The 121,896-nt window shown below is 44.9% G+C and overlaps 3 protein-coding genes across 3 annotated transcripts in view; 1 reads left to right on the forward strand and 2 right to left on the reverse strand.

The window, feature by feature from the left end:
• AGAP1 (ArfGAP with GTPase domain, ankyrin repeat and PH domain 1) overlaps nt 1-20,793 on the forward strand; it is a 672,695-nt gene extending 651,902 nt beyond the window's left edge. The window contains exons 15-16 of the mRNA XM_050915972.1: nt 10,657-10,912; nt 11,484-20,793. Coding sequence (XP_050771929.1) covers nt 10,657-10,912; nt 11,484-11,687 — 460 coding nt within the window. The 3' untranslated portion in view covers nt 11,688-20,793. The remainder of the gene's footprint in view (nt 1-10,656; nt 10,913-11,483) is intronic.
• A 22,457-nt stretch (nt 20,794-43,250) lies between these two features.
• Nucleotides 43,251-45,866, reverse strand: GBX2 (gastrulation brain homeobox 2). The gene is made up of 2 exons (XM_050916570.1): nt 45,326-45,866; nt 43,251-44,215 (listed from the first exon to the last, which is right to left on the reverse strand). The coding sequence occupies exons 1-2, from the start codon at nt 45,834-45,836 to the stop codon at nt 43,695-43,697; spliced, it is 1,032 nt and encodes a 343-aa protein (XP_050772527.1). The 5' UTR covers nt 45,837-45,866; the 3' UTR covers nt 43,251-43,694.
• A 21,353-nt stretch (nt 45,867-67,219) lies between these two features.
• ASB18 (ankyrin repeat and SOCS box containing 18) lies at nt 67,220-118,577 on the reverse strand. Its single transcript, XM_050916549.1, has 5 exons — nt 118,308-118,577; nt 98,561-98,828; nt 77,006-77,510; nt 73,199-73,312; nt 67,220-68,683 (listed from the first exon to the last, which is right to left on the reverse strand). Exons 1-5 carry the CDS (start codon nt 118,510-118,512, stop codon nt 68,498-68,500), a joined length of 1,278 nt encoding a protein of 425 aa, XP_050772506.1. The 5' UTR covers nt 118,513-118,577; the 3' UTR covers nt 67,220-68,497.
• Between the last annotated feature and the right edge of the window lie 3,319 nt (nt 118,578-121,896).

A 121,896-nucleotide genomic window follows, 5' to 3' on the forward strand; every position in this document is an offset into this window, starting at 1 on the left:
TGAAGGCATTCTACACCAACTCAAAATGCTGCATGTAAGCCATTCAGCATCAAGACAGGTGTAAGGCAGGGTTGCATCCTGTCTCCTTCTTTGTTTATGCTAGTCATTGACTATGGATCAAAACAATGCAGCAGTGATAACATATGGCCTAAAATGGAACAATTCAAGGACATTTGATCTAGAATTTGCTGACAACATCGCTCTTATCACTGAAGATGCCAACCGACTACAAAAATGCACAGACCAAGGAAAAGAAGTAATGGAGAAGATAGGTTTGAGATATGACTTTACATTTCTTTGCATCATGTTAATGGGGACTACAGGGACAGAAATCAAAATTGAAGAGGAGAAACTGGAGAAGGGGGACAGTTTTACAAACCTTGGAAGTACCATCAGCCAAGATGATACTAGTTCCAAGGAAATAAGAAGAATCAGGAAGGCAAACGCTGCATTTGGAAGACTCAAAAACATCTGGCAACTCAAAAAATCTCCCTCAAGACAAAACTGAATGTGTTCAAAGCAATTGTTATTGCCGTCACAACATGTAGTGAGATATGGCAACCAGGGGCATCCCTAGCCATTTGGGTGCCCTACACAGCTCCCCCAGGGGGCTGTGTGGGCCCTAGGCTCACTCCCCCCCCGGGTCTGGAAGGCAAGAGCTGTGGGGGCCACTTCTGGGGGGTCCACAGGCCCAGAGTGGCCCAGGGGATTAGCAGGGGGGCATGAGCAGCCTGCTCTGCTTTCCACGCCCCAGCCCCAGCTGTATCTCTCTGGGGAGGGGATTTGAGGGAAGGGATCCCGCCACACGCGCTCACCGGCAGTGGCGGAAAGCGGAGCAACCTGGCCCCAGCATGCTCTACTCCGCCAGCTCCCAGCCACGGCGCTCCACTTCCTGGCACCGGTGGGAGCCGGGGTGGTCCTTTCCCCGAACCCAAGTGACATGGCTGGGGCCAGAGCAAGGGAAGCGGAGTGGGCTTGGGGCTGCGTCGCTCCGTTTCCTGCCGCCGATGAGTGCAGGGGGCAATCCTTTCACTAGGGGAAGAGGTGGAATGGGGGCGGGCCGGGGATGCAGCCGGGGGAAGGGTAAGAGACAGAGTGGAGGGAGTTGTCTGGGGCCCCACACTGCCCTAGGGATAGCCCTGCCCCTTGCAGGGGGGGCTAGTATGCAGCACAGCAGCAGCCTAGGGCACTATGAAATTTGGGGCAGTTTGGTGCTGCATATGCCTAGGAATGGCCCTGATGGCAACTTAACACGAAAAATATGCAGAAGATGGATGCATTTCATCACACGTCTGAGAAGAATATTGGGAATAACATACAGAGATAGGAAGACAAATGAAGAAGTCAGAAGAATTACTCACAAACCCTAAGAAGAAATCAGTGGCTGGAATATGTGTTGAGAATGGAAAAAGAACGCTTACCAAATACCACCCTTGAAAGGAAGCCAGAAAGCACAAGAAGAAAGAGGGGAAGACCATGAATAACATGGAAACAAACAGTTCTGAAGAACATCAAGAACCTCAACGTGAAATGGGACGATATGGCAAGAAGGGCAGTTGACAGACAAGAATGGCAAATGTGGGTAACCCAGTGTGCAGCAGAACACGAGATGGACTAAAGTCTAAGGAATCACCAAGAATGTACTCAAGGGTTTATAATTTGTTGGTGTATCCGCTGTAAAATAACTTTGGTGACTTTCTTCTTCTTAAGTAATTTTTAGTACGTTTAAAAGTTGCCAAATTGGCCAGGCTCTATCTACAGGGGCTACTACATAGTTTCAGTGTAAATTTCCCCATGCTGCTCTGACAGCGTGCCTCAGCCCCGTTCTTAGCTGGGGGTCATCTCTATGAGAGACGAAATAATGTACTCTGTGTTCCTGGTATACATCCATTGCCTCCTAGTGATGACACTGCCTGCAAGAAAAACAAATAGGGAGGGAGGGGGCACTCAGGAATGTGCGGTGGGTGGGGACATCTGTCTGTTAGGAAATGCTCTGATGTCACCAACTCTTCTCAATTTCTGTTCACCTTCAAACCGCTATTGGAGGATAACTTTTATTCACTTCTGTTGTGGTCTGGGTTTGAATGATTCCCTGGCCCACAAGCCACCCTTCCCTCCCCCACCATGTTTAATTCAATTTGATTACAGATTTTTCCAAGCTGTGCATTGAAAAGTGTTAACGATTCGCTGTATTATATTTCCTTTCTTTACAGCTGTTGATAGTACAAGTACTGTCTAAAAATTACTAATTGTTTTGGCTTCGATGAGAAGATACAAGCTCTGGAAAGCCTCATGGTTTATGAAGTGCATGTCTGACAGAAAATATGGTTAGATTTGAAACAGGAAAAGACTTAACGTATTTATAGGGTTTATAGTTGTCACACTTACAACCTTGTCATTTGTCTTTGATAACTTAAGAAAGCTTTCCTTAGTATCTGCTGTGTTCCCTATACTATGTTGTGTGACTTTTATTTAATCACATTCAGAGTAATCCTCAGCTGTGATATATTTTATCAAATGTGCCTTAAAAATTATTAGGTTTAGTGGTGTGTGCTGCAATGAAAACACTACATTTACTGCTGATTTATATAGTGTAGCAGAGTCCACAATTACAGTATATTTATCCAGTTCACTTCATGTCAGTAAGCCTTGATGTCCTGGCCAGGCTGGTAATTAATGTTACACAGTAGTAACTCCAGCGGTTGTCTAACACCTGAGGGAAGCTCAGGTTATTTCATGGCATCATTGAAAAACAGAGCTTGAAAACACATGAAAGACCTGGGTAGTGGCGGAGTGTCAGAAACGAAGTAGATATGTGGGGCTGGTATCTTCAGAAAATCCAAAGGATGATTATTAAATGATAGGTAGTTTTCAATAGGTGATTAAACCAACAGAATGATTCAAGTCAGAATGCTTGTATAAGAAATAGCTGCTATTAAGAGCTCCTGAAATTTGTAACACAAGTTTGTAAGGGTGTGACTGAAGTACTTAGTATAGTTGTGGAGTTACTGATAGAAAAACTTCTTGATTTGTGGGCTACTGAATCTCTCATAAATGATTTTTGTTTTGTTAAATATCAGGTGAAACTTCCAAAACATCAGAAAATGTGTCTTTTGCATCCTTTTGGTGTGAAGCCCCCTTTGTTTAAAAATAAATAAATAAATAAAGTTGGGGGGAGCAGGGAGCATTTCCATGTGAAAAATTGGCCTGTTATTAATGAGAAATTGGGCCTGTGTTCATATTCGTTATGAAATGAGAATAAACTTGAATTTGGAGTAGCTCTGTAACACTGCATTATGAATGTTACAACTCTCCTGTCTAGTAAACTGGAAATAGATTGAACACCATCCTCATCCAGACAGCTTCTCTGCCCATAACAGAGAATAAAAGCATTTCTCAACAAGATTCCCTGCGTTGACTGGCCCTGAGCTCACTGGCCAAGTATTGTAGGCCCTGCTTGTCTGCTTTCTGCCGCAGTACATTTGGATGTTGTCCTGTCCACAGCTTTTCTACATGGCCCTATTTCATCTGCCTGGTGTATCTAACTGTAACTTGTAAGGAGTAATAAGCTTAATAGATTGACTTAATTTATTTAATTATCCTTCTCTGTCCTTAAAGTTCATAAAACACCCTGCAGCTTGGCAAAACACTCATAATATTGATCAAGAGCCACAGGAATATTTATTTCCTCTGTGCCCTAGTGCACATAATTCCTTGTCCTTAGCTTCCCTTTCTCGGCATGTGGGATTTACAGTGGCCAATTTCTTAAAGGCTTTTGGTAATTAAGGAATAAATATCCATCGGTCTTTGTTTGCTGTCTGCGGCCCCCTTGTTAGCCAGGGGCCTGCATCCCTAGCAGGCCTGTGCTCCTTCCCCCTTAGCAACGCAGCCTAGGAGAGAAGGCATGCATGTGAGGAAGCAGTCAACTGCTAAGCACTTACTTTGCAATAGAGTGGGGTCTTCTCCTGCAGAGAGAGGAAGCCCCCTCTGTTTTCTCAGCATATTGTTCCTAGCTCCTCTTCCATGCCTCTCCTCCCAGTTCCTGCTTTGCTAGAGGCAGGAAGACACTTTGGAAATTCCTTGCTGCTAGCCCATTCTTCTTTCCATCTCTTCCCCCCACCCCCGTCAAAATTTTTAAAAAATTGTAACTGCCTCCTACCTCCTCACCCTTTCAACCAAAGGTCTATGCTCCGTTGCTCTTCCCTACCAAAACACTGCATTGCAAATTCCAATCAAACCTGGTGATAATTTATCGAATACTGAAACGTAATGTCTTGAACAGCTTTCTGTAAAGAAAATCGCAGCATGATCTAATGCCAAGATAGTTTATGATGAGGTTGCAGCTTTGCTTGTATGATGCATGTCCCTACATACTGAATCACTAAGTTAATGACACATCCTGGGATACTCCAGGAGATGCATGTAAAGCCAGTTTTAGGGGTGTTGAAAGAGTGGGGGGGTTACTTCACTTTCTTGGAACCGACACATTATCCTTGTCAACCTCTGCCAGGCTGGCAAGGCTGGACGACTCATGCTGAGATAGCCAGGTTACAAGAAGTTAAACATTAGTAAACTTGTTGCCTTAAATATGCAGCCATAAATGGGACAGACACACGATGCTAAGGTTTGAGTTATCAAATATATAAAAGATAGTGAGAGCCGAGAGACTCTCTCAGATAGAGCATTATCTATGACAATGGAGGTGCATTGTTTACATATTTTTGTAAGGTTGGGGGATGTAGGTTGGGAGATAAAAATACATTTTAAAATGCTGACTCTGCAGACTCACTCTATATTTTGGCTGGTACCTGAAATAGGCGTGATAGTGATTTCCTGATGCAATAAACCACCTCCCACTTTTTGTAGCATTTCTAATATAACCTTGCAACATTCCATTCACCTATTTACTTGGGGTGAATAATTTTAGATAATGAGTGACTAGAATATAATTTTTTTTCTTATCAGTTTAACGAGACGGGGCTCATAGATTTTATGCCTGGGCTGGTGAATTCTCATGGCAAGTTCTCCAGGCTTTTGTCTCATATACCGTATCGACTAAACAACGGATTGTAAATTCCCATACTAACGCTGTTTCTGCTTCCAAAGTGCATCTTATTTTGTTATCTTGCTTTCGGGTTTCTCTGCTTAGTACATTTGAGGACGGGAAATGAGGTTGGACGTAGAAGTGAATGTATGGAGGGCGAGTAGGAATAATGGTAGCAATATTAAGCTTTTACCTGGATCTGTGTCAGGTATATAAATTTGCATTCCTGATAGAAAAAAGAGAGCCAAATGATGCAGTCGAAGTGAGTCTGGACTCTTAAATGAGTATTTTATGCTCCAGCATGCAAGTACACAACACAATCGAGTTCATGAAGCAAAATAATTGTGTCTTACGCAATTTTGCTGTTTCTGCCCTCTCATCCTACCTACTCTGTCCCCTTCCCTTACAATCCCTGGTATTTATGTTTCCATAACAGTGATCTGATGTGGCTGGCAGAGTATTTAAATAATTGGACATTATCTTGAGGAGCAAGCACCTAATTAGATCAGAATAAACCGAGGGTTGAGTTTTGTTCCATTTCTCATAAACTTTGGCTCATCTACAGTATCAGAAACATGGCACCATTTTCATTATTCACACTAAAGTGGATTAGAGTTCAGTGATGATGGAGACACACTAAAGTAAGGAAATTGATGGTGCTTTTTGGTCAAGACTTAGTGGCTCATCACTTCCCTGACACCGAGGAACAACATGATGATTATTCAGTTGTGTCAGACCTTTATATAGACAACAAAGCTTTAAGTTTATATCAGTAAACTAGCTTAAAATGGATCGGTATTCACCTGAATAAAGGTAAAAGGTGCAAGCACCATCTTATTTAATTTACTGTACTTCTGCTTGTTTGTTTGTCCATTAATTTGTAGATGATTATTAATCCACCCTGTGCACATGTTTTTTAAAAAAAGTACAGTGCAAGTAAGCTATATTTTGAAGGTCATTGAAGAAAGGCTGTGTCCTTCTCAATCACTGCCTACTGGGAGAGGCAGCACATGCATTCTCCTGGGTCAGGCAAGCTAGAGAAGATCCAGACACATCATGTTGTAACATCTCCCAGGAGCTGGCCTTGGCCTGCTCTCTGATCCAGAGATAAGTATGTTAATGAATTTTGGAAGTCACAGTAAACAAGCAAGCTAATTTTGTTTAAGATTAGGATTTGGCATGCTAGGGCTACATCTGGGGTCCCTAGCACAGGCGAGGTTACCCAGAAAAGGGATTAACAGGGTTACACGTGAAAAGAAGAAAAATATTTACTAGCAGATGTTCAGTTGCACATTTATTTTTAGGGATTGGTTCAGTGTCTTTCTCCTGATTAGTTGCTCTTTCTCTCATTTCCTCTCACTCTTATGCAGTTGATTTATTTAAGGGTATGTCAGCACAGGCTGAAATGAACTACTATGCCTCCTCTTTCTGCTTATTGCTGACCGTTCCAATCATTCATTTTTTAGCTCATTAGCTAACGGGGGATGTGAACAGTGGTCCTCCAGGGGATTGGAATGAGGTTAAGTGATCTACTGCTGACAACTCTGCTCTTGGACTGGCCTTCCTTTGGGAAAATGAACGCTCAACCAGGACAAGCTGTGGATCCCAGAAATGAAATTGTGACATCAGAGAAACAGTTACAGTATTTATGTCTTAGTGGCATAATTCCTAGAGTGAGCAGGTACAGTGAAGCCAAAATAGTCATCCAAGAAAATCCTGAGAACTTTCCATTTTAAATTAAATCACTCACATCAAAGGGGAGAGAGCCTGTATTAGGGGAAATACAGCAGGAGAGGATGTCTCTGAGGCTTTCTGGATTTTTACTCAAAAGAGTAATAATTCTGAAGTTTGAACGTACCGACCCAGGGGAGTTTGGGGAACACAGCCAGCTCCAGACTATGATCAGCCAATAAAGATAGTTTGCTATAGGAATACCCAAATGGAATGTCTCACTTGTGCCCCATTTTGCCCATTGGTTGTGTTTGGAACCTCACTTGCCATCAGAGGTCAGAAATGAGCTGCCCCAGGGTGTGCTAAACATTTAAAGCTTTTTATTTGTGTTTGCGTTGATTGCTCTTCGCATGGCTTTCCGCTAGAACCCTCAAGTGGAATTTTGGGACTCCTTAACCAGGCCGGTCATTAACATCATGTGGTATTCAGATGAAAGTTTGTGTTATTCATCAGGAATGTGCTTAAATAGCTATTGTCTGTCTAGATATATAACAGGCTGACATTTGCTATCCAGTATATTCCCCAATAACTACTGTGTCTAGAATTGTTTTTAAATAGTCTTGCAAACTAGAAACAATTATTGACATTGAAGTATCGTCCATCTGAGAATCTCAAGGTGCTTTACAGACAGTAAGGACAAGATTCTGCAACGCTGACACACCCTGAATTGTATTTTACTCCACAAATAGTCCCACTAATTTCAGTGGGACTACTTATAGAGCAAGGCTTTACTCAATGTGAGCAAGGGTGGCAGAATCTGGCCCTATTTAATTCAGAGACTCAGTACCCATAGGAGGTAGGTGAGTATTATGCCAATATTATGTTACACATGAGGAGATTGAAGTAAAGTAAAATTAAGGAACCTTTCAAGGTCACACAGCAAGCCAATGACATGACACAGTGGCAGAGTCTAAGATAGAATGCAGAACCCTGTTCTTGCCTCTCTCCCATTTCCTGAATATCTTGGATTACCAGTAACTCTAGCCATTGCCCAGCTCTGCAACAAATTTACTACGGTTGTACAGAATTCTGATCACAGCATACAGTAAGAGTCAGAGGGTGAGACAGTGGTTTGTGTCACCAGGTTATGTAGCAGTAGAAATCTTTGAGGGGGACCGGCTTTGTCCTGCACTATGCCTCCCCCCCTAAGCCAACAGGAGAGCGAGGGTGGATGGTCTGTTCCCATCCTCATAGACAGACCCTATTAATGGATTACCCATAATAACCTAACAAGTTTGTGGTCTGTCCTCCTTACTCTTTTTGAAATAGGATGATAATGTGGTCCCAGTTTGGAGCTTAATGGCTTATTCCTGATTCCCCCAGGCGGTCCGAAAATGACACCATCTCTTTGTCCGATAAGCCTTTGCATCACTCTCAAGCAGCTTTTTTTCCCCTTTGCATAAGATACACATTTTTAGAAGAGTTAATGTTTCTCTGTAAAAACTGCTTTTGGAGCGTATGTAAATGCTGTGGAGGAAAAATAGACAAATGTTAAAAAAAACAGTGTAAACATAAAATCCATTCTCACGAATTTTGTAAAACTTTGGTGGCTTCAGGCTCTGAAAACTTGCAGCTGGTCCTGGCATGTTGAGTTGCTGGTTCTGTACACACTGAGGTATCAGCTCTCATGGCTCTTACTGAAGTTATGCTCATCTTTAACCAAAACAAAACAAAACTCCTTTTTCTCATAGCTGGATTTTGAGTAGAATAAAAGGCTTCTTCCAAACAGCTTCTTTCTCTGAACAGCGAGCAGCTTCTCTTCAAGTCATGGTTCCCACAACTGATGCCACAGCTGGGATTAGAACCGTTACCACCTATTGCAGAAACAACTGCAGGTTGCTGTTGCTGACGGTCCCCAGTGCCCTTTCAGTCCTTAAATTTAACATTTAAAAATTTTGTTATGGAGCATACGAGTAGAAGCAGCTTTTGAAAAAAATTGGATGTATGATTTTAAGAGAGAGAAATTGACTGTCCCCTGACCTAGGTTGTGGTCCCAAAATAATGCTGTGAAATGCACTTATCTGGGAGTCCTGCCCATTTTGTAAGGGTGAATTATATATTTATAAAATACTTGGTATATTATACACACTTGTATTTTTAACAAATATTAAAACATTTTAAATGAGGCTTTCCAAGAACTGTACCTACTTACTCCGTTGACTTGGATATGTAAAAGACCTGGATAAATAATAGTTTTACAGCCATCTGTGGTTATTATTTTTTAAGAGTGCATAGAATACCGAAATGGCATCATGTGACACAACTCCACAACATTAATGACATTTTAGGCAGCTGGAGCTATGCTATTCCATCCTTCTCACAGCATTGGTACTTGTTGGGTTTGATTTTATTTGTACACAACAGCACAAGATAAATGAAGTATTAACCTTCCCTGTCAATATGTTTGTGTCACAATTTTAACATTATTCAAAAAAATTTTCTTATTGAATATTTTAAAATGGAATGTACTTTTAAGCATCAGCATCACAGGATATTTTTCAGCCCCCAAGATGCTTTCAATATTATTCAGAGTGTGGTGGCCATTTGAAGGATTGTCCAAGCCATAATTTTTGGAATAAATTGAAAAACGTTTTCTTTATGGGGAAAAATGACTGTATATTGCATAGTTATAGGCTGAATTGTCATTTGTGTAGAAAAGTGCATGCTTTGGAAAGCTTTGCATGAAAGCATCCAGAGGGGTCAATGTAAGGTCACTCCACATGTACCAGGAAGTGATGCAAAACTAATCCAGATTTGCTGTTGGAACTATCTGTTTACATAAGTATTTAAAAACAGATTAGGGCTAACCTGACACTAGATTACTGGGAGTAGTGTAAACACGGCTGAAAGGTGTAAACAGAGCTTTTCTTTCTGTACTTGAGAGGAAAAAAAATGTCACCACTAAGTAGTTTTCCTGCTATGCGCTGTATGTGATTTTCACAGGGCAGACAGATTACTATGTAGATACCTAAAGTATTAAGCAAAGGGCACCTATAAATGGGAATTTGCCTGTGACCAGATCCCCCAAAGCACATCAGTGTGTTTTGAAAAGATTTTAATAGAAATTGGAGTTACTTGTAAAATGTGGCATTATCCTACAATACAACTGTATCTAGGAAGCTTTTGGTGCTTACTTGGTACAGTGAGAGGAAATGATGCTTCAAAGTCCTGAGATTTTCCTTAAAAAAACAAAAACCTCTTGATCCTCTGTCCCGTTCTGAAACAAATTGGGATGTTGTTGTTCAGTGGCCAAATCCTACAGCCTGAAAAAGCAAGGCAGTATCTTTCATTGATTTTCCCTTTTCTTTCTTTAGATGCAAGCAGGAGTCAGTTTTTTTTTATGGGAGTGAACTTGGGGGAATTTAGTGCTGCCAACGGCTACATCTAGGCCCAATGCAGGCAAATTCTGTGCACACTTCCACTGTGTAGCTTTACCAGCATGTGTCAGTCCTGACCTGGATCTCCGCTTGGCTGCTCCAGTCTTAGGCCTCTCTTGAGTAGAAGTGGCCAGTTTTGCTGACCTGTGCCAAACTGCATGCACCAAACTTGTTCCACTTGTGATCCAAGGCATGCTTGAGTCTCAGTTCCTGGAGGTGAAAGGCTGGTGCATGAACTCAATATGTAATGTAGCTCTCTGGCCAGGTACAACCAGGTGAGAAATGTTTAGGTGTCATAAACTTTATCACAAGTATAAGGTGTAAAAGAAATGTTTCTGAGAGAAGCTTTTTTGCTGACATTTACAAGAAGAAAATGTTTTCTTGCTAATTAGCCTCTCGGTATGACAGTGTATTTTTGGATTGTTTGTCTCCAAAGGTGAATATATATCACACGCAGGCAGTGGAACCAGTTTTTGAATGGCATGTCTCTTTTTGCTTCTCTAGGGAAGAAAAAGAGCGCTGGATACGTGCTAAATATGAACAGAAGCTCTTCCTTGCCCCGCTGCAGTGCTTGGAACTTTCTTTAGGCCAGCATCTGCTACAGGCGACAGCTGATGAGGACTTGCGGACTGTCATCCTGCTCCTGGCCCATGGAACCCGGGAAGAAGTGAATGAGACCTGCGGAGATGGGGATGGGCGCACAGCCCTTCACTTGGCATGTAGGAAAGGAAATGTAGTGCTAGTTCAGCTCTTAATTTGGGTGAGTATCTGCCTTGTGGTGTTGGGTATACAGTGCGGAGTTACATTTCGCTCCTCTCTATTGTCTAGCAAACATTATTTCAATATGGCTTTCCAAAATATTGCCATGAGCATACTCCAGTGGGGTGCTCAAAGTATCTCCCTCTTTTCCTTAGTCTAAATGTTTCTATTCCTTTCAAATGATGGCACTTAAACCTTCTTGAAGACCACTTGCAAAATGTGTCTTTCGCCACATCTGTTTAAATGTGGTAAAAACTGGAGTGAGGCATGGGAGATGAGGAGAGGGATAGGTGCGCACACACTGGGAAATCCACATAAAATGCAATGGTGAGAGATTATTTGCGTGACCGGCAGCAGGTGAGGATCTTCCAGTAGAAAGCTGTATGTGCATGAAGCATGTTTGTCATGTTCAGATTTACAAACTCTTAAAATAAGGAGTGTCTATCTTTGAGTATTTCTCTGTCTGTCGCACCTCTCCCCTTAAACTCAGCTGTAGTTGTGCTGTTTTCTTTCATTCCATTTTAACATTTTGTTAGAAGCAGGTTCTCAAATGGCATCTGTTTTTTCCACAGTATGGCGTGGATGTTATGGCCCGTGATGCCCATGGGAACACGGCTTTAGCCTATGCCAGGCAAGCCACAGGTCAGGAATGCATTGATGTTCTCCTGCAGTATGGCTGCCCTGATGAGCGCTTTGTCCTGATGGCTACTCCCAATTTGTCCAGGAAGAACAATAACAGGAACAACAGCAGTGGAAGAATGCCCACCATCATCTGAGGAACTTACTCATTTCTTTACTGACCTGAGTAACATCCACAGCCTCATATTGCTCCATTTTCTTCCCAACTCTGACCTGTGAGTCTTATACCTCCCCATCTCCCTTTTTCCCTCAGTCTCTGTCCTCTCCAGAAAAATCACATCTGGACAGTGTGACGGGACCAGAGGAGAAAAGGGGGCTGCAGAAACCCTTTATTTTAATAAAAGGTCTTGAATAAGGAAAACTGAAAAAGGGAGGGGTTGTGAGAGAGAGTGGTTGTGAGGTCTCTAATTATAGCACATGACATGGGACCATTTTACTAGTAGTCTTCAGGCAAAGGCTCTACAAGTGTTGAAAAAAGGGGTGGAGGGAGAAGAAAGGAGGAGGAAGAGGAGATGAAAGAAGAAATGGGAACTTTCCTTAACTGACAGTTAAGCACATCAGTACATTTCACCTCTACAAAACGGAACACTTGGATTTCATTCTCTTCTCCGAAGAGCTTGACGGCATAAATCAGAAGCAAGCACAGAGTTTGTCAGGTTTGAAGCTCCTATGATGGTATGTGTCAAATCAGTTGTAGCTAATCTGTCCAGGGAGAATACCGGCTTCATTACACTTGTATAGTTGAGTTCTTCCAGCATTACTGCTGTTTAATAGAACATGATTAGTCATCACGGAGAAAAAAGCATATTAGCTGAGGAGGTAGTTACATGGCACGCTTCGGTGATTGCTTGGATGTGATTGCAATATTCTTAGAAGCATCATATTATCTCAGACATGTTCTTTCAAGCCCTTGGAGCCCTCCTTTCTAAATTCACTGTCATAATTTAGTATCTGTTTAATTTTTCAGTCCAAAGAGAGGAAATCGGTTGCTGAGTGTTATTTGACTGCAGTCTCCTTGGTGTAAAAACAAAATGGAAAAAATAAATAAGAATAACTATGAAACACAAAAATAAATAATGAATACTGCTAAGGAAAAACATTTCAAGTACATTTAGTAAAACAAATAAATGCATTAAAGGCTACTATTTTTTTCAGTCACAAGAAATACGTTGTGTCATTTTGCCAAGTAAGTGTGTTGATTTTTTTTGATCACTGTTGTGATGCATTGCCTAAATTATACAGATTTTGTATTGTGTCTTTAGATTATGTGTATGTAAATCTATTTGAATAAACAAGTTCATAAATATGCATTGATTTTTGTACAGACAAATGACACCTCTGTTAATTTATAAACTATAATGGATGTGAACTAAATAATGTGCAAGTACTTAGGATCTGAGGTTTACAAATAATTGCACATTGAAAATATTCCCAGCAGTGAACTGTATTTCCATTTGTTTGATGCAGACCTTTGAAGAACATATTGGAATGAGATGATAGCATATTTGGCTTGCAAAAAAAAGGTGTACGGTATCTATGAGGAAGAAAAGGAGGATGTCTCTCAGTAGCGTAAACATATTTTCCATTAGAAGCTGTGATGCTTTCACAGACCGAGACAAAGCCTGGGGGCGGGGGGGAGATCAGATTTGTCTAATAGCTAAACTTAATGTCGTTCTCTGAAGTGGGCATGGCCTGGCTCCTTTGACTCACAACTTGGATGCTTTGTGGAGCAACAATGATATGTGGAAGGAGTTTGGACAGTTCATCCATCTACCAGTTTTAATACTTGACTCAATATTTTGGTAACTCTAGATTGATGCTGGTTTCTGAAATTTTCTAAAAACTGAACTTGTGGCGCAGAGAAATAGATGGCAAAAAGAGAAGTGATTTATAAGTGGCATATGGTAAAATGAAGGTGAGAGAAGGGTGTTTTTCAGGGAAAGCTGAAATCTGATCTGACTCGTGGCAGAGGAACAAGTGTATGAAGTTGGTCAGGTGCACCACAGCACACTCATTTGCTAATCTACCTGATCTTGGTGTATTTCACGAGTGTCTGTACTTCTTGAGGCTCTGTATGTCTGTTCAGATCAGAATAGGAAGAGAAAATAATAAAATTTATGTGGACAAAATTGCGGGGGAGGGGGGAATGTAATATCCCATGGGTGTCCAAAAGAGGCAGGTTTGGCCCAAAAGCCATAGTCCCCAAATGATCAGGTAAGAGAAGTCCCAGGGCTCAAGCAGGCGGACATCGATGGGCTTTCCTGGTCCTTTATGATTTGTTGCAGTAGGGACATTTAAAGGGGAATGGAAAAAGCTTTTAACGTTCATTTTACCACCTTATGTCAGCAGCATCATACGTGCGCATGTGCATTCCAAATGATAAAGCTATTTTTTGGTGGTGTTTTTTTTTTTTAAAAGTAGTTTGCATAACGGCGCCATCTTTACTCACGCTGCCATCTGAGCTTAGATATTGACAGGTATCTTCCTCCAGCCTTGGATGACTTCACTAACATCTACAATTGAATATGAAACTGCACACTCTGCTGCTGGGTGTTGGCGATCTTACTGTCTCTAGCAGGGGACACAGTAACCTGCTCTCCAGTCTCTTGGCACGCTGGTGAAGTAGGAATTGAGAGTCTGATTTCCAGAAGTGCTAACCAGCCCCCCGCCATTTAAAATACTTAGTTTTAAAACAAGTTGCCATTTTTAAGCCTATAACACATGCTTTTTCAAAGCTGGTATTCTGCCAAGTTTAAAATGCTTTTCCATTCACCTTTCAATGATCTCTTTAAACCAGTCTTCCTAGCATTAAACATACCAGCGCACTAAGAAATAAGGGGAACCAGGCTAAATTGTAACAAGTTTGACACTGTAGAGGTCCATCATATCCTTCTGTGGTAAAGGAAGACATTCAGAAAGTGTAGCAAAGCAATCTTTAGAAAAGGAAACTCTACTGTATCATAGGAAGGATGGTTTATCCAGACAAACAGAATATTAACACACTACTTTAGATAAAGCAGTAACACAGTTGTGTTTAAATTAGCACATATTTTTCTTAGACATATTAGTAAGGGATGATAATAGCAGTGTAGACCAGTGCTTTTGTAGACTATGAGATAGCTTACCTCTTTCTAGTGGCATATCCCAAAAGTCAAGGGATGTCTGCAGGGAAAATATACAGCCCATCCACTTGGTGGCATTCTCTTTGAAAGAGTGGGAAGGCCACCCAGACATTGTCCCTGGGGATAATGTAGTGCGCACTAGATGTGGAAGGCTTGTCATTGCTTTGATAGATGTGGCTTAGGCCCTAACAAACCTACATTTTTGTGCTATCTAATATTCATACCTGTAACAAATTCCCCCCTCGCCTCCCACTGAGATGGGAGGAGTAGCAAAGGGGTTAATGAGGCACAAGTTACCATATCTGAGCAGATTCAGGGCCACTTGTCTCCCAGGAAGTTTGAGGCCTCAGGTACTTATTCAAGGAAGATTGGTCAGAAGTGGCTGGAAAGGGGTAAGGCACTGCTTGGGCCTTTGGTCTTTAGGACTCACACCGTGAGAGGCAATGTGACAAGATCAGGCCAGTGTGAATACCATCCCCTGCTTGTTGCTGGCTCTCTGTCTTGTGCAGTATAATATGTACTGTACTTAAAGAAACAACAAAAATCTTCTCGCCTGGTGTTCCAGACTGTCTCCTAAACTTCAGATTAAGAAAAGTTTCATGTTTTCCTTTGTAAGATAGACCCCATTTTATCTCCTTCAGACACTAGGGTACAAGGTGCCCAGAGTTGATGCTTAATAAATATCTCCCGGAGATCCAGCAGAGCTAGTCTGATTCTGATTGGCATTAGAAGCTGATATTTTTGACACTAAGCGCTTATAGGTGATGTGGTAGCATTTTGCAGAGGGTGCTCCTGACCCCACCAAGCCATTGAAACACAAAGGAAACAGTAAGACTTCTAGACTCCACAGTCATTTTTTACGTTGATTCTTCTCTTTTAACCTGTCCGCTTCAGTTCCTCACTTCTGCTTCTAGCCCCTCTTGCGATTCTGGAACCCACTTACTAGAATGTTTACGCCCTTTGAGCGTGTTAGGAGCAACTTAAAAACAATGTCACCCATTCAACCCTTTTCCTGCTCCTGTTATCTTCTTCTCTATCTCCTCTGCAGTTTATCCACGAGTAATAAGACACTAAATCAAAGCCATCTTTGCTATTAGCATTGGCATTTCCATTCTATGTATTTTAATCCAATTGCTGTTGAACCATAGAGATGACCCTGATGCGCAACACCTGGCTCTTGATGTTCCCAGAGTTTGGAAAGCTGCTTTTCATCTTGTAGACATAGGGGCCAGATCCAAACTTCTGGAAAGTTTAGGATTTTCCAGATCAGGGGGTTTGGTCAGAGCTCCTCTCTGTTTAATAGATTTCAATTTTATTACTGAATGGGGGCAGAAGAATGTATCTTGAAAATGTTGGTGCATTCTGGTTCACATGCTATTTAGGAAGCTGTTTATTCGTTGGGAAAGGGAGAAGATTTTTAGGCATTGCTACCTAGGTACTGTGTGTAACTGCTGTGTAAACATTAATACTGTTTATTTTACTGTCTCTTTCCCTCGCCTCCTTCAATTATATTTTGTAGGGAGAAAAGAGCTTCCCCTTCACTTGATATGAGATTTGCTCATAGGAAGGGGATGTTGGGTAAAATAGGAAATAAGTCTGAGAAAGGTTGTGAATATATAATGTTAAATACACTCCCCTAAAAACTGTATCTAGCACTACTCATGGGGCCTGCACTGAGGGTCCAATTTGTTGCTATTTTCATCTTTTATATTTGTACGATGATCAGGAAAGATGAAGCAATATGTGGGTTTAATAATGTAGCAGTAGCTAAGACAAGCACAGATTTCAGAAAAGATTTCTAAAAAGTGGATTCCTTCACTACTGTTTCGGGGAGCTGTGTTTGCACCCCAACAGGGAACATGTGTTCATTCAAGCTATCACTACTCTACTTTGAGAATGCAAATGTAGGGGACCAAATTTTGAGCAGTTTAGCCCTTGCTTGGGAAAATGCTGATAATTCCCTTGTTCGTGTTTTATATTAAAGCACCTTTATTTTCCCACAGTGGGCTATTATCGTCATTAGTGTGTGGGATCTCTGACCTTTGCTTCATTGGTCTCGGACCCCAGATTTATTTTAACTTCTCTTATTCCATTTTTGTAGATTTGTCATTTAGAAAGGCAATCTTTGGCATTTTATCTGTTTGCTCCACTATAAAAGCACTCCTGGTCGCAATTCTTTTTGATGAAAGAATAAAATAAATCTCAAGTCTGAAGTTGTGTTTTTCAGATCATATTGCATATTGAACTACAAGAAGAAGAGTGGTTAAGTAGTTATAGTTTGAAGGGATCTCCCAGCTGGAAAAGATATAGATTACAAGGCAAATTATAAAAAGCCATAGGCATATAGATTTGTTATATGACCATGTTCTGTTTGTTATCATGAACCAGGGTTTTTTTTAAATCTTTGGTGCTCCCATTCTCATGGAAACTAATCTTTATTTGACTGAGTCCAAGTCACGTATTTTAAGCAGAGGAGATAAAAGTTTTCAGCAGCAGTTAGTAATTTGGGGTGCCTAAATTGAGAATTTCAGAGGGCTGGGTGCTCAACACTTACTGAAAATAAGGCCCTCAGACTGGCACCCCAAAATCACTAGTCTCTTTTTTGGAAATCATGGCTTTTGTTGTTTTATTTCAGGTGACAGCAATATATGGGTGAATTCATTCCCTATGCTTGTCCTCTGAGCATTTTAGAGACTTTTGTTTAATGGGCAGATAAAACATTTAAAGATGTTTATATTTAACTTGTTTAGCTTTCTTATTTACATCTAAAATTTCTGGCACGTCCACATGACAAAGGTGAGTTCACTGACTCTCAAAACTTCAATCTTCTGTCTCCTCTCTTGGCCACCAACCTGTGGGTGTTTGTACTGAACGCCTACTGCTCATAGTTCTGACAGCTCCAGAGCTAGTCATTTTCATTGTAGTGTGTATATTAGATTAAAATGTGAGGGAGAAAGTGGTGTCGGGTGTTATAAAGCTTTTATTGGCATGAGTTTGGAATGACGGTATCATTGACCAGCAGTGATTACACCATCAGATACCTTATGTGTGCCACATATAGAAAAACTGATCAGCGGTTTCCGGTTTCTGCAAATATCAATGGTACAATTTTTCTTGTATCTTTGCACCTTTAAAGCTAAGTTATCTAAGTCAAGGTGGAGGATGGGAAAAATGAGTACATTTTAGAAACCTCTTAAAAATTATCCAAAACTTTTTGTCATAATATTGCAGCTTTAGTCTGAAATCTCATGCCTTGTCACAGCTATGAACAGATACGCTATCCGATTAGAAAATTGGGTCTGTCCTTGTTCCTTTCCAGTAGCATTTAATCTTTTCCTAGTCCTGATGGACCACAAGATATGGGACCTTAAACCTGCCACTAGTGGAGGACTTAATTATTGTCCAACCTGTAGATAAGGCCAGTGTAATTCTCAAAGCTAATTTCACAATTAGGGTGGGAGGAAATGTGTGGCAGGTTCATTGGAGGGGGGGGAGTGTGTTTGGCAAGCAGCTCAGTGATTTGTCATCTTAGAATGAGACGCAGTAAAGTTGGATTATTACTGGGCAGAGTGCAAGAAAAACTGGCAAAGTTGCAAGATAAAGGCAATGGATGGATACTACTAAATGTATGATATACAAATATTTTGCAGTCTGTGTATGCATATGTTAATATATACATATATGCTATATATAACACATGCGATATAATTTTATATATAGTGTGTGTACATATATTTACATATATGCAAATTATAGTGAGTGCCAGGTTTTCAGTTAGGTGTACATAACTGCACATTTTCACACTCCTAATTTATATGCATGAATATGTGCATGCATGAAGCAGATGTTTGCAAGCATAAATGAGGCATGCACAGATAGATGCACAGAACTGTGGCTGTCCAATCAATAGCAGACACTGTGTATGTAGAGATAATTATGCAGAAGGAGGCATACAGTGGTACTTCTGGGTGCCCACTGAGTGTATGGGACTCTTAGTTCAGATGATGGTGAGGCAGGCAACTGGTTGCGAGCATCGATTCAGCTTATTTAGAAAACTCCTTCAAACTAAAGGCGCACGCAGTGTCTTTATCAAAAAACCTCAAACTCACCACTCATCACGGGATTAGTTCTACCGTGATTAAAAATGGCATAGTCAGCTCGCAGGGTTAACCACTGTGGTCTATGCAGCCATAGTGGTGTGTTTATATTCTATGAAAGATGAGTAAAATGCTAGGGTGGGAAAGAGATGCAGAAGTTGAGAAGGACAGCGGACTCACCAGTCAGAAGCCTATTTTGATGTATATAATTATGGGGAAAATGCTGAGAACTTCAGCTGACTGGCTGAATTGAACTGTGAGAATGACAGTCTGACCTTCTGCGACTGTTTTGAATAAATGCCATTTGACATCTTACTGCCATATAATGTGTGTATATATATATATAGGATAGTTCAGGAATCCACTCCGAGGAAGATGTTTAAAAGAGCACTGTCCAGGTTGACCCTTAGACCACTCCCTGCTCTTCCCTTCACATGTTCGTTAGCTAAATTGTGGCAGTATATTAGTTTCTGATGAGATTGTAAGCATGGACTCTAGGGTATGTTAAGGCACTGCATAATAGTGGGCAGTCCACAAATATTAGATCATGATTCGCACCCTTGCTCTCAGTGACCACTGCAGCTTGTAATCGTGGTAGGGGAAATATGTTAGAGAGCTCAAAGCTGATAAGGTAAAGATGCCGGTTCTCTGCAGTGAAGGGAGGTATGTTGGAAAACACAGCTGTGGGAGTGAAATTTTTTTTTTTAATTTTTCCCCTCCTTGTACTTGAATATCTTATAGGACAGGCTAATTCTTCTTTTAAATGACTGATGTATTCCAGGCTTGAATTGGATTCAAGATGCACACTGCAGCTCTGCATTGCGTCCACTGGGGTCATTTTGCCAATCCACAGATTGTCCTCTGAAGCACAGCCCTCTCTGTGGAAATACAAGGCTTCCTGAGCCACAGAATGTGGGACACAAATTGGTCCAATCAACTTTATTTTTTTTAGGCTAAAGAAAACTTCAAGATAGTTTTGAATTGTTACACCATTTGTACAGACTGCACAAAGGGAGAGAGAACATGTGGACTGATTGTCTTTTTAAACACTTGTTAGGGAGTTGTGCTGTGTAGAAAAGATTCGATAGCTCTTTGTAGTTTCTCACTTTGTCTCTCCTAGGTTTCATGTTTGCCGTGAGTCCAATCCTGCAGCCTTTACGGTGACGATCCTCCCATTGGCTCCAGTGGGATTTAAGCACGACCTTAGGTACTTGGCTGAATCAGAGCCTGAATAAAGGCTGCAGGATCAGGCTAGAAATCACAAAGGGCTAAATTCTGGACTCATTGAAGTCAAGGGGAATTTTGCCACTGAGATCAGAATTTGGCACTCAAGCTGGACAACATGGCTTATAAGATTCCTTTCTTTTGGAAGTCCCATTGGTCACCCATTTGTGGTGGTTAAACATTTGTGTTTTATGCCTGCCTGAATGCAGCCCTTAAGAGTTCTACACTGTTTTACTGTTCTGTCCCATTCAGCCATCAAACCCTTTAGTTTCCTTGCATTGTCACATTCGCATGTTTCTTAAAGTGGGGTTTGGGGGTGGGGGGAAGGGAACAGGTGAATGGTGATGCCCAAGAAATGTTTCCTGGGTGGACGCAGGAAATGCCTAGCACATGACAGACTTTATAGTGTGTGGTTTCGGTTTCTGTAAATAGTCATGTATAAATGATGACAAAGCAGTGTGGAAATTATTAAAAGAAACAAAAAGTCTCTTCGGTTGTTTTTTTTTTTATATTACCTCATTCAGCAAGTTTGTTTTACAATGACGCAATGATGCTTTATTTATATTGTTTGTACTGTAATTAAAACAATTGACAGACATTTCACTTTGCTTGTTGTTTCATATGATCTTGTTTTGATTAAATATGCCAGTTTGTATTATGTTTCCCTTCAACCCATGCTCCACCTTAAGATTTTGTGTCAGCTGTACAGTATTCTGAGTTTTTAAAAAAAAATGTAAAGTAATGCAGAGAGGGACTGCCATACTGTATAGGTCTCTTTCTAATAAAGACAACAAAACATATCTGTCATGGCTTTGGTTCTTCGCCTTAGTCTTCACCACAGAGGATGTTGGGAGATAACTACTGAGAACACCTGTCAGGCATGGTCCAAATATACTCAATCCTCTTTCGCACCGGGAGCTGGAGTAGACTGCCTTTTGAGGGCCCTGCCAGCCCTACATATCCAAGATTCTTCTTTTTTCCTTTTATGAATTATTTGAGATGCTTTAATTTTATTCGAATTCTTTGGAAGGGTCAGCTAAAGTAGCGCACAAACAGACAACTGGTTGACGTAACTAATGTTGAAAGTCCTTTGACAAGATTCCTCAAGTACGCATGGGGTGAAAGGCAGGGCTCAAAAACCATCTAAGAGTAGTAAGTGGTGAGTTTTCATCACGACAAAAAGTTAAAAAGCACAAGCGCACAAGGTTCCTTACTGGGACCAGCCTGTTTGTTGTTTTCATTAATGTGCTGCATTGCGGGCAGGCAGTGAGGCAGCAAAACTTGCAGACGACACAAAATTATTTGATTAGTCAAGTCAACGGATGACTATGAAGACCTAATCAAACTAGGTGGATGGGTCAACACCATAGCAGATTAAATTCAATATTGATGAATGCAAAATAGTGCAAGTTGGAAGGAAACTGGAATTATCCACTTTACTGGGCAATAAGTTAACTATCAACTCAGGAAAGGGACCTGGGAATCATTGTGAACAGCTCAAAGGAGACTTCTGTTCAATGCGCCACCATGGTGGAAAAATCCAATAAAATGTTAAGATGAATAAAGAAAGAGGTGGAAAATAGCATGGGAAATATAACGCCATTATATAAATCAATGGCTCATCCTTATCTGGAATACTCTGTTCATTACCAATTATCCCATCTTAAAAAGAATATTGCAGAAAGAGAGTGGCCCAGAGATGAGCCAGGAGAATGGTTAAGGACATGGACATGGAGAAGCTCTCGTGTGAAGGGAGATTGAAAAGATTGGGATTGTTTACCTTAGAATGAAGGTGGCATGTAGTATCCATGTCTCCTGTCAGTTGTCATACATTGGTCTGATTTCAGTTGTTGGGCTTTGTGTCCGGGTGCTGATTGGTGGTGGTGCCTTGTGATATGCAAAAGGTCAGATTAGATGATCTAGTCGTAAGCTGTATGATTCTAAGGTGGATTTATTTTCTCCCAGTGTCATAACAAAAGACTAACCGGACATGCAATGAAATTGAAAGCCATCAAATTCAAAACTGCTAGACAGACAGACATTTTCACATAGCACATAGTTAAGTGTGGAACACATTGTCACATGATGTTAATGAAGCCAAAAGCTTAGCAAGATTCAAAAAGAGATTGGACATTTGTATGGATATCAAAACTATCCAGAATTATAGTAATAAATACTAAAAAGAGAAAAAAAAAGCTTTAAAAGGGACATAAAATTATATGCTTCAGGGCTTACACCAATTCCCTAACCATTTCTGGTGTTAGGTCAGTGTGCTGGGGAGGGAGGGGAGATTATTCCTCTTCCCAACATGCAGTCTTTCTTGCACCTTCCTCTGAATCATCTGAAAGTGGCCACTGTTGGAAACTGGATACTGAACATTTATGCAAATCTATAGTGAGTGCCAGGTGAACTTTTCAGTTAACTCAAACGGGACATTTTTCACAGACAGGTTGAAGACCACGTTTTCCTTGTTATGTCCACATGTTTTTCTCCTTGTCCTCCAACGTGTCAGGGCTATCATGGTTTTCCTGCCTACTTGGAATAGAAAATAACTGGATGGTATTGGCCAGCAAATGCTGACTGTGCAAAAGTAACTTCTGTGTCATGCTAAACCCTATAGCAGTCTTCTTCCTTTGATGGAGCTCTGTGTCCTACACATAGCAACACAATAGTACAAGGATTCAAACACCCCATGTGATAATACAGTACAACCCCTATTTTTTAATTAATTGGGGATTGAGAAGATCATAAAACTGAACATCTCCAAGTTACGGTAGGCATGGGGCATAAGTGGCAGTACGATGCACTGAATTGCTTTCTTGTCCTTCACACTACTCCAAAGCAACTTCTAATGCATTGACGGCATTGTTCTTCACTGACATCACTTTCATTATGTGATTTCCCTGACCACCACCCTTTGGGAAAAATGGTTCTTATAACTGGTCATTGGTAAGACTTGTGTTCGTAAAATCAAGGTTCTACTGTATCATGCATTCCTTTCAGGACAGTACTGGATTATTTTTTTCACACTCCCTGAGGAAGGAGCCTTGTAAAGTGATATACTCTGCTCCTAGGGCAAAGATTAGCCTCATGCCACCTTGCTGAGAAACCTACTCGCCTAAATGAGGGGTGCCTAAAAGTTCCCCAGCGCCTACATTTAAAACAGCATCCGTCACTACAAATACCATATGAAAAGGCCAATTACAAATAGACTAATGCAGAGTAGTCATGAAAACCTGGAAGACAAAAGTTCAGACGAAAACGCCATTCTGTGTGTGCCATTAAAAATGATTTAATTAGTATATACATAGATTTCAATATTTTACGTAAATGTTACCATTACGTTGTATTTTGTATAAACATGTCTCTCTGTTTTACAAATATATAAATTAAGGCACCAGAGATAGCTTATAAAGATTGTCACCGGACCAAAGTAGCACAATAAATCAGTGGCAGAACTGGGCCTAGAAGAGAGATCAGCAAATTCCAGTTCTGTTATTCTGTATACTGGAAGTTTGCCAGTATGCTCCTAGATGGCAAATTCAATAGAAATATAAGCCCAGGAAGCCATATGAAGGCTTGAGTAGATCTGAGCAAAAAATGTCCTTGCTTTGGTAAATTTCCTTTAGACCCCTTAATTTCCCACTCCACTCCCACTATATCCAGGTCCTGAGATTCTTCTGAATGTGTTGTAGGTAGCATGATTTCCAGCTGATGCAGTGCTGTATAGCTATAGTGCCGCTGTGTAACCATTCCTACCACTGACAGCTGGAGTGGTACTCCCGAAAGCCCTAGATTGGATGAGTTACTAAAAAAGGGCTGTGGAATTTATTAAGAAAATGCATTTACTTGTAGTGAAACCACTAAATGTAATGCAGTAAAACCACAAACCACATTCCCTCTGTGACATGCTTGGCGAACCCACTAAGCTGTAATTTATCTCTTCTGAAGTCCAGTAAAGCTCTTAATTGGCCAATAAATGTGGTCACAATAACTGCACTTGACACACAGTGACACTGCCTGCAATTAGCACTTATTTATTTGCATGTGATATTGACCGATCTCCGGCGCAACTCGTTTTCAAGATCTGTTTGTTTTGAACCCAGGAAACATCTCATTTGCCACAAAGGAGAGAGAGAAAAACTAAAACAGCCAAAGAGAAAAGGCAACAACATCCCAGCAATCAGGAATGATAAAGGAATCTGGCCTTGCAAAGCTAGCTGCCGGGCATGGTACAGCATTTCTGTAATTAATTTTATGCTGGCACTGAATGCAATGCATCATCTTAAAAAAAAAGATTACTAATTGGTGCTGAGATTCTGAACTTTATTGCAAGGAAGGGAAAGAGGCATGTGGATTAAGACACTAAAAATTAGCCTGATCAAAATGACTATGATTTGCTACAGCAGTTGACAATACCTCAGAAGAACCTTGCTGGGTCAGAGTAGGCCTGACACCCTACTGACCTGCTGTTTGTATGAAATTGCATGATTGAGGCAGGACCTCTTGAGGGTTTTTCTCTCCTACATTTATCCGACAGGCCAGGTGCAGTTCAAACCTTTTCTATCGATGAACTAAGTCCTTATCTTGAGGGGTGCCATCCCTTTTGGGAGGAAGGGAGGCTGGCTAAGGGACAGATAGTGTTCTCAGACCCGGTAGCTAAGCTGCCATTGCCAGCTGTCATGGATTCTACCTCATTACCCATACTCAGTTTTGTGACAAATTCATCAAGAGCTGAACAGCAACCAACACTAAATAGGTTTCATCCAGGCAGAGACACCCGTGGCTGTGATTTTAAATGGCAAGCTCTGTTACGACAACAAATTCAACCAGCTCTCTCCGACTCACTATTTGATTTTTTTCCCTCCCTTTGTTTCTTTGCGATTAAAGCATGTGGGACAGCATAATTCTTGGGAGTCCTCCCCACCCCTCCTCTTCAGAGATGCTGGAAAGTCCCTGTAAGGTGCTAAATGCCCTCAATGTCCGCTGACATCAGTGCAACTTGGTGGGACTCAACATCTTGCAGATTAAGGTTGTTACCTGGGACATCCCACCTGCCGCTGACCTCACAGCTGTGTTAGCAACTTCCCTGCCATATATGTAAAAACTAGACTACATCAGGGAAAATGTAGACAAAGAGAGAACCCATCATCATATGATTTTCGTGACTCTTATGTGTAATCTATATTGTTCTGTATTTGCACACTCATTATAATACTTTGCCGTTCTATATGGTGCTTCCCATCTGATGATCACAAATCTTTGCTCTGCTGTGTTGTACATGTTTGTTACATGTACATGCTTCTGTCAATGGAGACTGCACCGAGGAGACGCTATGACTGCAGCGTGTGATGAATCCAGATAAAATCTCTCTCTTTTACTGATAGCTCTTCGACATTGTGCTGTCACTAGGCCACACATCAAGATTCTGTCATTGCTGGCAGCCGTCACTAAGGACTCCCGTGCCCCAAAGCTTTAGGTTGGATGAAGAAGATGGTGTGAGGGAAGAATTTGGATCCAGGCAGAGAAAATTGAGCAGCGCGTGGGGGTGGAGCGGGGTAAAAAACAGTTAAATGGGCGAAAAAAATAGAAATAAAATACTATGTTTACCCTTCTGAATGTGCAGAATTTTGTGACAGTAGCCCTTGATTTCTCAGACTTTGTGGCCCGCAAAGTGGCTGTGTTGCCAAATTGTGCTGGTCAGAAGCAAAGCAGTGTCATTTTACCTTGCACGCCACAGTGGGACTCAGATCTTGAGGCTTCGTACTTTCTCCTTTATTTAATGATCCCCAAGATGGATGGTCTCCTGTGACTATTGACAGATGAAGAGGACTTGGGGGCACTGTTCCTGCCCACCCCCCTTGTGAACCCCACCCTCCACAACAGAAAGCTATCATAACACCAATCTACTGCTCACAGTGCACAGTTCCAACTGGTAATGGCCAGGCTGATTGACTGCAGATTTCCCTGTAACTGAACTTAATTAGCAAGCCGTTCAGGTCTGAAGATGGTTCCAATTTATTTATTGGCTGATGGCATCCCACAAATTGGCCTGGCCAGTTAATATCCACAAAGCTGAGGTTTTGTGCCAAGTGAATAAATAAAACCAGATTTACGCATTCAGCCATGCAGTGACTTGAACAGATCTGGCAAACTCCTCTTAAGCCACTGGGAAGTCTCTGCCCTTAGATTTTAAAAAGCAACGGGCTGGAGTGCTGGACAGTAGCTGCAAATCACAAAATCATGTTCCAGTGACAAGGGGTAACAACCAAGGGTAGGGAAGACCTTGTAAGAAAAATCCCACCACCTCTCTGTGGTCAATTAGAAAAAGAGGTGCATGAACTGTACAGGCTGTGAAGCAACATTCAGAGTCACAAGACTTAGAATTCAAAAACTCACCTACATACATGTGACATGACCGTGTGTGTGTTATGACTTCTCCTAATGGTGGAGGAAACTGAACAGAGCTAAGGAATTTCTCTTAGTTAGCCTGCTGTAATGGCTGTGATGCTCAGCTGAATGTGAATGGTCAGTGATGTGGTGTACATGGTTAGGTAACTGAAAGGAGAAGGTGGCATCCTGTTTTCTGTGTGCTTCACCTTTCAATGTAGAGCAGTCTCTCTGCCAGCTGCAGAGGCAGCTTGAGGAAGTTGCCATGACGTTTTTCAGTTCAGAAGCATGACTGACTTAGTGATCTCTTTTGTGGAGACTTTGTATTTGTTCTTTCTTTGGAAGTGGTTTTCCTGATTCAAAAGTAAAAGTCAACTAGCCGGAAAAGGGCTCATTTTGCTTGGAAAACGTACTACTTAACAAACCTGAGGAAATTACTGAGTAGCTTTGTTATGTAGAAGACACTTCAGTCCATAATACCCTTCTTATCAACACTGCTAATGGTTACCTACAACCAAACTTTTTCCTTCATTGGTCCTGTACCCTTTTCAGCTTGTTTGCCTTGGATAAAGACGACATAAGAAGTGAGGGGGTTTTTCCCTTTAAAAAGGAAAGAAGGGAAAATAGCAGCAGACGTGGCATTCTTGATCTCTGGTGTTCCTGGAAGCAGCTGTGACTCTCTTGGGGAATGTGCATTGTTAGTGCTCTCACTGCAATTTAAAAGGCTTGATAAAAGGTTTCAATCTTGAAAACACTGGTTTTGTTTAACAAATTTTACATCAATGGCTAATTAACATGTTGGAGAGAGGATGTCGTTGTTAAACAGTCTGCCTAAAAATCCCTTCCCCTCTCAATTGCTTCAATGTTCATTGTTTTCGCTCTTATGAGGTCATGTTTTCATTAGATCTCTAAGCGCCAGAATCTTTCAGCTTGAAACAGGACCTACATTTCTAATGGAAATAAGAAAGGGACTAAGAGACTTTCAGACCACCTTTAGCCATCATAAAGAAGTAAAAAAGGGCACAGCCATTTTTTTTTCATTGCACTCACTTTAAATTTCTTGTTGAACCTGTAAAGTAATCAGCTAAATCAAATCAAGAAGTGGCTCGGTGGAGTTGTATCTCCTGGTGAAGCTATTTGTAATGCATTGCTACCTGATGGCTCATTATTGAGTTTATAACAGAAGCCATTACATTTCACCCAGTTACCTCTGTGTTGAGCCCAGTAACTTGAGTTTAACCAAAGCATACCTTCTGTTTGGCTAAAGTATATCTTCCTGGAAGACCTCCCATCCTGATGTCAAGACAGCATGAGGAGAATCCACCACTTCCCTTGATAGTTTGTTCCAATGGTTTATTTCTCATTTTTGTCTGGCTTCAACTTCCAGCCATTGGTTCTGGTTCTGCCCTTGTCTGCTAGCTTAAAGAGCCCTTTGGCGAGGCGACACATAGGGTGGGCAATGTAAGGGTCACTGTCCGTCCCCCCACCCTAGTAGCTGGTCCAGGCAGGGAACAGAAGGGGCAGGTCCAAAGCCTCTTTTCATGCTGCCCACTCAGGGCCAGTGCAAGGAAGTTTCACGCCCTAGGTGAAACTTTCACTTTGTGCCCTCCAGCCCTGCAGCAGCTCCCTGCTCCCCCTCTGCCCTGAGGCGCCTCCCCCACAGGGCAGCTCCCCCGCCCTGAGGCACCCCCACGGCAGCTCCCCATCCCCTCGTCAGGGAGCCGTGTGGGACCTCTCCACCCCAGCTCACCTCTGCTCCGCGTCCTCCCTGAGCATGCAAGCCTGGGAGGCGGGAAAAGCGAAGCAGCAACTGCGCAGTGGAACCCTGGGCTGCCGGAGGCGCGCAGGCTCAGATTCCTTCTCCCTCCCAGCGCAGCGGCCGCTGAAACTGCTTTAAACGTTTTTTTTGGGGGGGGCGCTGCCCTAGGCAACCACCTAGTTCACCTAATGGTAGCACTGGCCCTGTGCCCACTGCCTGCAAGAGAGAGCCTGGATGTGGCAGCAGGCTGACCCCCCAACGAGGCTCTTCTGGGTACAGAAGTCAAGTGAGCCTCTCTAGTTTTTCAGCACTTATTTTAAGTCGTGGGCACCAGAACGGTATGTAGTATTCCAACCGCCGATAACGCTCTCACTCCCCAGTTCAACACCCAACCAGGAGAGGGTGCCACAAAGTGCCAAGCAAACGAGTGAAGATGATTTGAAGAACTTGATGAAGACAGGAAGAAGAACACACGGGATGATGGGATGGAGGTACAGGGGGAGCTGGGGAGGTGTAGGGGAATCTCAGAGGTGCTGAGGGGTCTTGGGGACATACAGAGGTGGTATGGGGTCAGAGAGGACCACTAAGAGGAAGGGTGAGGTGAAAGTACTGATAACATAGGATGGATATGTTTTTTGGGGGGTGCTCCTAGAGAACAGTAGTGGATGTATTGCTGGAGAGTAGGGGAGGGAGATAACCAGGGTGAGTGAGAGAGAGCAGAGGAGGGACACGATAGACATCCAGGAAGGAGAGATTGTTAAGAATGGGAAGTGAGTGGGAGAGAGGGTGGGGTCAGGGGGGATAGAGATCTCAAGGAGCGAGTGCTAAAGGAGAAGAGACCCCAGGAGGTGAGGCCCGATGTCCTGAAAGGCAGGTTGGCCTTGTGATTCAGGCACTGCGCTGGGACTCAGGAGATCTGAGCTCAAGTCCTAGCTCGGTCACAGGCTGCCTACGTGACCTTGACTTAATCCCTGCTGCTGACACACGCCCTTTTGTGCTTCAGTTTCCCCTCTTTAAAATGGGGATTATGCTTTCCTGTCTCGCCAAGGTCTTCTGAGCCTCAGCCATTAATGCTGGCCAGGGGCTAGCTACTCCAGTGATGCCGGAGAGAGGAGTCATAAAAAGTCTCTAATGAAACGCTGGCCAGACCCCAGGATGTGAGGGGAGGGGGGGTAAGATCTGGGGATGGAGATGATGACAGGTTAGGGAGGGGGGATGAAGCCAGGTGTCATACTGTGGTGATTTGTGCAATATAAATACACATGTGGAAGGATGCCGGGGAAGATTTGTAGGGCAAAAGGATGAGAAAGAAAAGGTCATTGGCAGGAAAAAGAGAGAGGCAGATAGAAACAGAGAAGAAAAACCCTTAAGCATGGAGCGACCAGAACAAAAACCAGAGGGAGTCTGGCTATGTCCATTGTCCTGTTAGGTGCCAGAATGTTATAGACACACTGTGCTATATCTGACATATCAAGAGACTTCACGGGACAGGATTCTCTAGGCCAATGGTGCTTGGAAGCCCATTGTGTCCTGGAAGTTTGTCAAGTGTCCTTTCTCTGTGTATGAAAGAGGAGACCCCGCTTTGGTCTGATGTGTGTATGTTTCATAAGGGTGATTCTGGCTAGTTTTTACATACTCAGGGCATGATTTTGCTGTGCTCTGTGTAACTTCCCAAACGTGCGGTCTTTCCCAGATGTTGCGCCCCTTTTTAAAGATCGATACTATGTTTGCCCTTCTCCAGTCTTCTGACACAACTCCCGTGCTCCAGGAGTTCTCAAAAATAGTAGTAAATAGTTTTGACATCTAAGGCATCACCGTCACATTTCAGAGGGCCAGCCCCTGATATGTGCAGGGGCAGGCCAGGTCCCTCTGAGGGATGGCTTCTAGCAGCTAACTCCTGCAGACTTCACTGCAATAGTTATATTCACACCAGTGAGAGTTAGGTAAGAGTCTGACAGAATGGAATGGGCCGCTGAGGAAGAAAAGCAGAACACTGGGGGACTGACCAGCCAGAACAAAGTGCCTATGCATGGGGTTGGGGCATGGGATGGGATGGAGGGGGGGCACCTGGGAGAGAGGGTGACTCCTGACCACCAAGGGACTCCCTTGGCCTGCTTAGGGAATAGGAGAAGCCCTGGGCCTGCAGGAGAGGAAGGTGGAACCACTGGGTGTGGGGAATGCTGGGCCTGCAGGCAAGAGGGAGGACAGTGGAACCACTGGGTGCGGGGAGCCCTGGGCCTGCAGGCGAGAGGGAGGAGGGTGGAACCGCTGGGTGCGGGGAGCCCTGGGCCTGCAGGCGAGAGGGAGGAAGGTGGAACTGCTGGGTGCGGGGAGCCCTGGGCCTGCAGGTGAAAGGGGGGAGCCATGGCCCTGCGTAGGAGAGAGGTGGAACTTCTGGGTGCAGGGAGCCCTGGGCCAGCAGCAGCCAGCAGTTGTGTACATCAGGCATCAGAGACCCAAACACCTGACCTGTGGAGGAGTCAGAATTTACTACTATTTTCTCCTCCCCACCCCTCTTTTTCTGTTTCTTTCTTTCCTTCTCCTTCTCTGAACTCTTAGGCTTGGTCTACACTTAAAAGTTCAGTTGTCAGAGTTACATTGGTCATGAGAGTGAAAAAACGACACCTGCAACCAGCATCGCTATGTTGACCTAAACCTTAGTGTAGTCACAGCTAGGTTGATGGGCTAATGCTTCCATTGATCTAGTTCCCATCATTCGTGGGGGATGGTGTTCCTGCACAGATGGTAAAACTCCTTCCATCAATGTAGGCTGGATCTCCACTACGGGGTTATGCCGGCAGAATGTAGGCACAACTCTAGTCTTCTTCCCCACCACCACCACCTTGTTTTTCTTCTTTCTCCGCTCTCCTTCTGCTTTCTCTGCAGAAAAGCTCTGTAGGGGCCTTATCTAAAGATAATTTAAGTCTGTAGGAGTCGACTTCAGTGAATCCTGCTGGAAATGGTTCCACTCACCCACAGCTGCTGAGCCCCAAGCAATCAGCTGAGCTGTCAGTATGTGCTGTGGAGAGGTGGCTGCACAGGTACTTTCCCTCTGGAAGGTGGGTATCAGGTTGCTCTTTCAGGTCCTAAATACATTGCCATAAACCAGAATGTCAAACTAGTGCTGTTGGGTCCATTCGGGTGCAAGGTCCTTCCTGAGACTGAGGCTCCACTGTGCTAGCTGATGTACATGCCCATAGTACAAGACTGTTCCTTCCCCATAGAGTTTGTAGTGTAAATGGACAAAAGGCGAGAGAATTAACAAGTGTGAAGAGATGACATGACTTGCCCAAACTTCCTCATCAAGTCAATGGCGGAGTTGGAAATAGAACCCAGTTCTTTTGAGTCCCAGTCTTCTGGCCAGTCAGTCTCTGATTTCTGCCAGGACTTCCTATGAGGATGGCTTTTATGATGTGCCCTGAGAACACCACAGGTCGTGGAACAGTTGTCATATGGCAAGTGGTGACTCAGTAGGAAAAGCTCTGTCTCCCATCTCCAACCTCCTCAACCACCCAGTGCCACCAACAAATGAAAAATCAAACAGCCACAGCTGTATTTTCATGGAAGAGCTTCCCACACTACAAGCAAGTACAATGGAAGCAAGTAGAGGTGAGATATTATGAGAACAGAAGAAATTGTAATAGAGATGCAGTAATTGCTTGGTATGTAGAATACATGAATCCTGAGGCGCACGCTAGAATGTATTTATATTAGAGACTGTTACACGGATAAGCAATAGCGCACAAAAGAGCGAATTCACCAACAAGGGGTACAAAGTTGGTATAAAGGCTTTACAGTAAAAAGGGGGTGAGCATTGTAGAAGGTACGCATGTGGAATGAGAGGCTTGCTAGTACACTGCTACCTCGATATAACGCCGCCCGATATAACATGAATTTGGATATAACGTGGTAAAGCAGTGCTCCGGGGGGGCGGGGCTATGCACTCTGGTAGATCAAAGCAAGTTCAATATAACATGGTTTCACCTATAACGCGGTAAGATGTTTTGGCTCCCAAGGACAGCGTTATATCGAGGTAGAGGTATATTGCCTTATATTTCATATGTTTTTGCATGCACAAACAGCAACCATACACTTCTGGTGTAACGTTAATTTAATTTTAGCTTAAGGAAAGGCAATTATAAGAGAGAACAAAAGTCATAGAGGTTAAGGCCCGGAGGGACCACCAGAAAGTAAACTCCCCTTGGGTGAGAGCGCAGTGAGTGCGTGTCTTCCCTTTGATAGTCTGCATTGATCCAGGGCCGCCCAGAGGGGGGGGGGGCAAGAGGGGCAATTTGCCCTGGGCCCCACAGAGGCCCCCATGAGGGTTTTTCAGGGCCCCTGGAGTGGGGTCCTTTACTCGCTCCAGGGGCCCCAGAAAACTCTTGTGGGGCCCGGGGCCCCAGAGCTGCTTCTGCTCCGGGTCTTCAGCAGCAATTGGTGGTGGGGGGTCCTTCCGCTCCAGGACCCACCGCTGAAGTGCCCCGAAGAACCGTGGTGGTGGGGTCCTTCCGCCCTGAGACCCGCCGCCGAAGTGCCAGCTCTTCGGCGGCAATTCGGTGGCGGGGGCCCAGGCCCCCTGAATCCTCTGGGCGGCCCTGCATTATCTCAAAAACAATTGGCTGCCAGTCTCTGTGGTCAGAAGAGACCTTGGAGATTTAAAGGTGCAGTGCACAGAAAACAAAAACAGTTACATAACTGAATACACCACAGTAGCCACCATTCATTATGTGGATGGTGTTTGGGTACCACTCAAGCAGTTCTCTGTTGATGCTGAGATTGGTTTGGTATTAAAAGACCTGCTTTTTCCCCTCTGGTTTCCTCAGCATAACTGTGAAACCTCCTTCTGAATTAAGAGTTATTAGAGGGAGTAATTGGGATCACCTTACTTTACAAATGTTACTTTGCAAAATGAGTCAGGAAGACAGATCCATCTCAACTATTATTCATTGAGGAAAGTCCTTTATAAATCCCAAATTAACAATTTCTCTTAGAGAGACTTGCTATTATCCTTCTTTCGTGGCAACTTATCACAGCTTTGGAAATGTTGAAATATGAAAATAACAGAAGGGAGAAGGGAGGAATATAACAATTTTAGACCTAGGAGCAGGACATCTGCTTAAACAAATACTGATGTGTGTTTAAAAAAAAGACCATTAGCCTGTTGGTGTTTATTGATAGATAATATTAAACTAGGAATATAATGATCACAAAGCACAAGTATGTTTTTAGTGGTGAAGAGGTTATTTATAAGTGCTTAGGGCATCGGGTCACTGTAGAACTGCTAATGGTTTTACAAAGTTCCTTTATGTCGTATATTCATGCCCAGATCCTCAGTGGTAATTCCATTGATTTCAATGGAAGTTGTGTGTCTAAATCCCTTTGAAGCAAGGTGAGGATGCACTACATGGGTCTAGGAAGCCATGGTTGCTGGATCCACTAAGTTACTTTGCCAGGTGTTAGTAATGTTCCCTATAGGTTTATGTAGCATTATATTTCTGCTGAGCCACCAGGAATGTTTCATAATTTGGCCCTTTACATACACAGTAAAACTATGTTTACCCAGAATCCCTTGGATGCATCAGAGGCATTTGGCTGTATAGCATTTGGAGTGAGTGAGTTATTGGTGAAGAGATGCACAGTCTGGGGTTGTTACTAGGACTTGGATGAGAGAGTTTCAGATTAAAAGGGTTCAGATAAACAGGGCTTTGCTGGACTGTATCAGTTCCATTTCCTACAGCAGGAAGGAGGAACCAGCCCATTTTCCTTTAAAGATTTTTTTTTCTTCATTGTGATTCTTTTTTCAGGCATAGCTCTCAGGCATTCTTGTTTTACTAGGTTGTATTATTGTTTCTGTGTCACAGCTTTCACAGGCAAAACTCCCATTGACATTCATCTTGACTCAATTGGGAATTTTGCCTGTGTAAGGACTGTGGGAATTGGCCCCATGGAAGATCTGTGACCTCAACATTCTAGTGTTTCAAAGTCAAACAATGGGATGAATCCTGTTTGTCACATGTCACTGATGCCAAACCCGTCTGCTTCTCCTTTTGGTGATGAGCCGAATCGGCCAGTGGATAAACAATTATTTAATTTGCATAATTACATCACCATTTTGATATCCCTGGTTTTTTGTAATTGTTCCTGTTCTGAGGATATGATGTAGTGAGGCTGTCCCTGAAAATGCTTGCTGGTAAGTTGCAATGGTACATTTTTTCATTGTTCTCTTGATCAATTCTAAATGCATAAAAAGCAGCAGCAGTCATCCAGAAAAGCATATTGGAAAGTACAATAGCAAGCTATGGCGTTGAGGAGTGAAAGCGTGTAAACCTTTGCCACCTATTATCAGGGCCTTCTCACACAAAGCATCATGAAAAGTCATCTTAAAAAAAATAATTAAAGGAAAAGCCCATATGTGAGGCAACAACCTTCAGCTGATTTTGAAGGAAGTTCATAATAACTCCACTCAGGTGACTGCAGATAAGCCATATTTGTTCATAATGTATGTTCAAAATCTGCATTTCTGGGTTTACGAAACAGCAATATTTTGTGTTCTTATTCGTTTTTCTCTCTCTTGCTGTGGAAAGAGAACAACAGACACTTTGAAATGTGTATTTACACCCTTCAGTCAATCTACTCATTTTTTATGGGAACCCTCAGTTTGTCTTTTGAAGTATCTCAGTTACACTGTTTGAGTGTTGAAACTACGCCCATGGAAGTTAATGGTAAAACTGGCATTACTGCCAATGGGACATGGCTCAGACCTTTTGGGCCCAGATCCTCCAAGGGATTTAGGTATCAAACTCACATTGTTTTCACTAATTCAGTCATCCTGGTGGATTGATATACATTTCCCATATTTTTCCTCACATTTTTAGAATATACTCTAGCTTTGTGATCATTTTCCCCTTGGAATGCAGGGACTAATTCCAAACATCCGTTCCATCACAAATGGCGCTGTGTCCTATCATGAATGGAATGTGATGCTTCCACTAGAAATGGATAATGTAGTTCAGTGAGTTTATCCAAAGCTAAAGAAATGTCATTAAACAGACACTCATTTGATGCAAATACATTTTGTACTTCTGACATTTCCTGTAGACAAAGAGGGCTGATCCCAAGTCAGTGAGAGCTTTTCCATCTATTTCACAGGGCTTTGGCTGCAGGTTCGGTTCTCAGCCCTGCCACAGATTGTATGACCTTGGTCAAGGCACTTAGCTCTTCTCTGCCTCAATTCTCTGTCAGTTAAATGGGGATCATAATGCCTTGTTTCCTCCACACTTTATCTGTCCTAAGACAAGTAAGAGAATTCCAGCCCCACAGAATTTACAGCCCAACACAACACGACCCTGAGCTGGGTTGCTCTTGTGACCCAAACAATAACAATGAGGGCAGATCCTGTTCCCATTTAAATCAGTGGGAGTTTTGTCCCTCAGTTTGATGAGAGCAGCATCAGGATCTTCATCTCTGTCCTCCACTGCTCCCAGTTTCCAGGATAAAAACGGCAACGTTTTCAGGGACTGCAGTTGCACCTCCATGGGTCCTGGGAACTACGGGTTTTGAGGTTTTTTTGGGCCCGTTGATCCTGTGGGCGTCTCCAGAAATGTGCAAAACTCTGTGACTCCTTAACCGGTGCACATGCAGCAGGATCCCTGGGCGAATGCAGTTCTCTGTGTATGGCTATTGCCGGTACTCTTGGCCTGATTCACTACAGCGTTACATGGGGTGCCTCCATGGAAATCAGCGGAGCAGAGCTGGTTAAGTAACATAGCTCTGCTGCTGCTGCTTCCTCTGTGCTATAGAATTGAAGGCAAACGCGGGGAGGAGGAGAGAGACTTAAGAGACACGTGGCTCAGAACTGCCTTGGAATCATCAAAACTTCATGTGAGACCCAACTCGAAAATGAACCTTGTCCTGCTGACGCTTTGGCTAAGATCGGTCCCAGTGCTGTGGGGGGGGCGGGGGGTAATAAATCACCGGAGAAAAGTTAAGTAAGTTTGCAGACCAAGCTGAAGGGAGGTCACTGCAGATCGATTGGCAGAGTTTAATAGGATCAGGTCAGTGTAATCCTGTTTTATCTATTGTAATTCAGGCAGCCAAGGAGACCCCGAACTAGAGGGGAAGGGGCTTTAGAAAGATCAGCGGTCATACCACAAAGCCAGGGGCTGGTGCCATGACAAAAGCAGGAGAGTGGATGAAGTGGCTTGAAATAAATAGATTAGAGTTCGCTCTATGGCCGAGGCTCAGCAGGAAAAAAGAGCAACCGAGGGCCATGCAGACTCGGTTCTCTAATGCCTTTGCGTGGCCCATCCTCTTTTCCCAGGGCCGGGCTGCGCTTGTGGGAAGCCCGGTAATTTTCCGAGAGGGGCAGGATTGGGTCCCTGTGCAGCAGACCCCAGGAGTACATGCACTGTTGATTGGGGAAGCAAGCCAGAGAGAACAGAGAATCGGTGAATTAAGGGAGATCAGAGGGAAACATTCTGAATGGCTGGATCAAAAGGCAAAATAAAAGCATGTCTCTCCCCCCCCCCCTAAATTCGGTGGTGTTTTTTTACTCTGTGTTTGCCCCGAGGCTCTTCTTACAGGTGCTGAGATCTGTGCAGGGAGGGGAGGACGTGCAAACATCTCGCTGCTTGGTGAGAATCTCTCACCCTTGTTTATTACACTTCTCCTGCCCTTGAATGATAGCGCCACGTGAGTTTCTTCAGAGCCCAAACGCAAATAGCCACTGTCTGCTCAAGAAGTGACTATCCACCGGGGGTCGGTGGGGGGGGGGGGAGGACGGGACCTGCATTCACCATGGCAGCCAAGGATCTGAAACCAATGCAAATCCCAGGGGTGTCTGAGGCTCCGAATGGTCTCACAAACTGAGATTCCGGGAGTCCTCGCGAGTGCAGGATTCACGGGTGTTTCTAGGCAGGCACTAATAGACATGTGACCGGAATGACTGCGTGCCGCTTGCGATGCACAAGGTAGGGCGAAACAAGCAACCACCCCAGCGACACTTTTGCTTTTGTAAACGCAGGAGGGCGGGAAGAGCTGCTGCGAACTGTGGAGCGCTGCCTCGCACCGGGTTACATGAAGAGCTGCAATCTGGGCATTTGGAAAACAATCCGCTGGCTCCATTGCTGCGTATGCCGGAGCCAACTGATCTAGAGTGGGGTGGGGGTGTCGTGCTCGTGGGGCTCCTGAATGTGCCGGCCTGTCTGTTATGCAACAGAGTCCGGATTTAGATTCTGTCTGTGACCCCCCCTGGGTGGTTCTGTCTGACACTTTCTCCCAGGGTAGGAAGATGGTGCAAGCACCTATGCTAGGGGTGCACTGGGACTTGCCTTACCACGCAGCTTGACGGTCACAGCCGCAACTTCCGCTAGCGGGGCCCCTGGCTCGGTGACATCTGGCAGATGGCCGCCCCCATCTCCAGTGAGCCCCTGCCCGGGGCAGCGTCTCTGGCGCCTCGCCCCCAGCTGCCGGCCATGCAAGCAGCTCCACGGCCAATGCCGATGCCTCTCGAGCTGGCCAGCAGAGGGCGGTGGCGGACGGTGCAGGCTGCAGTGGCGTTTGGGGAGGGCACCTGGGCCTGTGGCTTGGAAGTTAAGGTCCCTTGGTCCAGTCCAGGTGTCACCAGAAGGAGGTTTGTGCCTAAATTACCTGAGTTTGAGAGATGGGAAGCAGGAGGGTCGAGGACTCAGTGAGAAAGTTGTGTGCTCGCATGTAATCAGAGGCCACCCCAAGATGGCTGGGACTTTGGCAAACCACTAAGGCTGCGACGCCCTGGCCCTGGCCCATGCCAAAAAATTGGCTTTGCAACACGGATGCGATCCCTGACACTGGAAGGCACCGTGACCTTTAGCAAGAGAGAGCGAGGTGAAAGTCAACACCGATTTGTGTGTGTGTGTTTCTGAACGGGTGAAAGAGGCAATCAATTTTTATGATGTAATTTATAATTCATACAGGTTGTCTTCATACATATGGTGTTGCTTTTGTGTGTCAGTGTTTCAGGTACTTTATTACGGTGACAGTGTGATTTGCATTCATGTTCAGTTACCCTGCTCATATTTCTCGTGTTTGCACCAGAAGGGCCGAATTATGAAGATTGATCTCGCTGGCGATGTTTGGCTACATCGCAGCACAGGAATGCGTGAGCGTGGCTTGGTGCAGATCTCGCTATCCGATCACTGTTCGCCGGGCATTTAAAAAATGCGGATATATAGTCACACCAGTTCTTATTCTTAAATGCAATGCCATGTGTCCTCTCTCTTCAGTTCAGAGACTGCTGTTTGACCAAATTACTCAGTCTGCCTGGACAGCCACAAACTTTCTCTCGAAATAGTCCTCACTATAATATTAACTTAGCCCCAGGGGAGGATTTTGGATATTTTCAGATGGTTTTTTTAAAAACCGATTTAAAGTAATGGTCACATTGAAATAAGTCATCTTTTTTATTTAAAGGAAACTGGTTTCAAAGATGTGATTTCTTAGGGGGACAATGATCACTTTGCAGACTGCTCATTCTCGGGAAAAGGCAGAAGACCGGTTCAGTTTTACTTCTGTTTTGGCCCTGACGTGCTGTTGCTCCGCGTGGGTTTCAGGTGCTGCTCCAACCTTTCTGTTTGGCCACCGGCTTAACGACACGATTATTTGCAAACGATCTTTCAAATCTCCAACAGATTGCGTTGTCCGGTGAAGGCCAATCGGGTTACTCCCTCCCCCCTCCCCAGGTCTGAGAAGAGAATCGGCGACCGATAATAGTAAATTAATTGCGAAAGCATAATCTCCCCTCCCACACCGCCTTTGCTGGGGTCTGGGATAATAAATTCATCCCGCGTTCCCAATGGAAAGCGAACAGTTCTACTTTTATCTCGATTCTGCAGCACAAAGGGACTTTTGTAAATTGCAGGATGGCTAAGCAATCTGCATCCTTCTGACAGAGATCACTGGCAGACCCCTGGGGCAGTTAAAAAGGTACAATGCTGAGTATTGCCAATCACAGCTGAAATAATTAAACCAATTAAGTCAATACAAACAGAAACAAGATGGAAGAGAGGGCTGACCCTTCGGAGGGGGGGAGGTGTCTCGGCTTCTGAGAACAGATGTGTTTGCCCCAGAGACGTGTGTGTAGTGGTAAATTGCATGCAAGATAGGGACTAGCATGATGAGTTTACAGTAATACAACGTGTAATGATCATCAAAGCTATAAAAACACAAGTGGGAAACGCAGTCAATGGGGAACCTAGAGATCACCCCCAAGGAGAGATGAGAGGTCATGTTAATAATAATAAAAAATCCAAACCTGCGGGCTCAAGGAGCAAAGCCATAGCTGTGGTGTGTATGCGGGCAGGAGAGTATCAAACCCAACTTGGCTACAAGGATTGGAGTGGTAGCAGACCCACCACACAGCCCTCTTCCTGCTCACTGGGACAATGTTAGTGCCTGTCCTTTTGAAATGATGTCTCACCGGTTAGCCCTTCCTCCTGCTTCCCTGACATCCGTGCAAGGAAAGTTGCTAAGTTTAAACACAGTCTGCTTGTCAGCTAAGCACAGGTCTAGCGTGGCAAAACTACAAAGCCAGTCTCTTCTCAGAGCCTTGGTTTGTGTGTGTGGAGTATTTTCTACCAAAATAATCCCCGCCCCCTATTTTCCTATTGAGAAAATGATTATAAATACCAGGAGTGTATTTCAAATGAATGAATCTGATCTAATAGAATCGCATCGTACCAGGAAAATTAGAGGGATTGTTTGTATGAGCATTAGTGATAAATTTTACTTTTTGGGGAAATTATTTTGTAATAAAGTGTCAAATACGAGGGCCCGATGAGCTGCGAGTGGCTTGGAGAAAGCTCCCAACTTCGGAGTGGTGCAGCTTGGGCCCGGGTTTCTGTTCGGTGACGGAGGCATTGGAATTGTTTGAGCTGCAGATGTAGCTGGAATTTATTGTAACAACAAATATAGTGATGTCAAAGCCCAACCTTGGATTAAAGCAGGCAGCCAAAGGGGGAAGTGTATTAATTTCAAACAGAATCACAGGCCAGCGCCTATTAGGACGAGCGGTTCTTTCAGGCCCCCCCATCAGAATTAATCATTGGGAGTTAATTTGAAGCTCAGACAAGTTGCTGTTAATTTAGTGCAGGGAGGACGGGCTGGAATAAAAAGCTGAGGTGCTGGCCAAGCCTCCTGGGTCTCATTAATCAGCGAGCTGAGACGGCCTGGCTTGATTACAATTTGCAAAAAAATTCATTAGAGCCTGGGCGATTGACAATTTTTCTCTCTGCCTGTGATCTGACTCATTAGGCAGCCAAATGAAAGCCATGATAGTGGTGATGATGACAGCTATCAACCCCCCTCACTTGTTTATCTTCTTTTCTTCTGTCCCTGTTTCCACTTCAGGGCACCTCGAGCCCTGGATCTCCCTTTCTCTCTCACATAGTTTGCAGCTATTTTATTGGGGGGGGGGGAACTTGATTAGTAAGTAACTTTGCTAAGCGTTTGGCAGCTGCTTCCTTTTCTTGTATTTACTGTCGCGTGTGTCTCTCCCCTCCCAGCCCCCGTGGCAGAAAAGGGGTAGAGAACATCTGTTCTTTCCTAAAATGAAACCCTCCCAGCTCTGGAGCGGTGTAACTGACCCCAATCCGAAGCGCTCGCGTCATTCTCGCATTCCTCCCAGCTAAGGGCGGCTGGAAAACTCCTTAAGTGACTTGAGCTGCTATTTTCAGGGTCTTCTAAGAAGGGACAAACGGTAGCCTCATAACTGCCTGCGCTTCCCTTTGCAGAATAAAGATTGCGCTGGAGTGCTTCTGGCATCGCTTAAAAAATACACAGAGAGCATGGTATATACTGAAAATGTAGGGTTTGTCATGGGGCTGCGCATTTTTATATTCCCCATGCTTGCTTTTCACTTCTCCAGGGGGTGTCATCAGCGCCTACATTTCTCTGCTTGATCTGGGGGTGTCTGTAAGTCTGTCTTTGACAACTCTATGGGGACAGCACGTGGGTTTTTATATATGGCCACACATACAGAAGCCCCACACTCCAAATTCCAGGCAGACACACACCAGCCCTTGCCTGATGAGCACAGGTACCTGCTAGCAATTACTTTGCTTCTGCACCTGATTCCCCTAAAACAACCCACATCCATGAGAGCCACCACTCCCAGTCATACTTTATTCCTTCAATGTCTCTGGGGCTATAAATTGTTTTCTACCAGGCGTGATTCGTGTCAAAGGCTCTGTATCGATAGATATTTTTGTAAAGGACCGGTCATTATCTGCGGGTGCCGAAATATTTGGCCTTGTCCTTTCAGTGGCCATGATTCAAATGTAGGCTAGCTCTTCAGGACCCCTCCTGTCTTTCTCTTTTAATCCGTCTAGGCCGTTTCTCAGTCATTATAAATAATATAGACCGTAGTGCAAAAGAGGGGAGGAATCGATGTTGATCAGGCTACTTACTTGGAATATTTTTAGGGCAGTTTCGAAGGGAAACCACTCACAAGATGCTGTGTCCTGACAAAGCTTCATTTCCAGACCGTTCTAATGCAATTTATACCCCAGCATTTAAAAAAAAACCGCAACTGATATAAATTATGTCAATATTGGTATTGACCTTCTGGAACATTTGATTTAATCACTGAAGCTTAAACTAGAAGGCTCAGCGCTATCTGCATAGCAAATTGCTCCTTGCAGCTCTCCGTAATGGTCCACTTCCACAGCCTGCTAGGAGTTGGCTGCTTTTTGGGGGTTGTTTTTCATTTTATTTTGCGAATTAACGCTTTTAATTCCTGTCTTTCTCTTTATAGATCGCCTCTGTCCCTGATACCCACGGTAGAGGCGTTATAGGTGAGTTATAGAAACGATGGTTTTGTTTAAATAGCTGTGGGAGGAAAGGCGGTATTTTGCCTTCACTGATTGTTAATAATCAAAGTCTTTTTGTTAGCAAACAAGCTTTCGGTGGGGGAGGGAGGAAGTGGACGATCAAATATATGTTTAATAACCAGGCAGAAACGAGTTCTAATCGCATGACCATGTGGAAAAGAGAAAAATCCCCATTGCAATGAGTTTATTTTGGCCGAGCTTTCAGCACAATGCTGTCATTTTTGTCATGTCCTTGCAGATTATTGCATGGTGCACATACCAACTAGTGTGGCATCATGACAACTTGGGGGTGGGGGGAGAGGATAGGGGGATTTGCTTTTAATATCACTAAAGACCCTCCACCGTTCTGACAACTTTGCGGAGTTCAAGTTTTTCTTCCTCCTAACCGGACAGATCGTAGGCAGCGAATAGATACGGATTTAGCCCTGTTAATTTCCTAGCGCGTTAATCAGATACAGCGCGGCGGGCCAGATAACAATACACAGTCAGTCCCACTTGCAAGAGTAAAGTGCCTGCATCTCTCTCATTGTCTGACACTCCCCGGTAACCCTGCCCAGGACCGGAGCAGGAGTAAAACCAGAACAGTTCATTTACAGACCTTTCAGTACTGGCTGGTTTTAAAGCTCCAGGTAGTCTGGTGCATGGGTGTGTGTTGGATATTTACGGAGGGGGCAGAAGACCTGTCTGATCCTTTTCAATTCAAGGTACCTAGAATCACAGGCCTGGCTACCGTCTTCCCGTCTGGTCAGCTCCCTCCTGGACTAGGTTCTGCAATGCCAGCCTGTTTCTATAACATCCTTTTCAGCAGGGTTTTGTTTACAATTTATTATAGAAGAAATTCGCTTCCATGAACTCAGCCATCAGCTTTGGAGGATGGGGGGAGAAGTTTTGCCTTCCCCCATAGTTAAACTTCAGGTATTTTGCTAAATGTTTCCTATTGACAATAAACCTGACCCAGACCCAAAATGATACTGTCCTAGGAGGGAAAATGCTCCCACTCTCACACAAGAAATTCTGTACAGAAGGCGGTTGGCTTTTTTTTTTCCTTTTTCGTTTTTGATTTTGTTTATTCACAAGACTGAGCTTCTTTTTAAAATTTCATAACTTATCAGGAAAAAGCTACATTGAAATAAATTAAACACAATAGAGAGGATCGTGCTTTTCAAACATGGCTTAGTAAAATATGCAACCAAATCGACAGAAAGCCAGGCAAAATAATAATAATGAAAATAATTCACCCAAATGTCTGCCACTCAGCCAACCCAAAAAGGGGAAAACAAACCTCTTAGTTTTGTTTCATTTTTACCTTTCAAAATGATTTTTAAAAAAAACCAAGACTCAAAAGATGAGTAATATGCACTGCAGTTTTTTGTTGTTGGTTTTCTTCTGGAATGTAAGAATTCATGTTACTGGTTATTTGGTCCCATAAGAGTCAAAACACTGCAGCTGAGATCCAGCACTTTATATACAAAGTAGGACAGTATAATAAATATTTATTATGTCTCTTCAAGGGTTTGATATTCCCGCTCCAAAACAAAACACAGTTTTAAGCCTCTTAGTAATAGATTCTTGCTTTACTTGATATGCCGAAAGGTTCAGATTAAAGTTTGTGTTTGTTTTTTAACCCGATTTCGAAACATTGATCAAAACTTTTGGATGGGGGGCGGGAAGGGATGGTGGAAATGTATCAGGGTCTGGCTTGCTCCAGCTGCTGGTGCTGACTTCTGATGGCAAATCTGCTGACATGGACAGGGATGGGTACCACGATCTTGGGGTTTCTGGAGGGCTCTCCTGTCTTCGAGTTGGCATTGCCGGCTTTCACCCTTTTCCACTTGGCTCTTCTGTTCTGGAACCAGATTTTGACCTGCACTTCACTGAGTTTGAGGGCATGAGCGATCTGGGATCTCTCTGTCAGAGACAGGTACTTTTTGCAATGAAATTCCTTTTCCAACTCAAGCAGCTGCTCGCTGGTAAAGGCTGTTCTCCTCCGCCTGTTTTTGCCAGTGGACGTGGTGGTGTTGGAGTTATTTGTGCTCTGAGTGTTTTCTTCTAGTGCGTTGCCAGAGTCCTCTTCTTTATGGGCGGCTTGGCTTGTGATGTTGTCATCAGAGCTATAGTCTAGGTCGCTGTCCATCGAGAAACTTTCCTCTTTGCCTTTGGAGTCGTCTTCCGCTTTGGAATCATCTTTGGCCTGAGGCCGCACAGCCCCTAGTGAAGGGAACCAAAGGCATTTGCGTTACATTTGGCACGGTTAGCTCTGCAGCTGTCTAGCTTCCCAGCACATTTCGCCAGCCTCAATTTTAGTTCTGCTGAATTAAATCCTCCTCGATTTATGTCCCTGTATTTATCTACGGGAGGAAGCTCTAGTGGAGTCTGAAGAAAGCAAGCGGGCTCATAGGGAGGAAAGAGAACCCCGATCTTGGCAGACACAAAGTAACATTTCGGGACATGTAGCAGCTTCCTTTAGCCTGAATTTCACACGGCCCGTTTCAACACTTCTTCACGGGCCGGTGTGTTCTCGTTGGAATATCATCCTCCCCTAGCCCCGCACCAAACCGATTTAATGAAATGTTACCTTCTGTCACCACACAAGAGTGAAGAGACAGTTCTCTGCAGGTACCTCCCGGTAGCCATGTATCTTTCACTTGCCAATATTTGTGTAACAATGGGAGGAAAACGGAGGACGGGTCCTTTACCTCTCAAAAATAAAACGGAGAAAGGGAAACTAAATTTGTCTGGGAAGTACTTAAAACTTCTCCTCTTTGGACAGCACTTTGAACAATGGATAGAAAGGGTTTAAACCGAGATCAGTTCCCTTTGGAAAACATCTTTTTCCATGGGAGCATTCAATATTTCAGAGATGAGACTCTTTCCTGCGTGCGATTTTTTTTAAGCCCGCTTAAAATCAATTGTAAGATCAAACTGGCCCCCTGCAGCACAGCCAGCGCTGTTTAAATAGCGATTAGACAGAAAGTAGTAATTAGGTGGGACAGATTTTAAGTTTTCAGTTTGATAAGGTTGCGCTTTGCAGTGTTATCTCATCCACCCTTGTCGAGCGCATTCCTTTGGAAATAATGTGGGGGACTCATCACCTCCCCCAGGATTTGAGTTGGGCGGGGAGAGGGGTTTATTTTCCAGCCAAAACATATCTGGAGATCACCTCTCTCAAGGGAATGGAATTGCTACGTTTGTGAAATGTACAGGGTTATGGTATGGACGGAGACACACCAAAAAAAAAAAAAATCTCTGCCTGACAATAACCCTTCCTCCCACCCTGGCTTCGCTGAGAGGGAGGAAGAAACTTGTGTAGCCACTCACCCAGGGACGCCTGCACGGCTTCTGCGGCGGCGAAGGACAGCAGGGAGCTCTCCTTGCTCAGGAAGGATTTCCCCTCTTCGGTCTCCTGCTGGATCCCTTCGCCTTTGTCGAAGTTGCCCTGGAGAGCTTGGGGGGCAAACTTCCGGGCCGCCTCCTGGTGCTGCGGGGAAGCGGAGAAGCTGCTGGGCAGCGTGGCCATGAGCGTGGAGGTGAGAGCCATCCCTTGGGCCAGGCTGGAGCAGAAGCCGGTGGGCAGGCTGGGGATTTGGTGGTGGGGGTGAGAGGGCGGCAGGGCTGGCTGCAGCGAGGCTTGCGGGAGGGTCGGCGGGGGCGGGGGCGGCGGGGGCAGGACCACCGGCCGGTAGGGCATGAACATGGGGTAGCCGGTGTAGACGAAGTGGCCCGGGCTGGGCTGGGGGGGGCTGCCTATGAGCGAGTCTATGCTGAAGGCCGTGCTGCTTCCCAAGGGGCGCTGCATCATCATGAGGGAGGGCTGGAAAGCTGCACTCATAGAGCTGCTGGGGACCGGAGCCGGCGGAGCAGAAAGGCAGGAGCAGGCGGCCAGTCCCCCGGCGCGCCAGGCAGATCCAGGAGGCGCCTCGCGGTGCCCAGTCCCGGCCCGGGGGGGTGCAGAGCAGAGCAGGAGTCAGGCCAGGGGGAGCGTCGGGGCCGCTCCGGGGCTGCTGGGGGGCAGCGGGGGCATCCCCTCGCCGGCGCCTGGGGCCCCGCTGGGCGCTGAGCAGAGCCGCTGCCGCGCGGGCCGGGTGCCTGGGTCTGAGCGCGCGGGGCTCTCGCCGGGCGCCGCCAGCACCTTTAAATTGCGCTCGCCGCTTCTCATTCACATTTCTCCAGCTTGCGAACCTTGCCCCGCCTCACGTGGCGCCCGCCTGGCCGCCCATTGGCCGGCGGCGGGGGAAGGGGGGCTCGGCCCCGCCTCCCCGCTCTAGCCGAGGGGGCGGGGTGGGGTCAGGGATGCTGCAAACTCCTGCAAAGCCCTTAACGCTGCCCAGGGGCCACCCTGCGCCCTCCCCACTCCGTGGCAGCGCCCCCGGGCGTGCAGCAGCCTCGGGGCCACGGGGCACTCCTCGGCCTGTGCAAACACCAGTCTCCCTTTGCCCCTCCAGGCCGAGCCGTCGGCGGCTGGAGCCGGGGTCCGAGCCTGTGTGTGTTTCACAGGGGACAGCCCACTCCCGGGTGGTTCGCACGGTGGGATTTCTCCCTCCTCCTTCTTCAGCTTGTTCCCTTGTCCGCGGAGAACTAGAGTGACCAGACACCAAGTGTGAAAAATCAGGACAGAGGGTGGGAGGTAATGGGATCCTATATAAGGAAAAAGATCCATAAATCAGGACTGTCCCTATAAAATCAGGACATCTGGTCACCCTGCGGAGAACAGAATTTACAAAATAAATTGGTATTGGTCTTTTGAAACCATAACACACATTTTCAGGGCAAGTACCCACCCGTAGTAACGGCAGTGGTAATGACGTTAATAAAGGGCGAGTTTTTTCGCTTTTGAATGTGGTCGGTCCTCAGGGAGAAGTAGGGGGCTTGAAATAGTCGCCTGATTATATGGCTGGAGCCTGATGGAGGCTTTACGATGTTTGTCCAAATAAAAGCCCACTTTTAAAAATATGCACTAAGTGATTTCTTTTTTTAAAAAAAGGACAGAAGATCCGCTTAGTTAGTAGGAAAACGAAGATTTAATGATGAGCTGTAGCCCCTATAGGCATAAAACTGTCTTTCACTGGGCTGATTTGCTGTTATTAAAACGTTATCAAAAGTTGATTTCTCTCTCTCTCTCTCTCCTCTCAAAACTAGGATTAAAATATAAAAGATTCCACGGAAACCTAAACGGGGGAAAATACAAATCTAACCGGTGCAGATGCCAAACAGATCTACTGAACAGATCCCCGCTGATGTACCAATGTTTTGCTGTTCAGTTTTAACAGCTGCAGTAGGACAGAAGTGTGTGTGTGTGTGTGTGTGTGTGTGTGTGTGTGTGTGTGTGTGTGGTTGGGGGGTTGTGGGATATCATCCTTTTGAAACATTAAGCAAGACAGTGATCAGAGAGAGGGGTGCTGTTACCCTAGTGATGGGAGTCTTTTCACAGGTACATTTAATTGGACGATAAAGGCAAATCGATAGTTATGAATTTATCGACCCAACTCTTTGCAAATCTGTCTTTTTTCTCTCGCAGACTCCTAACTTTATGGCCCGGTAGGGAATGTCTCCTTCCCAGTATAACTCTTACAGCGAGGTTCCGTGATGGGGGGAATCCACTTTGCATCCCACCAGGCTGTCTGTAATGATGGAGACCTGACTGTATTTTATCCCCTGCACATTTTGAAGCCATCTGGTAAGTGTACCGGGAGAGCCATCCGAATGCCTGTATAGTTGGAGGCAATCAGTTCGAACGCAGTGTGTCTATTTACATCAATTCGTTATGGGTGCAGAGACAGAGGGGGCATGGCTCTGGGGGTAGCAGGAAACACGAAACACTACTTCAGAATCGACTGATGTCATCGGAGTCAAAATCCAAAGAGAAACGCCGGAGGACGTTAAATAATCCCCCTCCTTGAAATACCAGAGCCATCCACTCATTTACTGGCGTGTCAGAATGGTGCTGACAGACCCTTAATCTTTCCGAAAGTTGTTGGGTTTAGCTTTCTCTGCGGCTTGTCACAGATGTGCCCATCAGCTGATTTTTAAATGGCCAGGCGAGCAAATATTTCTAATCAATCAAGAAACAAACATCTGAAATCGTACTTTCAGGTATCATGGTGGGAACTTTCGATGTCTCGGGGAAATTGCCATCATTCTGGATTTAGATTTCACTCACCAGACGATTTAAAATCCCCCGAAGTACCTCCACATTTAGAATAATTTGATGGCATATTATTTGCATCTATAAAGTGCTACCGGAGATACCGACTGCAGAGGCTTGTTGTATAGGGATTCCGGCATAGTCCCATCAACGGGAGGTTTTAGTTACTGGTGTGCTTTTCCTACAACGCAAAAGTAATCTTTTCTCATTTCATGTTTAACTGCTTAGAAAACGACTGTACGTGTCATAAAAGTATCCTTGAGTTTTGTAGTGATTAGCAAGATCGATCTCAGACACCTTCAACTATCTGCAATGCGTTTAAAACTAGAGGACTGCAGATAATAAAATCCTTTACAGTTTTTAGTCTGCTCCTTGTACAGATTAAGCAGTATCTATCTATCTAATCTATCTATCTAATCTATCTATCTATCTATCTATCTATTTATCTATCTCATTAGCAGAGGGCCGCAGCCTATTATTCTCATGCACTGTATGCAAGCCAATTTGCATATATTCCTTTGCAACTTCCATCAGCAGAGGAAGAGCAGAAATCATTTCTGGAAAGCCACCGCCGCTTCTCAAGCCAGGCACAAGTTTAGCTCCGATGGTAAAGCAAGCACCCTGTCCGTAAGCAAAGTTTACAGCACACCAGGTGATGAGAACACTCCTGACACCAATGTTAGACCGGGTAGAGGCCAGGATTAGTCAGCATCACAGACGCCAGCTAAGGAGTCTCTGTAGCAATGCTAGATTTTGTTTATTTCAGCGCACACATGTTAGCGTGTAGGTGTGTGGCGCCTGGAGTGAACAGCATTTCGATGGTTGGGTTTATGGCTGAACACAAGCAGGGCGAGGGAACTTTAATGTGGAGTCCTTGTAATTTTCGGTGGAGGAAGCGCCCACCTGGTCGTTTGCTGATGTTGCTGGGAGTGGAGAGGAAAGAACTGAATGAAACACAACACGCAGGCAGCATGTGAATGGCAGCTTGCAACACTGTTCCTTCTGCTCGCGGCGTCACTCTGCACTTCTTGCTTGTCTGACAGAGCAGCCCCATTTGCCCGGGGAAACGTGTTGGCTTCGCAGGGAACTAGTCTTATTTGGGGTTTCATTGCAACGCCCGGATCATCCAATCGTTATTGCAACCTGCCCTGGTAACGCGTTGGGAAATAGCCCGGGATGGTTTTCTTTAGCACCAGGGCGATTGCATTCACATCCAGCTAACCTAGGCGAGTCCCTCAAGTGTCCAAGATGGGCTCACAAAGGGCTGCTTGTGTAAAATTCCCCATCAGACACACCAATTTGCAAGTGGCAAAGCATTAAAGCCTCATCTTTTTAAACGATTTTATTCAGGCTGCTGCTTTTTTTTTTTAATCTGAAAGCCCAAAATAGACTCCATGCGGTTCCAAGTGAAGTCAGCCTCTGGCTTGGCTTTGAAACAGCTCCTGCAATTATGTAAAAGAGCCATTCACTAACACGGTGGAATTAAAAGCGAGCTCGCCTGCTCCCTTTTCACGGGCAAGCCTCTCATGTTTGGCGTTTCAAAGCCCTTCCAACGCGATGTCTTGCTCGAGGACAAAAGGCAGAACAAAAAAAAAGTCCCCCAACTTGTAAATTGAACGGCAAGGGAACTTTAAACAATTTACAGCCCATAAATAATGATAAAGAGACCTGGCAAAAAGGCAAACCCATTCAATTAAGAGCGTTTCCCAAGCAAAGAGCAAGTGCTTTACAAAATGCAAGAAAATAAAGTTCGCCTTCTATTCTTCTGCCGCTGTGGAATTTAGAAATGGAAGCAGCAAATCCTCCCCCCACCCCCCAGTCTGCTACAAACATCACTGGGGGATGGGAAACAAACTATTTACTGGTAAACGTCTAACCAGGAAGTGTAGTTCCTGTGTTCTTGTTTTAGCTGCAAAGCTGGCTTGCGGGAATTTGAAAGTTTGCATCCACCAGGATGACTTTTTCTTTCCTTTTCCTTGAAAGAATTTGCCATACACGCTCTGGGTGTTAACTTGGGTACTTGAAACTTGCTGTTGTGTTCAACGAGACTTTGCTATGCTGGGGCCATGTTTTCATCGCCTCTCATTAGCATTTCTACACTCAACCCAAGCAGCACATAACGCTGGGCGCTGTGAAAGTCACAACGTGTTTACAAGCTGCGATTGTCCCGTGCGGTGCTGCTTGGCTGTTGTGCTGCAGCCTGCCAAATCTGAGCCCCTATTGCCGCCTCGGGATTTCACTGATGGCTGGGGTGGGGTTGGCATCTATTGATTACGGAGTGACCACCGGGGTAATGAATAGCCTTGTCTGTTTCCCCCCACCCCACTTACCTTTTTTCCCCTTATAATTTTCTCCCGAGCTCTTACTGTTCTCTGCCAAGCGGTTGATTTACCACATACACACAGCACGATCAGAGGGAAGAGGACAAATGCAGCTTTCCCGAGCAGTACCAGTCCCCTATTTCAATCGGCTAGGTACAGCTCGTGGCTAGTTGCAAAGTTAGCGGAGGCAGAGGGTTCATTCAAAACACACAGTCCGTGCAATGGCTCGCAGGAAACTCTCTCGCAAACCAGAGGGAATGGAGCCTATGCCAGGGTTGTTCAGACCGAGACCAAGAAAGGGCCGAAAAGAAGTGTGGAGTGACCAGCTGGTCAATGAAAGGGCCGGCTGGTCTAGAGGAGATCGGGAGAACCCCGAGGCCGAAGGAGGATGAGCAGCTATTCAGATGGCTAATGCTACACTTTGGAGGTTACGAAAAGACATTAAAATCCAAGGAGAATTGAATTCACAGACCCTCTCCCACAGGAGAGCGGGGCTGCCCTCACATCTGGGCTGCTGAAGCAGGCAGAACTGGTGTTTGACAACCGTCTCTGGCAGGTAGGAAGGCTTGGACAGCTCACCCTGCGGGTTTCCAGTGGCCAGGTGAGTCCTTATCTCCTAGCCCTAGAGATTTATATTCCTGCCTCTAACCTGTTAAACGAAGCTACTGATCTCCTGGGAACTTCAAACGCAGAGCAGTAGCCTCACTATTTATCTGCTTCCACAGAGTATTGTTTGAGAGATCACAGATATGCTAATCCCTGGTACCTGTAAACAGAGGGCAGGGACAGGAGAAGGGTGAAGGGGTGACCGAAGCACTGCATTGTGTGCTTGTGTTTGTGGATTTGTGACCCCCAGTGGCTGCCTTTAAGGGCTGTTTAGCAACCCTCCCCCAACTCTGATTAATATTCCCTGCCAGCTAATTGATCTCCTAAAACCAAACGCTTATGAAGCTTACTAAACAAATCTCAGCCTTTGCAATCGAAATGGTGCAGTTGGGTCAAAATGCCTTGAAATTACTCCTCAGGACAGAAAAATGAAACAATCCAACCTTGTTGCACTGCTTGTCCAAAGGAAGAAGGGGAAAAAAAATTGGCCCCTGTGCCCAGCCAGTTCTTAATTACATGACAGGCATTTATAAATAACTGGATCAAACATTTTCTGGGGAAATGAAAGAAAAAGCAAGACAGATGTTTGGCATTTGGCTAAAAAGAAGAAGGGGAAGAAGTGAGCAAAATGACAGTAAATCAAGGTTGAATGGTGGGTGCTAAGGAGCCGAGTCAGGAAGGAGGACTAACTGGCATGCATTGCTTATTGAGCTTTTCCCAATGAAATGCAGAGTAAACGAGCTCTGGTATTGCTAACCCCTCGGAGGTAGAGCCCATGCGAAGGCATCGCTGTCTTAGAAGTTTATAAAGCAGGCCAAAGCTCAGCTGGAGGAACCCCTCGGGAAGAGCAGCATGTCAGGGAAGGGATTCAAGTTTTCCAGGGGGAGCTCTGTTTTCATTCCTTCCCCAGCCCCCTATTATTGTTGCATTTGGAATGCAGCTGGACCTAGAGGCTTCAGGAGAGATCAGGGCCCCATTGCCGGAAGCACTGTGCAAACGCATAGACTGAGTGGCCCTCTAAACTGACTGTTCTAGGCCCAAAGACTTCACCATCTAAACAGACAAGACAGAGAGAGGGAGAAGGGAAGCAAAACAGAAGCAAACAGCTAGAGTCACAAAGGTATTTAGGCTCCTAACTTCCATTGATTCCTTTGTGGGTCACTTTGTGGAGCTGGGCCAAGGTGGACAGAGTTTCATTATATAGTAGGATTTCTTTTCAGGGTGAAGGTGTAGTGTCTTGATACATCAATACATCCCTTTACAATCACATATTATGGGGTAGGGGTCTCAGCTCCCCTCTCTCCCCACCTCTGCACCCATCGATTTCAATAGGAGCTTTGAATGCACAAGGGAAGCAGACATGGTGGAGTCCTCTCAAGACCTAAGGATCTGGGCCCTATACTCCCATGGCTTGCAAGCTGTAAAGTGCAGCAGCTTGCTAGACATCTGCCTCCATGTCCTCTGCACAGGCCAGATAAGCGTTTTCTTGGGAAGCTGTCATGTAAATTACAACACACAAGGCAAAATGACACTGCAACGCCTGAAAAAGGGGGCATGGCTTGAAAAGATGGGAGAGGAGTTAGGGACATGTACTGTTGCTGCTATCCTGGAAAAAACAATTCAAAGGCCAAATACTGCTCATTACAAGGGTGGGACTCAGAATAATTCTGTCCAAAGCCAGTTAAATCAATGGCGTTAATCATGAGCTCAACCCCTGTAAATGAGAGAATTTGGTCTTCAGCTACTACTCCGCCAAGCGGACAGTAAGTCAATGCTGTGCTATGTAGGGCTGTGTCTTTCCCGGCCCTGCAGTTGGGGGCAGGCTGTCCCTTGCTTAGTCCACAATGACCTTGCAATTCATGCCCAGAGGACCACAAGCTTATTGCAGTTTCCTCATAAAAAGGTTTTGTTCAGGGCCTCCCTCACAGCTCTGGTGCACAAGGGGGCTGCAGCATGTGCACTCATGGGACTGAACAGCCGCAGCTGGGTGATCCCCATAGTGGGCTGCCCTTTGTACTCATAGCCGGCAAAGTTGTAGATTGGCTCGAAGGTCCATTTGTTGATTTATAGCCCTTATTACTGCAGCGTTGGCTATACCGATGTCCGCCTGGATCATTTCTGTTAGCCTCCAACTTTCAGGGACCCCAGGATCACATCTCAGGTTGGCCGGTGGTGAGTTACTATGATGTAACGGTAGCTCCCAGAGGTCCCATTGTGCTGTGCAAACACTCAGTAAGAAGCAGTCCCTCCTGCAGACAGTTCAAAATCTAATCTAATTTTACAAGATAGACTAATATAATCTAATTTTATAATCTAAGAAGATGGTCAAAAGGTGGAGAGAAAGGAAAGATTCCCAAACAGGGAAGTGAGGTGCAGAGAGATTGAGTTTGGCTACACAATGGAAATTGAAAGGCATAGCTATAATAGAATAATTATCCTGCTACAGCTATGCTGATATAACCCCCTATTTGGACACTTTATTCTAAAGTAACTTTTAGACTCTTCCAGTAGAATTACACCACTTCCAAAGTGGAACAGCATCTAAATGCCTTGAAAAATCTGCACCAAAAAGCCTCAGACGTACTCATCTGAGACTTGCAGAGGCTTGGAAAAGTTTTCTTTTACTACTCAAATCCATATGCCCTGCCCCCATGTTACAGCTGCTGCCATGTGTGTAATATTCAGGGCTCTGCAGCTTCCCCAAGGCAGGGTCTGTAACTTTTTGATCTCTTCAGTGAGTGTTTTCTAGCGTGCCCACTGCTGGTTCCCTCAGATGTTTTCTTTTTCTCTTGTGACTGCAGGATCTCTCCATGTTCATTTTGTGCGATCGTTTGGTGACCTCAGCCCTCTCTGTACGTCTTGACAACAAGAAGGAGTATATGGCCCATTTTAATTAACAGAGGCCTCCTAATTTCACAAACCTTGGGCTGCACTCTTTTCTGGCATCCACCCTGTGTTGCCCTGCTGAAGCCATCGGGGCTGCAGAATGTGGAGTGCTCAGCACTCTGGGAAATCAGGCTGCTAATTGAGGTGCCAAAATATGGAGTTAGGAGGTTACATTAAGGCAGCTGTTGAAAAGCTCATCCATAGCTTTAACTTCAGCACAGCTACATTCAGATGCATCAGAAGTATCAGTGTAGCCTGAATTCAGAAGCATCAGTTTTGCACTCCACTCTGGCCTCTGTATGCTGCGGGGGCAGTTTGCAGAGGTAGAGGGAAACAATTCCCCAGCCTGGCGCACGTGGCCCTGTGCTGCTTTACAAGCCCAGCACAGGGATGTGTTGGGGGTGGAAGGGTGTGTGTCCATAGGCACCATGAAGGAGTCTGGGTTCTGGTGCAGCCTGTAGACAACCCCGAGGAAGATGCTGGAAGATAGAGCAGCCCTTAGGGGCCAGTTTGGCTCCTGCAGAAGCCCAGAATCAGCGCAAAAGTAGTGTAAAAGTCACCTATGTTGTCTCTTCTCTCTAGGCTGCTCTGTCTGCATTTCCCATCTCAGGAGATGCAGCTATCCCAGAGTGTTATTCCTCATAGAATATCAGGGTTGGGTGGGACCTCAGGAGGTCATACAGTCCAACCCTCTGCTCAGAGCCGGACCAATCCCCAACTAAATCAGTTGCCTTATGGTAGGCTACCCAATGCGGAAATCCGAAAGCCCAGAAGACAGCATTACACTGCGAAGAGCAGAAAACTAAATATTTATGAAGATATAATTGGTTAGAAAAACTTCCAGGGAAGGACATTGGATTGTTGGCATGCCAGGTAATTAGCCCTGGTAATCCGTCAGCACATGGCACTGTGCACCAACATACCAGCTCTTGAGTTGTCTGATCCCTTAAGAATCTGCCCACAAACAAGTGCACTTGTCAGACAGGAGTATGAGTTCAGATTAAGGGGGAAGAGATAGCTCAGTGGTTGGAGCATTGGCCTGCTAAACCCAGGGTTGAGAGTTCAGTCCTTGAGGAGGCCATTTCAGGATCTGGGGCAAAAATCTGTCTGGGGATTGGTCCTACTTTGAGCAGGGGCTTGGACTAGATGACCTCTTGATATCCCTTCCAACCTTGATATTCTATGAGACCAGGCTTTTGTGCACCACATAATTAGCTCATTTTTCTCTAGCAAACCACTGTGATTTCTGATTGGGGAGGAAGTGAGCCAGGTGTGATTGCGCCCATGAAATGGAATGCAGGAAGGCCAAATTGTGCCGAGGATACCAGGATGCAAGGGAGCATGGGAAGGCCCCTAAACTTGTGGAATGGGGGGAGTTATCCTTATTCCTGAGCATGTTGCAGGTCTCTGTGGGTTTAGGGTGGTGGGGTTGAGGCAAGATGGGGGGAGGGGAGGAGGGAAGCAGAGGTGGGTAGCAACTGCAGTGCTTTGGGTCCCAGCCTTACTTTCCATCTATGTCTTCTACATCCTCCGCCCCCAGGAAGAGGCTAGTGCCAGGGGCAGATTGTGGGAAGGAGAAGGGTGGCATTCCCCAAAGTGCTGCCCACACAGCATGACTCCCCCACTTATGGTACCCAGACGAGCTATCCTGGGCTGGGCTCTGGGCTAGGCTCCCCCTGGCTGGGTTGGCTTTTTACCCTGCCTGTGTTCTGACTTTGGAATTTGCAGGGGCTGCCTGGACTCCCTTCAGCTCTCATTTGCAGGATCAGCCTCAGCCGTGGTGCTGCGGCCTCTCTCTCAGGGGTGTGGTCTGCAGGCTCCTTCTGCAGAAGGGGCCAAGCCTCGCTGTGGTTTCATGCTGCAGCTCCATGACCTCCCTAATGGCCAGTGGCGCTGAGGCCGGGCAGGGGAATGACGTGGCAGAGAGTTACAAGAAAGTACCAACTCACTGTATGTACATGAAATGACCCTTCCGGCTGCTCATGGGCTGAAGATGAGTATGGCAGGAGAGCTCCTCAGAGAACCGCTGGCCCAGGCCCCGAGGAGCCCTGTATTCCTTTCCCAGGTATCATGTGTTCTGCAGTGTTTAGTCTTGAGTCCCTTGCAGAACTGGTCCACGCGCTCTACAGGCCCTGCTGCTCTCTCCTCTATGAGGCAATACGGAAGGGGAGCAGGAGGCACCAAGTCTCATGCACAGAGCTGTGGGCCCTTTCCATGGGTTTTTTCTGCTGGGATGGTCACATTTAGCCCTGAGTTAACGTTCTGTGTAAATGGAACTGCACAGAAAGGCAGAGAGAACGGCTGCTTTCCCCGGGGATTATCCCCTCCCTCAGCCGCGTGGGCATTTCTGCTGCACCAAGTCAGCCAGCATTAATGTGTATGGCTGTCCCCACCCCACAGCAATTGGTAGCTCTGCTCCTCTGCAAGGTCGGAGTGAGGGATGTGGAGGCTCTGCTCCTTCATGTGGATAGTTCTGGTGTCTGGTGGATCTCCTGGTTCATGGGTATCCCAGCCACTGTGTGGACCAGGAGCTGGGGTAAATGCTACTCCCCTGGGTGAATGAAACTCTGCAAGTCCTTACTTCAGTGTTCTCTCAGGGCTCACTAACAGTATTCCCATGCACTTCTGAAGTCTCCCATTAGCATAACTGGGCTTTGGATCAGGCCATAGCATGGGACTAAGCACCCCAGGGGATGATTTGGCCCTCAGTTATGGAAGGTAGTTGTATCTGAATAAGAGACTTCTCCATTACAACCCGGCTTCTCTTTTTGTCTGCCCTTGCAGCTGCAGTGAAGTGACAAAAGACCTATAACATCAAAGAGTCTTGCCAAGAAAGTGATTGCACTGCCACAAGCACAGCATTGGGATGTCACAGGAGGGTCAAAATAGCCAGGCATCTTTGCAAATCCCTTTGAGTAGTGCGTACAAAAATGGCAAAGGGTAAAATTTTCAAACGCGCATGCATGACTTAGGAGCCAACGTCCCATTGCGTTGCAGTGGGATTCAGGCTCCTAAGTCACTAAGACACCCTTGAAAAGTTTGCTCAAGTCATCCCCCATAAAAGCAAATGTAAGGTAAACAGAAAAATCCTATGTTTCAGTAGGACACAATTTAGCGGGGGAGGTTTAATTTGAGAGGAACCTTAAAAGGCAAGAAAAAAATGACATGAAAGGGAGCATGTCACAGTAAGTAACCAAGACAGCTGGACTAATCAGGAGCTAATATGGGAATGCCCCAGCACTGTACAAGGGGGTGCACATCAGTATCAAATAACAGTACATTCCCGTGAGGAATACCAACTTCCTTTCCGGGAAGCGGATTTTGCCTATTTTGAAAATCCTGGGGGCGACTGTTTCATGTAGGATTTCCATTGCTGCCCTCTTTCCCAGTTCTCGGCTGGGGAGCAGGAGCAGGATTTACTGGGGGCGTGGCACTTTTCCTGTACATTCCTGGGAGTAAGCAAGCCTTCATCTGACCACCCGTCTCAGAGTTAAACAACAAAACGGGGGGATTGTCCTTGCATGTGGGGTGTCTTGCACCAGTCATCAACCCTGCATTACAGTGTATGCACTAAGTGGGGTAGCACAGGATTTTGTCTCTGTGATAGTCATTGGTTCATTAAGATTTTAGCCATTTTTTTTTCCAAGAGCGGGCGAGGGCAAGTTTGAGAAATGGTGATGGAGGAAAATGGCTAGAAAGGCAACTCGCAGTACACAAGAACTAAACGCGAGGGAAAGTGGCACATGGCCCCTTTAAATGTAGACAAAACTCAGTGCTGCAGGGTGGTACACACTGCCACGTCTGGAATTGTACTGTGCTTGGATCCTTAACTTTGTGCCCCACGCTTACATGGATGTAAATGAGGAGTAACCCCATTTTGACCAAGGGAGTCATATCGATGGGATAGGAGATTTGAGCCCTTTATTTTCCTTATCCAACTGCAGAGAAACCTTACAGCCCCTGACTTCAGAACTCCCCTGAAAGAACTGTGCGGGCAGTTACTCCATGTCTGAGGGGACGAAGTGCCGTACATATCCAGCATGCAGAGTCTGTTGGGCTGAATTCCAATGTGTGCCTCCTTTCCAGCCCAAAGCTGCTTCTACTGTACAGGCAGGGTGAGTAGAAAAGGGGTGGGAAGAGCCCCTGCAGGCTCCACTGGGAGGTCTCGTTGCAGGATTAGATGAGCCAGAGGTTAGAACGCCTGAGTCTTGACTACACTACGGCTGCCCCCTTTGCAGTGCTCTGCATTACATGTTCTAATTTTCCTCATGTAGACAAGGCCCTTTCATGCTGGAAGGGGTGTGCAAGTGGGTTGTTAGAGGGACCTATCTCATGCAGGAACATACTTACAATATTAAACAATTTAAGGGCCAACTCCTTCCAGTGTGGAGACTCACCTTGTTGGTATATGAAGAGCCGCGCTAAGACATGGGACGATCTGTACTGAACATGCATGTGGCCTGTAGTTGCCATGTCATTGTTCCTAACTATGAGAGTGAGCCAAAGCCCAATGGAAAGACTTGTGTTAGATTTAATGAGCTTTGGATCAGGTTTAGCGGCCCTGCTGACTTAAACTGCAGGACTGAAGCCTAAGGGACCGTCTGGAAAGCTTTGTTTTATGTTTTTTTGGTTTAAACAGAAAAAAATTATCTTACATCATCATTCAGGGCTGTACATTTTAGGATTACTTAACAACATCTGTTTATTTTTAAATCTGGTAGGTTTAATTCCTGGCATTAGGTAGAATTTTTTTTTTAAAGTCAAATACTGCAAAAATAAACTAACAAATTATAAAGCAAAACTAACTTACAAAGGCCCTAACAAGGCAATCATTTAAAACAAGCCCTGCCTTCATCTGGGAGATGTGCTGAAATTGTAATTACACAGTACATGCATTTTAAAGCTCCTCATACTAATATGTAAACTACATGCAATTAAATCAATTTTAGGGGGAAAAAAACATAATATGCCAGGGCAATGTTTAATGATATGTAGTTGACGTGATCACTGAGGACTTTAAAATAGGAAAGAGGCACAGATAGTATACTTTAGTCCTTAGGATTTCATTAGGAATTTTGCCTGGTTGAAGATTGCAGGATTATACCTGCATTTTCACCACTTCACCCTAATAGCACTGGCTACTCATCCGATGGATATTTACTCCTGGGATAGCTCTGTTGTGATTTGCTATGCTCAGTTGGATATGGAGAAGTGTTTTTGGTGTCTAGCATGTGGGAGAATTCCCGCTTTATCCCCCTTCTTTCTCCTTTGCCACTTCCCTTTTGTGCTCAAAGGGCAAATCCTGCAGGCCTCACTCCCGGCAGTTTTGCCTGCATGAAGGGGGCAGGATTGGATCCTGTGCAGAGGAGGCTGCAGAAGGCTGTTCTGCACTGATTTCTGCAGGGCTGATTGTGACCAAATCACAATTAGTGTGACAGGCCTGCTAATTATCCCCCTGTCAAGTGCAATCAGGCTGCTGCTCTTTGACACTGGGAGATCGCACAGCAGAATGTGACCCCCAAAGCAGGATCCCTGCAAAACTCTAGAGCAGTGTTACAGATCAAACTCGTCACTCATGAGTAGTGTTTCAGAGTGAGCTGGGTATTTCCATCCTCCCCATCAGTGGTGCTGGAACAATTGGAATAGTGGGGGTGCTGAAAGCCATAAGACTCAACTGTAAATCCTGTATATGATGGAAACCACTTCAAGCCAGGGGGTGCAGGTCCAGTACCTATGCACCGTCAAACTGCTTGTCAGCCCCTTTGATTGAAATCTCTCTCTCTTTTTGTTCTTCAGGAAAAGAGAAAACATTCATGCTTAATCCAATTAGCTCTTTGCATGTTTCTCTTTAACTCATTTCAATCTAGTGCTTATGCTTCAACAACTAGCTAATTTCTCCCGGATTGCTTTCCCGATTTGCATAGAAAGCAGATTTATGAATTCTGTGCTCAGTGGTGTCTCTTTTGGGGAGGGCTGTAGATTTCCTTCTTTACATGGCTCCTGGCTACTGTATGCATTTGCTTTGTTATTTAATTCATACTTGCTGCCATAAAAGGAAACCATAGATGCCGATCTTAATAAAAAAGATTTACAAGATTAAAAAAAAAATCAGAGGATGGCAGAAAAATGAGAGAGAGTTTGAATAATCTTGGTTTATGTTCTTAAATTAATTAATTCCGATGATTTGGTGACTCAGATTTGGAAATATATTTCCCTGGATTTTTTTGAAAGTAGTAAAAGTAAAAAATACTGTAAGAAAAGTAAAGCAGAGGTTAATAAAACTCTGCTTTGCAAAATTCTCCCTCTTTCTATCTAGATATACCTGTACAAACACATGCATATTCACTCACTCCTGCATGGAATAGAGTTGAAGAATCTTCTGGTTTAAAATCCCGAATAAAAATCTAAAATATTCCCAGGTCAGAGGGGCACTGTCTCATTAAAACCACCATGGTCCTGAAACTGCAATGCAGACATTAAAGTGCAGTATTTTTCAATTAGAGCTGACGAATTCAATCAAAATTCCATAGATTAGGATGAAATGAGGCATGGGTCATTTACAGGGGAATTTAATTGCAGAGCCATTAGACAAATAGTATATTTGCCATTCTCACATTATCCATCATTTTAGACATCAATAGAAGGAACAGCATCTTCAGCACTTCCCAATCTCAGCCTGTAAACACTCCCTTTCCCCATAGCTCCTGATTATATCTGATTTCATTTAAAGCCATGGGGGATTATAAATGTTCATGCAATCAGGTTCATTAGGACTCTGAAATCTCATTTCTGATTTGTACTGCTTTGTGGATCACCCGCCTCAGTGCAGCTTGTGGAAAGCCTCTGCTTTTAAAATCAGATGCTATTTCATTACAATGGCCAGCTTGGGGGGCTGTTGTTGTTGCGGTTAGCGATTTACCCATTCAGCACCAGATCATTTTGTAAGTATATTTCCCCCCCCCCCCCCAATGAGGACCAACTGCTGAACTCCAGTGGGAGTTGTGCCATTGTCTCTCATGGGGGGCTGATCGAGACCCTGGTTAGTAGTGTGTATGTAATGTGTGTACACACACACACAGAGCAAATATAGGAAAGCACATTGGAACACTCTGGCCAAACGGGGGATCCTGCCTGGGCCAGGGCGAGTTTTGTTGTTGTGTCTGTAAGGTGATTGCTGTGTCTAGAGCCACTCGCTGGGAATGGGCCAGAATCCGCCCCTCCCAGGTTAAAAACCTGAGCCACAATGTAAGTAAGAGTTGGCCAAGATTGCATTGCAACTCGCCCTTGGCCCTAAATATGCGGGGTGATAAGGAGACACACGGAGATCGTCGCTAGATAGAGTCCATTGAATAGATCTTATTTAAGAGGTTTGTTTTTTAAAGTTTCCTGCAAGCATCCAGCTATTGAAATTTACTTGGCGACTATAAAAACCTTTAACACTCCCTTATCGCTGCTCTTTATTCTGCCCAACGACGTATATTTTAAAAAGCCAGTTCACCAAAGCTCCGTGCAGAGTATTTTCATATTTGTATTGTTGCAAGACACATGCTGGATAAACAACTCGTGCAAAGCGTAAGGGAGACTTGTTAAGGTCACTGACATTTCATCCATAATAGCAGCTTAATATTAACTGCATTTCATAAAACACACGCGCATCCAGAGAGAAGAAAAAAAAACCCACCACCAGAAAAATCCTCATTTTACCCAAATGTAATGTGCGCTCATTGCTGTGTTAGCTGCCTCAGTAACTTAATTGGAATGAAACGTGAAAAATGTGTCATTTTTGAAGAATTTATGCATCACTTCCTAGAAATCTCATTGTGTTAACTAGCAGCCTACTGTGTTCTGTTTAGCAGTCATAATCGCATTTTTATGTGTCTCTGTATTATAAGTTAATGTGACCTCCTGTCTTTAGCTGACGAAAAAAATGATCCCTTCCCATAACATCTGCATCAAAACCAGGGGCTGGTAGGAAAGTACTGAAATGTGCATTTCAAAATGTTCCTAGGAAACTTGCTAACTTTGCTCAGAGATGGGGAACCAAATATGTACAGAAAAGCTGCCTACCACATGAATAATGACACAGAGAGTTAGAAACCACTGCATTGAGCATAGGCAACAGCAGATACTGCATTTTCAATCATGTTTATTGCTTACAAATTGCGTTACAAAAGAAAGCTCCTTTTTTTTTTTTTAGTGGAGTGCTTAAGCAAACACTTCTAGAATTGCAGTAGCACTGAAATGCCCAATCTCAAAAAGCGATGCCTGAAAAGCTCACGTACTTATACCCCAGGGTTAAGTGTATAATTCTGCTAAAGAACTCGTGGACCACACGGTGGAGAATGATGTTGTCATTAGAGCATCATGATCCAAGAGAGGCTGCTTAGCCCTGCATTTATGTACAAACTCATAACCTAGCAAACGTTCGTGATTAACACACAGACGGCACTCACACAATCCAATAATCAATATTTGAATTACTGAATGTCTTGGGATAGGCAGTACAGTCCTACATTCTGCTAGGGCTAGAGAAGACGGCTACAAATATATACCCCAGAGGAGAACAATCCACTCCCCACCTCCAACGCCCTTAATTCGGATGAAACGCAGGTAACTACCACAGCCGAGGCTAAGAGTGCGACTGTTGTGCATATGGCGCCACCTGGAGTATGTAAGGAAGATGCCTTTAAACAGCACAGCAATCAGCGATTTCACTTGATTCAGCAAGCTGGGCTATGCTATTCTGGATATTTTGCAGTGGCTGTTGATGCATGTAGCTCTGAAGCTGACACCGGTTTCCTGTGCTATACCTGGACTGGCACTGATGACACAGGAAGAGATATTTAAAGAGACCGAGGTGGGAAACCTATTGTTTTCTGGATGTACTGGTTGATCAGACAGGAGAACTTTGATAATAAGACAGGGGGCAGATCTCCCTTTTCCCTTGCTAAGCTCACATTAAGAAGGCCAGATTTCTTATCTGTGAAGAAGGCCAGTTTACTTTCTCATTATACATTCTGTTGGCTTCTACGCTGGGCTGTCAATTTACTACATTGTCCTGTGCTTTCATTCTGAAATATTTTTTGAACACTGCATTTAAAAATGTACTGTTTTATTGAGTGTGCCCCTTTGAGAAGTTGCCCTGCTAATTATGTGACAGTTAAAAAAGTGCCAGTAGGATATGTGAATGCTACAGTGAAAATGTTTTTTTTCTATATGCAACCGTGCAGATGGACTATGAAAAATAAGACAAGGATGAAAATTAGACCTATCTTTGCTGGTTTGGATACAATGGAGCCCGGCTCTGATACCCCTTATGCCCAACCTGCCCCAGATAAACCCATCCAGAAGCAAAACACAAACAATCCCCGAAAACAAAACATCCCCCTGAAACAATCAACCTTTAAAAAAGGTTAATGAAATCTTATAAATCAAAACCAAACACTCTCCACCAAACAGAGTGTTTGCCTTTAGTAGGGTACCAGAGACTCCATGAAGGCCACCAGAGACGTCAGGATTGCTATAGATTTGACGTGAAAGGTGCTCAGATAGCATGGTGATGGGCAGCAGTATGGGCAACAGCTGTTGAAGTTCTGGATGCATATGAATCGCTGGGACTATGTCAGACAAGCGCGTGTTAGGTACTTTGCAAAATCTGGGCCTAATTCCAGTTGCCATTCCATTCTCCTGTGCATATATGCTAGTGGCAACAGCCCCCGCTACCACCTAAGCCTTTCAAATGTGGGGCAGAAATTTGGTAATGGGGGCTCTTCGGTCTAGCAAACAAAGGCATAATAAGATCCAATGTCTGGGAATTGAAGCTAGAAAGCTTTGGACTTAAAATAACAAGCACGTTGAGGCCAAATCAGAAAGGCTGCGTTATGTCTAGCAAGGGACATAGAAGGCAATAAAAAGTTCTTTAAATACAGTAGGAGCAAGAGAGAGCTGAAGAAAAGTGTCGATCTTCTACTCAGTGGGGAAGGAGAGCAAATAACTGATGACACCAAAAAGCTGAGATGTTTAATGCCTACTTTGCTTTAGTCTTCACTAAAAAGGTTAACAGTGACCAGATACTCAACCCAACTAGTACTGTGTTAACAACAAAGGCAAAGGAATGCAAGCCAAAACAGGGAAAGAACAGGTTAAAGAATACTTAGAGAAGTTAGATGCATTCAAATCGGCGGAGCCTGATGAAATTCATCCTAGGGTATTTCAGGAGCTAGCTTTTGCAATCTTGGAACGGTTAGCAATTATCTTGAGAACTCCTGGAGGTCCCAGAGAACCGGAGAAGGGCATACACAGTGCCTATCTTTAAAAAGGGGAACAAAGAGGACCCAGGGAAGTATAGACCAGTCAGCCTAATTTTGCTACCGGGAAAAATACTGGAACAAATTATTAAATAATCAATTTGTAAGCACCTAGAGGATGACAGGATTACAAGGAATAGCCGGCATGGAATTGTCAAGAACAAGTCATGCCAAATCAGCCTAATTTCCTTCTTTCACAGGTTTATTGGCCTAGTGGATGGAGGGGAAGCAGTAAATATGACATATCCTGATTTTTAGTAAGGCATTTGACACAGTCCCATATGACAGTCTCATAAACAGACTAGAGAAATTTGGTCTAGATGAACTTATTATAAGTTGGACGCAGAACTGGTTGAAAGACTGTACTCAAACAGTAATTATCAATGGTTTGCTATCAAACTGGAAGGACATATCTAGTGGGGTCCTGCAGAGGTTAGTCCGGTATTATTAAGTATTTTCATTAATGATTTGGAGAATGGCGTGGAGAGCACACTTATAAAATTGGCAGATGATACCAAGATGGGAGAGGTTGTGAGCATTTTAGAGGACAGGATTAGACTTCAAAATGAGCTTGTCAAATTGGCGAATTGGTCTGATTTCACTAAGATGAGTGTCAATAAAGACAAGTGCAAAGTGCTTCACTTCGGAAGGAAAAAATCAAATGCACAACTACAAAAACGGGGAATAACTGGCAAGGTGGAAGTATTGTTGGCAAGGATCTGGGGGTTATAGTTGATCACAAACTGAATATGAGTCAACAATGTGATGCAGTTGCAAAAAAGGGGAATATTCTAGGGTGTATTAACAGGAGTATTGTATGTAAGATATCAGAGGTAATTGTTCTGCTCTACTTAGTGCTGCTGAGGCCTCAGCTGGAGTGCTGTGTCCAATTCTGGGTGATACACTTTAGGAAAGATGTGGACTAATTGGAGAGAGTCCAGAGGAAAGCACCAAAAATGTTAAAAGGTTTAGAAAAACTCGACCTATCAGGACCACTGGATATGTTTAGTCTTGAGAAATGAAGACTGAGGGGGACCTGGTAACAGTCTTCAAATATGTTAAGGACTGTTATAAAGAGAAGGGTGATCAGTTGTTCTCCATGACCACTGAAGGTAGGACAAGAAATAATGGGCTTAATTTGCAGCAAGGGAGATTTAGGTATGACATTAAGAAAAGCTTTTTCTCTCTAAGGGTGGTTAAGCTCTGGAACAGGCTTCTAAGGGAGGTTGTGGTATCTCCCCCTCAAGGCAGTTTTTAAGAACAGGTTGGACAAACACCTGCCATCGATGATCTAGGTTTACTTGGTCCTGCCTAAGCACAGGGGACTGGACTTGATGACTTCTCGAGGTCCCTTCCATCCCATTTCTATGATTCTATAAAGTAGTGTTTCCCAAACTTGGGACACCGCTTGTGTAGGGAAAGTCCCTGGCGGGCCGGGATGGTTTGTATACTTGCCACGTCTGCAGGTCTGGCTGATCGCGGCTCCCACTGGCCACGGTTCACTGCTCCAGACCAATGGGGGCTGCAGGAAGTGGTGAGGGCCAAGGGATGTGCCGGCCTTTGCTTCCAGCAGCTCCCATTGGCCTGGAGCGGCGAACTACAGCCAATGGGAGCCGCGATCGGCCAGACCTGTGGACGCAGCAGGTAAACAAACCTGCCCGGCCCGCCAGGGGCTTTCCTTACACAAGCGGCGTCCTAAGTTTGGGAAACACTGCTCTAAGGCATTAGTTTTTATCAGCTAGGGTAATTAACCACTGGAGTAACTTACCATGGGTTGTGGTGAATTCTCTGTCAGTGGAAATCTTTAACTCAAGATTGGATATTTTTCTGGAAGACATGTTGTAGTGCAAACTGGAATTAATTCTGGCAAGTTCTCTGGCCTGTGTTATACTGGAGTGTAGCAGGGTGGTCCCCTGCTCCTGCCCTGAAGGGTTTAAAACAGCCCAGGAGAGGGCTGTGGCTGGGGCAAGAAGCCTGGGCTGATTGGGGAAAGTAGACCCAGCTGTGGAGCCCAGTCAGTCTTTCTCTGCCTGTAGAGGGAGAAGGGCCTGGCTGCAGGGAGCTGAGACAGGGTACCTGAGTGGAGCAGGGCTGGGGACAGGCTGGGGAGCTCCAGCCTGGAAAGCCCCAGGCTGCGGCCTAGCATTGGGCTAACAGGTACTGGAGGTTGCAGAGGGCAGCCCAGGGGTAAGCAAAGGCAGCCGGTCCAAACCCTCCTTGCCAGTGATGAGTAGGCTGATAATTCAGTCTGCCCCAGGGTGTGCGGCTAGACGATGACTGGCAGTAGCCTTATACTGAGACGAGGTGGGAATAGTGGATGGGGGTTCCCTGGGGAGGGGAGACCCTAAGACTGAGGGGTTACTGCCAGGGGGCAGCACCCCAGGTAGACCACGTAGGGGCCAGAGGACAGGCAGATCACCGGCCTGAAAAGGGTGCTCCAGAGCTGGAAGAGCTAATTCCCAGAAGTCACCAGCAGGAGGCGCCGCAGGGGTGAGTCCGCTCGCCTACATGCAGTTGGACTAGATGATCACAATGATCCCTTCTGGCCTTGGAATCTCTGAGTTTATCCCCACTTACTGGGTGAAATTCTAGCCCTACTGAAATCAAAGGGAGTTTGGCCACTGATGGCAATGGGGCCAGGATTTCACCCACAGTGTAATGTTTCTTTGCCTTATTTGCTGGAGGCTGGGATGCTTTCGAAAGGAGCCTAAGGGAGGTTAGTGCCCAGTTCCCATTGGAAGACATAAAATGATGAAACTCATTGGGAGCTGGACTCCTGACTGCCTAAAACACCTTTGAAAATACCTGCTCCAGTGCCTGGATGTAAGAGGGTTAAAGAGATCGCAACTGCCATTAGTCTAATGCTCCATGTTTTGGTCAGAACACTATTATTTTAAATTTATATTATATAGATTTAGAAAGGATCCTAATGTCTTCCCTTAGTTTTCAAATGAACACTCCTCAGCTGTCCTGCGTTAGTCCATACCAGTGTGATCAGAGGGGCCCTACCATGTGACTAGGGTCAGTGCATCATGACACATGCTCAGAGCAGAGCTGCACTCATATGTGGTGCCAAGACCATCTTTGGAGATACTGCAAGCTGCCTGTGGTAGGATGGAGCTATTTTAATTTTAATATAGGGATCAAAGAAAAAGTTTATGTGTGTATGTAGAGTAGCCAGCTTTCAGTCAGCAGCCTGTTCTTTAAAGGACAATTGAAATGCTAATAGAGTCTAGAATCTATTTAGGCTTGGAAGAATTAGATTTTTATTGGCAAATGTCAGTAAATGCTGATTCCACCATACACACACAAAGTGATGAAAAAATATTTCCATTGATAATAATCAAAATTTACAGCTAGGCAAAGTAAGACAAATGTTGCTTGAGAACTTCTTAGAGTCAAAGTCCAGCGATTTAGAGCTTTGAATTAGGTTTGTTACAAATGAACTAGCAAATGAATAGTAAAACCAGGGATGCATTCCAGATTTAAGGCTTTGTATATTTTGATGTGTGTTGTTGACAATTTGTGCTTGAGTGGCTTATAAAGCTTTGACTTTTTGAATCTTATCAGCCACTGTCATTAATTAATTGTCTGCCCCTGCATAATTTCCTGCAACTTTGAACATTTTAATTGATAAAAACATGCTTATAATCCATAATTTGGTTAACCATGAAAATTTACATCGATAAAAATGCTGAAAAATAAATATTGATATTATCTATCAAAATGATAAAAAAAAATAGAATTCTGCCAAGCCTTTCTATATTATAGGTTATCCTCATCAGTGCCAGCATTCTGCCAAAGATTACAGCAGAGACTCTAATAAGGGCCAGATTTGGCTTTCTTTACTCATGGGAGTAACACCACTGAAATAATTAGGACTGCACACGGGTTAGATCCTGCTGATGCTTACACACATTTAACATTATGCATATGCGTCGTCTCATTGACTTCAATTAAGTTTTTATAACACGTACTACTCATGTCTATAATATGCTTATAACAGTTATTACTCATTTGTTAACCCTTTATAGACAATTGATAAGTGTAATCTTAACATATAATATGGTTAAATAACATTCTATACAAAGTTTCAGCTGAAAGCAAATTTTTAAGTTACAGTGTATATCCCTGAAAAACAGTTATTTATAATGGAAATGACAGAGCCTGAATTCTAAAGGCACACATAAAAGATACCGTAATACGTGGCTGAGGTTCACCTTGCACCTCAAAGCAGTATTCCTTCAGGCTCCAGCAGCAGGTAGTTTTGTAGGGGTTTGGGCACAGGTAATGAGGGGATAAGGTAGTGGCATTTGCTGCCAAACTGGTTCCGAATGGCGAAACGGCACAAATGTTGCAGACACCGAGGTGTGCATGTCAGCATGAAAAAGGATTCATAAAAGGGCAGGTGCATCTGTAAAGCAAGAGAGAGTAAACCTTGAATTCAGTTTTTGGATAAGCTAGACAAAACAGAGCATTTTCAAACTGAAAATCATTGGCACGATGAGATTAAGTAAGGTAACAGCATTACCGAAACAGCTTTATTGCACGTTAAGAAGTCTAGATATTGGTAGGATTCTGTGAGATGAAACACAACTATAAAAGTAATTCCCATCCGAAAGGACACACACAACATTTCTGCAGGTACAACACCTCATTGTGGAAAACAGTTTTATTTGTTTGTGATTTTAAATGTACTTGACAGCAGAATTCTTCATAAAGCATTAGCGTGCTGACGCGAAGTACAGGAGACATGGAGTGTGTAAGATGGCTGCTTAATCCTTGGTAGAAACAACTGCAGAAAGCACAGAGAACAGCCATTAGATGCCACTTTTCTTTTTCTTAACAAGTGTGGCTGGGGTAGATCTACAAGGATCAAAGGCTGCAGCAGCAATCAACGACTGCCATTGTAGTGCTCATTACTGCATACCTATATGCTGCCATCCACCGGCTGTAAACATACAAGGGTGAGATTTTAGCTGGGCTGAGGCCTGGTCTCCCTGGCTAACAATTTGATGTGCACCCAGGAAAGGAAGGAGGTGGGGGAGATTTTAAATGTTGTAGCCCTAGGTCTTCAAAGGAGTTTGGGCCCCATTGACTCTGTGGGGCAAGGCTGGGGGTTTTCAAAGGATTGACAAAGGCCAGGTTTGTGCTTTGTAAACCTCAGCCTTATCCCACAGCAGCTATCTTGGCTTTTATGACCCGAGGACACAAAAAACACGGGTCTGAGCTTGGTGAGCTAAGCAGCAACTCTGTTAGTGGAAGGAAGCAATAGAAATAGTGGGGGGACATACTGCAGCCATTCAAAGCCGTTCACAAATACACTAAGCGACAGATGCTAGATCTCTGCTGTGGTTACAGGAGCAGTGCAAAGAGACCGAATGCTGCCATAAAGGGGCAGCTGATGATTACCCTGGTATGGGGCACTGTGCCAGCCCCTCCTGGCCTCCTTAAAAACAACGAGGCATCCGGTGGCACCTTAAAGACTAACAGATTTATTTGGGCATAAGCTTTCGTGGGTAAAAAACCCCCACTTCTTCAGATGCATGAAATACCCATGAAAGCTTATGCCCAAATAAATCTGTTAGTCTTTAAGGTGCCACTGGACTCTTCATTGTTTTTGTGGATACAGACTAACAGGGCTACCCCTCTGATACTGGCCTCCTTAGGCAGGGGGCATATTGGGGCTGGCTAGGAGTAGGGAGTGGGGTTCCAGGTAATAGTGGAAATGATGAGGACTAGAGAGGGAGGGGCCAGAGTGCAGTTTGCTGGCTGAAGGAACAGTCCCTAGGGAACAATTCTGGCTGGCGCTAGCTAGAGATGTGCAGTGGCTTCCTGGGACTGGGAAGGGGGTAACAGTGGCTTAGAACCACTCTTGCCTTCCTTCCCTGACCTATGCCAAGTGTGAACTCAGAATATTTGGGGACTGTCCCACAGTGGCAGGACTGAGAGGGGATGAGAGCACATCTGAAGGTAAATTGGAGGTTTGATTGTAGCATTGGTAGGCATACCTGGGTGAGCTTTAATCAAACTAGCATGGCAAAAGTAGTACCTGTGAAGATGTGGTGGGACAAGTGTACATATTCAGAGTCCCTGGGCAGGCATGTACAGCTCACACTGTTGCATCTACACTCATATGCATCGACTTCGTGGGTGCTCCAGCCCTGGAGCACCCATGGGGAAAAATGGCGGGTGCTGAGTACCCACCGGCAGCCCCCCATCAGCTCTCCTCCACCCCCAAGTGCCTCCTGACCACTATGGGCCCCATGGATCAGTGCCTCCCCCTCCCTCCCACTGCAATCAGCTGTTTTGTGGTGTGTAGGAGGCTGGGAGAGAGGAGCGAGGACGGGGTACGCTCAGGGGAGGGGGCGGAATGGGGCGGGAAGAGTGAGGCAGGGTTGGAGTGGGGCAGGGGTGTGACACTGAGGGAAGGGTGGAGTGGGGGGCAAGGTCTGGGACATAACCGGGGGTCAAGCACCCGCTGGTACAATGAAAAGTCTGTGCCTGTGTCTACACTGCTGTTTTTATTGCTGCTAGCTAGATCAAATCTGGTGCGGGTATCACTAGTTGAACTGCAGTATTGTCTTAGATTGTAGTGAGGCATGCCCTGAGGAGAGAGAGCAGGAGGGCTGGTGGCTTTGTGATTAAGACTGCAGCCTGGAGACTGGGATTGTGTTCCCAGCTCTGCCATGGACAACTTGTGAGATCCTGGGTAACTCCCTTACAGTTGCTACGTCTCCGTTCCCCCTCTGTTGTGAGGCTCGCTGCATTAAAGATTGTGTGCTGCTCAGATGCTATAATAGCCGCTCAGATGGATCATCTCAAAACCATATGCCAGAGATTTTTAGTGCAAATTTCTATCTAGAACTATAACAGGGTTAAAAAAAGAACTAGATAAAGTCATGGAGGATAGGTCCATCAATGGCTGTTAGCCAGGATGGGCAGGGATGGTGTCCCTAGCCTCTGTTTGCCAGACGCTGGGAATGGGCAACTGGGCTTTCACTTGATTACCTGTTCTGTTCATTCCCTCTGGAGTACCTGGCATTGGCCACTGTTGGAAGACAGGAGACTGGGCTAGATGGACCTTTGGTCTGACCCAGTATGGCTGTTCTTATGTTCTTATCTAGGGATCATGGTGCCATGAGTTTCTGTATGCCAATGCCGCAAAGGTGCAATAAGTATCTCATGTTCTAACACTGTCTCTGCTGTCTTCACTCTTCAGTACTTCATCTTTTCAGCATTCTCTCACAAATCTCACCAGGAAGGGACACGACCTTATTTCCAGAAACAGCAGCAAAACAGCTCTCACTGAATTTTTCCTGAACATCTACGTTTTGTTGGGTGACTTCAGCACGTGTGACAGGGACAGGCTTGGCCATTCTCCTCTGTATGTCCATGGCAGGGAGACAGCAATAGACGTGCAAATGCTTCCCCTCCTCTTCACACCAATGCAACCTCAGCTGGGACCTGGAGGAATCTCTCCTAGGAACGAGATTGTCGTTCAGATTTCAGTCCTTGGCTCCCCTGCTACATAAGGCCAAATGGCTTCATGATGTGGAAACCTGCATACTAGTAGCTGACCTAAGATCACCTATTTATTTCCCAAACATCCATCAGAGGGTAACAACTTTTGATTGCTATTAATCTTATTCTGGGTATGCCTGGCAAGGGTCCTGTGGAAAAAATAGTATGTAATCGAGACTGTATCGTAATGCATATGTACAAGAGGGGTTGAGTTAAAGTTCCCAGGCATTGCCTAACTATTGAATGCTTAACTTTGCAACCTTAATGGTCTTCTAGTGTAGGGTTTTTGTGTGTGCAATTATTATTTCTAGTACAGTAATGCTCAGAGGCAGATTGAAATTGGGACCTCATTGTGCTTGGTGCTGTACAAACAAGACAGTCCTCGCTCCACAGCACTTTGTCTAACTAGACAAGCGAAGGGAAGGGACATAGAGTGGCTCGTGCAAGGTTCCACAGAAAGTCAGTGGCACAGCCAGTCTCCTGAGTCCTAGGCAAGTGCCATGCCCATTGTACCATGCTGCCTCCAGCAGAAATAGAACTGACTGGAGGACTCAGGCTGTATTTCCCTTTACTCTCAGCTATGCACTGCCCCACCATGATTTTTGTTACTTTCCAACATTTAATAAACTGAAAACTAAAGCTATTCTGAGCCTTTCTCTTATAACGGACATTGAGCTAAGTAAGGCAGGCTTTGTACAGACTGTCAATATGGAGAAAACTGGAAAGCACATTCAAAACAAGTGTTCGGTTGTTGGCCCTTTTGACTGTAACTTTGTATGCTTGGATTTGTGTTGACCATCGCAACTCATTTCTCTGTGTCATCGGTGCAGGACCTGCAGGGAAGTGATGTCACAAATGCATGTATCAGTTACCACGTTGGGCCATCTTGTGCTCTCAGGCCGGTATAAATCAGGAGTAACGCTTTTTGAACTGATGGTGTTAATTGAATGTGAAACTGCAAAGATGAAACTTAGGTCTGGGTTATATAAAATGTTCCCAGAGTAAACATTCTTTTTTTTTTTTTAAGGTCAGTTTGAACATATTTTAATCTTAAATTTGGAGTTGCTGTATTCCATTTGCTCTATCCGCTGGAAACTGTACTTGGCCTGGATGCCATTTGGTTATTTTTTCATTTTTAGAGCAGGCTCCTACGCGATTGGGTGCAAAAGCACGGGCTTGATTTTTCCGTGCCTTGCACTGGTCTGGTTATTGACAAGTGTGCAGGGCAGGTGGAAGAGGCAGCCATTCTGATGGTGGGAGTGGTGTGGGAAGGCACTTGTGCAGTGCTCAAAGTCTCATGGTGGCGTGGCCTCAGGCACTGTGGGACATCAGCCCATGTCTTGGGAGGCAAAACTACGCCACTGGCTATAGGCATATCTAATAAACCAGCCCAGAGCTTTCCTACCTGAAATATCTCCTCTGGAATAGCCTCCCGCCATTGCTCGGAGATGGGGACTTGAGAGTAGGCGTTGAAGAGGATTTCGATGATCTCTGGCACAGATGCACAAGACCTCAGCACCTAGAGGAACAAATGCAGAGGTGGTGTTGTGAGGTTTCACTGGGGGTGCCATACACACCTCAGGGCTGAGGCTCTTGAAATACCCAAATGTGGATGACTGAAGGTTTCACTTTTCATCGTGTCACTAAATGAAAGGATCAGAGGTTCCACCAATGACAGCTCAATTGTCTGTGTGAGCCACTTAACCAAGGCAGTCCTTGGGAATGGTGCACACAACATTAAAAGAAATTCTGCTCTGTAGCAAGTCCTAAGTCTCCTTCATATGCAAAAATCATTGGAAGGCTTGCTTTCTTTATAAGGTTATTTTTGCTGGATGCACCATTTGCTTTTTGTTTACGCTCTTTGCTTGTTGCATGACAAGCCAGGATAATATTTTCTTTATGGTTTGAGGTAAAATCCATGAAATGCAAAGCAATAGTAAGACTACTTTGATGACAAAAATACAAAGTTGATATGCCAAGGCTCTGTGATAGATAGATAGATAGATAGGGCACTCTCTGTTTCTTAGCCTCCACAACAAAGCTAGTTTCAGCCTATATTAACCCTTTCCCCTTTACCCTCCTATAGACATCATACACCCATCACCATGAAACATTTCACTCACATTTTAATGTTCATTACTCCAGGCAGCAAGATCCCAGTGAAAGGTTACCACCTCTCAAGTCAGATTAAATTTGAGCACTTTCTCAGGACATCAAAAAGTCACCCCTTTACAAAGCAAAGTACTCTGGGTAAAATTTTAAAAAGTGTCCAAATGACGTAGGTGTCTAAGGCCAATGGAATATTCTCAGCAGGATATAAACCTCTCTGATCACTGAACTAAGTTTCCAACATATATTTAATTAACACAAACATGGAGGCCAATAAGCCCCTGCACTTTTGAAACTTTACCCTCTGTCTGCATGTGACCAGCATTTCTTATTAAAAGGTGATTTAAAACCAAATGATATAGGACGCTAAGGGCCTGATGCTGCGATGCACTCAGCACCTCTCAAGGCCAGGTGGCAAAAAATATATGCGGTGTGATTCACCACTGTGTGACTTAGGCTATGTCTACGCTGTGGGCTGCTACAGCCGTGCCACTAAAAGGCGCGCAGCATAGCTGCTGTTTGTCGGCAGGAGAGAGTTCTCCTGCTGACAAAGCGCTGTTCCCACCGATGCTTTCCGTCAGCAAAACTTTCGTTGTTCGAGGGTGTGGTTTTTTCTGTCTTTCAGGTTCTAGCATAGACGAAGCCTTAGTAGAGGCACACCAGCCACAGACTGGACTAATGAAGTGTTGAATTGGGTACATAAAAAAATAACCCTGTACACAGTTGTTCACATGAATTCTTAGTGTAACTGCACTGACTTCAGTGAAGTTATCCCAGGGAGGAACATCACAGATTTTTAGACAGGTGGATAAATCGAACAACCCTATATTGCCTCCTTCCCAAACCCAGAACTATTTGTTTATGTCAGGGGATGCGATGGTCCTTTAAGTTCCCAATGGAACTAATTAGCTGCATCCCAGGGTTCAGGTCATAGCTGCAGGTCACCTGGTCCTTAGATCAAAGGCCAACAAGCAGCTAAATGGGGACTGAGCTCTAGCTACTTGCTGGGAGCAGGTAGGTACCTGCCCAAGGCCCCCAGCTCAGGCAAGAAGGCTCTAGAAAGGGGCCAAGTAGTGGGACATGGTTTAGCTGTTTAATTTATCTTGGACTTTTTTTGTTTTGTGAAAGACACTGACATTCTGCTGCAGTTTGAAAGCTTTTATTTGATGCCCTGCCTGGCTTAGAGTTTACTAGCTAGATGCTCCCAGCTCTGATGGTTCTGCCAACACACGTGTGAGCACAGAGTGGCCTGTGTACATGGGACAGAGTTCATAAGACAGAAGCCTTCAAAGGCCAGGTTAATATCTAGGGTAATTCCATTTTCTTCACTGGCGTTACCCAGAGGAAATGTTTAGTCCTCAACATGTAAGTGAATTGAATGCATGTTGGCAGCGTATTTCAAGTTTGTACCCTGCTTTGGGTGCTGTATTCAATTGACAAGTTTCTAAATAAAATGATGTCAACCTACCGCAAGAAATGTTTCCCTCTCGAAATGGAAGTTGACAGTCACTATTATCGCACTGGGGAACATTTCCCAAAGTGCCTCTGTTGATTTAGGCTCTTCAGGCCCATTTTCAAAAGTGACTTAGGAACCTTCATCTAATTGCAGATCAGTGGAGCTCAGGTTTCTAAGTCTATTTTGCAACACTCCAGTGACTTGCAATGAGGTGTAAGTTAAGAACATAATAATGGTCGTACTGAGTCAGACCAAAGGTCCATCCAGCCCAGTATCCTGTCTACCGACAGTGGCCAATGCCAGGTGCCCCAGAGGGAGTAAACCTAACAGATAATGATCAAGTGATCTCTCTCCTGACATCCATCTCCACCTTCTGACAAACAGAGGCTAGGGACACCATTCCTTACCCATCCTGGCCAATAGCCATTAATGGACTTAACCTCCATGAATTTATCCAGTTCTCTTTTAAATGCTGTCATAGTCCTAGCCTTCACAACCTCCTAAGGCAAGGAGTTCCACAGATTGACTGTGCACTGTGTGAAGAAGAACTTCCTTTTGTTTGTTTTAAAACTGCTGCCCATTCATTTCATTTGGTGGGCCCTAGTTCTTATATTATGGGAACAAGTAAATAACTTTTCCTTACTCACTTTCTCTCATGATTTTATATACCTCTATCATATCCCCCCCAGTCTCCTCTTTTCCAAGCTGAAAAGTCCTAGCCTCTTTAATCTCTCCTCATATGGGTGCCGTTCCAAACCCCTAATCATTTTAGTTGCTCTTCTCTGAACCTTTTCTAATGCCAGTATAGTACTAAGTTCCTAAGTCACTTCTGAAAAGGGGACTTCAGAGCCTAAGCCACTTAGGTGCTGTTGAAAATGTTCCCCACTGTCACTCCACGCTTTGTGAGTGGGGCGCTATTAGCTTGTTGTTCCCGTTCCTACATCGAATACAGCTGCTCACCACTCACTCAGCAGCCAGCTGAGTGCTGACATCGGCCCTTTGAAAGAGGCTTTGTCCTCCCTTCTTTAAAAGAAACGTGTGAGTGAATTTAGTGCTCAGGCAAGGTGCTGGGTGTCTGGCCTCAGAGGGCTAATTCCTCTGCTTAGTTACAGATCAAGGACAATCCAGGAAACTGAACTACAAGTTTCAGCCCTCACTGCCCTACCGTAGCCGAAAGGATCACTTCAGAGGAGGCTAAGAGAGCAGGTCAGTCTCTGCTGAGATGGCTAACGGTAGGGATAGCTCAGTGATTTGAGCATTGGCCTGCTAAACCCAGGATTGTGAGTTCAATCTTTCAAGGGGCCACTTAGGGAACTCAGGTAAAAATCTGTCTGGGGATTGGCCCTGCTTTGAGCAGGGGGTTGGACTAGATCACCTTCTGAGGTCCCTTCCAACCCTAATCTTCTATGATGCCAGTGATGTGAACTCTTCTCTGCTGGAAAGTTCCCTGAAACCACCAAATCCTTTTCATATAGGCCACTGCACAGCCCTGGGATGCTAATTGCCCTCCGCCATTACTGGCCTGGATTAGAACTAGCAACCAATTGACCAATCTTACTGTAGCCCTTTACTGATCGCCTCAGAAAAGCCTTGCCAATATTTAAACTGGCTACTGCCTTTGCCTCTAGCCAACACATGAGACTGTACCTTCCCAAAGGCCATAGGCCAGATTTTTTGGGAGCCATGGTTCAGCAGTGTCTGCACTGTGAGATGTGGCTTCCATTGCTGCTTGAAGGCTGCGGACTGTAGGATACAGGAAAGGGGCGAGGCTCCGTTGTAATCAATGGCATTCACATCCGCTTTATTCTGCAGCAAAAACTGGACCAAGCCGTGACTAGCATTCTTGCAGGCTTTGTGGAGAGGACTCTTCTCCTCTTCATCCGTGGTGTTGACATCTGCTCCGTACATAACCAGCAATCTGCACATCTGCAAGTAGCTTCCTTGCTCCTCTTGTTCATTTGCCTGTCCGCAAGTCACGCTGAGTGCCGTTTCTTTCCGACTGTTCTTCCTATCCACACTAGCGCCATACCTCAAGTACAGGAGAGCGTGATCACAGAGGCCATGTTTAGCTGCTATGTGAAGTGGTGTCTCCTGTGTCTCTTCATTTGGTAGATCAACCATCGCTCCATACTTCACCAGCAGTTTGGCACATCTGTAATGAAGTGACAGGGCAGTTTACTGAAGGAGAAATGGAAGCTGAGTTGCATGACTTGGTTATTATTGGGCCATCTTTTCCACCTCCCATTAGCGAGACCACTAAGATTAGAAAAAACAGATCTAAGAGCCCATAAGCTCAAGTGGCCTCTACTGACTTTTGATGGGATGTGTTGTCCTAATTCACTTAGGTACTATTGACATGATGGGACACGACGCTGAAGGAATGGAAACAATGTGGTTAAGGCTGGGGTGGCTCACCTTGACGGGGTGCCCACGCTCATCCAAAACATATGAGTGGCCTTTATTTAAAAATGAACTGAAATGTAATGTAAATTGTGTTTTCTTTAAGAACAATGCACAGAAAAATCCACAGCGTCTGCCCGAGATGATTGCAATGTGGCAGATGCAAGGCAGCCAGCACAAGCTGGGCCACCAGAAGGGGAAAAAATGTTTTGTGTGTGCGCTTTTTAGAAAACACTCTTAACCTGCTACTTGTGGCCAGTGCAGAAGAAGTGATTCTTTTGGCAAGTTCTGGAGGTGGGAGTGGGGGACGCTTGGCAAGCTGGTGCTGTGTGGACATCCCGTGTATCGAGGGTGGTGTGCAGGAGCAGGGGGAAGCCTAGAGATGAAACTGGTAAAAGGAAGCAGGTGGACATCCTGGGTGGGCTGGGATGTGACCTGATAGGAATTCTGAGATGGAGTGCTACGTAGGCCCTGGAAAGGGAGAACAAGAAGGTTAATCTTGATGCAGCGAGGAAAGGAGAGACCATGGAGGTGTCAGACAGGTGTAGATGCTGCAGTCAAATCAGTGGGTGAAACATCTGTGTTTTGAAGGGGGTGGTGGTCAGGACCAGGGTTCCGGCACCATCCCACCCAGGATAGGGAGCCCAGCGTGAGGCTGCGTCATCATGTCGCTGCATCTGGAAGGGGCTCCACACACAAGGGAGCCCGCTCGGAATAAGCACTGAGGGTGATGTGCGGGGAGAGCTCTCGGAGTCTGGTAACTGCATAGCATTGGCGACTTGACCTTGAGGCAAACGCCCCTTGATCCAGTGTACAGCCCCCTCTGTTCTTCAAACAGCTGTGAGTCATCAGACCTGGTAAGTCTCCTCCGGAGACATCCAGTTTCCAGCCCCCTCTGCTGGGCTTTTCAGGCAACCTCTCAGGAACTCCAGAGAATGAGCCTGAAATGAGCCCAGAGGCTCTGCATCCTGGCAGGGATGGCTTCCTTGCTTCCCTCTCCCTTATCAATGCAAGGTACTTACACGGCTTCCATCACCTCAGTGTTTAAAGCATTCATCCTCACAACACTCTCACGTGGGAGTGCAGAGCTGCTATCCCCAGCCAGAGGGGGAACTGCAGCAAGGGGAGGATCAGCGATGGTCACACAGGATGGCTGTAGCAGCGTAGGGAATTGAACCTGGGTCTCCCTGGCAGAGCTACACAACAGCTGTGGTTTCCCTGCAGAGCCAGCTGGTCAGCAGGGGGAGGGGAGACAGCAGACTGCAGTGCAGAGTAGGGGGCAGACAGGAAGCTCATCAGCAAATTGGGGAGAGAGAAAGATTCTGGCTCCCCCTCCCCAGAAAATACTCCACAGGGAGAAGGGGGGAATCTCCTGGCCCTGCCAGAGCTTAGGGGAAAAGGTCTTGTTGCCTCAGGCAAGACAGGAAAATCAGGGGTGAGAGGGGGAAGGTGAAACTCGAGGAGGAAGCAGAAGAATGGGGGGGGGGGAGTTAGAGAGGATTACGGAAATGAGGTCATGCATGTTCACTGAGCATGCGTATTGGGGTATTATTTGCATAATCCTCCAAATCTGCAGCCTTATCAACACTGGAGCAAGGTGAGAGCAGCCCGCTCCCTGCATGCCATGGCTACGCCTAGCCGTTAGCTCCTCTATCCAGCTTTGGGGACTGTGGCCCACACAGCCATCCACAAGTGCTTTCCGGGCGCAGGGGAGAAAGGCGGTCGTCTTTGGCTTATGTGAAAGAGTCTTCTAGCCCCAGCTGTTGAAAAGTTAAGGCTGTGACTCTGGCTGATTGCTGCAAGTGCAGCAAACGCTAGGCTAAGGTCCCGGGCCTTGGCCACATGAGAAGAAAGGAAGGGCACCAGTTGGAGAGGTTCACACTCAGTACCAACCCTAGGCAGTTGACAAATATTGGGTGTCAGTGCTTGGCTGCAATGCCTGGGCCACGATGGGATCTGGCAGTATCAGTGTAGCCTACTGCGGTTTCTTCTCCATACGGAAAGCTATGAAGCTTCAGCCAGTACTCCCAGTGCCATCCCTACACATTTGGGAACTGCCCCAAAGCCCCAGCTCTCAGCAAGGTCTCTGGGCACTATATAGTAGGTGGTCCTGGAGACCCAGCGTCTACTGGTACAGGCAAGGTTACAAGGCGGGCACTACGTATGGATGTGCCAGAAAGGTTTTGTCAAAATCAGTGTTGCTCTGGAGACACATTAAACCATTGCAAGGACACATGAGACCATCAGCCAGTTCATGCAATCAATGTGTCTGCAGTCGTTTAATCTCTCGGTGTAGATAACATCCCCGGAGTGTGATGCAGACTATCCGTATAATCCAACTCTTGTCTGACATGTATGCCTTAGGGCAAGGGTCTGTGTGTAGGCGGTAGGCAGCGTGGAAAGGCAAGGTTCTTTAAATAGACATCAGCTGTAAGTGAATCAGAGAATGAGTCTCAGCTGAAAACATCAAACCCACTGTCTGGACCTTGGCTGTCAGTGGTCAAGGCTGTTCACACTGGTATCGAGCCAGAATAACTAAAAGGGAAAGAAACTTCTACAGCTACCTAATGCATTGGCTTGGGCTGCTTTGGGACGCATGGGGGGATGCACATGGGCAGGTTTGGCATTAAAAATGCTTTCTCCACCCATTTCTGACTCTGCCATTTAAGTGACCAAAACTACCACCCCGGCCTTATCCTAGTTTCAGAAACATGGAAGGTGCTGAAACATATTCCCTCGCTCTCCAAACGTAGCATAACTTTACTCACGCTAGAATGGTCTATTTCCAAATTGTTGCAAGGGAAATAACATCAATGGGAAAACAGATGTTTTCATTCTGAGGTTAAACCTTTAAGCTGGAAGTGAATTGGGGCATGAGTGGCAATTATCCAGCAAGAACTGCTTTTCCCGTTTGTCATCTTCCTTGGCTGAGCTCTGCATCTTTCCTGAGTCCCTCCTTATTCAGACAGAAATTGCACTGATGTCTCTCGGAGTTTTGCCTGAATAAGGAATGTAGGATTTCACCCCTTGTGTGTACTGAAAGGGAACACTTCCTTTCTTGGTTCAAGCCCACTGAAAGGAACGTGTTTTGTGAGCAGTGTACAGAATTGCTTGCTACCCAACTTTGGGGACTGTCCCATGTGGCAGCACTTGCCATTTCAAGAAGAACAGGGTTTGTGTTTAAACAAAAACATTCCTGTAATAGAAGTAATCTTGGAAATTTGCAAAAGAGTGATCTCAGTCCGGAGGAGGCTGTCATGAAACCTTGGCCATTAAAAGGACACCCCACCCCACCTTTACAATATTCTATCACAGCATAGAATGCCTTCTGACAAACAGAAGGGGGGTAAAGATAAACAGTCCACACCAATGGTTTTTTAGTGCAAGTAAGTGAATGTGATAAGCCAGTCTAAATGAATCAAAATTACTGCTACTTTTTCTACTAGAAGTTGACGTTGTAACCATTGTAACGGTGACATGGTGGCAAAACAATGTCAGGTTCTGCAGTACATGCAAAGAGCAGTTGGCACCAATGCCGGTGCAACTGGCCATGCTGTGATTAGGATTCCAATTAGGTAATGAGAGAAGGGAGGAGGGGAGACTCACAGGTAATAATGCAAGACCTTGAAAATATTCTGGGATGTAGGTTTCATGATAGAGACTGATGTGACAGGAATGACAGCTGAACAGCAATTCCTATCTCATTGATATTGCCCACATCTGATTTATTTGGTTCTGCGGAGATATTTACTCTTCTTTGTGGCTTGGCCTGTAAAAATCCTGTCTAAACTTTCTTCTTATATATACTGTGCCCCTGCTTTTTTTGCTCCAGTATGCTGCTACAGAGTTCAGTGACATTCAGTGCTGATATTTAACTGAAATGAACCTTGCTCAGGTCCAGACTGACTCATGCAAACTTCAAGCAGGTTTTCTTCCCCCTAGCTCTCCTTATACATTGCCATTTGGCTTTGGTACCGAGAACAGTCTGGCTTGTAACCATGTTAAAGACTACTAGCCAGACGCCTAATGAAAAATCTGTTTGGAGACCCTTCTGACAACATGTTATGTAGCCACCTAATTCTCCTATTTTCTTTCATTTTTCTTTCATTCAGTGGTTATATTTCCATGGAAATTAGAGCCCCAGCTCGTGCAAATTGACATAGCTCCATTTGACCCTTTGGTTTTTGAAGGTGGCTTGTAAACGACAAATTAAAATCGGACTAACCTCAGCACTGTGGTCCTGGTTTAGGAAAGCCCTTAAGCGTATGTATATACCAGTGTTTGGTGCATGATTTTGTCCCCCTCTGTAACCAGTTCACAGCCTGCTACAGGCCCTGGTTCTTTAGATCAGCCTACAGAGACTCACATATTTAGCTCTGAAGGTCCCTGGTCCAATAGCCACCATCTTGACTAACAGCGGAGGTCACATAGCAGGGGCTCATGGGGACTTGAACTGCTCTGGGCCTGAGAATGAATATCTTCTCTCCAGAGGAATCATGTAACCCACTGGTTAGTGTACTATGTACCTGCCACTATGCCTGATCCACAGAGGATATAGGTCTGTTGAAGCTCTCAGGTTGAGGCTCTTTCATTTGTGCTTTCCGCTTTGGTGGTTCCACCTTCAGTCCCCATGGTTGGTTAAGATGGGGACGTTTTTACGTTGCTTAAATGCTTTCCTGAATTGTGGGTGATGAGCTTAGTTCTTCCATTGAACCTATAAGGGGGACATTCAGTACATAAATAAGTGTAGTATAAACTAGCCTGTAAAATAACAATTCTTCATCGTCTCACAAAGTCAGATGGCTGGTTCTGAGAGGCTGGGTGATGCCGGAGAAAATTCACAATGTTTGTGGCCTCATTTTTTATTTATTTTCTTAAACTCTTTCCTCCCGAAGTTCACTACCATACAGACGCTGCCTTTCATGTCCTTCTAGGCAGTTTGCCAGGATTCTTAGCTTCCTTCTCCACTAGCTGGAGAGACATTTTGGGCATGTCTACACTGCTCATGAAGTGCAGGCTCTGACTCACGTTTGAGCCCGAGCCCTCCTTCTATCCACACATGAATCAGTGTGACGTGGGTCAGCAAGCACTCAGGACACAGGTCCTTGGACCCTGCTAAGGGGGATGGGTCAGAGCCCAAGTCCTGCTGAGACTTGGGTCTAAGCCCTGTCATTTTGCTCTGTGAATGCAGGCCAAGCCACAGACCCAAGTTAAAAGGTCTTTGTAGAGCAGCATGGATGCGTTAGCACAGTTGTGAGACCAGAGTTGGGTCCAGGTTTACAAGGCAGTGTGGATTCTCAAGTATTGTCTTGGAAAACTGAACCCACAAGCTTGGGTCCGACTGATTTGGGTTTACAATGCAATGTAGACATACTCTCAGTGCAACATTAGCTTTGAGGGGGTTAACTTTATGTCCATCTCTGAGAGCACTCTGATGCCCATGTAATGAGGAGGAGACAGAAAAACAGCAATGCGGCTAGTTATGGTTATGAAGCTCCCTGGAGACCCTGCAGGGTGCTTCCTGAACATCAAGACGCTTCCGTTCTGCTTCTGTTTTATATTAAGTAACCAAGTTTATAAAGTTAAAAGTATCTCTGCAAACAGATGTGAATAGAATGCACTAGTACAGAAGAGATCCTGTTTATCTCAGTGGCTGCCTCTCTCTTTGTGTCTTCCTCTTACAGTTGAGACCTTCAAACTGATAGTCCCTTGGTTTTTTCTCTGGTGGCTGGAAGACGGGGCACTTGAGAAGAAGGTCCTTGACTCTTGTATTCTGTCCACACTTTTTGGTGTGACAAAACTCAACTCTGGGCACACTGTATATACAGGCTTCAGAGGGGGTTACCAGAAGGGTGTTAGAGTGCGTATGGGAGAGTTCCTTTGTAGAAGGCGTTGTTAGGTTTGCGTACGTTAGCATTAGAGAAGCTGACCTACAATATTGCTTTTATCGCAAATATGTGGTGATTGGTCCATGTTATCAATGTAAGTAAATATATTCGTAGCTAGGCGACAGGGCCTGTATGCTGCCATCTCCTCCTTGACCTCTAGGTTACGGGGGATGGTGGATGTTGGCAGGGGTGGCTCCAGGCCCCAGCACGCCAAGCGCATGCTTGGGACGGCATGCCACGGGGGGTGCTCTGCTGGTTGCCGGGAGGGCGGCAGGCGGCTCTGGTGGACCTCCCGCAGGCATGCCTGTGGAGGATCCCCTGGTCCTGTGGCTTCGGTGGAGCATCCACAGGCATGCCTGTGGGAGGTCCACCGGAGCCGCGGGACCGGCGACTGGCAGAGCACCCCCTGCAGCGTGCCGCCGCGCTTGGGGTGGCGAAATGGCTAGAGCCACCCCTGGATGTTGGTAGCCTGACATATACAGGAGGTCATAGTAGATTGTCTGGTGGTCCCTTCTGGCCTTACACACTACTACTCTGTGACCTCGCTTCTGCTTTTGACACTATTGATCACACACCCCTTGAATTCTTGTGCTCTTTTGGCTTTCCTGACTCCTTCCTCTCCTGGTTTTCCTCCGACCTTGCCAGTCACTCCTTTAATAACTATTTTGGTAATAAAGGTGAGTGGTACATGAGATTGCAGGGAAGTAGAGCTGGTCAACATTTTTTGACTGAAAATATCTTCCACTGTGAAAATGGGGTTTCAGTCGAAAGGAAGATTTGTGTGGGAAAATGTCATTTGATGCAATGTGTGCAGTGCTGTTGTAGCCAGGCTGGTCCCAGGATATTAGAGGGAGAAGGAGGGTGAGTAATATCTTTTATTGGACCCACTTCTGTTGGTGAGAGAGCTTGATGAAGAACTCTGTGTCAGCTCAAAAGCTTCTCTCTCTCACCAACAATAAAATACATTACTTCAGCCTCCTTGTCTCACTAATTAGAGGCCAGGAGAATTTTCATTTTGTTTCTATCTGAAATTTTTGTTTAGGTTTTTTAAAATCAAAATATATTTGAAATGTAGAATTTTCATCTCCTCTTTTTGATGAGGTGCAATAACATTAAAAAATGTCCAAGTTTTCCTCCCTCAGCACACATAGCTTCTCCAATTTTGGAAAAGTTAGAGAGGGAAAAGGGTGGAAAAAAAAATAAAGGAAAAAGTAGAAAAACTCCATGACATAATTTGTTTTGTGGTGAAAAAGAGAAAATAAATAAAGAAAAAAACTGATCATTTTAAAATCTAAAATAAAAAATGCAAACTGTTTCCAAAAAATTGCCACAGAAAATCAAAATTTTGAATGGCAAATTTTTGTTTACAATTTTTTTCAAGGGAAAAAATGGATTTTTTGACCAGCTGTATTGGTAAGAGTAAATGTTTTCCTCCTGCTCCTGTTGTTGTTACCCTGATCCATATTAGCTAACATCCCTTTGACATATCAGAACTCAGCATCCTATTTCTCCAGTGGTTACTGTTACATCTTGCCTTTAAAGAAAACGTATGCAAATTAAATCAGCCAAAAGTAACTACAAGCCAGTCCAGCTAATTAATGTAACACATATGGACACATCTAGGCTGGAAGTTCAGGGTAAATGCTCTGAGTCCCCTGACAGAGGAGAGGCTTATCTGCCTCTTATTGGTGGACATCTGTCAATACCAACTCTGAAATTCAGTGGTTTGCTGATCCTGCTTCTTCTGCATAGGCTTGTTTTAGCCATTGAGTTGACTGCATCACCTGGAACGTCTATTTGCTGTGTACTACAGCTCTCAGCACAGAAGCATGGACAGTGGCTTTCGGGGTGCTCTCCAGAAGCAGAGGCAGTATCCTTCTTGGTTTTGTTGAGATGTTTCCTGTTCCTCGTCTGGGACTAATCTCAGGAATTGTTCTGATGTAGGACCTTGGTGCACAAAGTATTTTGGAGTCTACAATTCTTTTTTTTCCAGCAAAGGGTGGGGGTTAACTATTGGGCATTCTTGGTGTAATATTTCTTCTCTTCTAGTTTCCTGTTGCAGAGCTCCTTGGAAATTGCTTTAAGGTTAATTATTTCTAGCTCAAGGGCCTTGTTAAGCAGAAGAATAAAAAAACCTTAGTGCCAGTCTATGAACCGATGGATCTTAAGATGTTGTGGAGTTTATTGCAATATTCCAGCAATGCTAAATATGGGTCCCCTGAATTTGCAAAGGGGTATTTAAATAATTGTTTTTGCTATTTGTAATGACTATGCATTAGCAGAAGAGTATGATGTGGTGTGCTTGAATTGGTATTTCAAAAAGAAAGATTACAATGAGAGACTGACTAGTTGTGGGCCATTCTCTCTTAATTCACCAGGTTTCCATGAGCAAGAAGTGATACATGTTCAGTTGTAGCACTGCTACTTGATAGGTCTGTGCAATAGCTGAGTCTTAAAAATGACTGAGTTGTAGTTTGTTACCAAGGAATTATCCTTCCCCTTTAATTCAGGTAGCCCTTCACCAGCCCTTCACTTAGTCCAAAGGCCATTTGAAATCACACATGGTTTCAGTGGATCTTTTACATTCTGTTTCCTATAGCATAGCATACAGGTCATCTGTGATATCCCCCTCTTCCTAGGCTGAAAATTTCACACACGGATCTTTAGCAGCAGCAGCACCCTCTACCCTTTTGATTTCTTGCAAACATTATTTTATGGAAAACTTGGAAGCATCAAAACCGCCACTCCCAGGTTGCTGCCAGGTTCCTTTTCAGACTGAGGAATTCAGCTGGCTTAACTTGCTGTCTTTTTGCAAAGATTCGGTTTACTTCTGACACCCTATGACAAGAGCATGAGACACACAGGATGACAGTAAGAGGCTGCATGTTATTTCTTCACCTCAGGACCTGGTGGCACCCGTAACAGGGATTGCAGTTCGATGACTGCTACTCCACTCCCCATGGGGGTTCCCCAGGGGGTCTGCCATTGGCACCTCACCCCTCTCCTTTATAGACCTCAGAGTGATCTTCAGCTCTTATGTTGTCAGCTACCATATGCATGCTGGTGTCTCTCAGATCTGGGTCTCCACTCCTGACCTGTCCACACCTATCTATATCCACACCTCAGCCTGTCCCTCCAAAACTTTCCCTGTGCCTTGGGACTGACTTCAGCTTAACATGGCCCAAAACTCACCTCCTTATCCTGCTTCCCAATCCCTCCCCACCATCTCTGTCATTGCAGTTGCCACCATACTCCTCCCTGTCTCTCAGACCGAGCGCATACAGGTCATCTGTGATACCTCCCTCTTCCTAGGCCCTGTGTGTAAATCGTGCTGCTTCTCCCTTCTTAAAATTGCTAAGACCTGACAGCCAAAGCTGCCATCCAGGATCTCACCATCTTGATGGCTACGACATCCTGCTCCCTGGTAACACCCTTCACTAAGACATAGGTAGTGGTCCCAAGTGGCACAGAATTGTTATTTATTTATTGTTGGGCCAGGTCAACAGGGAAAACTCTTACGAGATTCACAGGAGGCATACAGCCCTATGAGGTTTCTTTTCTGGATTTCCCTGGTATTATCCCTACTGCTGGGAAGAGACTGTAGGGGTGCTGTGGGTTCTGGAAGGCTGCGCCCTTTCCAATCATGGGGATCTCCAAAAGCCTCCATGGCAGAGGAGCTGCAGCTGGTTGTGATGGCACTAACCATCAGCTGTGATTGGCAAGGCTCCCTGCCGCCATGGGTTGGGGTCCCAGAACATTAGTATAACACAGAAACACCCTCTCCCATTGCTGGCCTCCAGTGCACGGAGCTGCTCCAGAAACACATCTGTATGAAGCAATGGGGTGAAGTGATGCATTGCAACAGCAGAATCTCTCTTCTCCCATCCATGTGGAAAGCGGGGGATGTGTGAACGGATGGCCTCGCCACATGCGCAGGTTGACCTAGAGCCCACCAGCCCATTGCTAATGTTCATGTTCCTCACTGAAAACAAAGGATCTTTTCATTTCATACAATTGTGTCTCCATCTCAGGCTGAAGCAGGCAGAAATTTTCCACAGATCCCAGTAGTTCAGCACCAGCGCACCTGACTCTTTCCAGGAGCTTGTGTTTATTTTCTCCTGGTGCCACTGACAAAGTTTAGAAGCAAAGAACCTTTTCTCCCCCTCAATTTTAGTCTCTTTAAAAGGAAAAAAAGGAAAAAATCAACTCAATTCTCCTCTTTTTAATCATCCCACCTTTAGCAAAAGGGAAAAAATGACTGAGTGCAGTGAATTTAGAGACTTGTCTTACCCCACCATGTTAATTATCTCTGCTGTAAAAAGGAGGTCAAGGAGAGGAACTCTCTACTAAATAGGGCGAAGTTGGCATGCATGGCTCCTAAAGCGAAGAAGGTAAGAGTGAACTTTACTGGAACTTTTTTTTAAAATCTCTTCAAAAAGCTCCTAGATTAAAGCTCTGATATGCTTTTTTTTTTGTTGAATTCTCATGGATTCTGAAGCTCAAATGGCTGGAAGGAAGCCCAGGTAATTTTTTTTTATCCCAGTCACTCAGAGGCTCAAAGGTTTTAAGTCCTGCCCCCATGGTGAATTGCCGACTATATGGGAATACAGAAGAACCTGACACATAGGTGTCCTGGCCATTGTTATCAAGAGGGAGAAAAATAAAATAGCTCTGTATGTAGGTCAATGACCTGCTCTTTACTGTCAGTAAAAAATTAAGGATGACCTAAAATCTACTACTCAAAATCAGGGACAAGTAGTCTCTCTTAATCAGACGAAATGTTTATGTTACCAAAAGCTTGACCTCCTCAGTGTCTAACTTTAGCAAAAGTCTTTGCATTGAAAAGCAGTGGTCAAAACCTCAAAACCTGTCTGAAATGTCTATTAATTTTTGATCCTGCAAGGTAGTTGGCTTAGTTATTGTAGAGGCGCCCGGTAGCGCTGCTGTAGTTAAGGTCTGCCAACATTTCCATTATAAAGCCCCAATATTCAAGGGCTTATAACTCAGCTGTTTCCACATTGCCTCTGTCTGATTACAGGTTGGCAGCTCAAATGCCATGTCACCCCTGCCTCCCCATTCCTGTAAAAACAGGTACATTGGCTAAGATTGGATACTGACTAAAAGAGCCAGGCAAAAAATCCTGTGCGGGAGACTTTTATCTTTTATGCCAGCAAGTAAAACTGTCACCCTCCTTCCCATCATTTTTATGGCATGGGAGAGTGACTTTGGCATCTGGGAAAATAAATAGTTACGATTGCAGGGCTGTGGTTAACAATTATTTTAGGTCATAGGCTTGTGGAGCAAGCTTTCTCTTTCAAGAGAGAAAATGTTAAAAGGGAAATTTAGGGATTAATCCTGCTCCAATAGAGATGAATGGGGTGAAAATCAGGTCCTTTATTAGTAATTGTGGCTCAGTGTCACAACACAATATTCATCCAGCTACCCTCTTGGAAAGTCATTTTCGTTTTGTTTATGTCACGCAAGAGCTTCCCTGCATCATCAATTTGTTCTTTGGTCCACCCACAGATTTTGGTTGGATCATTAGATTTTTCGGTGCTTTGCGAAGATTCATATTCAAGTTTTTAATGATTCAGACACTTCAAGTCGTACTGGGCTGAAACTTGACATAGGTCACAGCCAGGATGAATGTTTCTTTAAATATTTATACCAGCGTCTTAATCTATCCTGCTGTAACACATGGCACGTGTATTCTTCCTGAGGTTCTAGTCATTACTTTATTGCCATGTCAGACTAGAATCAGTGCAGTATTTGTTGCAAGACAGAAGGGGCCATAACCCTGATGAAGTTGGTATCTTCTACTCACAGGGCCGCACAGAAGCTGGGGGAATTCACTCTCGGAAGAGGGCATGCAGTGTTTCTACCACCACAGCCCCACATGAGATAGTCCAGCAGAAGGCTGCTTAAAAACCTGCCAGGACCCCTACGTGTACTGCTTGCAGAGACTACCCTGCAGATGCACTGAATCATCATCATGTTCCCTGGTATCCTGGCTACTCTCTCTCCCCAGTCATCACCTGCCCCATTGCTCTGCCGACCCCCTGCAGAGGGGGAGTGGGTGAAGGCGGGTATTGTGGCTGCTTTCCACAGTCACAGCCTTCACTCTGTGGACTTTCTGCCTCTGGGGACTCTGGGCACGTGGCAGAAAGTCCGTGGAGTGGAGGCTGTGTAATGGGTGTCTGCCCCACACAAACTCTGAGGGGGTGAATGTGGGCCTGGAGGGGCCCATTAACCTAAGATTTGTGCAGCCCAGCTGGGCAGGAGCTGGGATGGGATTATGAAGCCAGGAAGTGAAGCAGGGAGGGGGCCTGCAGTCACTCTGCAGAACAGCAGTTTTTAAACTTTTTGAGCTGAGCCCCACCCCCTCAAGTTACAATTTTTGGTTGTATCCCGAGACAAAAGTAGACCCGAGCAAAAGTATGCTCAATATAGCTGTTCACAAACCTAGCAGAGACCTTTGCATAGCTTTAATTAAGTTACCTGAACCTGTAAGTTTCAAATACACAGCTACTTTCCAATGGCACAGCCAAGACTTCCTCAGCAGTGGGCTGCTTCTACCTTCTAGCCAAGCAGTACCGCTCGGGCAGGGCTAATACCTGCCCCTCACCCACGTCGGGAAGGCACGTGAGACAGTCTCTGGGGGCAGAGCCAGCGCGGGGTGCAGAGACTGCTTGGAGCGGAAATGGGTGTGCCACAGTGGATGTTGATGCTGACCCACAGGCTGGGTGGCTCACTGAGGTAAGTCTGGGTGCAGGGGGGAGGTGGTGCTCCCTCCCCACCCCCGTAGAGGCTGTCCCAGGCCCTGCCATGTGGGGCTGGAATGAGCTGCCTGGCATTGCCACTTGCTCCCTCAAACGTTCCTTCATGCCCCCCTAGGGGGGCGTGCCCCACAGTTTGAAAGCCTCTGCCCAAGAGGGAAGAGAGTTGGCCACGGACAGAAGGAGGTCAAGCCCTGGGGTCCTGCCCTGGACTAGAGAGTCTGACAAGAGATCTAGAGAGGTGAAGTAGCCATGGGGAGTGGAGGAAGCTCCTAGGGTAAAGCCAGAGATAGAGAGGGAGGGTAGGGAGAAGTCCAGGGAAACAGCAGCCAGCTTGGAGACTGAGCAGACCTGGATTGCCAGTGAGAGGGTCCCTGGGCTGGGACTGGGGATAACAACTTGCCCAGGTTCCCAGTAGCACAGGACCTGGAGTTGGAAGAGAAGATCGCCTGAGACAGTGTCTGGACAGCTTGTCTGGTGGGACTTTGTTATACCAGAAGGAAGAACTATATAGTGATCTGCCCAGAAAGCTCAGTCACAATGAAGTAGGACCGAGTCAAGGAGAGGGGGCCGCAGTGCAAGTAAGCATCAGAAGGGGGCCCCAGAGGGGGTGAAAGCTAAATCCCCAGACCCAGCCACAAGGAGGCACAGTAGCAGTGAGTGGGGAGCCTGTTACAGGCTGTGACTGTGGGAAACAGCCACAGCACCTTCCCTCACTCATTCCCCCTCTACAGGGGACCCATAGGTAGGGAAGACAGTGGGTGAATTCAGCTTAGGGCTGGTTTTTGGTGAGCAACCATTTTGAAACAGTGAGCATTTGTTGGTGGTGTGTGAGTATGCACAGAATCTGTATGGCATGGCATTGCTGTGACCAATACATTTGCTTGTCTTCATCAGCTGCCATGTGCCATAGGGCCGGGTGGGGGGTGATGTCTCTGATTTGTGCTGACCCTCTGCAAATGATCAGTGAAGTCGTGTTTCCATAAAGTGTGGTCAGACCATCCCTCCTGAAATTTCACTTCTCTGTGGAATGACTGTAAAAATTTCAGACCTGGTATTTCTTTTCAGATTACTACAACTTAATTATTTTCTAGTGCCAGTAATTTTTTTTTCACAATTAATAATAATAATAAAACTTGTACTGTGTTTAAACTTCGGTTATTTTCATTTATGAAAATATTTTTGGACAGTGGGTCAAAAAGATTACTTTTTGTACTTTTTTTGTGGGCTTTATTTCCCTTTTTGAAATTCACAATCAATGAAACGTGGTCAAAAAAATCAAGGTTGGAAAATGTTGACCTGCTCTATTTGAATCCTGCTTGCACCCTTGTTCTGGCTACTGGCCACAGACAACAAGGGCATGTGTAAAGGTCCTAACCAGGTCAACACTTATGCATATGCTTTACTTTATTGCCATGAGTAGTCCCACTGAAATCAAACACCTGTGTAAGTATTTGCAGGATTGGGGCCCAAGACAAGAAGTGGAATAAATGGGGTGGAAAGAGCGATGCAATCATAGTATGCACATTTACCATATTTAAATACCCCAGCTATATGCAAGTGCTCTATCACCTATCTTATTAATGGATAACTTTTGGTTGTAGGCATTATGGAAGAAAATGGGTACTGATTTTGCAGTTCAGCCTGGGGGCAGGGTGTTCCACAGAAGCAAGGTACAAGTAGTAAAGGACGAAAAGTGCCATAGAAATGACCTCTGAAGAGCCCTGGGCAGTAACATGGTAGGTGTGGTAAGGACTGACGCAGGACAGCTGAGATTTGCTCAGCCATGCTCAGGAAAACGGCTAAGGTCACCATCTGTTCGGTGACACAGCCAGTTATCTTACAAAGGAAAGTGAATGTGAGTCAATGGTGTCTGAAGGGAGGAAGTTCATATTGATGACGTTTCTGGCTGTGGGAAGTCTGAGGAAGAATTTAAGATTGAAGTAAGTTCTTAAGGCAGTTGTATGGCTGCTTGGCTAAAGTGATGAGGAGAGTATGCTGAAGCAAACCCAGTGGCATGTTTTAGGGCATGTGCTTGATAGAGGAAGAGGGAAGAGCCAGAGGACTCCTAGAGCCAAGCTATAGGACTGTATTAGAGCTGATGCTGCTTCTAGATATAAAAAATGAAGGCAAATTTATATCTAACTTATCCTCAAAAGGCTAAGCTGTTTATGTGACTCTAAAGCCCTAAGGATGTGGGCCAAGAAACCAGAGGAGGGATGATGCAGTGGTTAGGGTGCTAGCCAGAGACCCAGGTTCAAGGCCCTGCTCTGCCACAGCTTTCCTGTGTAACCTCAGACTCTGTGAAACGGAGGTAATACATCCCTACCTCCCAGATGCATTGGGAGTGGTGAAGATACAATGGTACGGGGCACCGGAGGATTTAAACAATCTCTTAAGCAGGCTTCTATTGACCATAGCCCCATTACTGGCATTTGATGGTGTTCCCAAATCTACAGTCATTTCAGCAGATGCCAACAGCTACATCCTTGGTGAGTTGCTACTCTAGTGGCACAGATACGGCTGGCAGTTTATGGCCTATTCTAGGTACCTTTGTCCCCCAAGAGAGGATGTTTGTCTCTGTAGGGGTGTGCAAGAGTTTAATATGCTACTTGTACAGTCTTGATCATTTCAGGTTGCCCACAACCGCCATAGTAACTGGAAAAGACCTGGCCTCTGCCCAACCCACCCCAAAGAGAAAAATGATTAAAATAGCCATTACTGCTGGCACGCCCCCTCCAACAGTGTGCAATAGACATTGTTGGCCAAGTTACTTGCCACGGTCCCACATCCAGCTCATGAAATCTATGCTCTGAAACTGAAGATCTGATTAAGTATGGTGATATTACTCCAACAGTCCTTGCAGGATACATGAAGGATACCAGGGCTTTAGAGAATGCTGGGATTGAGCCCAAATGGCAGTGTGGTGGCCCAGCACAGGGAAGAGCCTAACATTTAAGATAGAATCACATGAGTCTTGCTGAATAGAAAAGGTTCAGAAAAGGGCAACTAAAATGATTAGGGGTTTGGAGAGGGTCCCATATGAGGAGAGATCAAAGAGGCTAGGCCTCTTCAGCTTGGAAAAGAGGAGACTAAGGGGGGATATGATAGAGGTATATAAAATCAGGAGTGATGTGGAGAAAGTGGATAAGGAAAAGTTATTTACTTATTCCCATAATACAAGAACTAGGGGTCACCAAATGAAATTAATAGGCAGCAGGTTTAAAACAAATAAAAGGAAGTTCTTCTTCACGCAGCGCACAGTCAACTTGTGGAACTCCTTACCTGAAGAGGTTCTGAAGGCTAGGACTATAACAGTGTTTAAAAGAGAACTGGATAAATTCATGGTGGTGGAGTCCATAAATGGCTATTAGCCAGGATGGGTAAGGAATGGTGTCCCTAGCCTCTGTTTGTCAGAGGATGGAGATGGATGTCAGGAGAGAGATCACTTGGTCATTGCCTGTTAGGTTCACTCCCTCTGGGGCACCTGGCATTGGCCACTGTCGGTAGACAGATACTGGGCTAGATGGACCTTTGGTCTGACTCAGTACGGCCGTTCTTATGTTCTTATGAATGACCAGGAAGACATCTCAGAGAACTTAATATCTTCAATGTAAGAGTTCCAGACACTGCATATGCCTTTGGGAAAGAATAGCACCAGAGCTGCATAAAAGGGACGCACCTACATGGAGTGACAATTTTTTTACATCTGTAGACATTCTAACTAGACTCATAACTCTCCAGGTCAGAACATCTTGTCTCATGTGGCATTCTGGAAAGCGAGTCCCTAATAATGGACCACAGTTTGCCAGCTCTGAATTCCATGCTTTTGGGAGACTGTATTATTTCATGCATATGAACTGACCGGTGGAGAGAGCAGTACAACTAGCTACGAGCATACAAATAATTCCTGTATTAGCTCTGCTGAGTGATAGGGCATGGCAGCTGATGATAGGTCAATGGTAACACTTGGATCCAGTGGGGAAAAAGTAAATCATCATCCTAAATGGCCTGGCTTAAAGTGCGCAATGCTGAGAGGTGCCAGATCTATGAAGTTTCAGGCTGTCTTCCTTAGCTGCTGGTATGTAGCTCAAAACGTACCCACATTTAAAAGAAAGACACTTAGTCTTGATAAGACTGGATAAGGCAAAATGTTGGCCACCATCCATTGTCACCAGATGTAGCTGTGCTCCATTCCTGGGCCCCATGTGAGTCCACCTGACAGAGACCAATTAAGGTCCTCACTAGAGGTGGCCAGGATTCTTAGATGACATGTCTCACTGTTGGGGAAATACCAATTTATCAGGAAGATTTCTCAGCTCCATGGTGGAATTTCTGGTGAATGAGAGATGGCAAGAGCTGCCTAACAATAGCTTAGTGGCACTCATTTGGGATGTGTGATATCAAGTCCTGCTCTGACACCACCAGAGCAGAGACTTGGACTTGGGTCTTCTATATCTCCAGTGAGAGCATTGACCAGAGGGCTATTCTGGGGTGGTTCACTGATGCGCCATGAAAAAATTCAAAAGGTCTTGATTTTGTCCAAGTGCCAAAATGCCAACACTCTCAAACTTTTTCATGACTAGAATTCCTGTTTTCCCCCCCAGCCACTGAGTCCTCACTACAGAAGGAGCAGGCAGCACCTGCAGCAGGTTCCAAACCCAGCTCATTTGTGAACCTACGCACATCATGGCCAGGGTGAAGGGAGATAATCCTGCAGAGGAGAGTCCTAACCATACTGAACATGAGTCTCCACTTGTTTGGATTTGATAAACACTCCTCAAGGCTAAATTGTGACTGGATCTCGACCTAGAATTAGTTAAACATTATCTATTGTTATAGATTGCTTATGGGGAAAAGACGGGGGGGGGAAGATGTGAAGTTGCGGGTACTGCTTCTTTACATTTGTTGCAGTGAGCTGGAAGCAGCAGATGGGCAAAGCTTGTAGGCATAAGTTCTACAGCGAAGCAGCGTCACTTTATTGGAATACAGGAAACAAGCATTTTTGCTGAAGCTCCTTGTTCAGTGCTAGAAGAAAGAGATGGATTTTGTCATTGTCATATGGCATTAATATGTTTGGTAAAGCAGGTGTGCTGCAACTCCCCTCAGTTCCCTCCCTACAACTACAACTCCTATCAGTTCCCTCCCCGCTGCACATCCTTCCTGCTGGCTAGGTAACAAGAAAGGTCCTGAAAGTGGTTGGGGTTAGTTGGAAAGTGGCAGCTGGCCTGTGTGGTGAGCCAGGAGCTGCAAAGACGCTGAACGCAAACTGGAGTCCCCAGAAACAGTATGCAGAGCTGTGTGTGGAACAAGGCTGTGGGTGCCGGTGTTACAGCTGGGTGCAGGTCTGGGTGAGGCTTATAGTAGAGCACTAGTGGCTGAGCAGGGAGCCAGTGCAGAGGGGCCCCAATGAGACACTAACTGAGCCTGGCCTGGAAACCTACAAGCTCTTATTTGCTGTAAAAGAGACTGGGCTGTTTTGGAAGTTGGCCTGAAAAGGTTTGTGCCTAATTCTGCTTTCAGTTAGTATAGAATAAATCTAAGAGTAATTCCACTGAATTGAATGGTATGATAGTAGCGTGGACTTGGCTTGAAGTCAGAAGCCGGCCAAAAGGGCCAAATTCAGCTTGAATATAAACAGTAGTGAGAAGTTATGTCACGGGTCAGAGAGGGGTAACACTATCACTTGTATTCAATGGGCATGCAGAGTTGGTACCCCTGCATGCAGGTAAATCTTGACCGGTCACATGATGTAAAGCCAATGTGACACCAGTGGGGGAACTGCTTCAGTTTTTTCCATCAGAATGGAAATTACAGCATGGAGGGGCTTGATCTTTTGTTGTCCATTGCTCTTCCCGCTATACTCAACTCTCATTCCCTTGGCGTGTAAGTTACCCGTTTTGCACAACCACTGAATACCAAATCAGTGGAAGCGACATAGCTTTACTACTTTCATCCACTTGGCATTCGGTGGTCCATGTTTATTCTTCTCTCCAGGACTGTGGCATATGTAGGTTGTGGTTAATAGCATTGTTTTTAGAGTGACCAGGCAGCAAGTGTGAAAAATTGAGATGGGGGTCAGGGTGGGGGTAATAGGAGCCTATATAAGAAAAAGACCCATAAATTAGGACTGTCCCTATAAAATTGGGACATCTGGTCACCCTAACTATTTTATATGCACTGCTGCACCTTGATATTTTTAAAAGGGGTCTGCCTGGCTGTAGAGGCGACTGGTGCCTGCTGATAGTAGGGGGGCAGAGGGAGGGCAGCTGACTTCAGCAGTGTTACTGAGCATGCTCAGTACAAACCAAGCAGCAAATCAGTGGAGGGGAGGGCACATGATCCTACATGGCCATGTGTGTCATCTGCTTGGCTGACTTAGTGAGGCAAAGTTGATACAGGATGTTAGAGGCAAGAGAGCCACACGTTCACACCGAGATCTCTCCTGGAGACAGTGTTGCGGTTTTCCTTATTCCAAGATATGAAAATCAAACTTGTTTTGTGGGGAAATGGAAACATTTCCCAGTTTTGCTCAGACGTACTCCATCTAAATCAACGTTTTGTTCTGTCAGTCTGAAAGTCTGACTGGTCTTGGTGTTGCATAATCTCTCATCATGTAGATAAAGCAGAGGGGTATGATAGATGGAGTTAAGCTGCTATTGTGGTCTACACAGCTGTGCGTTGGACTTAAAAAGTCTATGCCTGGAGAGTTAGCCAAGCGAAAATCCAGCTCTCTGTTGCTATATTGGCTGTGCAGGGCTAACAAGTAGTAAAAACCTATTCCAGTCATTAACAGAGTCAGGAAAGGAGATGCTGACTACGCACAGGATGTACATCTGGCGTGTAAGAAACAGTTAATTTAATGCAAGTTCTTCTGACTCGAATTCCCCTTGAATTCAGATTATAGGGGAAAGTCACTTTGCTTGAGGCAAGTTAGTGCTGAGCAGCCACCGACATGCTATAGTATCAGAGGAGTAGCCGTGTTAGTCTGGATCAATAAAAGCAGCAAAGAATCCTGTGGCACCTTATAGACTAACAGACGTTTTGGAGCGTGAGCTTTCGTGGGTGAATACCCACTTCGTCAGATGCATGACGATGAAGTGGGTATTCACTCACAAAAGCTCACGCTCCAGAACGTCTGTTAGTCTATAAGGTGCCACAGGATTCCAAGATGCTATAGGTTCTATAGGACTCTTTCTATAGGCTCCAAAGGGCTCTGGATCAAGTCCAGGTAGAGAAGAATATATGAACTGGTGGAGAGAAGAACTGCACAGGGAAGGTTAAATGAACATGTCATAAACAGATATTTAAGAGTTAATGCCTCTTTTACCTGTAAAGAGTTAAGAAGTTCACCAAGTCTAGCCGACACCTGACCAGAGAAACCAATGGGGGAACAAGATGTTTCAAAAAGGAAGGAGGAAAGTTTTCCTTTGTTTTAGTTTCAGTTTCAGCCGGAGTGGAAAAGATCAAGGAACCAGCCTCTTATCGGAGTAGTTTTAGAAAGGAATAAATAGGTTTATGTTTATTTTCTTTTGTAACTTGTCTTTGTGGAATTAGGGAAGTAATCAGATTTGGGTATGCTTATGTGTACTAAGTTTTTTGCCCAGGGGAACATCCTGTGTTTTAAATCTGTTGTCTGTGAGATCAGCTTGTATGCTGTTTCCCAGAGGTTTTTTTTTTCTCTTACCTTACTTTTCTTTAATTAAAAGCCTTCTTTTTAAGAACCTGATTGATTTGTTCCCTGTTTTTTAGATCCAAGGGAATTGGATCTGGACTCACCAGGGATTGGTGGGGGGAAAAAGGGAGGGGGAAGGAGTAATTCTTCCTTGTTTTTAAGATCCAAGGGATTTGGATCAGTGTTCACCAGGGACTTGGTGGAGGAGTCTCTCAAGGCTACCCAGGGAGGGGAAGGTTTTGAGGGGGAAGACAGAGTTTTCCAGATAACTCAGAAATCTGGATGGTGGCAGCGAGACCAGATCTAAGCTGGTAGTTAAGCTTAGAGGTGTTCAATCTGTACCCTAAAGTTCAGAGTGGGGTGAGACCTATGACAGAACATTACAATTGCAAGGGAAATGCTGGTTAATAATGGGAGAAAAGGGTGTGTGTGTACATGCTGCCTGGCACAGCCCTCTCCTTACCCCAGCGTGTTCTGGTTCGTGCACAGATGCAGTGGTGCCAAACCTTCCTCGCTCAGGAGGTTGGGGTTGGCTCTGTGCTCCAGCAGCAGCTCCGTGCAGTCCGTGTGGCCCCCCTCACAGGCCTCATGCAGAGCACTCTGGCCTCCTGGAGCCATGTTGGGGTCTGCCCGCCAGAACAGCAGGTGACGCACACAGGCAGTGTGTCCATTTCTGGCAGTGATGCACAGTGGGGTGGTCAGTTCCCTCTTGTATTCTAGGGTCCACACGCCTGTAGGGCAGAGAGAGAGAGAGAGAGGTGAGAAGGATGGACTTGTGGTTACGGCACAGGATAGGGACTCCTGACATCCAAGCTCTGCCACAGACTTTCTGCGTGATCTTGGGTAAGTCCCTTAATTTTTAAATGCCTCAGTTTCTGATCTGAAAAGTGGAAGCCATGCTTCCCTTCCTCCCAGGGCTGAGGATAACTTCATTAGCAGCTGCCCAGCTTTGATCATTACAGTGCCAGAAGGAAGCCGATAAATGACTGGGGGGAGTGGCAGACACAGATGTCAGAGACTTTGACCTTTTACACCAGGTAGACAGGTGGATGAGATGGGATCTTTGATGGACCAACTTCTGTTGGCTCGAAAGCTTGTCTCTCTCACCAACAGAGCTTTTATTCAGGTCTGAGAAAGTATTCACAGGCTGAACAGCTAAACACAGATTGAACAGCATATGTGCTGCTAACTGCTTCTGCTACGCTAAGGGCCCATGCAAGGTGACGTGGCCTGTTATTGTATACAAGACATACTGTAAATGTTATACTTTTCAGCTGCACAAACTAAGGCCCTGTCTACACTACAAAGTTATGTCAACGTAACTTACATTGGCATACAGCCCTGGCAGTTACAAAATGGCTCGTGTGCGCTCCTGGTGTTGGTGCTGTGCAGCCTCACCAGTAGCGCTTGTATCAAGAGTATTGTCAGTGTGGGGCATTGTGGGATGGCTCCCGAAAGGCAGTAACAGTTGACGTATGCAGCGCTGTGTCTACAATGATGCTGTGTTGGCCTGTGTACATTGACCATGACTGTACACCACTTGGGGAAATGGTGTAACTAAATCAACATAGTGTAAAGTATCAGGGGGTAGCCATGTTAGTCTATATCCACGAAAACAACGAGGAGTTTGGTGGCACCTTAAAGACTAACGGATTTATTTGGGCATAAGCTTTCGTGGGTAAAAAAATCTGAAGAAGTGACGTTTTTTACCCATGAAAGCTTATGCCCAAATAAATCTGTTAGTCTTTAAGGTGCCACTGGACTCCTTGTTGTTCAAATCAGCATCAATGAGCAAATTACATTGATGGGAGCCAAATTTAAGTGAAGACATTTCCACAGCAACGTAAGGCAGCTTATGTCGACCTAACCAGGTGGTGGAGACCAGGTCTGACAGCGGGAGTTATTAAAATACAAAACAAAACAAAGAGATTCGGCACCTGTGGGCCCCCTCCTTTCTCCTGCCTGGCACACGGTGGGCAGGAAAAGAATTTGAGACAGTTTTGACCTGCAGAAAATGCCTGTGCGTTTGCAGCTTTTTAATGCACATTGCTCTTGAAAAGGATTCTTGGCTCCTCATTCAACACCATTCTGGTTTATGTCTTACCCTCTTTTTAGTTCTCGGTGTGTGCAGCTGTTGCCCTTTTGCTGAATAAAACAGAGCAGTGCACTGTACATTTTTTCGCTCTCTGAAAACTTTGGGGCTTTCAAAAGGCCCATTTAAGGTTGTTAGCCACTCTGAGCAGTGGTGGCTATAGGGGAAAAGAAAATTCCCCAGTGAATGCACATCAATGGGCAAGATTTCACATGCTAGGAATACCGTCTTATAATGATGGAAGAATCGATATCGTGCCTGTAATGAGCCGCAAAGGGCACCTTATTCAGAGACTTAACTTCTTCCCCTAAGCCCACGCTGAGAAGTTTTAAAAGACAGCTCATTAATTACCCACCTGCATCTAATACGGATTTGTAACCTGTTGAGGGCTGTGCCTGGCCCCTGGGTGTTCAGTTTACTGTTCATCCAGGGGGAAAGCCTGCGTTAGCTGGACATATAGCGGGCCTGAAGTAACAGCCAAAACAGGAGTTTGATACTACAGTCACCCTGGACATGTGTAGCAGGGTGGTTACCCTGCTCCTGCCCTGAAGGGTTAAAAACAGCCCTGGGAGGGGGCTGTGGCTGGAGAAAGCAGCTTTTAGGCTGGGTTGATTGGGGGAAGTGGCTGCAACTGTAGCCACTCCCCAAACAAACTCAGCTGGCCCTATAAAGGCAGAGAAGCCAGGGACAGACAGAGTGTCTTCCTCTCCCTCTAGAGGGAGAAGGGGCTGGCTGCAGGGAGCTACAGACAGGGTACCTGAATGGAGCAGGGCTGGGGAAAGGCAGAGGAGTTGGGGAGCTCCAGCCTGGAAAGCCCCAGGCTGCGGCCTAGCATTGGGCCAACAGATACCGGGGGTTGCAGAGGGCAAACGAGGGGTAGGCCAAGGCAGCAGGTCCAAACCCAACCTTGCCAGTGATGAGTAGGCTGATAGTGCAGTCTGCCCCAGGGCATGGGGCTAGATAATGACTGGCAGTAGCCTTATACTGAGGAGAGGTGGGGGTTCCCCTGGGAGGGGGAGACCCTGAGAGAAAGGGGTTACTGCCAGGGGGCAGCACCCCAGGTACAAGGGCACCAGGTCCGGGAGGGACACAAGGGCTAGATGACAGGTGGTTCACTGGCCTGCAGAGGGTGCTCCGGGGTGGAAATCGAGCTAATTCCCTGAGTCATCAGCAGGAGGCACCGCAGGGGTGAGTCCGCTCCTCTACAACATGACAACTGTCCTTGCACAGATAGAGTTTAGATTTGCAAAGAACTATATGCATGTATTTCATTCCAGCGACTGGCTTCTCTGTCTTGTAGTTCCTGTGTGAAGCTAGCCATCAGAGATGTGCTGGCTGTTTGGTTCCACTGCCCCCTGCTTGCTTTATGTACACACAATCCCCTAAAGTCAATATGTGGTCACACACAGCAGGTCAAACCCTGCAGGCTGCCTTCTGTAGATCACGAGCTACATATGTTTGGGAGCAGGTACACCCTCTCTCTAGGTACTCCAATAGCTCTAGAATACCCAAGTTGTGCCACCAAAACATACATAAATAAGATTTCCCCAGCATGCTGGTGAGGCATTGGCAAGGGAAGTATTATCCCCTCTTTAGACATGGGCAAGCAAGGCAGAGAGATGAAGTGTGGAGTGATGAAATTCCAGATCTCACAGGGATTCTAGGGCATAGTGGGGGTCGCCCAAGTCCCAGGCTCGTGGTTTCCTCTAGTGGTCTAGTGCCACATAACCAGCCTTCCTCCCTATGCACAGGTAGAAATCCTGCAAATTATTTTATCCCCTTCCCTTCAGTTGCAGCCTCAGGAAATTAAAATCCAGTGGCCAATGATGCATGCATGTATGGTGTAACTCCTCCCCCAGATCCTTCCATTGCAGGAAGGATGGAGGCTATTGTTTCAGACTGAAGTTTTGGATGGGAAGATTTTGTGATTGTGTTGTCTCCCTATTTTGGGACTGCATTTGTCCCAGCTTTTCCCATCCCTTGAACCAAAGGAGGCACCGGATAAGCGCTATGAAATGTTACTGATCCCTTTCGGTATAGACACAGTGATACATCCCTAGTATCCAGGAAAGCATTTAAAGAACTGCTTAGACAAATGTCTCCCCTTGAGCCTCTGGGATCATTCAAATCCTATTTCTGACACCACTCCCCACGCCAGGACACTTAGCACTTCATGGCAACAGCAGAGAGGGAATTCAGCTTTGTCTGCTTCAGAAGCCACTTGAGCTAAAGGGGCAAGTACAGGGCCTGTGACCTCCGACTGAGCAGTTACGACTCTAGGTGGAGGCACATGTTCATACTAGTCGTGTGTTTGTTCATAGGGGGGAGGGCTCAGCCTAAAAGTCAAACTCTCGGTTTCTGCATATTTTAATATGTACAGTGTAATAAGCGCAATCAAAAATAAACCTAGTCAAAGCAACTTAGCCCCATTCTGACTTGAATGCCTTTTTTGTCAATTGAGACCGTTTCAGTTACACTGGTAGGATCCCTGCTTTTTCAAGCCCCGCCTCAGCAGCCATATGTCTAACTTCAAGCAGGGGAATAGTTCAACTTCGCCTGCTTTAAGGATAGACACAAACTGAGCTGCACTTTAGCCCTCTGCAGTGTGGCCTAGTGGACAGACTGTTACTTGGGAGACCTGAATTCTATTCCTGGCCTGGTGAGGGACCTGGGAGTCAGCCTGGGGAGTGATCTCACTGGGTGCAGTGCTTAAGGTTGGGTAGAACGGATTGGAAAATGGAATTTCCATCCTGTGGGAAATGGATGTTTGTTTGTGTCCTGAACTTGGACAAAAATCTGAAATAACGAAGCTTGTGGCACACTAAGGAGTTTAGAAAGACATTAATTTGGAAAGGTTGAAACGCCATGGAGAGGCAGTGGTGCATCATGGGAAATGTAGTCCAGACAGTGAGCTGGGCTCTTGGAGAAGAATGGGAGCATAAGGAATCCGGAAGTACAACTCCCATCAGGCCCTATGGGCAGCTCAGGTGGTCACAGGGATTAATGCTGACCTGAAGGAAAACATTTAATTTCAATTTTCTCTAATGGAAAATCTTGTGAAAAGCCCTCTCCTTTTCCACGGGAGATTTTGTTTTTGGTGAAGCCACATTTTCTGACACACTGGTGTTTTGTTCAATGTTTTTATCCAGCCCTGGCGCTGGGTATCTAGTTCCATTGCCCATGATGGGCTAGGTTCAGCCTAAGCATTATGTAGGTGCACAGTGGGAGGGAGGGAGCCTGTGCAGAATGGCATTGCGTGCTCTGGGTATTGCAGGCTCTGCTCCCTCTCTACTTCCCTAGGGCATCCTAGTGCTAATGAGGGGCTAAGAATAGGAACAGCCTGGGTGTAAAATGCTGCAGGGATATTGCACATTGCATGCTCCCCCTGTCACTTCAGAGCTCCAGTAAACCTTCCGTCTCCCCAGGGCAGGACATCTCCAGAGCGCCCCCTGCTGCAGTGTCACTCTGCACCCCTTTATTCTCCTGCCCTGAATGCACAGCTGCCTGTGAGCTGCACAAACTGGTCCCATGGGACTATGCTTGCCAGTAAGCACTGTGGATGCAATGTTCAAACATGCCAAACTGACCTATTATTAAAAACAAGTTAGGCACGTTAGGCTCCTAAATCACTGAACATTTGTACCCTAGATTTGTTAGTGAGAATTTGCAGAATCAGGCCCTTCATTTTTCCTGTCTAGAGCACTTGCTAACAGCGAGGCACTGCAAACATTTAGCACAAAGACTGCATCCACGGAGCATATGGTATAACCATCTCAAAAGAAATCAGACTCCTGCAACATATTACCAGGCTACTTAAAAACAGAGCGTAATTCATTTAATATAAACACACCGCACCATTCTCTCAAGCAGTGTTAGTAACTGCCTGTTTACTTTTTAAACTGGTCCTTGAAAGCAAGAGTACCTGACAATCCAAAAGAGGCCAGGCTTTTCACTTGCCATTCCAGCTCATTTTTAATGATCTCAAAAATCAGATTGACGTCTTCATAATATTTATCAGTCAGGACCTTGATGTTTCTCAGGTCTCCCTTGACCAATGCTGTATAGTACTTTTCCACTGGAGCATGAGCCATTAATGGGTGCTCTGATTCCACTTTCTGAAAGATCTGTAGCTTCTCTATAACGGGTCCTGGCAGCTCATCCATTGCAATGCACTGCAACTTATTTTAGTACAAGACCTAGCTGTGTGGATAGATGGTCTTTTATAGTTATTTCCATTGTCCTGTTACCATTGTCCAATTATAATCCAGTTAGGGCTCTATTGTTGTATTTATAACTCCAGTGGGGTCAGATGATAATGGTTACTTGATACAGTAAGGGTCATATGGACTTCTGGATACAGCAACAGCAAGCCTGCCTAGTTATATATATACATATGTATGTATGTAATCACAAGGTGATAGCTAAGGTCAAATGTTCACAGTGCAGCTTTGTGTCAGCACCTCTGTGATTAAACTCCTGTTTTAATTCCAGACAGCAGGTTGGCGGAGAAAGAGACCAGTTTAATCTGGGAGGAAAATTTCCCCATAATAAAAGAAACCACTCATCCCAAGGCCTCTAACTTCTCTTTTTCCCTAGCTGAATTAATTTATATCACTTGTATTTTTCTGGTGTCTGTGTAAAAATACGTGTTGTAAGTGGTTTAGCTAGGAGACTGATTTTTTCAGGACTATGATCCATATTTCTGGCGCTATCCACTGTCATATGCTTTTGAGCACAAAAGAGCCATTAGGTGCAATTGGGTTTCACATTAAGTGATAATATTCTGCTGCAAAAGCCGTGCTCAGAATAGTGTCTTCTGAGTATCTCAAAGCACTTTATAAACATGAATGAATTAAAAACTCTCAGCACCTCTTGATCTAAGGCTTAATATCCTTGTGCTATGTATAGCAAACAGACAGAACCTAATCCTGTTACCACTGAAATTAATGGCAAAACTCCCATAGACTTCAATGGGGTTGCAAAGGTGTGAGGGTCGGTTCAGCTGCTTTCACTGAAGTCACTGGGAGTTTTACAATGGGAGCAGGATCAAGCCCTAGCTAATATACTCAAGCTCACGCAGGATGACTCTGCAGAGTCAAGAACTGATAATGGATCTCATGACTCCCAGTCTGACGGCTTAAGCACAAGAACATTCCTCTCAATGAATAGGTTTCATATAATCTAAAACGTTAAGATCCATGTCCTAACTGCCCCCTTCCCGAGTAAATATCCAAAGAAAGCTCCTTGAGAAAACACAATGACCTACATAAATTGCAACCTAAAGAAGCCAGCAAACCATGTACAAAAATGGAGGCGTCGTGGCCTTGTGCTGCAATTCTATTACATTTCCCAAACTAAAGAGGGTCACTAGTGGAATGGAATTGTTGACAATATGTAGGTGAGGATGGAAGTGATTTTGACGTTTCTGAAGAGGGTGTTCTTTACAATCTGATAGCTTTCCTTTGTTTCCCAGAGTTTGTAACTGTATTGCTTTGTTTTCCTTTTACCTTCTTTCCCATAGACCCATGTGTATCTCTGCATTAATCATAGATTCATAGACTCTAGGACTGGAAGGGACCTCGAGAGGTCATCGAGTCCAGTCCCCTGCCCTCATGGCAGGACCAAATACTGTCTAGACCATCCCTGATAGACATTTATCTAACCTACTCTTAAATATCTCCAGAGATGGAGATTCCACAACTTCCCTAGGCAATCTATTCCAGTGTTTAACTACCCTGACAGTTAGGAACTTTTTCCTAATGTCCAACCTAAATCTCCCTTGCTGCAGTTTAAGCCCATTGCTTCTTGTTCTATCATTAGAGGCTAAGGTGAACAAGTTTTCTCCCTCCTCCTGATGACACCCTTTTAGATACCTGAAAACTGCTATCATGTCCCCTCTCAGTCTTCTCTTTTCCAAACTAAATAAATCCAATTCTTTCAGCCTTCCTTCATAGGTCATGTTCTCAAGACCTTTAATCATTCTTGTTGCTCTTCTCTGGACCCGCTCCAATTTCTCCACATCTTCCTTGAAATGCAGTGCCCAGAACTGGACACAATACTCCAGTTGAGGCCTAACCAGCGGAGAGTAGAGCGGAAGAGTGACTTCTCGTGTCTTGTTTACAACACACCTGTTAATGCATCCCAGAATTACGTTTGCCTTTTTTTGCAACAGTATCACACTGTTGACTCATATTTAGCTTGTGGTCCACTATGACCCCTAGATCTCTTTCTGCCATACTCCTTCCTAGACAGTCTCTTCCCATTCTGTATGTGTGAAACTGATTGTTCCTTCCTAAGTGGAGCACTTTGCATTTGTCTTTATTGAACTTCATCCGGTTTACCTCAGACCATTTCTCCAATTTGTCCAGATCATTTTGAATTTTGACTCTGTCCTCCAAAGCAGTTGCAATCCCTCCCAGTTTGATATCGTCTGCAGACTTCATAATCATTGTGCTATCATGTCTGCGGTACAGACGCCGCTATAGCCTCTTGTGCCACCTCCTCAATGCTACTGCAAAGAATCAGAGGACCCTGTAATGAAGCGCGTCGCAAAAGCCGCATTGAGCTTTACAGTGCAGCATCTTGAAAGTTGCGCTAGACCCCAGCCAAACACCCAGGTCTGAACACTTTCAGTCTTTGGAGGGAGGAGTGAATTTGCAAACCGATCCGGACCTGACTTTGATGCCTCAGCCCCTCCTGCTAGAAAACTAGAACTAAAATAGAACATGGATTTATCCTAACTGGTAAGGCTTCAACTCCTCAATATTTTATTTTTCCTTTAGGCTTTGAGAGAGGGACTCTTCCTGAATCATTGAACGACGTCTCCACATGTGTCAGCACCTGAAGTTTATCTAAGATCATCCAAATCTTTTAACATTTTTCTTAGTTTTCCTTCTCCTTCCAAATCCAATCAGATTCTTCCCATCCTCCTGTCCACCCTTGCTTCTCCAACCTTTGGCTGATCCTTAACCTCCAGTGTCTCTTCCTCGTCTCATCCAAGCCTCTGTGGTTGTTGATATTCCACCGGGCAAGGGAGGTATCTGGCTATGTGCTCTGTTGGTCCTCCTATTCATGTTCTATATTACGTGGTTGACTTGAATGATGCACCATTGTAATATGGCAGATGTCCCAACAGATCTTGCTGATCCTTCTGCTCCCCAAAGGTGTCTTTGAGCAAAGGCAGTAAACTTTTGGGGTAAGTAAGGAAGGTAGGGGCAGAAATGAGTGTATCACTTTAACTGTTTTGAACCTGTATGTAGTCTGGGCTTGGTTTGAGATTTGGATTGGTGCTTGGCATGGTTCATATCGTCTCATAATTTCTCCCAGCAATTAATCTGGGTGGTTGCCATAGAGGAAATCTGGATTTTGCTCCTGATCTTTTATTTCCCACCCCAGGTGCAGCTGGGAATGCTGGGAAATCAACATGTTCTACTGTAGGAAGGGATTATCTTCTCCCATCCCCCATGCAAGTTAGGGAGCAGGGCTGATATGTTCAGTAGAGAGCCTAGTCCTTGGCCACAACCACGTGAAGTGGGCGTTTTGTGAATGGAAAAGAGGGGTGTGAGTAGCACAGGAGTGGAAAGAATGGGGGAGAAAATCCCCCAAATTTGCACAGCCAGAGACAGCGTGTTACAATATTCAGATCCGCGTTTCATCCCTCCCCCTTTTAATGAGCTATTATTTCCATCCAATTACTCAAATGTTGTGGTCAGCGCAGGAACAGTTATAATAATAGCAGCATTACTAACATGTGAGGCTAAAATTAGCCACGACTGGGAGGATTTTAATAATCCCTAAGTGGTGCATGTAACAAACACCAGTCTGTCTCAGTTACTTCACTCACATGCTTACCTAAGGCAAGCTGGTTTTCCAACTCATTAGAAGCTACAGTATGAAGCTCAGGATGAAACCATATTTTCATGGTTTTAGTTAATCTTAGTGGTCATAAAATGAGCACTGATTCCTGGCAGGTGGATTATTGTGGATTTATTGGTCACTTTCTGAAGTCTGTGCACCTCTGACTGAAATCTTGGATCCATAGAAATGCTGCTGGCTAATAAACAGTAATGAGCAAGGAAGGCTCCCCAGCTGGATTGCTAAAAAAGCCGACGCTATAAACCTCATTGCTCCATGAGAGAAAAGACTGTAACAAACCAGCAGCTTTGGATCTAAAGTTGTCCTAATTTGTTAGAAGTACTGAAGAAACTTCATCGTTGTGACAGAATTTGGATGTATATTCAATAGATTTTCAAGAAAGGGAACTTCATACAGACACCATGAGTGAAATCCTCACCCCATTGAAATCTATGGGCATTGCACAATTGACTTCAGCAGAGCCAGGATTTTACCCCATATACCTACTTCGGGACACTTTGAGTTGCTTGCTTTTGGCCCGTGCATCATCTTAGTATACTCTTCCCTGGAAATCAAGTGTTACCAGGTTTCTTTTGTTTTCTATGAATGATATTCAGTGGTCTGAAATCACTGTATTTTTAAAACCAAAATCCCTTTCAGAAAATAAATAATCCTGATCAAAACTACAGTAGATATTGTCCTATGCGCCTTAAAATATGCCTTTTTATACCATTTGCTATGTGCCGATCTCAACATGCTTTACAAAGGAGGTCAATATCAATGATCCCTTTGTACAGATGGAGAAACTGAGGCATAGAATGAGGAAGTGACTTGCCCCAGGTAACCTAGCAAACCAGGGGCAGGGCTCAGAATTAAACCCAAGTCCCAATTCAGTAACCAAGACACTAGGCCACTCTGCCTCCCAAATAGACCACAGATATATGCTCTATGTAACTTCAAGGAGATGTAGACATTCTGTGTACTTCATTAAAAGTACAAGATTCTCTTCCTGCCTGCAACATGGGAACATGTGATGCAGCTACTATCTTGCGTTTCAGGTCAGCATGCAGAATGTTAGTGATAGCGATCTCTCACTCATGGAGACTTGATATTTGTTCTTTCTGTGTTGTTTTTCTTAACATAAAATAAGTAATCTAGACTGAAACAGATCTCTTGCTCTCTTTGTATGAGCAATTTTTGTTATGACTTGGTCAGAAATTACATCAGTGATGATGAAATATGACTCTATGATCTTGGACAAAGCTACGTTCTTTTGGTTGCCTTTATATGTTATGTTTTGGATGCTCTTTTCTACTGTCTATTCATACGCAGAGTAGGAACTGCTGTTGACAGAGGGTCAGTTTCTGATTAGTTGATGATGATGAGCAGAGCTGAGCAAAAAATGCACTTTATTTTGGGCACTTTGTAGGCTAAATTGAAAAAAACCAAAACAACAAAATACCAACCTCCCCAAAAAAATCTGATTTGATTCAAACTGAAATGATTTTTTTTGTCAAACTGAAAAATTTTGTTTTGAATGGACCAAAACATTTTTCAAGGTTTTCATTTTGAGTCGTCTGTTTTGGGTGTTTTTCATCTATTTTGGTGTGCATGTGTTTTTTTTTAAGTTGGTCAAATTTGAAATCAAAATGCCATTTCAAAGCAAAAATCAAAACCAAAATGTTTCAAAACAGAAAAGTTAAAAAGAAAAATTTTGGCTCTTCTGATTGAATTCAACCTGAATTTGGCAAATAGTGTTGGGCCCTCCAAATGCCTTTTTCATTTAAAAAAAAAAGTGTTGTCCAACTGAAATAAGTTACTTATGTCTCATTCAGTTGAAACCAATGGCACTAGTTGTGGAGTAAAATGCTTCCCTACCTGACTAAGGTTACCATAATCTGTTCCAAAGTGATCTTCCTAGTTTCAGTTTTTTTTGTCATTCTTCCTTCCTTGTAATAGTTTCACTTTATTATTTTGGGTGGGCAGACTAACAAACAGGTTTTAGTTTTAGGGCCTGATCCTGACAATAATTATGCACGTGAGTAACTCTACTTAATGGTCTGACCCAGGTCTGTAAATTACTCAGGGATGTATTTTCAGGATAGGGCCCACAAAGGTACAGCTCACAAGCATGCCCCCTCCATTAGCAATAGCCTTGCAACCATTAATCTTTAATATGTTTAGTATCTTACCCTTCTTTCTGAATATGAATGTTTGTAGAGTACACCTCATTTAACAAAACATTAAGCAATTTTACTTCTTCAGATCAAGTGTGTCTATTAATAATGACTCAGATTGTCTGAGCTGATTTCACATTATTAGGAAAACTCATTATTGTCATGTGAAAGAGCACAATATGCAAAACTAAAAAGAGTAAATTGAGAGCATGTTTACTAATTTATTACCCTGAAGCTGCTACATAACAGCTTTGTTAGTTTATAACATTATATAGGCTTCAAATCATAACTTCCAGTACTGCCAACCCCAGGATTCAAAATCACAAGATTGGCTTAAAAATCAGGAGATTTTTACATATAAGTTTTGGGGTTTTTAGAATCCATTTGTCTTTCAAACCTTTAGGGTGTATTCTGGTTAAGTTTTGAAGCCTTGCTCCACAACCAGGAGAACTAGACATTTTTTAAATGCTTTGCTAAAAGCAGGTTGACTGAGGCTTCCCTTTTCCCTGCTCTTTCAGAGAATCATGTCTGCTCTAACCATGTCTTAGGTGTGTTCTCCAGGTAAGGATGAATTTTTCGGGTCTGCTTCCTCACTTTGTTTTTTCTCTCTCAAACCATTCTGTCCCAGATTGATAACCCTGGGGAAGAAAGAAGGGGACCCCTTCTTTTTCAGGGCTGCTGAACAAACAGAGAGGGAGGATGCATTTATCTTGTTACAAAGCATGGTACCTTTTCTCCTAAGGCCCTTTTCTCACTCCCAGAGACAGTTTGCTTTATTTCAATAGCTTTGATATGTTTATAATTATTGTGCTGCTTATTTACCTGTGGAAATTACTCATGTGACTTAAATATCCAATTAAAAAACAGCTCATATTTACATATCGGGTTCTTGCAATTGATTGCACACACGCTATATGCTAAGAACTTACCGCCAAGCTGAATCATAAATAATTTTGAGACAACTGCAATGGAGAAAAAGGCAAAGTTTGTCCAATAAATTATTAATTATAAATAATTTGTCCAGCTCAAGCATAAACTTACTGTTCTTGAGACTGATTCCCTGCTGTCTTGAATCTTGTGATTTTGGGAGCATTTTGCACACTCTGAGATATGTAAATGAAGGCACAAAGTGCAAGGCAGGGGAGAATGAATGCCCTTGGTTAAACTCTGGATCTGACACACAATTATGTAGGTCAGGGAAGAGCAGAGAGGACTGTGAGGCTCTCCCGAGAGACCAAGCAAAGCTAAGTGAATGGGCAACATGATGGCAAATGAAGTTCAATGTTCATAAATGCAAAGTAATGCACATTGGTGGGAAAATTTAAATGACTCGTACACCTTATAAAGTTCGGAAGTGACTGTATTAATTCAGGAAAGAGATCTGTCATTGCAGACTGCGCAATGAAGACCTCTGCTCAGTGCAGTTAAATACACAGACCTGGTCAAAATTATTCCAGTGGAACACCTTTCCATTGGAAAATGCTGATTTGACTAAGTTGCCCTGTTCATCAACGTTTTTTAAGGGAAATTATCCAAGCATTTAGATAAGGTCACAATGTTTTGTTTTGACTCGTATCATGTATATCATATATAACAAATTTTAACAGAAAATTCCTGTTCAGCTCCAATAATAGTGTACTAGTGTCCTCTGCTGTCTTTTGAATTTGGTTTGGTGCAGGTAGAAAAATTATAGTTCTTTGTTTAATTAGAAATGAGAATGGGAGTACTTGTGGCACTATAGAGACTAACCAATTTATTTCAGCATAAGCTTTCATGGGCTACAGCTCACTTCTTCGGATGCATAGAATGGAACACACAGACAGGAGATATTTATACATACAGAGAACACGAAAAGGTGGAAGTACGCATACTAACTGGAAGAGGCCAATCACCTTTTCATGTTCTCTGTATGTATAAATATCTTCTGTCTGTTTGTTCCATTCTATGCATCCGAAGAAGTGAGCTGTAGCCCATGAAAGCTCATGCTGAAATAAATTGGTTAGTCTCTAAGGTGCCACAAGTACTCCTGTTCTTTTTGCAGATACAGACTAACACGGGTGCTACTCTGAAACCTGTAATTAGAAATAGACATTCAAATATGGATTTAGTTTTTCACTGGCCAAAGAATGACCTTCCTCAATACCTATGTACAAATTTAATCTGAATCCACATCAAATCAAATTTCCCATGAAGTTGATGTTGGCAAAGAGAACTTTGCCTATTATTTTTTCCCTGTGGCATGCAGCTATGAAATGGTAAGGTGAATAATGGTGTGTGACGCTTTGGCAAACTGGCCTTATGTCATATGGCTTGTGAAATTCCATCAGTTACAGTAGGCTTGCATGTTAGCACACCCCATAGTGCTCTCACATATACAATGATCTCTCCTCACTTCTCAGCGATAGCTAAGTACAGTAGTGATGTCTCATGTTACCAAGACTTCATTACTTTCATAAATTGTGCCAGAAGATATTTGTACACCAGGAAGTAAATAATTTAAAGTAAGCTCCATTTGTCAGAATCAATGCCCAAAGTATGCTATGATGCATTATCCTTGCTCTCCTAAACTGTGTGTTCCCACAACATCTGATAACTCGCAATGGGGCTTCCAGTCATTAATGTGAATTTTCAAGGTTTTACCGCCTTGTTCAAAGATGCAGCATGACTGTGAGGGCAGAGCTGAAATGTCACCTTTGAACACAGTTGACTTTAAATATGTGGGGAGCAGGGGCTTGAATTCCTCTATGTTAACAACTCCCAGTTTGCTTCCTCTGTCTCTCTAGCAGCTTTTATACGTCCTATTGCTATGTGCCTCATGATTGTTAGCGACTTTATCCCTGCAACACCCCGTGAAATGGGGCGTTACTTCTCTTCCTATTTTGCAAAGGCCCAGAGGTACTCAGACTTCTAAGCACCCATAAGCGTTGTGGGTGTGTGGCACCTCTGAAAATCAGGCCCTGTGGGACTTGCCCAAGTTCAGCCTGTGGCAGAGCTGGGAATTGCACCCAGTCTCTTGATACCAGGCCAGTGCCTCAACCACTGGTCCATCCTGTCGGAGAAAAACTCAGTTCTCACTTTTTAGTTGGGTGCAGCAAAGTCATATACTTTATTTCTCTAGCAATTGCATGGAGGGAGAGAGTGCGCTAGGACATAGGGTTTCCTCCTCCTAGGCAGGTCTCTCCAAAGATAAACAATTACAGCATTTATACCTTTTGTTACATACAATAATAAACAACAGCTGCATTTTGTTTATATATAGGTCATCCTGATAACTTATTTTTCTCACTTATTTTGACTCTAGTCCACATTCTATCTTATCTACACAAGGTCGCAACAACTTCTCACACAGTTCTTTCGCATTCGCCTCACACAATGCTTGCTTCTACAAATCTTGCGTTATTAGGGTTACAGCCAGCCTGACTCCTACTCACAGAGGTGACTGTTTGCATTGAAATCCCCTTCCAATCCCTGTCAGGCCTGGCTTTACTTCCACAATCCTGACTAGTCTTCATTGCCCACAACCTCTGCACTCTAACCCCGTGGACTCCAGGCTCCAAAAGCTAATTCAATACAGGGCATTTAAGCAGCAGACTCTCCACACTGATCCCCCCAGGCCTGTGGACTGGGCCTAATCAGCAGTCCTCCCAGACCTCTGACAGCACTGCTGCTTCTCCCCAGCTGCTCTCTGTGTGCCTGCTTCATGGCTCTTTCTCTGAATGCTGCACTGCGTGGGAAATCAACTTACCTAAAAGGGGAAATTTAAAGTCTGATTGTTCTCTAGGCTAAGTTCTGGCCATTCCCTTTGTATTTCTCCCTCCCTGCAACTTTGTCGTGTATTTGGAAAAAAAAAGAAAGATATAAAACAGTTTAAAAACAGAAGAACCAGGAAAATAATATACCCCCCCGAGTGGATTAGACAATGACAGGACATGCTCAGTTGGCTTACTTGGACAAGACTCATCCTTTTCCTCTCTCTTATGCCGCATGACTATTAGAGTTACAGAGACTATGGCCATGGTGCCTCCAGCATGGCCAAAAGTCCTGAAGGCATGGAAGCCATCCTGACTGCCAGTGAAATCCCCTTCCCATGCACTACATCCTGAGTCCATGTCTCTGCCTTCCTCTGAGAAATGGGTATAGGTCACTTTTGAAGCTAGCTCTATATTGTACTTTCATAAAATATCAGGGTTGGAAGAGATCTCAGGAGGTCATCTAGTCCAACCCCCTGCTCAAAGCAGGGCCAATCCCCAGACAGATTTTTGCTCCAGATCCCTAAATGGCCCCCTCAAGGATTGAGCTCACAACTCTGGGTTTAGCAGGCCAATGCTCAAACCACTGAGCTATCCCCCCCTCACTGAGCTATCCCACTTTGTTCTGTTTTCTGGCTGGATAAAGAGGCTGTGATGGTCAAAAGTATGCCCATTCTATTTTTCTCACTGTTTCCATGGAAGAGAGGCTCCCATGTTGATACAGAGGCATAACACTTTTGTCTGCACATTGTCCTCATACACGCGGTGCAACGATAACTTCTGGTTGCTTTAATTTTAAGAAATGAAGTAGTGTTTGCACTCTGGTATCAAGATTTTCTTTAAAGGGTTTAAGTGTTTAATATCGAACTCAAAACAGCTGAAAGGGAAGGCAAAATAGTTGTGTGGCGGTTGTTTTGGTGCAACACTGCCCCCTATGGGGTGAGAAAAAATAGCTGTAAAAGCAGCGATGTAATGAATTGTTCTGTGTAACAGAGGAGATTGGGAATGTTGGGGTCAGCACCATGTCATAGGGTGGCTTGCCCCACTAGGGCCAGAGGCCTGGAAACAATTAGTCTGGGCTAATTAGCTGGCCCACCACAGCTGAGTGGGGATGTGGGTATTAATTGGCTGGCTATAAAAAGGAAGCTATAAGCTAAGGTGGTGATGTTACAGACAACATCAGGCATGAAAGCCTGAGACAGAGGCTGAACCAATAGAAGGGACTGCAAAGGTGTCCAGCTGGGGAGGCCTAGGAGAGACTCTGACCATCTAAGAGAGAGACTACAGAGCTATCCAGACAGCAGAGAAGCCTGAGGCTTACAGAAGCAGGAGCTGTTGCTAACGGAAGCTGAGACTCACGAACTAGCAAGGGAGACTCATCCTGGCCTAGCTCCCTGAAGAATTTTCTGAACAGATTCAGAAACTGTTATACTGGGGACTTTTAATGTTTTGCCTGGGCTCTGTGCTAAGGGCCTTTAAGCCATTGTGCAAATGGTTCTTTCAGAATGATTTATTAAATGGAGCTATGCTGAAGTTAGTTAGGCCTGGTCTATACTATGAGGTTAGGTTGAATTTAGCCGCTTTAAGTCGATTAAAAAATGAATGCGTCCACGCAACCAATCCCATTCCGTCGACTTAAAGAGCTCTTAAAATTGACTTCTGTACTCCTCCCCAGCTAGGAGAGTAGTGCTAAAATCAACCTTGCTGGGTCGAATGTGGGGTAGTGCAGATGCAAATCGATGGTACTGGCCTCTGGGAGCTATCCCAGAATGCTCCAATGTGACCGCTCTGGACAGCACTTTGAACTCTGATGCACAAGCCTGGTACACAGGAGAAGCCCCGGGAACTTTTGAATTTCGTTTCCTGTTTGGTCAGTATTGCAAACTCAGCAGCACTGGTAACCATGCAGTCCCCACAGAATGGTAGAGCATAGAATATTTCTACATGCCCCCATCATCTCCGTCTCTGAGGTTATCGCAGACTAGAAGGTGAAAAAAATGCACTCGCAATGACATGTTTTCCGAGCTCATGCAGTCCTCCCGCACTGATAGGACACAGCTTAATGCATGTAGGCGTTCATTGGCAGAGGCCAGGAAAGAAGTAAGTGAGTGCAAAGAGTGGAGGCAGGACGCGATGCTGAGGCTAATGGGAGAGCAAACGGACATGATGAAGCGTCTGTTGGAGCTGCAGGAAAGTGTGAAAGTAGAATGAATTATATTGTAAAAATAAGAATGGATTAAAGAAATGTTGTATGTACCTTTAAGCAGAAATAAGAAATGTTGAAATACAGGTACCAGGAAAGAAACATTAGGCATAAACAATGGTGCTAATGGCGAAACATTAACAGAAGATCGGTAATAGTTAGTAAGGAAATAAGATATGCATGCCTCGCCCAGGTAAACTTATCAGATTCTGCTTCCTTTGTTATCTTGTTAAGTTCTCGCCCTTTCATCTGTATAAATAAGATAGTTTGTGTCCTGCATGATGCTCACATTATCTGAGTGTTATTAGCAGAGCGCTGTGCTAATAAAACAGAGTGGTCTGACAAACTGTGAGTCTTGAGTCTAACTTTGACAAAAGCCAACAAGATCACAGACCCCTGCTGCATCCACTGTATAACCACCTACCCTCTTCCCCATGTGCCATAGCCTCCTCTCCCAGATGCCCAAGAATGTGGCGGAGGAGGCTCTGGGCACCCAGCCACTCCACTCCAGAGAATGGCCCAAGCAATAGAAGGCTGTCATTCAAACACTTTGATTTTTAGTGTGGCTAAAATAAGCAATGTGGTCTTGTCCTTCCCTCCTCACCCACCCCACCTGGGCTACCTTGTCCGTTATCTAATTTTTTTTTTAATAAAGAAATAATTTATGGTTTCAAAACAATAGTTACTTTATTTCGAAGGGGGGAGGGTGGTTGGCTTACAGGGAATTAAAATCAACAAAGGGGGCAGGTTTGCATCAAGGAGAAACACACACAGCTGTCACATGGAAGCCTGGCCAGTCATGAAACTGGTTTTCAAAGCCTCTCTGATGCGCAGCTCGCCTTGCTGTGCTCTTCTAATCACCCTGGTGTCTGGCTGCTCAAAATCGGACACCAGACGATTTGTCTCAACCTCCCACCCCGCCATAAACATCTCCCTTTACTTTCACAAATATGGAGCACACAGCAGGCAGGAATAACAATGGGAATATTGGTTGCGCTGAGGTCTGACATAGTCAGCAAACAGTGCCAGCGAGCTTTTAAAGAGCATGACGGTGAGCTGAGCGGGCTCCACGGGTAACCCAGCAAAAAAGGCGCGAAACGATTAACAGCTGTTGCTTTCACGGAGGGCAAAGCAAGTGATGACATGTACCCAAAACCACTCGCGACAATATTTTTGCCCCATCAGGCATTGGGAACTTAACCCAGAAATCCAATGGATGGCGGAGACTTAAGGAACTGTGGGATAGTTGCACCGCTCTGTAAGTCAGTGCTATCACAGTAGTGAGGACGCACTCCGCCGACTTAATGCGCTTAGTGGGGACGTACACAGTCGATGGTATAAAATCAATTTCTAAAAATCGACTTCTATAAAATTGGTTTAATTTCGTAGTGTAGACATACCTTTAGAGAGTTTGGCTTCTCTTTGACAGGGCTGTTAAAGTGAACTAATTGTTACCTTGTCATAGGGGAAACTGAGGCAGGCTACAGCAGAGCCACACGCAGCCACAAGTGAGTGCTTCGGAGGTGCCAGTGAACTTTGGGCATGCCAGGTAGACAGAGAAGCCAGCAAAACTCAGTAACTTGGAACTTAGAGGCCTGAGTGCTGGGATTGCAAAAGATTCATGTGATTATTCCTGTTAGGGAGTGGATGGCATACTTAGCTCCGTTAGACAGGCTTTTGTCCAAACTCTAATTTACAAAGAGAGGCAGATTCCAACCGAGTTAAATTTATGAGCGTTATCTGCCTGGAAATTGTTCTAATGCAAGGTAGGGTTGAGAAACACTCTTCAGTGTGGAGAGCAAATTGTTCTTTGATCCTGACCTGATTGCTGCACTTACGGCGGCCTGTCTGCTAGAATAATGTATTCAATTGTTTTAAACATGGCAAACACCGAGCATAGGGTGGAATACTGGAAAGAGGTGAAACTAGTGTGATGATGATGAAGCTTAGAGCTAGTCTAAAGTGCCAGCTCATAGCATGGAAAACCGGTGCCCTGTTAGACTAGATCTAATTTTCAGGTAAACAAAATGTCATCTGTCAATTTCTTCCCGTTAAGGAATGCTAGTTCTTCACACAATTAAAATAATGACTTTTTAAGTATCTATCTTTGCCATTTAAAAAAATATCGCAGTTACCTACTAGCACTAAAGGGTCCAGGTGAGCTTCTGGTTCCTTCATCCAGTCGTCATTAGAGAGTTCGATGGTGGCATTCACATGTTGAATTTCAGTGCAGATCAAACCCATCACTGTGTTCTCATCCCCGACGTCCAGGGCAGACTTTAACCTCCTCACCAGATCGGAGCTGGACGGGTGATCAGGAATACAGTCGATGCTGGACATTTTCAATTCTTTGCACTTGGGAAGCAGGTTTTATTATTTTTAATAGAGTGTACAAAGGCGGCCAATTGTAAATGAGAAGCGTGTGTGCTTTTGCTATAAAAAGACAGCTCCGCTCATGTTACACCAGTTGGGAATTACAAGGGGAGAAGGAGCCAGATGTAAGGGAGCTACTGAAAAGAACCACACACAATAAACTATCCTTCAAAAGGTGGAGGTGATTTTTTTGTGTTAACTTTGTGTTTATACCATAAGTGTAGCAGGGAGAAATTGAGACAGGCCCTCCCAGAGGACTTCCGGAGGAAAAGCTGTTGCATTCAGAACTGTCACACAGAATGAGGAAAAAGAAAAACCCTCATCCAAAACACAATAAACCCTCTGTATAATGCTTAAAAAATAGTTTGCTAAGATTAGAGTTTCAAAACCTCTGCTTAGCAGGAGAGAAACCTTTTGATATTTCTCTCACTTGAGAGATCAATTCTAGTTCAGCAGGGCGTCAGTCTGACCAGAATGGTCTAATTGTGACAGAACGTTGTTTTAATTTCCAGTTTTCCCTTTGGCTGCTGAAAGGACAATAATCATCCAAAGAAAGAGAGACAAATAAAATAGGCCATGCTCAAAAAAGAGGTCTGCTGATTAAACAATGCATCACACATTGGAGCATTTGAACTGTAGGATGGATTTAAGGAAAAATCCTGTATACTGTGTATTAGGCAGAATCAGAAAATGCTTGGGTAGATGGACAAGGGTTTTCTTTAGTGAGGTGAGCTGGTTAATGATTTTGTAGTCCTTCTGGCTAAATTGTGTCCCCAGGCTAAAATCTAGGCCGAACGTGGACTGACTAGCTGAGCTGGATGCTGGGAGATGCAGTCAGGAATTTTCCTCCACCCCTGGTCGTAGAAGCTGCTTTAGCTCAATGACTGCAGTGGCCTATGGAATTGCATATTTGGAAATGGCCACAGATCGGCCAGCAATCAGTGCAGCTGCTTTGGTGCTGACTCTTTGGTATAGGTCTGGGCAAATCAGGGTTTGGACTGATTGTTAGTGACTTTATCCCAGCAACACCCCGTGAAATGGGGCGTTACTTCTATTCCTATAGATAAACCCCAGGTAGCTCAGTGTATGCAAATCCCTACACGTAGAGGTCACCACGAGCTCAGCTACGCTGAGCCCTAGCCACTGATAGTTGAATTGAGGCTATGCCCCAGTATTAACCAGGCCTAGGTGCGGATCCTATGTGGCCTTCCTGGGCTGAGATCTGTGCAGCAATGGATGCCCTGCCTCATGCCCATTCATCCAGCTAGTTCCCTCACATCCAGCTCCCCCATTAACACAGCAGAACCCCACGAATTGCACAGGTCCCTGGCCCAGCTGCAGAGGAGAGAGTTGGACTTGCTCCTCATTGACTCTGAACATACGCTGGGGTAACCCAGTAACATCAATGGAGTTTACTAGAGACTCTCACTGGTGTAAGTGAGAAGAGAATCGGGCCCAATTTTAACATCGTTTTGAATCGGCTAAGCAGGAAACTAGTATTCCCATCAATCCCCTTCCCACTGAGTGATGACCTTCCAGGGTGGAGACACAGGCATACACCCCTCCCCTGGTTAATATGGGAAAGTGGTAGAAACTTTTCTATGAAACACCCTGACCCAGGAAATAACTACTCGCTTGGAAAAGACAGCAGCCATATGGTGATCAGCTCAGGGCAGTTGACTGCAGGGGAAGCTGCTGCGATACGTGGGGGAGCAGGCTTGGACTGGCAGACATTGCATCTGGACTAGGGTCTGTACAGAACTTGTTGGGAAGCTGCAGAGACTGGGCAGGGGTCCTGAAACCAGAAGGCTGAGCAGAGAGGGGCCTGAGGGAACTTACTGAGGTGCTGAAACAGCAGCTGGCCTGGACTCTTAGAGGAGCAGTGGTCTGGAGAAGGCTACTTCTGAGAAAGTGCCCTAGACACTGAGAATTAGCTGGGGCAGTGTGCCCTAACTGGGGTTGGTCTCAAGGGACGGTCTCAAGGGACTACCCTTGTAAAGGGCAATTATATACAGCCAGGACAGTGTGAGGTCTTGCAGCCTGGTTACCACCATGACAGAAGCAGCATGGTGTGTGGAGGATGCCATTTTGCATTACAAAATGGTGCCCACCATGTGGCATGACTTCTCAAAAGTTCCAGAATGTGTCCTGGACCATTCTAGCTCCACTACGCCACTGGCCCCAGGGCCAACAAGGAACCGCACATATTTACTTTCAATTGTAACTAGTTAAGTTACTGCACATAGGATTTGCAACCTTCTCTTTTTCTACTAGCCCTATTAAAATATCCCTACACTTACTTATGTGGGACCCACCAGGGCTATCATCTATAGGGCCCAGCAGCTGACACACCTTTAGCACTTGCCTCCAAGTCATGGTACATCTGGTCTCAGAGGACAAGTTGTGTACAGTCTCTGAAGAAATGCTGCTTTGTTAGTTTTGTGATGCAGGTTCTTTTGGGGAAGCTGTTGCTCTGTGCCAATGATTGACACTCATCAGAGATATTAGGACGGCGCTGCTCCCTGAGAACTGTGGGCTGAAATTCCTGAAACAGAGACTGAGATTCCTGAAATGGGTTTGCTGAGGATGCAGATGGTGTTTGTCCAGGAATCTGCAGTGTCCATAACAATCCAAATTCAGGATAATGGGAAGATGATTGCAGGAATTTGGGTAACAGAGATGGATATTAATTTTGAAGTGGACCCATTTTTTCAGGGAAGAAAGTGACCATCAGCTCTGGGGAGAAAACACTAAAAATAGCATATTATGGAGCTATTCTCCAGGTACCTGCTGCTAAGAAGTTATGCAAATAATTGCTTTCCTTCTGGGATGCAGAACAATACACTTGCTCACTCTTTTAAAATTTGTGCTTTTCTGGGGGATTGATTTATTCCTTACCAGTGGATACATCTGAACTTCACTTGTCAGCATTAATTAGTGGGGACTCTGCCTGCGTAATTGTGGACACAACATCTTTTTGGCACATCTGGAGCTTAATGAGAGAACCATCTGGTTTCTTGAGATCCTCTTGCACTTCGCTGCCTTCATTCCATGTGTCTTTTGGATGGCTAGGAATAATGCAAAGGAATGGGTTATTCCTTGTTAACATCAGTTTCTGAATTTGAAATAAAATGTATCTGGGAGTTGACACATTCTAAATTACAGGATGCTGATGTTTTGGGACAATTTGCTAGATTTTTTGGGCTGGGCACTACACCTGGTTCCATATATCATTTTGTCAGCTCTCAGCATTTTGCTGCTGAACTTTTTTCCCAAATGGTGAACTATTTGTCAATAGGGAAGCAGCCACTATACCCAACAATTACCAAATTGTTCCCTGTCTAAATGCTA

Source organism: Gopherus flavomarginatus, chromosome 10 (assembly GCF_025201925.1).
Source record: "Gopherus flavomarginatus isolate rGopFla2 chromosome 10, rGopFla2.mat.asm, whole genome shotgun sequence".
Taxonomy (NCBI): Eukaryota; Metazoa; Chordata; order Testudines; family Testudinidae; genus Gopherus; species Gopherus flavomarginatus.

What these genes read in the sequence shown, in the direction of transcription:
- GBX2 (XM_050916570.1), bottom strand. Translation starts at nt 45,836, where the DNA reads ATGAGTGCAGCTTTCCAGCCCTCCCTCATGATGATGCAGCGCCCCTTG. An exon ending in AGCCGTGCAGGCGTCCCTGG is followed by an intron (nt 44,216 to 45,325) that starts GTGAGTGGCTAC and finishes TCCCTTCACTAG; the next exon opens with GGGCTGTGCGGCCTCAGGCC.
- ASB18 (XM_050916549.1), bottom strand. Translation starts at nt 118,512, where the DNA reads ATGTCCAGCATCGACTGTATTCCTGATCACCCGTCCAGCTCCGATCTG. An exon ending in GGACCCTTTAGTGCTAGTAG is followed by an intron (nt 98,829 to 118,307) that starts GTAACTGCGATA and finishes TCTGCCCTACAG; the next exon opens with GCGTGTGGACCCTAGAATAC. An exon ending in GGCCTATGGCCTTTGGGAAG is followed by an intron (nt 73,313 to 77,005) that starts GTACAGTCTCAT and finishes TTGTTCCTCTAG; the next exon opens with GTGCTGAGGTCTTGTGCATC.